General features: G+C 37.2%; 3 protein-coding genes across 3 annotated transcripts in view; 2 read left to right on the top strand and 1 right to left on the bottom strand.

Moving 5' to 3' along the window:
* LOC134749854 (uncharacterized) overlaps positions 1–1,646 on the bottom strand; it is a 6,656-nt gene extending 5,010 nt beyond the window's left edge. Inside the window, exon 1 of the mRNA XM_063685242.1 lies at positions 1–1,646. This exon is cut by the window's left edge and continues 1,674 nt beyond it. Coding sequence (XP_063541312.1) covers positions 1–1,646 — 1,646 coding nt within the window.
* A 32,400-nt stretch (positions 1,647–34,046) lies between these two features.
* On the top strand, positions 34,047–100,223 carry LOC134741927 (headcase protein). The gene is made up of 5 exons (XM_063674799.1): positions 34,047–34,706; positions 55,969–56,065; positions 95,261–95,449; positions 99,574–99,762; positions 100,053–100,223. The coding sequence occupies exons 1-5, from the start codon at positions 34,117–34,119 to the stop codon at positions 100,221–100,223; spliced, it is 1,236 nt and encodes a 411-aa protein (XP_063530869.1). The 5' UTR covers positions 34,047–34,116.
* A 114-nt stretch (positions 100,224–100,337) lies between these two features.
* LOC134741995 (uncharacterized) lies at positions 100,338–101,129 on the top strand. Its single transcript, XM_063674915.1, has one exon. The coding sequence runs from the start codon at positions 100,338–100,340 to the stop codon at positions 100,647–100,649; it is 312 nt and encodes a 103-aa protein (XP_063530985.1). The 3' UTR covers positions 100,650–101,129.
* The last annotated feature ends 43,050 nt before the right edge of the window (positions 101,130–144,179 follow it).

Genomic DNA, 144,179 nt, shown 5'->3' with positions numbered 1-144,179 from the left:
TTCTGACCAGTGAGAAGATTATCGTTAAGAGAACGACCTGATGTAGTCTTGCATGAAGCGTCATACACAATACGATACTTCGTACTCTTCGCAGTAATCGTAGTGGATGTGGAACTCTTCACCACGACGTGGTGAGGTAGATAGTAGGGGGGAGTGCCAGGACTCGCTGAGTCAGTGACTGGCTCCATATGTCCCAAGTCTAAGTATTCTTGGATACATTTATTATAGTTCTCACGCAAGGCAGGGTCGCGAGACAGGCGAGCCTCTAGTTTAGTTAAGCGTGAGAGAGCTATAGCACGAGACTCGCCCAAGGGCGGAGCATTCTCCTTGAAGGGTAGGGAAACTGTATAGTTCCCATTTGCATCTCGTGTGTGAGTATCGACGAAGATCGACTCACAGCGTAATTCATCTTTTGTAAGATGTGGATGTTCTGGTATGGATTCCAACTCCCAGAACCTTTGAAGTTTCATGTCAAGTTGGCAAGTACTCAAGTTGACACTTAATCGTTTCATACTTTCATATGAAATTGGACCACCTATCAGATAACCAAAAATGCTGTTAATGGCCACGGGTGTGCCCGGTGGACCCTTGATATTATCCAGTAGCAGTATGCTATCAAGATAATCAGATCCCAGTATCAGTTCAACAGGCCGCGTTGAGCGCAGTTCTGGGTCCGCTAGATCAAGATTTTGAAGGTGTTGAAACTTATGAATATTCCCAATTGATTTAGGAATATAAGCAGTGTAGCTTGTCAAGTCAGCTAAGATATAAGCTTCGATGTGAAGCTTCGGCTCGGGTTTGTTGTGAGGTGTGACCTCGCACAACACGTAACCCCGTGGTTGGACTTCGCCACCAATACCGGTGAGAGTGGTGCCCGTGGGCGCGGAGTACCGCGGCAGGCCGAGACGTTGGACGCACGACTCAGAAATGAGCGTGGTCTGCGCACCTTGATCCACAAGGGTGCGAACGGACCGCGGCGTGTAAGGCCCCTGGTTCAAGGGTCGTAAATTTACAAGCGCAGTCGTGAGTAAGACCGTACAGTTCTTACTAGAAGGATGCCCCGTAGCTCCATGTAATGGAGTGGGCGAGGAGGTTTCCGCTACTGAGCGCAACTCAGGGGAAGAAGAAGACTCCGTAGTCAGTAAGACGGTTGGAGTAGGCGCATCTTCATGCAATGAAGAATGGTGCCTTTGAGTGCAGACGCGGCAAGTATGGCGCGACTTGCAATCTTTTAGTTCGTGGCCAATGAATAAACAATTGGTACAAAGTTTATTTTGTTCCACGAAATGTTTTCGTTCTTTTAGAGCGAGTGCATTAAACTTCTCACATTTATATAAAGGATGATAATTGTCCTTACAATACGCGCATTTAAATTTATTTAAATAATCCACCGCAGTTGTAGCATGGACGCTCATAGTACGCGAGTTACGCGCAAACGAAGAGTTATTATTGCGCGGTGCATTATATTGCACATCGGAGTGCGCGCGAGTAAGCGACATCGCACGTTTTCCCGCCATAGCATGGCGCGATGACGTCACCGCAGCTGGGCGGGCCGAGCCGGCCGCTCCGCCAGCCGCAGCGAACGCGGGCGCCGCGCGCTGCGCAGGCCCCGCGGAAGTACCTAAAGTACGCGCGGACGCGGTCATCACTTCAGATGCCGCTAATTCCTTATCGAGGAAATCGAGTAATTCGGTCACGTCAGGAATTTCACATGAAGTTTTTAATGATAATTCGAAACGCCTGCGAATATTAGGTGTAATTTTGCGTAGCAAAATATTTAAAAGTACGAAACTCCAGTCGTCAACTGGTAAACCTAATGATTTCAAAGCAGTAATATTCTCGTGATAACAATTCATCAAGTTGCGTAAACTTGATTCAACATTTTTCTCATTAACTGATTCACAGTCATAAATGTTGTCAAAATGTTTTGTTGAAATAATTCGTTTGTTTTCATAACGCGACATTAATACCTGTAAGGCATTTTTGTAATTAGCATCCGTAACAGGAATAGATTTGATAAGATTATACGGTTCATCTTTTAAAAACAATAACAAATACCGGAAGCGTTCGACATTTGTTAAGGTGACGTTGTCATGTACAAGTGATTTAAATAAATCGTAGAAAGCATTCCATTCAGTTAGAACACCTGTGAATGTTTGAAGCGATAAGCGCGGTAAGCGAATATGCGATTGATTTGATTGCTGAGCGCAGCAACTCGCATGTGATACCCCATTAAGTCCGCCGCAGACGGACGTAATGCTTTGTTTACGCTCCTCCTTAAGCGTGTCCAAGGCAACTTGGACCTTAAAGTATAACGAATCAAATTGATTTCTCACAGCTAAATTATCATCGCGGTTGAATGACTCATTCTTTGCCGATAATTTCTCAATTTTCGCTTGAACTTGGAAAAATGATTTTTTGATTGAAGCTAATTCCTTAACTCGAACTCGAAATTCCGCTATATTATTCGAACAGTCTACAATTTTTTGAATATTGTTAATCGCTAAATCACGTTCGAATGTCAATTGTTCAATCTCCATAGCGGTCATTTTATAAGAAATATAGTTAATTTACTGTGGAAAATAATAATATTATCACGAGGTAAGAGACTAAACTTGTGTAAATATATTTGAACAATGTATGTATGTATAGTGTATACGTTATGTTAAGTTTTTAAGATCTCTAAAATGGCTAGGTACTAGCAAAAATGTTAGTTAGTTAATAAAATAGTTATATAATCTGTCGCAAATTAAAAGTAAGTTGCAATTAAACATGCAATGTTAATTACAAAGATAATAGTTCCCGTCGGTAGAACCCGAGCTAAAGAAATCTGAACTCTGTGCCGTACGCAATACGGGCGACAGTTTACTCGATACTGTAATTATGACAGCAAACGATAACTTGGTTTTGGTATGTTATACCTGAACCTTAAAAATACACTTAAGTACGTAAATACTAAATGTAATGTAATGTACGTTGTACAAAATAAAGAAATGAGTTGCGACAAACTATATTTAGACCTAGAAGTATGTACTAGGCAAGTGACTCGCGCGCCGCTGTAGGTATATCTACCGCCCGGTTCCGAGAATTATAAACGAATATAATTTCGCTAAAAGTGCTCAAAACCATATGAAACTATATATAATTAGAATGATCTCGTTGAGATCTAACTGTACGTATCGGTATTTTTGAGAAATATTGCACGACGTTGTCGGAAACTCGATATTTGTAATTGTAAGCGGAGGTAGGTTCTCGCTAACTTACGAACAAAGAAAAGGGAATTTAGTTGAAATAACTATTGTACAGCACAAATAATACGCATAAATCGATACCAGATAGTGGAATCCGGTTCGAAACACAAGTATGTTGGGGAAATGTAGTTGATAGTCTAGCATAGACCGTAATTTGGGACTAACCTGATGACGTGTTAGACTTTCTCCAGGGGCCCCTGTTCCTTCGATGATGAATGTAGCAACCTCATAGGCTGGAGTCGACAGACGATCTTCTATTTGTGCTGGACACTTGGTATGGTTTGATTTTGAGTTTTGAGCTCAAGCTTCGGAGCGAGCGATGCGACGGCGGTTTACATGTACCGAGATCGTTGTGTAGAGAGAGTATAGCAACACTCGAGTTTCGGTGTTGCGCGCTTTGAATAGCGTTCCGTTTTAGGCTTGTCCCGTTTTGGACTATGCTAGTTATTCGATTAAGTATTAACCGATTTAGAAATAAGAAAAGAAAAATACGTAGTATTTGTGCGTACATATAAAAGTACCGAACATCCTCTGTTTTGTCATAAGTGTCCTCAATAATATAACTTTTGGTTTTGATAAGTTCTAGATCATATGTACGTATCAACTCTTTGTGTCCTTGTCTAAATTCTGACCAAAGCTGCTCTAGGGTGTCTAGCCGACTCTCTATATAATGCTCTGTTTTGCGTGCCTTAGGCGATTTTTTGAAATTAACTCGCGCCTTGAATATACGACTAGACAAGTCATTTTGAAAGTTTAGTAATGAATCCATGATGTTTGTTGTTTACAATACAAATGACTAACTTAGGCAAAACGGAGTTTGAACTGAATCGCACTGTAAAAATACCAAGAAATAAAGTTTCAACAAAAATTAATAAAATTTTACAAGTGTTTGAAACTCTAATGCACTGAGCAAAATCGGTCATGGATTCCCCGTTCCAACAGGATTTTGCGAATTATTCTAAGTGCCTACTCTACTAAATTATTCTAAGTTAATATTACATATAAACTACAGCCAAATATTTTCTATGTCCATGTAAACAATCGAATTCTTCAAAGTAAATATCTTCTTGTAAATAAAGTTCAAAATTCCATAGCAAAATAACTGATATCACGAAATAAACTATTGTTCATAGGGTTGAAAATCTCTTGAGAAATAAATTTTAAAGTACTCACGATTCACACTTGACACACTCACTGAACTGACGTGACGTCACACTTCGCTGAACTCCTTTTTCAGTTGCTGGAACTAGATGGCGCCACTTGACCTCTTAAACTGCTGCCACTCGTATCCGCTTCCGTTTTTAGCTTCGGCTACTCGTCGCTAGATGGCGCTAGCAACCCAGCTAGCTGGAAACTACCCGGCCTTTAAAGCAGCGATCCACTGCTAAGCACGGGACGAAGTGCAGTCCGCACTGAACTTTCAAAAAGCCACAGGCTTATCCGGTTCGAAGGACCATGTACAATTTGGACTGGTTTCGAAAGGAAAGCTTCAATTAAACACCTCGTTTAATTGTATAAACAATAGTATGTTTATTGGGCTCACACAAATCACCTCCGTATACAAAAATAACTTTAATATCTTATGTATCCTACGATAGACAACCGTTCGCTAGTTCTAGATATAAAAAGCGACATCTACCGGGAAATTGAGTAAACACGGTAAATCAGGCGTTTTATACATATTGTCTTCGGTTACCGCGATAGTTACTCATGAAATAAAACTATGAAAACGGATTATATCGCGTATATTGAATTTATAATACATCCCGACGTTTCGAACCCTTTACAGCGTTCGTGGTCAACGGGTGACTGAGGAAAAATTACAAAGTGCAAAAATACCCACATACTAAAATAATGAACAATCATAGACTACAAACTTTAAGGCTGGTTGTACATGCAAAATCGGTTCATAAGGCTAGTTATACACTACAATTATTTTCAAGTAAAGATATATATATACGCGATAAAAACTACGCCGGCTCCAACCCTACACCACGGACCCGAGAAGATTTAATTCCCTCCTAAATTGTAGGAGGGTATCCCCATATGGGACCGGCAACAAACTCGGCGGGACACATCTTTTCAAAACATCAGCATCCAGCATCATCCAACACTAAGGTCTCACAGTCTATGTCTCGCTTGCTCCTTTATCAGATGGACTACAGGATCCCAAGCTGGTGGTAGAGAAAAGCCATCTTCCCTATTAAAGTTTGGATATTTCTGGGTATGTAACGCTTCTCCTTGGCAAGAACCAGAGGCTTATCAAACTTGATTGAGTGATTGGCTTTATCCATGACATGCTCACAGACTGCAGACCTAGGTCGACGGTGCTTGACATCAGCTATGTGTTCCTTCACCCGAGTGGAAATGCTCCGTTTCGTCTGCCCGACATATGATAGGCCGCACTCACAGTCCAGCCTGTACACTCCTGCAATCTGTAGAGGGGTATTGCATTTTACAGGCCTCAGGAATTGTGACATCTTCTTCATTGGCTTGAAATATGTTTTTATAGAAGCACGCTTCAAGATGTGGCTGATCCTGTCCGTGACCCCCCTGACAAAAGGCAGAATGGCAGGCCTGCGCTCAACTGTGGGGATCTTAATGTGGGACCTCTGGTTGACCCGCGGTATCCTGAGCTCGTTTGCCTGGAGCGCGCGCCTGGCATGCTGGAGCTCCGCGGCCAGATGCTGGTCATCACATATCCTCTGGGCTCTCTGAAACAAAGATTTGCCTACTGTAACAAGTTGGCTGGGATGGTGATGCGATTTGCCATTTAAGTACCTATCAGTATGAGTAGGTTTCCTATACACAGTGCGACCTAGGGTGTTATCAGGATTTCTTTTTACCAATACATCTAAGAAGGGGAGAGAACAGTCTTTTTCCAACTCCATAGTAAATTTTATTTTGCTATGGATGGAATTTAGGTGATCCAAGAAAAGGGCTGTAAAGGGTTCGAAACGTCGGGATGTATTATGAATTCAATATACGCGATATAATCCGTTTTCATAGTTAAAAATTATACTTAAAAAATATATACCAGTTACTATTTGTATAATGTCTGACATCCTCTCTACGCCCATCATTTACATTATAAGAGCGCCAGTGTAACATAAAACTCTAATGATAATGTACAAAAAGTAAACAAATCCTGTTTTATTGCCAACACGAGTTGACTCAAAAATTGCTCTAATTTATAGGCATGTCGTAAGATCTCATTAGAAAAAAAAACGCAATGAAAAACATGTGGCCCATACAGCGTGAGAACATAAAAACGTATCTATAATAATAAAGAGACAAAGATTCTTTTGATTCTCATCTTATAATATTATAGTATTTACGTAGATCAATTTTATAACCGTGAAAAATACCTAAAGTATTTATTAAAAATGTATTGATACCTAAAGAAATGGATACCGATATTTGAATGGGATGTTTAATGTGTTCATAAATGAGTTTTTACCTATATATTAAATGTGAATAAAATTTATTTTACATATGGTGCTCTCGTATTTACCGCCCCCTAGTGCGGTAAAAAGTTGTAAGTTAAAGCGATATTGCGTTTGTTTCAAATTCAGCCAAATCTAAAAAATACGCAATAAATTATATTTCATTGTGCAATAAGGGAGGTACTTACTAATACTTATAGACAATAATATGTTACCGAGAGTCAATAGTGTATGTATGTTTTTATGACTCGAGTTTAAAATTTTCATACCTCCCGTGTTACAATAGTATAGTACATTACGATACAAGTGCGAAAAGTAGAAAATTCGCAACGAGTGGCGATAAATTAAAACACGACCGGGGGGAGGGTGGAGGAGGAGGATGGGGGGAGGGTGGAGGAGGAGGATGGAGGGAGGGTGTTGGGTTTACAGTGCATATGTACAGTATATCTACATAACTGTATAATTTATAATCGCATACCATTTTTGACATTTTCTTTGTTTATTATTGTTATTATTTGACGATCCTTCTCAGGGGAAACTTTTCATATAATGTATAATTAATGAAATTAATTTATTTGGATTATTTTGCTATTATTTAAATTTATTTCTGACGATCACAATGTAGATTCTTATAAATTGACATTAATGTAATTGGTACTGTAATCATATGTTGTGAAATAAATATATCTAATCTAATCTATGGCCTTAAGTTTCGACATTGGCACGTAAAGTGCTAATTACCGTATTAGTGCGGTTAAGTTAGCACCGTATGTACTGTAAACAATGTTTTTCATCACACTTGCGAAGCAAACAATTCAGTTTTAAATACGGTATGAATACAGATATTGTCTGTCATTTTGTTTGTTGTCTAATGTTTGATCTCTTACAATACAATACAATAGGTAAAAATATTCATTATTGCTCACCAATATGAAAAGGAACATGACATACAAATTAAGCACAAACTATGGTAGACAACAGGCGGCCTTATCGCTAAAGAGCGATCTCTTCCAGACAACCTTAGGGTAATAGAGACAAGGCAAAAAAATAACTAATGTGACTTACTGATGATGACTTAGTGATATCATTACGTTTGTTTTCCTCCCTGGGGATTATTTTTGCAATTTTTCCTGCTAAATGTGTATGAAATACCAACCTTTATGGGCAAGTGTGGTGAAACAGTAGGTGAGGTATTTTAGAACTTGTATTAGTTTATAGGGGTGATGCCGTAGCAATATCCCAAAGAGACGTCCAAGATATACTATTTCCTTTTACGTAGGTATGGCATGTTTACAAATACAAAATATAAATAAAGCTTATTGTCTTGACAGTTTCCACGAAACTGATTAAGGTCAGGTCAACAGTCTGCTACATTGTGTTCGTCGTTGCGTAAGCTGAGGGCGTTGAAACTTTAGAAGCCCACCGTTCCGAGAAACGTGCCCGGTAGAAAAACATTCGTGTATTTATCGATTCAAACACGATATGGAAACATAGTCGGGATTCAAAGCATAACTCGCTTCGGTTGAATAAGGCTGACTTAATTGGCGATTCGGAATGGATCTAAAATTCTTCGCCTAAAAAGGTTAGTGGCCCTGCGCTTTTTGCTAGGAGTTTACAAAACCAAGGATTTAGCTTTTTGTAAATTTAATGCTAATAATGAATGACGAGTAAAGGTGACTGTCCAATTGTAACTGCCGCTGCACTGCAGTTGCGACGTTACGCGGTGCCGCACTACTGTAGCAGCACGACTGCGGCTGTTGCGGCGTGCAGTCGCGACAGCGTTCGTTGATGGCTTGTCAATGTCAAGTCATATAATGTCATACGTACAAATAAAATACTAATTTACTTTTGTATTTTTTACGTGAAGAAGCGAGTGACGATAATGCTACATGAAAAAGAAGACCAGTTTGCCTTTCTACAATAGTCAGAGTCCGACGAAGGCAGCTACGCAATATTAATAAAAAATCTGATATTTAATGGTGATCCTTTATTCAGATAATATTGCCGATTAAATGAAAAGCAATTCAACATTGAATGAGACTTAATAATTGACGAAATACAATCAAATTACTCAAATAAAATTAATGCAGAGGAAAAATTATTCTTAACATTAAGGTAAGTTCACAATGTGAAATTTTCTTCCCCATCCTCTTGCCTAAATGCGTGACCACCGCACACAGCAATCCGACGGAAACGGGACTCATGGAGTTCGTGATATATACGGGGGGAGTGCGCACTTGATCCACCTGCATCACGTATAGGTACTCGGCCGTCAGAAACGTGCGGCTGGATTTAGAAGTCTGTAATAAACGTCCCCTCAAAACCATGCCAGGTAGGCTCTTTTAGCAGGCCTTTTATTGATTTCTGCAAAGTGATTCGTGGGTTCTGGAGATGACGATGCGACACGTAAGAATAAAATTATCCAATGGTGGGCAGGCAGTCGTTCAGTGTTAGCAAAATATTACAGATTTATCTTTCTAAGTTTCAATATTAAGCCAATTTTACTTTCCTTAGGTACCAAACAGTGAAGTATGATGAATAAAATAATTTGTAATTTACACTTCATATTGTCCAGTTGCAGGTGTGAATGGGCGACGGCACTCTATGATATGACCGCACCATCCATATAAAACTTGACGGGCGAGACAAGAAATCCTTTATGAAGAAAGATATTTCCCTCGCCTTGGCCGATAGAAAGAACTTTTAATAAATTAATTTGAATAATAAATGGTTTCCTCGTGTTGGTGTGAAGAATTACGTGTTGCACTGTAACACAGTTTGTTTAACCCTCATGCCTTGAGACCTCCGCAACTGTCAATATTCTAAATTTTAAACCATTCGCTTCTCTCGTGGTTCAATTTTGTATCGTTTCGTATGTTTGGATATCAATATGTTACCATGAGGTATTAAATAACATCTTTGCCCCTTGTAATAAAAATAAATGATTGCTTCTTTTATTTAGCTCAGGAATGGCTTTGCAATGACAAAATGAGAAATTGTCACCATAAACGACATTATATAATATGATATATTACAATACAATTACAGTTGCCAGGAATATTCGGCAACTATTCGGTATTTGGCCACTTTGCCGGATATTCGGTATTCTATTTGCCTCTCTATCGCTCGTGCCCTGTCGAGCTTATAGCTATCCTCGCAAAACTACGAAAAAATAAAAGAACAGTTTATTTAATGAATCTATAAATAATATCGTCGTATTATTTGAATCCCTAAATCAATAATCTCAAAATACGCTAAATTTGTGAAAGCTGATTCCACAAATCTGCCTTAAGTTATATACCTTAGTTTTATTGGATGTATATAATGTACAAATTTCTAGAGAAGGCGGAGAATGTAAAGTTATAGCAAGAATAGTGCCTGGGCGTGGGCATAGATTTAATAATAAACTATACAATTATTTTCTGGATCAACAAGAGTAGAACCTAAATCAACTTCAACTGAATGCTACTAAACAAAGCCCTCAATGTCAACCTTACGTGCAGAACATGTTGAACATATAATGTATACACTTTTTTGGGAAACAGGTTTTTCGTAAATTAATAAAAAAGTAAAAAATAAGACATGTTTTATTTTTCACAACTCTTTATTAACTTTAGTTTTGTCCGCCATGATCGTGATATCAGCAGCTTGAGCCTTGAACTGCAACTTGTAAGTACCTGGAAATTAGAAATTATCTTTTCAGTTTCATGTTGTATTTTGAATATAACTATGTATTTTTGTATGTATATGATTTATTGCTTGCAAGTTACATATATGTATGTCTGTTTGTTGAATTTAACTTCAAATCAGTAAAACGGAGCTAGTAGCGGACAAGCTGTGTTAAACGGTTTGTCTTTAGATATTCTGGCCACATCATCACAGAAAATAAATAGGTAATAGTGACCCGACCACCAAAATGGACTTTTAAATATTCGTAGTAAAATAATATTAATTTTATACTTACATCGACGTGATCCTCACAGCAATATTGTGTGTAACACTTGAAGTATTCCATTCCACATTTACTTTACGACAACACCGTCTTTCACGTAGGTCTTCGCGGACTATAATTTTTGTAAATCATTCCCACAAGTGGAAACAAGGTTTTTGATATATTAAGCAATCAAAATCTACTGTTTAGGTATTAAAAATTATAAATCAAATCGTAAGAAACTAGCGGTTTAACTGAATTTTTTTATTATGACAATTGATGACAATGACATCTTTGACAATTACGTGAGTGACGGATTTATTTACTATGGTTCGATAACTTTTACTATACGATGACATTATTATATTCAGCCTCGCGAGAAGGTCAAAGGTTTGTTGAAATATCTTGAATCCTCGATTATTATATCGCAGCAAATGTCGGAAACTGTTTAAAAACCTAATATCTCGAAATGGTTTTCGAAATAGAACATTTAAAAAAAATTAACAATCCTAATTAGAGATTGGATTTTGCAAGTAGTGAGTGAGAAGTGCGACTGTGTGCACGTTTTCCCCCGCAAAAAATGGCAGAATGATTTGTACGGTAAGATATCGCTTGGGCTCCTCCCTTCCGACGTGTCGGAAGCCGGTGTTGCTCGAAGGGTTTGCCAGACTATAGTTAACTTCCGAATTTGACACTCTCTTTTTCGGACCTATCATTCTAGTTTCCTAACTGGCTCTGTGATACTCGTATGGCTCAATATAGATTAGCAAAAAAGTTTACAGTAGTACTACAGTCGCCATCAGATATGTCGGAGCGACCGAGGTGCTAAATATATCTGAACATGCACTCTAGCGCCTTGACAATAAAGGCGTGTTCAGATATCTGTGAGCTCCTTGGCCGCCCCGATATATCTGCGATATATGGCGACGGTACCATCGGGGTTGTTTATCCGTGGGTGTAATAACTCCTTAGAACGTAGTGGTTATATCCTCTTTGCTTAAAACTACTAATATCTGTGATCAAAGACAATTCAGTGCAGGTGACAGATTTGACGTGCGGTCTGCAGCCGCAGTTGCAATAATACACCAAATACGCAAAAATGGCCATGCTACGTGCAGTCGGTCTCGTCATTCATTTTACTATGGAAATTGACAATAACACCGACGTGTCGGAGCAGTAGTGCAGCTGCGGTCGAGAAAACGTTAAAATCACCATATTACGTGCAGTCGATATCGTCATTCATTTTACTATGGAAATTGACAATAACACCGACGCGTTTGGGCCGCCGCAGTAGTGTCGGAGCAGCAGTGCAGCTGCGGTTGGAAACGGACAGTCACCTTAAACGAATACGATCTTACTATTTTCAAATTTTTTAATTGTGCGAGGGATGATACAATGTGCGAGAACGGTAGAATTTCAAACATGAAATTTTACAATCGGGGACATTCCCGGTGAACCACTTCAGAATTGTTTTACCTCGATCCTTACAAGCGAGCTAAACTCCGCCTCCCCATAACCAATTAGGATGCATTTTGGATTCCTTGTCTTAGTTTACAAATGCCGGCCATCACAAAGACAATGTACGGTAATAAACTTTACATGAGCTACCCTTTTTTTTTCAACACCCACATTTTTAAGTGCCATGCCCTTTCATCACCTCTATGATATCGCCTGACCGTCTGCAAGACGTTTAAACGATTTTTGCCCTGTCCCCGATTGTACATACCTTACGCAAGTCCTCTTGCTACTTGCTAGAGCTGCCGTGTTCAATGCTACGGTTTGATCCTCTGTTCTGTGCTTTGTGGCCACAGTTTTGAAGAGACCTGCCTAAACAAATGGCCTAAACTAAGGTACGCCCCGCCCTGCACGACCAGTCGAACAGTTTCTACAGAGTATTAACCTCTCAAGATATGCATATGAGAAAAACAAGTCGAAAATACTAATTTTCTTTGCACTATGTGGGAGCTATTCTTCCTTCAATCAGTTCCTTATTAATATAGAAGATACTATTAATTCGGTTTAAAAACATCACGTAAATCACGTTGCATTAAATATTTTTTTTTTTTTATTTGTCGTTTTTTTTTTTCAAAATCTGTAAATCTCTCTCCATTCGTTCCAATTAATAACTGTAATACCCATAACAAAACATTAAATCACATAATTTCATTTTATGTCACGTATGTTAGCTCTAAACAATGACATCGTCCAATTTATGTCGAAGGCAAGAATAGAGCAAGCCTGGCTTCTTATATTATAGACATATAGTATAGTATACCTACACTAACTAGGTAGGTATGTATATGTCGCAGGCATTTTGTAAAAATCCGCAGTTTACAAACGGCGCCGTCATTTCATAAACGCGACACGGTTTGCAAATTGCCAAAGGCAATTTATTAGTGCGCTTAATTAATAATAGCGTCAACGTCAAAGTCGTCGAACGTTGTGGGTTTCGTTAGGGTGGCCATGGCTTAAAAAACTTAAACTTCATGCCCCGCCAAGCTCCTATATCTGGGCGGTTTGCCCTTCGTCTTCATCTGAAGCTACCTAACGAACCTAACCTACCTAACTATTGATTTAGTGTGACGTCCGTAAAACATTACACTGAGGAAAAAAGCGTAGGTAGGTGTAGGTTAGATGTTTCGACGGACACACTAAATCAATAGGTAGGTAGGTTAGGTTCGTTAGGTATATAGCTTCAAATGTCCGAAGAGCAAACCGCCCACAAGTCTAGTTAAGTTGTGAAGGAAATGTTTTTTGAATTGAAACAGTCCGACGAACTCCAGATTGATGGACACCCCAGCGTTTTTCATAGATTTAATGTGGAGCGCCACGCGTGGTAAATTAAAGAACTAATTCGACCAAAATGCCGCGGCAAAATGCAAACTGCGCCGTTAATGCCATGCCATAAGGTATTTTGCATAATGCCGATTTTTTGCAAACAGCTTCTCGTTTATAAGGTGACGGCGCCGTTTGTAAACGGCGGATTCTTACGAAATGCCTGCGACATATACGTATATCTGCGTTTCATTAAATGGAATGAATGGAAATTTTGAATAAAAAATCCAATCCAATTGATGGCTGTATTAATTTCATTTTAATTTCAATAATTTCATTATTGTTTTACTAGCTTTTGCCCGCGACTTCGTCTGTGTGGACTTAGTAACCCCAGCTAGAGTAAGAATAGCGCCTGGAGAAAGTCTTATAGCAATCATTTAATTTGAACATTATATGCACACAAATTATTAGGCAAATCATTAATTATCTCAATTCCACCATGATTCCACCCCGCTTTTCACCCTCTTAAGGGATGATTTTCGGGATAAAAACTATCCTATGTCCTTCCCCAGGACTCAAACTATCTATAGGTACGCCAAATTTCAACTAAATCGGTTCAGCGGTTTAAGCGTGAAGAGGTAACACACAGACAGACAGACAGACTATCGCATTTATAATATTAGTATGGATGTCATGTATGTTATCCAAGTAAAAATCATCAACAATTTTTTTTTGTCGAAGGCAAGATTAGAGCAAGCCTTCTTATATTGTAGCCACCTACACTAACTACAGATACCTATGTATCTGCGGTTAAATAGTCTGAACATAACGAAAATCTGAATAAATGCGATGAGTGAAACTTAATGGAACCGGTACACGAATATACATTGCATACTACATGAAAAAGCACAAACAAATCCTACCTAAGGTCTGTTCTTTTATTCCGTAGACTAAAATGACGTTTCATGTGTAAAACATGGCATTTCTTAATAGTACCACATGAAATGTCATTTTAGTCTACGGAATAAAAAAACAGAATATTGATTACAACATCAAGAACCATTTAGATGTTTATTTATTTTATCTGTTAAAGTACCAGTTTCTCTAAACAAAAACGTGATCATATTTAAATTTATAAAAATGAATTGAAAAAATTTACTGAACAGTTTTTAGGCAAATAAACTTATAATAAGAACAAGATGAGGCGTCAAATGGAACAAAACGTGTTAAACAGGTCTCGAGGTGTTTCTAAAGTAGGTATCTTTTTATTAAGGTTTCCAATTTCTTTCACTGAACAAACAACATAATAAAAGGAGGGGGAGCAGGCGAGCTAGCGTGATAATAGCGTCGAGTTCTCGTAACAAACAAAGGTACATAGGTAATAGTGTCGGTCGGCTGCAACAGAGCTTATCCTGTGTCGCTTGAGATCTACCTATAGCAAACCTACCTACAGCTTCCATGGAGATTCAATAGGTAGTAGAGTGTCGTCATATGACGCACTACGAGTGACCAAACATGAGAACAACACAACCTAGAATGGCTGGAAGTTCGAACATTTTTGCAGCTGTGCGGCGTAATGCGCGAACCGTCATTATTCCGCATCATAAATAACGTACTCAAACTATACAAAAACGGCTAACCCTTCATTGCCTCTTCCTTTTACGATTCAGAGAAGGAATAAAATATGTGAGAGCCAAAACAAAGCCCATAAAACCAAAATGACAGGGCCACACGCTTTTGACGGGACGGGGAGCAAAAAGGCGCACTATAATTTCGCATTATGTAATACTCGGAAGAGCTGTTTGGCTGGTTCGAATGCAAGCGTGGTTTAAAAATAACTCAAGGTTAGCCCGCCGGCATATCGGAGAGGGTCCCTTTGTAAGATCAAGGTCCACCGGTTCCACAGGATGCCTGTAGGCACCACGGCGTGTTTTCGTCTCGAACAATGCGCTGCGCAGCGCGCCCGCGCGGGCATCGATCAAATGATTTTGCACGGGATAACGTGCTAAAATACACCAATTTAACCAATAACCTTCCTTTGACTGTGAAGAATAAAAGAAAACAATATTTACAGAAATATCCTTAACATCTTCGTTCGTAACGCCATATACCAATTTCACTACTACTTAGTCTTTTGTAAAACTAAGTGAAGGTTTTCCTGTAAGATATTATAGGTATTACGAAGTCTTCGAAATGATCAGAATGACAGACACACTCTTATTCCCTTAACAATAAAGTAATGACAAGATCATTTAAACCGTACAAGCCGATTGCCGATAAAACTAGCATTCGGACACCTTGTAAAATCTAAGTACGTATATTTTACTCGTGAAAAACACTTTTTCATCAAAACTTCCATCGTAAAAGTTAACGGCGAAGTATACAAATAGCTTCACAATACCCCTCTTCCTTATTTCAAGCAACACAAGCTCGATGCAATACAAAAAGCTCTCCTGCGCACTGCGCAGCAAATGCGCGGTATTTGCGCAGACCTTGAACAACCCTCCGTTAGCAGGTGCGCATGGATGCACCTGCTTGTATGCACTGACCTATAAAAGCGATAATTAAGTAATTTATAACTCGACAATTATGCCTTAGATGTGGGTCAAATAAAAACTTTTAGGGTACAAAGAGCTTTTGTTGAAACCAGAAAGATATTTAGTTTATGCCGGTTTATTTCCAGTTAGGGTTATTATGGTACCTATAATGTTCTGCGGGTCCAAGGTGGTCGCGTTTGTTACGTGACTATAACGCACCTAATAGATGGAAAAGCCTGTAACGAAAAACATTTAATCACTGAATATTAAAACCCTTAAATACTATACATACAGTAGCAGCAATAATCTATCATATTGCTATTTTTTGCAGGTTCGAAAATTCATGAAATTAGACTTTATATCACGTAAACAATGATTGTATCATCATCACGACCATATTATGTATACTTAGGCAACAGGCAGCCCTGTTAGCACAATGCGGATTGGGGACTTCACACAAACCAATTTTTTGTATGTTATAAGATTTTGTAGGACATACAGTGAAATTGCGCTTATGTTGTACAGAATAAGGAACTATCTATCCACCAAATTTTATTGTAAATTTTGATGTTAAGTTTAATTTAAAAAGTGTGAGTATTGATTGCCATACGATAAATAAATAAATTTTATCAAAATAAGAGAAAAATGAAAAAATGACAACAAAATAAAAATCCGGCCAAGTGCGAGTCGGACTCGCACACGAAGGGTTCCGTATCATTACGCAAAAAACGGCAAAAAAATCACGTTTGTTGTATGGGAGCCCCCCTTAAATATTAATTTTATTCTGTTTTTAGTATTTGTTGTTATAGCGGCAACAGAAATACACCATCTGTGGAAATTTCAACTGTCTAGCTATCACGGTTCATGAGATACAGCCTGGTGACACACGGACAGATGGACAGACAGACGGACAGCGGAGTCTTAATAGGGTCCCGTTTTTACCCTTTGGGTACGGAACCCTAAAAATGAACCATTTGCCGGTACGGTACGTACTTAATTACTTACATAGGTATGTTAGCTATGTAGTGTTAATTAAAATAGTGATGCTGATAGTAAGGTTACCATAGCTTTTAGTGTATATATACCTACACTGTGCATCCAGTAATTTAAAATTGTGCTAAAAACAAAACCTAAAACTATCTGGATTTGTTATAGATATGATTTGTCACTGTCGATCGTATTTAAATATATCTAATCGTGAGACATATTTTAAAATATTTAGATCAGTACGGTTCATGCCTGAGGAAGGATTCCCAAAGAATCCGAAACATGTCGCCAAAAGCGACTAAAAATAATAGTGAGTAAAAACCGTACTGATCTAAATATTTTAAATATATCTACTTTTTTCAGATTTTTTATTATTTTAAATTGATTTAATTTAAAATGTCATTTTTTTTATTTAATTTAATATTTTTAACCAACTTCAAGATTTCAAAAGGAGGAGGTTATCAATTCGATTGTATTGTTTTTTTTTTTTTTTTAATGTTTGTTACTCCATAACTCCTTCATTTCTGGACCGATTTTAAAAATTCTTTTTTTGATTGTAAGTATATAAAAACAGATTGGTCCCGTTTTTGTCAAAACGCAGTTCTGATGATGGGATCCATGAGGAATCGAGGGAACTCCTCAAATGTTAAAGGCATACATATGGTGATTTTAGTATTTTCATCAACAAATCAAGCAATTACATTTAAAAAAGTGACATTTGACGAAGTGGAACTGCTGATGATGATCAGAACGGAACTCTTCAATGACGCATAGTTCACGTTTGGCGATTTGTCCTCTTCGTTATGTTTGTTAAGCAAGTTAGGTTTTCAAGACATATTTTTGTCAAGCTCGAGTTCTGATGATGAGACCCATGAGGAACCGAGGGAACTCCTCAAATGTGAAAGGCATACATATTGTGATTTTTGTATTTTCATCAACAAATCCAGCATTTACATTTAAAAAAGTGACATTTGATAAAGTAGAACTGCTGATGATGATCAGAATGGAACTCTTCAATGACACATAGTTCACGTTTGGCGATTTGTTCTCTTCCTTATGGACCCAGACCCAAACTTGGACCCGGACTCGGACCCGGACCCGGATCTGGACATGGACCCCAACTCGGATCCGGACCCGGACCGAACTCTAACCCGAACTTGGACCCGGACAGCCGGACACGGACCCGGAAATGCTACTAGAAAAGTGGGTTAGGTTAGGTTAGAACTGTGACCCTTACAGAAACAAAATGCTATCAGAAAAGTAGGTTAGGTTAGAACTGCGACCCTTACAAAAACGAAATGCTACTAGAAAAGTGGGTGGTTTAACCTCCTTTTCTATATTTTTATTTATTTTATTTATTGACTTTTCTACATTATTAGGCAATATTATAATAATTAAGCAATTAGGCAAAATTAGGCAAAAGATGGATTAGGATAATTAGGCAAAAGATGCTGTCTTTTTCATTTTATTGTCTGGAATCTAAGAGTGCACTATCAACAATAAGTAAACTTTCAGCGGCATCCCCCATTGAAGTCGGTTTTTTTTTCTTAAAAATTATGTATCTTCAATCAGATTTTCACAGAACATTATTGTTTTACAATCAAAATGCTACGAGTACATCTGAATTATATAATAACAAGCGCTCATAGGCTACGGTAAAAAAAATCATCAAGTGAGCCTTTCAGGTGGTATTGTTTACCACGGTCATAGTATAAAAAAATGTTCCAGTGCATCGCTTCTGCAGAACCCTATTACTTAAAGTGCGAGTCATGTTGTACTTGGCCAAAATGTTTTTTGTACGACACATTGCATCCGCTCGGTGTAAAGGAAATGGGGGCTGTATGTATGTATGTATGTGAAGTTTCACAAGCCCTCGTTACACCAACAGTACTGTGGACTCGTCGTTCGCAGCTAATTATTATGGCACCTTTGTCTGCTCTGCGTAACAATACATACCAATATATTAAAAAAAATAACTGGTTTTCCATGGGTTATTTGTATTGATATATCAACATCATAATAGCAACATATACTACATACAAATGTAACTATTATAATTCATTAATTATATATGTTCATTCAACGAGTGCTTCCTGAGAGAAATTGAATAGGTATAGGTACCTGTTGAATCCCAAGCTGGTACCTACCCATGCAGGTATTGTTCACCCAGCTGCAAAATGCATGGTCACTTTACGAATGAGCTCCATTCATAATGTGTCCATGCAAAAAAATTGCACCATCGCTTTGTTTATACAATACACGTTTTTAAAACTATCGGAAATATACAATACAAAATATTCATAATACCTACATTGTAATACCCGATCTAGGAAATGTTTATGAGTTTGACAACGAGAGGTTAATAATTATTTCATCACACTTGCTCAAAAAAGATCTGCAGGTGTACTAAAGGACAAAGGCCTATATTGTTCCTGCGGGGGTTATGGATTCTAAAAAAAAACTCACTCTTAAATTATACATCGTTTTATTTTGAATAATGTCACTAATTCATACGAACCAAGTAGGTATACATGAGTTTTATTTTGAAGATACTGACGTTTATATTATTATTTTTTGTTTATGCTTTAAAATATTTAATTTGATTAATTTAATATTAGTCGTTTAAATCACTTTTTACACAATTTTCAATTGTGACTGAATGCCGATGGGTCTGTGCTTTTGATGCCTAAACTGCCAAAAAAATTCAAAATGGCGGACGAATGTTTGAAATGACACCGTATTTAAGAATGATATCGCTTAAAATTTAGTTTTTTCTTCGCAAGTTTGATGAAAAACACTGTGTGTAACTCCGAAGGTAAGAATATTGTTACTCGAGTCTTTAATTCAGTCCAGCCTGCGGCTGTCGTGAATATATAGACGTTTTTAAAACTATCGGAAATATACAATACAAAATATTCATAATACCTACATTGTAATACCCGATCTAGGAAATGTTTATGAGTTTGACAACGAGAGGTTAATAATTATTTCATCACACTTGCTCAAAAAAGATCTGCAGGTGTACTGAAGGACAAAGGCCTATATTGTTCCTGCGGGGGTTATGGATTCTAAAAAAAAACTCACTTAAGTTATACATAGTTTTATTTGAGAGAGAGAGAGAGAGAGAGAGAGAGAGAGAGAAAATTTATTTAACATCACAAAACATGAAACATAAAATATGTAGGTTAATAGTTTACTAATGTACCTAACTAGATACATTACTTCTTAACTAAATTAATTGACATTGGCATTAAAGACAGCGTGATGTTAAAAAGGAGTCTCGACTCAGCATAATGTTGCAGTAAATTTACTGCAACGCTGGTTTTCAGTCGGATCCTATAAACAAAAAGAAACACTAAGTACCTATTACATAATAAAAGGAATAAAGACAAAAAAAGTTTTAAGTGATAAAAGAAAAAAAAAGAAACCTTAAGTATTAAGAACATTAAATGAGAAAAAGAAAGATAAAGAATAGGTATATGGAAGGTGTATGAAATGAAAGTGTGCATTGTGTTGTTGAGTGTGTAGTATTATTATAAGTACTTATAAAATTATAAAGGATTTTTTGTGTTTTTGTTGGTTAAGATATATATTTATACGTAGGTAAGACTGATACTGAAGTGTAAAGTGTGAATGTGCGTATTTGTAAATAATATTATATTAAATGTCATTATTGTATGTATTATATGGCTGGGCTATAATCAAAGATAAGAGGGTATTGCTCTACCGCCAAGAGGTAGTTCATTTTGAATCTGAAGAAGGTGTCGCTTAAGCTGTGTTTTAAAACTTTTAAGAGAATTTAATATCTTTAATGGCGGAGGTATATTATTCCAGCACTTAGTTGCTGTGTATTTAAAACTACCTCGAAATGCGGATGTGCAGTAATGAAAAGTTACTAATTTGTTGTTGACCGATCTAAGACCATATTTCATAGAAGTGTTTGAACGCCAGGTGAACTTTTGGAAGAGGTACTCGGGTTTTGAAAACTTTAATACTCCAAACAACAAGGAAGATAGATGAAGTTCTCTTCTGTAAGTCATTTTAAGAATGCCTGATGAATTTAAGTAAGGTGTCACGTGCGTTCGTGGAGGGATTCTAAAACAGTAACGTGCACATGCATTCTGGACTCTTTGTATAATGCGTTCAGTTCTAGCTAACAACCGTGGTCCATAAACCACGTCCGCGTAATCAAACTTTGAGAGTATTAGCGTATTACAAAGGTTGACTCGAAGGTCTACGCTAAGAAAATCACGGATTCTATAGAGGACCTTAAGTCTATAAAATGAGTTTCGGGCAATATCTGCTATGTGACTTTCAAAACGAAGACATTCATCCATTATAACACCTAGATTACGCGATTCAGAAACACGATCTATTTCTTCGCCTGAAATGGAAATGATAGGTTTATGGTTATCTATTTGTATTATTTGATGCTTGGAGCCAAAAATCATAACTTTTGATTTATTAGGATTAAGTACTAAAGAGTTCGATGATGACCAAGTTGTTATGTTATCTAAGTCTTCATTTATTTTGGCAACTGCTACAGCCACATTAGCAGGATCACATGGGATGTAGATTTGGATATCGTCTGCGTATATGTGGAAGTTACTATGTTTTATTACATCACGGACATCAGCTGTATATAGGATAAATAAAAGCGGGCCTAAGATCGACCCCTGTGGCACTCCTCTAGATAAAATAGATGGTTTGGATTTCAAAAACATACCGTTATTATCTGTAAGTTTGATAACTTGCGTTCGACGATTAAGATAACTCGAAAACCATTTAATTGAGTCTGGTTCAACGCCATAGTATTTCATTTTGGATAACAATAATTTTGTATTAATAGCATCAAAGGCACGTGAGAAATCAAGAAGTGTCATTATAGTTCCCCTGCCCATATCCTGTGCAGATAGTATATTGTCTACTACATCAAGAAGTGCAGTTGCCGTACTACGCGATTTACGAAACCCAGATTGTTGAATAGGAAGAATTTGATTTCTTTCAAGAAAAGCATATAACTGTGTGTATACAATGCGTTCCAATATTTTAGATATACAAGGAAGAATGCTTATTGGTCGCAAATCTTTAAAACTAGTGATATTATTTTTTTTAGGAAGAGGCGTTACCAAAGCCACTTTCCAGGCATCGGGGAAGACTAATGATGTTATGGATTTATTTATTATTACAGTTATTGTACTAAGTGAACGAGGAAGAGTTAGAAGTAGCATATCTAAGTTAATACCGTCATCACCCAGAGCAGAGGATTTAAGTGATCTGATTATTTTAAGCACAGAGATCTCATCTACTGGCTCTAACCTAAATGATGAAGTATGATAGTGGTTGGATTCAAAGTAAGCCTGATATGGTTGTGGAGCTACAGGACTGCCTGGAACTTGGAGGAAATGTGAATTAATAAGATCTGGGTCACGTAAATGAGTAGGAATTTCATGGTTCTGAGAGTTATGAGTTATTTTCACGGTACGTTTAAGATTGTTCCATAGAGACCGAGAGTTACTAGCATTATGGTTAATATTTTGGTTGAAATAAGCCCGTGTTTATTTTGAATAATGTCACTAATTCATACGAACCAAGTAGGTGTACATGAGTTTTATTTTGAAGATACTGACGTTTATATTATTATTTTTTGTTTATGCTTTAAAATATTTAATTTGATTAATTTAATATTAGTCGTTTAAATCACTTTTTACACAATTTTCAATTGTGACTGAATGCCGATGGGTCTGTGCTTTTGATGCCTAAACTGCCAAAAAATTTCAAAATGGCGGACGAATGTTTGAAATGACACCGTATTTAAGAATGATATCGCTTAAAATTTAGTTTTTTCTTCGCAAGTTTGATGAAAAACACTGTGTGTAACTCCGAAGGTAAGAATATTGTTACTCGAGTCTTTAATTCAGTCCAGCCTGCGGCTGTCGTGAATATATAGACGTTTTTAAAACTATCGGAAATATACAATACAAAATATTCATAATACCTACATTGTAATACCCGATCTAGGAAATGTTTATGAGTTTGACAACGAGAGGTTAATAATTATTTCATCACACTTGCTCAAAAAAGATCTGCAGGTGTACTGAAGGACAAAGGCCTATATTGTTCCTGCGGGGGTTATGGATTCTAAAAAAAACTCACTTAAGTTATACATAGTTTTATTTTGAATAATGTCACTAATTCATACGAACCAAGTAGGTGTACATGAGTTTTATTTTGAAGATACTGACGTTTATATTATTATTTTTTGTTTATGCTTTAAAATATTTAATTTGATTAATTTAATATTAGTCGTTTAAATCACTTTTTACACAATTTTCAATTGTGACTGAATGCCGATGGGTCTGTGCTTTTGATGCCTAAACTGCCAAAAAAATTCAAAATGGCGGACGAATGTTTGAAATGACACCGTATTTAAGAATGATATCGCTTAAAATTTAGTTTTTTCTTCGCAAGTTTGATGAAAAACATTGTGTGTAACTCCGAAGGTAAGAATATTGTTACTCGAGTCTTTAATTCAGTCCAGCCTGCGGCTGTCGTGAATATATAGACTCTTACAATATTTCACTTACCCGCCACGTTGCACAATGTACTATTTTAGTTTCTTATGATGCTTTGACCGAAGGTTGACTGGTAAAGAATCCGCTTTTGTACCAACGATTTGTTTTCTTTTGTGCCATAAAGATTAAATAAATAAGTAAAATAGATTCCAGTTGTAAAATAATACGTAGGTAGGTGATAATGCGAATGTGATGCGATACGCGATAAACTGAACGGAATCGTAGCTATCACTAAATAAGATAGCCTGCGAATACCAGGGTCTTGGCTACAATCCTGCTCGCTTCGCTACGCATCAGCGGAGGGGTCCAAGTTACCAATACACGTAAGAGGCTTTCGCTAAACTTTGGCTAAGCCTAAGCTTTACTAAGACGCTTTTTTAAAGGTACTACATAAATAGTGTAATAATTATACATTATATACTTTTTTGCATCTGAAATCTGCATCGCTAATTGTATGCAAAATACATAATCTGTGTTCCATTTAACAATAAAACTGTGTACTTTTTAAATTTCGTACAATATAATAACTTTGTTGAACGTAAAGTAATAGTATGAATGAAATAAAACTATGAAAACGGATTATATCGCGTATATTGAATTTATAATACATCCCGACGTTTCGAACTCTTTACAGCGTTCGTGGTCAACGGGTGACTGAGGAAAAATTACAAAGTGCAAAAATACCCACATACTAAAATAATGAACAATCATAGACTACAAACTTTAAGGCTGGTTGTACATGCAAAATCGGTTCATAAGGCTAGTTATACACTATAATTATTTTTCAAGTAAAGATATATATATATATATACGCGATAAAAACTATGCCGGCTCCAACCCTACACCACGGACCCGAGAAGATTTAATTCCCTCCTAAATTGTAGGAGGGTATCCCAATATGGGACCGGCAACAAACTCGGCGGGACACATCTTTTCAAAACATCAGAATGTCCAGCATCATCCAACACTAAGGTCTCACAGTCTATGTCTCGCTTGCTCCTTTATCAGATGGACTACAGGATCCCAAGCTGGTGGTAGAGAAAAGCCATCTTCCCTATTAAAGTTTGGATATTTCTTAATCTCAATGGCCTCGCGCAGCATTCTGGGTATGTAACGCTTCTCCTTGGCAAGAACCAGAGGCTTATCAAACTTGATTGAGTGATTGGCTTTATCCATGACATGCTCACAGACAGCAGACCTAGGTCGACGGTGCTTGACATCAGCTATGTGTTCCTTCACCCGAGTGGAAATGCTCCGTTTCGTCTGCCCGACATATGATAGGCCACACTCACAGTCCAGCCTGTACACTCCTGCAGTCTGTAGAGGGGTATTGCATTTTACAGGCCTCAGGAATTGTGACATCTTCTTCATTGGCTTGAAATATGTTTTTATAGAAGCACGCTTCAAAATGTGGCTGATCCTGTCCGTGACCCCCCTGACAAAAGGCAGAAGGGCAGGCCTGCGCTCGACTGTGGGGATCTTAATGTGGGACCTCTGGTTGACCCGCGGTATCCTGAGCTCGTTTGCCTGGAGCGCGCGCCTGGCATGCTGGAGCTCCGCGGCCAGATGCTGGTCATCACATATCCTCTGGGCTCTCTGAAACAAAGATTTGCCTACTGTAACAAGTTGACTGGGATGGTAGTGCGATTTGCCATTTAAGTACCTATCAGTATGAGTAGGTTTCCTATACACAGTGCGACCTAGGGTGTTATCAGGATTTCTTTTTACCAATACATCTAAGAAGGGGAGAGAACAGTCTTTTTCCAACTCCATAGTAAATTTTATTTTGCTATGGATGGAATTTAGGTGATCCAAGAAAGTTGAAACACTACTTTTTGGAAGTATAGTAAAAGTGTCATCTACGTATCTTTTAAATAGTAGTATAATAGTATGAAGTACTATTTTCAATTTTTTTTTTATAATTGCATGACTAAACCGTATCGAAAAAAATCTAAAGCGATGTTTAGACTAGCAAGAACTTGCATGCAATTTACGTTACATTGCGGTATCTGATCAAACTTTTGAATGCAGTTTACCTTAGTAGTCGGCAATGTAACGTAAATTCCATGCAAGTTATTGCTAGTCTAAACCTCGCTTTATGCTTGAGTCGGAAGTGCCATAGACTATCCAACGTTGAAAAGAGTAAGGTTGTAGTGTTGCATATGAAGTTGTAATACACAGGTTATAGTCGACGAGTAGAAAAAATACTTTGAAAGGTCACGACTCTTTGTTGGTCTGTTTAGGGTTCCGTACCTCAAAAGGAAATAACTCTTATAGATGACTTTGTTGTCCGTCCGTCCGTCCGTCAGTCTGTCAAGACCCTTTATCTCGGGAACGCGTGGAGGTATCGAGTTGAAATTAAAACCATATACTCAGGTCTTCAGCCCCTTGAAGCTGTGAAAAAATTAAACTTCTAAGTAAATGTAAAAAACCGGTCAAGTGCGAGTCGGACTCGCGCACCGAGGGTTCCGTACTTTTTAGTATTTGTTGTTATAGCGGCAACAGAAATACATCATCTGTGAAAAATTCAACTGTATAGCTATCACGGTTTATGAGGTACAGCCTGGTGACAGACTTTACCCTTCGGGTACGGAACCCTAAAAAGGATACGGCCGTTTATGCCGCAATTTAAAATACTTACCTACCGTGAAACCTCCCAACTAAATTCGACTCCCAACTAAAGTCCATCAATACTGCAACTGTGGTCCCCAAGTTCTATTAGGTAATTAAGTATCAATACTAATGTTCTTTTCGGTTATGTATGAGTGTTTATTTCCATTTGTAAAACCATTATATCATTAATTTATTTGCAAGAATGTAGGTATTGGACATTTATATATTGTTACAATAATGTCCAATACCTACATTCTGCTTAACAAAGCATGCAAAGAAGGTTCGCTTATTAGTTAGGTCATATTTTTGATAAAATCGATTTCGACTGGCAAATCATGTTACTTTTTGGCAACCGGGTTTTACAACCTAATTTGACCCCGCTGAATCCGAATTTGCCGGTTGCCCGATCGAAATCTTGACCGGAAGTGAGATATTCAAAATGGCATCCATTATTACCGACCCTAATGAGTTCCTTGTATGGAGGCCCATATTATTTTATAATAATTATTGCAGAAAATAGCAGTAATAATAACACGTATTTTCTGAAAGTTTGGAGTACCCATCTGCTATGGTTCCAAATATACAGCCCTTTAAAGATTAAACAAAAGCTTTTTCTAGGTTTTCGTAAATAACTCGAAAACCGTGGCGCATAGCAAAAAACCTTCCACTACACAAGGAATCTGCATAAAATTGCCTACAAGAAAGATTCTGTAAAAATTTTCGCTAGGATCAATATTCAGAGAGATATTAACGCGGGAAAATTAATTATAATCAATTAAAAGGTCCCTTTTTTTAGGTTTTCGTAAATAACTCGTAAACTGTCGCGCACAGCAAAAAATTTTCTCTACATAAGTAATCTGCATAAAATTGCCTACAAGAAAGATTCCGTACAATTTTTCGATAGGATCAATATTCAGAGAGATATTAACGCTAGAAAGTTAATTTTAATCAATTCTAATGTCTCTTTTTTTAGGTTTTCGTAAATAACTCGTAAAGTGTGGCTCATAGCAAAAAATATTCTTCTACATAAGTAATCTGCATAAAATTGCCTACAAGTAAGATTTCATACAATTTTTTGCTAGGATCAATATTCAGAGAGATATTAACGCTAGAAAGTTAATTATAATCAATTCTAAGGTTCCTTTTTTAGGTTTTCGTAAATAAGTCGTAAACTGCGGCCAATGGCAAAAGAATTGTCTAACTTAAATAATCTACACAAAATTTTCTACAAAAAAGATTAATTACACTTTTCGCTGGGATCAATATTTAAATAGATATTAAAGAGGAAAAGTTAATTATAATCAATTCGTTCTTTTTTTTTTAGTTTTTCGTAAATATATTGTAAAGTATGACGCATAGCAAAAAAATCTGTTACATAAATAATTACCATAAAATTTCCTACAAGAAACATGTGAAACACTTTTCGCTAGGATCAATATTTAAAAAAGATATTATATTAAAGATAAGCGGGAAAGTTAATTATAATCAATTTTAAAGTTCCTTTGTATTTTTTTGTAACAAACTCGTAAAGCTAAATAAGTTCTTATAAATAAATAATCTATACATATATTTTTTTACAAAAAACATTCGAAACATTTTTCTCTAGGATCAATATTTAAAACGATATTAAAGGAAGAAAGTTAATTACATAATTAATATCATTAACGGGTCTAACGTGATTAAATTTCATTATTTTACCTTTTTTCCGACGTTTTAGTTAGGTTCCACTAGCTGTGGTCACAAAAGACTAACGTCCCAGCAAAATGTCAATTGAGATATCGGTAAACAGCACTAAACTACCTATTATATATATATATATATAAATGTATCTACCCTGTTTCATGTAAAAAAAAGTCAAAAAAGAAAAAAGGTAATATAATGAAATTTAATCACGTTAGACCCGTTAATGACATTAATTATGTAGTTAACGGGTTACCTTTATATTACCTTTTTTCTTTTTTTTTCTTTATTGACTTTTTTTTTAATGAAACAGGGTAGATACATTTATTTGTATACCCCGGCTAATAACTAATGTCGGGTAGTTTAGTGTTGTTTACCAATATTTCAATTGACATTTTGCTGGGACGTTAATCTTTTGTGACCACAGCTAGTGCAACCTAACTGAAACGTTAAAAAAAAAGGGTTAAATAATGAAATTTAATCGCGTTAGACCCGTTAATAACAATTATTATGTATACAAAACGCGAAAGTTTAAAGTGTTCAGTTAATTACAATCAAACTATTTTTAGATACTTTGAAATACGCATTTGATTCGCGTAGGTAAAAGTAATGACTTTTTAATAACAAAACTTCCGTGAGACACAGACATATTAAACATATTAATAACGGGTCATTCACGTATTTTAAGTCGAAAACGCTCGACATGTTTCACTCCGTACGGAATACGTGAGTGACCCGTTATTAATATGTTTTATAGTAATGACTTTGTTTAAAAATACATAAAATAGGTCAAATAAAATCATACTCACTTTCAAGTCCCCAACATTTGTACCTGTACCTATAACAATTTTTGGTTTAGTAGCCCCCTAATCGTGCGTGAAACATGATAATTTAAGACTTTTTTTGACAATATTTATGGTTTTAGGTTTTGATGTGTCAGTGAGATTACAATCCCGATTAATTGCTTAATAAAACGATAAATTTATTTAATATTCGTACCTATTCTCATATTTCTCATACTAGGCGCTTTCTTCACCAAAAGAGTTACTCCGCGCACAAGGATTAAAGGTTTCAAATGCGTGCTAAAAGATTTAACCATTGAATAAATAATATTGTCTTCGGTTACCGCGATAGTTAATCATGAAATAAAACTATGAAAACGGATTATTGTGTCCCGCCGAGTTTGTTGCCGGTCCCATATTGGGATACCCTCCTACAATTTAGGAGGTAATTAAATCTTCTCGGGTCCGTGGTGTAGGGTTGGAGCCGGCGTAGTTTTTATCGCGTATATATATCTTTACTTGAAAATAATTGTAGTGTATAACTAGCATTATAAACCGATTTTGCATGTACAACCAGCCTTAAAGTTTATAGTCTATGATTGTTCATTATTTTTAGTATGTGGGTATTTTTGCACTTTGTAATTTTTCCTCAGTCACCCGTTGACCACGAACGCTGTAAAGGGTTCGAAACGTCGGGATGTATTATAAATTCAATATACGCGATATAATCCGTTTTCATAGTTTTATTTCATTGAATAAATATTTAATTAAACAAATATATTAAAAAAATAAAGGATAATTAAAGCCCTTCGAGTAAGTTTTGTAACATAACGAGGTCTTAAAATTGTTAATTCGTATTGCGGTGCGCCGCTGACGATGATATTTTCCACATTAAATTTAAGGACTGTATATTTTGAACCATACCAAATAGATACTCAAAATTTTCAGAATATACGTGTTATTTCAACTGTTATTCCTTGCAATAAAATTATCAAAAAAAAATATAGGTCTTCATACAAGGAACTCATTAGGGTCGATATGTAGGGCAATAATGGCCGCCATCTTGAATATCTCACTTCCGGTCAAGATTTCGATCGGGCAACCGGCAAATTCGGATTCAGCGGGGTCAAATTAGGTTAAAAAATCCGGTTGACAAAAAGTAACATGATTTGCCAGTCGGATCAAGAAGGAGAGTGATTTTGATTTTTTTTTGTCTAGACTAAGGAGATAATATTATTACACACATGTCAATAATCAGAATTTCAGAAAGAGAAAAAATGAAGTAAATATTGTAATATTTTGCCTTACAACGTAAAATTTAAAAAAAAAGTCACACCTGACCTGAACGAAGATATTAAAGTTAATTAAATTTGGACCATATATAGTTGGGGGACTGTTGGGAGGTTTTACTGTTTTAACTTCCCGTTGACCTAGAACTACGAAATTTGGCAAGTAATATCTTCATACAATATAAGTACAGGGAAAAAATCTGAAAGAAAATAAATTTGTAAAAAAAAAGTTTAAATTGTACGGAACCCTCGGTGGGCAAGTCCGACTCGCACTTTGCCGGTTTTTTAAACAAGTTGTATTCGAAATCAACACAATAGTAATATCAATAGTATCAACTTTAATTACGGCAAGTCGTGACACATCCCCTTTGTTTACAAGCTTATATTTTTCACACAAAATAACCTCATCTAATAAATTTTACGCATATCATTATATTCATATACTCCATACTTCTACGGCTATTCATGTAGGTCAAACAGATGTGCGGACTTCAGAAACTTACAAAAGATATTATTGCTTTGATATTCGTTTGACTGAAACGCAGTTCCTACGCAATCTTATCCGTTCACCTAATTGACGGGAGCCGTTTTTATTTTGATATTTATGGCTTTGGAGATTACGTTCCGTAAATTTGTATTGGCTGTTTCACGCCCGCTTATTATAAGTTGGTACAGTCTGTTCTGCAAGTTGAAAAAGTCTTGTTATACGGGGATGTTGGTTACACTTGTGTCCTTTTGAAGCAGGTTACGTCTCCACGAGACGTAATTCGGCTGGTTTGCACGTGCGTGTTATACAGCTCCCCTACTGCCGTCACCTGGCTGAGGTCCGCTGAAGAAACTGGGTCACACGTTCCCTCTTCCCTGAGGCCCTTGGACCGGTTTGTGGCTTTGTTCTGGTGTGGCGATTAAAGAGTACTGTCGGACAAAGAAAAATGAAATGTTGCGTGTAGTTTTTTTTGGGGCTTTGTTAAGTTTAGTTTTAATTTAATTTACGCAGCGTCTTACGTATGCGAACAACTTGCGAACGCGAAGCTATGCGATGCCGCGCGGCGCGGCGGTCCACGCGCTCACGCGGCGGCCCTTTTAAGAAACAAACCGTTACGTATGGAATGGAATTGTCGTATGGAAATTGGAAGTGTCCTCGGTGAGCGATCTTGGCGCGAACGCAAAGCGAAGCGGCGCAGCGCGGCGCAATGCGATGGCCTCGTCCAACGTGGGCGCGTCTGTAATACACGTGCGCGCGGATCCAACGCGTGATAGCAGGAAAATTAGAAAGGGTTCTATAGTTTGATGCTAGAAAGATATCGACCTTATTACTATTTAATAAAGTTGATTGAAATTTAAGAAATAAAAATAAAATAACTAGTGGCTCTGTAAGCTGTAGACTTCACGATAAGCTTACATAGGACAGTACAAGACATTATTACAGCGAACTCACAATGGTCTTAAGTGCTATAGGCTCTACTGGCTCTACTTATAGTAGGAGATACGTTAAATATGGTCGACCTTCACCGATACGTCTGACAGATGAAACTTATATTCAATGAAATAAAATATGTTCTTGAACATAAATAAATATAGGGTTGCCTAAAGAAATATGGTCAAGGCTATTTAAAAAAAAAAATTGAAAATATTTTTTTTTCTTCAAATTTCACCGGTTTGTCTGACGAACGAAACAAGTTCCAATGGAAAGTATACAACTTGTACAACATGAATACGGTTTCCTATGTTTTTCCGGTCACTATTATGAGGTTGCCGTGTTTAAACAGGTGAGTTTAAATCGATAATTGCACCCATCTGTCTGACGCTTGAATTATATATCAAAATAATGGTAATTTTTTTGCGAATACAATTGTGTAGGGTTGCCTGTAAAAATCCGGTCAGAAATAAGGGTTGCCAGGCTTTTAAAGAAAATAAGAAGGAAATATTTTTTTAGCGATAACTCAGAAACGGCTTAACTGATCACGATTGTTTTAACTGTTTTCGACTGTGTTTATTAATCACTATTTTTGTGATTTTTTTTAAATATTTTTCAAAAGTTAGAATGAAAAACTTTTTTTTTTTCTAAATAATTATTTCCGAAATGATTCATTTTATCAAAAAATGTTGTTTAAAGACCCCTATTTATTTAAGACCTATCCAACGACACCGGGTTAAACGATAAAAAAATTGTCACACACAATTTGTTTCTTTCTTGCAATTATCGATAAAAACACCTCCTGTTTAAACACGGCAACTTCATAATAGTGACCGGAAAAAGATAGGCAACCTAATTTATTCATGTTGTACAAGTTGTATTCTTTCCATTGGAACTTATTTCGTTCGTCAGACAAATCGGTAAAATTTGATGAAAAAAAAAATATTTTCAAAAATTTATTAAAACTAGCCTTGACCATATTTCTTTAGGCAACCCTGTTTATTTATATTCAGGAACATATTTTCTTTCATAAAATATAAGTTTCATCCGTCAAACGTATCGGTGAAGGTATCGACCATACATAACGTATCTCCTACTATTAGTGATGTGCCGGCGAGAATATTCTCGTTCTCGAGAATTCCTTCCCCTGGAAATTTTCATTGATTCTCGAGAAATTTCTCTTGGACGGAAATTTCTGAGAAAGTACATATAATCAGAACAATATAATATGATATTTTTTTGATTTATTACTGTAAGTACTGCAGTACTGCAATTAGACGATTCTAAAGGCCACCTTCTCTTTGTTCTCGAGAAATTTCTGGTTCTTTGGGTCACAAACTTACATACGTGTATCAAATTTCAACTTAATTGGTCCAGTAGTTTCGGAGAAAATAGGCTGTGACAGACGGACAGACAGACAGACAGACGCACGAGTGATCCTAGAAGGGTTCCGATTTTTCCTTTTGAGATACGGAACCCTAAAAATCGGTATCGGTATCGTATCGGCAAAATCATGTATCGTTACATCCCTAGTTAGAACCTTATATACGCACTACTTAAATATTAATTCGGACTGCACGCCCCTCATATAATATGCTCGGAATTCCCATGAACACACGTGCGCGAAGAATCGCCTAAACCCGATTCATGATCACAAAGCATCAAGCATGATTACTACGAGGGGTGCGCATAACGCATAATGATCACAAGAGAATGACCTCCTAATACCTATTTAAAGGAGGTATTCGTGTTCAAGGTGAGTGCGTAAGTGCATTGAATGATGTTTGAATGAATGTAAGAAGTGCGTCGTAATATTCAGTGGAACTTGTGAATAACTTGAATTAAAATAGTATGTATCTACTTAGTATGGCGCCTAAGTAATAAAAAAAATACTTAAGTAGGTACCTAACCTACTTATTATAGCTCTTGCTGGCTTAAAACCTTAGCATCTTTTCAATCGTTACTCGTTTAGTGACTGATTGTTATTTGCCAATGACAAAGTTTTGTTTGTCAACTGACGATAGCATAGCTGTACTCCTTGCATATCAAATCAACATATTTAATTGCAATAGGTAGGTATTTGAAGGTGGAATGAATGTAATAATGAGCGGTCATCCGGCGTTGTACAGACGCGAGTCGAGGCCAGGCCGGCCACCACCGGCAGCGGCAGGTGGATAGAAGATAATGTCACTAAACTAATTGTATGATAGAAGTAGTACTTCTTAACCTTCTGCCTGTTATTTCATTACCTATTTACTAAATTAATTACCTACTTACATTACATTTTATTTGTTTCAATCATCTAGGTACCTACATACTTCGTTTAAAAAATTTTTCGTATCGAGTGATATAGTGGTACGGAGGTATTTACCTGGGTGCTGTCCGCTCATTGATAAAATTAAATAATTGAAGTTATGATTAAATTAATGAAGTAACTTTTTAATGTATGTACTTACATAGCTTATGGTAAGATATATTATACATGTGGATGCATTTGGTTTACACCTTCATTTTAAGACTCGTTAAGTGAGCGTCCACCCCAGCATCTCTGCTGGTGGTTGCAACTGCCGCCTCGCCTACCCCGCCGTGTTCGCGCGAAAGTGAAATGTGCAGCACTTTCCCCACCCCGGCAGCGACGCCCCGCCCCGCTGCACCCGCCCGCGCCCCGCGCCCCGCGCGCCGCAAGGTCAGCCCTGAGCAGAGAACGCGGCGGCGCGACGACGCGCTACGCTCTTGAAATTTCGCTTTCGTTCACTCGCGACTATTAGTCGGCCGCGCGCGCTCCGGCGAGCATGTGTTTTTGACGCGCTGCACACGTTCGATTTCGTTCGGTATGGCTCCGCGGCGGCAGGGCGCCGCCGGCGCGCTCGAAGATAGCGACACTCGAGGGTGCTGCGTCCCCAGCGAATGCTTACGTCCCAGAGAACCCGTGCGTTTTGAGGACGCGGTACGCGTGCTATGCAACAATGACACGTGCGCCGCCGGCCGGTATATGCACAGAGCCTGCTTCGAACAGTGGGAAGTCGGGGTACTGGCTTACTTGAAGTCTTGCGGGCGGGCCCGATCATGGTCTGAGAGACAGCGGCACCAGAACTTATGGACGAAGAAGGGTTACGATTTGGCATTTAAAGCTTGCGGGTGCCGCTGCGGACGAGGGCACTTGAAGAAGGACTTGGACTGGGCGCCTCCAGGATCGGCGGCACGGGCTGACGAGGAGAAGAAGCGTCGCCGACGCACGCGGCCGGGGCGCACGCCGGCAGCAGGAGACGGCCGCGCGCGGGCCTTCAGCCTGTCCAGCTCGGGCTCCTGCTCGCCACCCTCGGCGCCTTCCGAGCCCTCCACCAGCCCCACCCATCAGCCCCACCACGCGCTGACTCCGGCCAAGAGGAACTCCAAGGTGGAAATCGTTTCTGATAGAATCAGGTGAGCAATCAATTCATAAACTTACACCTAGTATTTTGAGAGAATATAAAAAATAACTATATTAAATGGGCGCTTCTTTTTTCGGTGTTTAATCTACTTTCTAAAACACTCGGCGTTTAAGAAATTTAGATTTAGGTACCGGTTTTTTTCGCCCTACATGCATGCATGTTGCCGGCAAACAAAACAAACTTCAACCGCCCGGCCCGGTAAGGTTAGTCTTGTTTTTGTTGTAGGACTTGTACATACGTATTGACACATTCCAATAAGATTCAATTAAGGCACTTACAACATTTTTTAATGCATATTAAATAAGTAGGCAAGCTAAAAATCAATGAACAGTTATTCTATGCCCGATTATTACATGCAGTACTTAGTTACCTATTAAGAGCTCTCTTTCCTTCTCCGAGTCCGCTACTTTTTTTTAAATAATTTAACGTTACGTTACTTATGTACGTACTAATTTCGTTACGATGGCAATATTATGAGCTCATAACATGCAAGAAATTATAGATTTTAAACATAATACACACATATGGACCTACCTACCTACTACTCTGTGGAAGGTGGGTATTTAATAATATCTATTATGGTCGAATTTAGGAATAAATAGGTAGATACTGTAGGTAGGGTTAGTGTGCCAGATATCGTCCAGTGCCAGTTTCCGTCCACTTGACGGAGTTGCTACAAAAAATTGCGTATAATGATAGGATTAAACGAACTTACCTGAAGTGAAGTTACACTGTTAAAATTATCCAGGACTAAATACGAATATAATTTGAATATAAACCTACCTTATCGCACAATTTTGGACTTATTGCAATCCTTAATACTCTAAACACTCTAAACAGTAGATCTATCCACATAAAAATGATATTTCGCGAGTAGTGAATTAAAAATAAAACATTAGTTGCATAGGTAGTAACTTCGCATCCGTGCCTTTCAGGGGTCAATGTTCATGGACTTCATGGTAAGTTTATTAACTGTTCTAGCTATTTTTAAGTAAAATTTTTAGCACGTATGTATACTTAGAAGTACATATGATAAAACCCTTATTTATTATTATTATAATAAAACCCAAAAATTATCAGTTTTCAGAAAAAAATAAAGAAATCTTAGAGAAATTTAGTGGATGAGAACTAACATAGGTACGAATTGTATGAAGTAGGTATTTCGTTTTCGTCCACGGACGGACAGAAACTCAAATAACTACTACTTATAGCTAGGCGAATATTTAGTATGATGATTTTATTTAAATATATGTACTAAATACATTTGTTTTTCTTCTCAATATGATCTGTATCGTCTATTAAAGCAGGCATTTAGTTTACGTCCACTCCTTTGTTAACGGTGTGAATAAAATTGTATTTTGTACAATTGATTCTGGACCTATTTCTTTTAAGGATTGTTGAATTTGATATGAAAATAGCTTGGGTCCCAAGGAAGGACATAGGTTTGTCACGAAAATAATCATTATACGCGTTCGAAGGCGCGGGCAGAAGTGTGGCAGAAGCTATAAAACCAACTGAAAACGATTTACGAAAATAAACCATAAATATTATTTAATGTTAAGTAATACTAACTTAAAATTGACAATATGAGCAATACAAACAAATATAACACATTTATGTAAGAGTACTTTAAGATTCGCATTTCAAAGTTGGCATCTACCTATAAGTGGACAAAATCTGACAATCCTACCCTATCTTAGATGATCTATTATTTATTAATATGGCGACTAGGGATGGTAATCTCGATCTAGCAATTTCGAGATTTTGCAAGAACTCGCACGAATTTTCGAGATTCAATCTCGTTGACAGGAAATCTCGATTTTTGCAGTCTCGGTAGAGATACTCGAGATCTCGATTAATATTTTCGGGATCTTGAACGAGATTGAAAGATTGATCCGTGTGAATTACTTTGTTTTGAGTAATTTTTTTGACATTAGATTCATGTTGTTCAGGCTTCGGGCAGTGCTATTTGTGTGCGGTCTGGCTTTAGCTGACGATAAAAGCACTGTGGCGCGCTCTGTGCGGAAGAATCGGACGAACTTAGCGTACCTACCCACAATGATTTATATTATTTTTGCTCGCTTACCCTAAATTTCTTTGTAAGTCGCTCAGTGTTTGTCAAGAATAGGTATCAACTGAGCATGTTAGTGCCTCTGCTTCGAAATTATTTTCAAAATACCTACATAGTGAACTAAAATGCTGATTTTCCACGTCAAATACGTAATAATAAAAATAATTAAAAATAATGAAAACCACTTTTTCTTACTTACATGCAAATTCGAGCTAAGTCAGCTAAGTAATTTCTTGTTTTTTAGGGTTCCGTACCCAAAGGGTAAAAACGGGACCCTATTACTAAGACTCCACTGTCTGTCTATCCATCTGTCTGTCTGCCGTCTGTAAACTACACTTGCAAATATCTGTTTTTTCGTTTGTTGTATGGGAGCCCCACTTAAATATTTATTTTATTCTGTTTTTATTATTTATTGTTATAGTGGCAACAGAAATACATCTGTGAAAATTTCAACTGTCTAGCTATCGCGGTTCATGAGATACAGCCTGGTGACAGACGGATAGACAGACAGACAGACGGACGGACAGCGGAGTCTTAGTAATAGGGCCCCGTTTTTACCCTTTGGGTACGTTACCCTAAAAACAGATGTACCTACCTATGCAAAATTCTTAGTTACTTAACAGGTACAATCATATTTTATTTAACCAATGTTTTTGCGCGCTTTGCAAGGTACTTATTAATCTTATTATTGCAGGTCGATTAAAATATTTATTTAAACCTTTTCGATTAATTTTTATAAAACAACATATAAATTTATTTACGTTTTTCACCTGTCAATGTATCACCGCACGTATCACGTACCTGTACCTACCCGAAGTAATAGGTACCGTACCTATGTATTGACCTAAAATAATGGTGAATCCAATGACCACACCGCCTAGTCTAGCAACAGTGGTAACATGGAAACAGACACCGAAATTCGCGGAGCCGTAAAAATGCAATTTGGTACATTTAACCACGCCCGAGTGCACAGCTGGTTTCCGTTTCCCGTCAGTTCCCGAAATTGCAGCTGCCCCACACTGGCCAAATTGCTGCGGTTTCTTTATATAGTTTTAGGTACCTAGGTATCATGTGAAAAGCTGGCATAAAAGCTTATGTTTGCTACATAACTATAGAATGCCCCCTATAGTTTCAGTATTATAAATTATACGGGAGTTATAGCAAATCTTACTGTTATAGAAATTATTTCAAGTGAATACTTATCGAGCATAAATCTTGTTAAACATAAGTTTTAACAAAGCTCGCTTAAAACGGTGTTTAGGCATGTATGGCATGAGCTTGCTTACGTTTATTCTTCGATACTTATTTCCTATCAAGTGAAAAAAAGATAAAGCTGTCGTTTGTATGAAAGTTCATAAACGGGCATTCTGTTTACAAAACAAGCATAATCGTTATTCGTTACGTAACTCACCATTATCTTATATTTACACGTGTATGAACAAGATAATTTTATTAATAAACCACTAATTATGCTTCGAGAAGTTGCTAAAAAACAAGCAATGATAAGACAGGGATTTAGAGATAAATATTATCACTATCATGTGCAATTATTGCAATTTAGGTTAAAAAATCATATCATTTAACGGACCAACGCATGGGAGCTGTACCCGTACCATGAGTCACTGACAGTGTCAAAACTGACATATACGCTAACGTGTACGTAATTTACTTCCTATACATCTCGCTCACACTAATATGCGAGTACGAGCGAGATGCATAGAAAGTAAGTTACGTTCTCGATAGCGTTTATGTCAGTGCCAAACTGGTGGTAGCCACACTGGTACCTATTTGCCTTGTATTTTTTATCACAGTAAACAAATGTATACCTAGTATTGCACTTGCACTCAATGTATCCTGTGATAATGATCCCACAAATGGCCAGGCCTACAAAGACATCATAATCGTGTTCTGGAAACATTAGTGTTATTTTATTCTTTATTATATTTTTGTGTTAAGGTGATGTGTGATTATTTTTTTGTTACTTGATAAGTACTTGTAGATATTTTATAGTGCTCTGGGACTTGTGTACATATATACACTACATTTAAATAAACTATAATGTAAAATGTTGCAAAGTTAACTCCTAACAACTTAACATTTTTGGATTAAGGCAGGTTTGCAGTATTCATTATTATGTAATTTTAAGCAAATTAAAATATCATATTTATTTTCGTATCATCTTATTTTATATTTTTTAATTCTCTGGGCTCGGTATTTTTTTAAACATACAAAATACCTGTCAGTCTCAAATATGTTAAATTAAACATGCAAGAAACGCTCGGGTTAACTGCGGATTCCTTATCACTCCATCACTTATAAAAATCCCACCAAGTGAACAAGTGCTACATTAAAAAGTTATATACGTTGCTGACTTTATAACCTATTCTAAACAATATGCGTTACCGTAACTTTATACAACGCCGTAGCGTAGGTGTCTTAGATTAGGTATTTTATAGTAGGAACAAGTCTTGATTGAACCGTGGCGTGGGCGACGTGACGTCCGAATTTATTTACTCGTAACTTGACCTATAAAGATGCCTCGAAAAATAACCTCAAGGATTTCACTTGACATAGTCCGTAATCATTGTATATAGCAAGCTTTATTAATCCTTACTCCTACATTGAATTAATATAATTATCGTGAACAAAACGTATCGCAATATTTATCCAAAGGGTTGTGTTTGCGTAATTAAAAAATACTCGACATTTTAAGCGCCTCATTGTAAAACGAGCAACAAAAGCAAAACAATAATTCGTTGTCCGAATACGAAAGTGGTAAAACGTGTATTGTTAAGATATATTCAAAAACAAGTTTTTTAAATCGAATGTAAACCTGTTCCACGTAATATTATTAAACGATAAAAGGTTATACGAGCTGACATTACTAAATTGCATCAAGTTCTGACTAGCTAGTCGCATGTACCTATATATGTATAATCTTTTTCTAAATTTCGAATTAACGCAGAACTTGTAACTATAAAAGTCACAGTAAAATAGCTCTCCATGTGAAAAGAAACTTATAATTTCGTTTTTAATAAAAGTTCTCCGCTATATTATTTTGTAAAAACGTAGCGAAGGAAATTACAATTTGAAAATAAGGCTATTTGCATTCCTCGCTCGCTGCCGCGCCTTACGCCGTGTGTACTCAGACACATTAGGCGATCCTGTATGAATTTACAAAAGAACCTGCAAAACAGATTTATTCGCCTGCTAATGACCGCCACAGGATGTCTCCAATGTCAATAGGCAACTTTAAAAATGCACGCAGACACAAATCACATAGTATTGGTAACCCGATGCATGCTCGATGGCTGTCTGCAAAAATTTAAATCACTTGCCGTTTCGTTAATACAGTCATCAAAGTATTATGTTTCTGCCTACGCTAAACGATCTTGATTGTTTTAACAACTGAATCCAAATTGATTGAAAGTACGTTTGAGTCATCAAATATTTGTCTACTGATGCCACTAGGTACTAGGTAGTTAAACACTATCCACTAACGAATAAACTTATTACGTTTTACTGTCTACAACAAAATTAGGAAAACGTGCAAAACCATCAATTAGGTACCTAAGTAAAAAAACGTCTAGGCGTAATAACTAGGAGGTTAGGAGGGCGTGTCTCGTAGATACGAGTATCAGTCGAAGCATCTTTATGAGTTTCTTTACAATGAACAAAAAGAAAACTAAACTTTATGTTATATACGTATAATAATGGTTATTGCAGGAAGCTGTTAGGTGGTTCGCGAGTTTTTTCAAAGACAAAAAGCTGTCAGATCACGTTCGAATCGGCCTTGAGACGAGCCGACGGCACAAGGAGGTATTATGTTCTCTTAAGGCGAATGTGTGAAATTGATAACAATCCGTATATACCGAGATACACATAAGTAACTAGGAGATGTGAAGTCACTTATGTCATCGTGTTTTAGTGTGTGTGTGATGTGTGTATAGGTTAAATGCGACGAATAAAATTAACAATGTAGTATCATCTCGTACTTCAATTCACATCAATAACACCGCCCACATCCATAGGAATAATCCTTTTGCTGCATTTGACGCACATCGATATCCATTCTACATGTAGGTACTGCTATTACTATACTGCTATCTGCTATTGATTCAGAATGATGCCTCAGATACTGGTGCTACGGGCTCTCTTTATGGCACTTCAGTTAATTTAAGTTTCTCCCAATTATAATACATAGCTATATTACACTTGTATTCGACTCTTAAGTCTTAATTAAACTCATTCAAAGCTTTCCTTTTGCTAAATGAAAGAATCTTTTTACATAAAGTTTTACTTAATTTCATCCCTTTCATTACGGTTTAAGAAACTGCTACAGACGTCTGATCTCAAAGTTTATTAAGTATTAACGACGTATGTTAAGGTCTTGTATTTTAAAACTGCTATTTATATCAAGTTCCATGCTTATCAACTTCCTGCTGACCGCTTTTGATATCTTGGAATTGAAACAATATTAGCAATCAGCGAAAAGTTTCTATTTATGTGGTGTAAGTATCTAAAGGATACATTTTCGGTTTGAAGAGGAACTAAAAAATGACGATGTTATGATTTATGATATAGAATGTATAGCCTCTCCTTAAGACCGAGGCGCGATTCCGATTCCGACTGAGTCAGCCGGCGGCCGGCGGTGAAGCGCGACCAGCTTGGCCGACATGTACTCGTAACTAGGGGAGGCCTCTAAAGGGTATCATAACTGGAAGTCCGTTCAATTAACTCCTTCGGTAACGTCTGGGAACTTGGAAAAATTACGTCAGTATTCATGTTTTTTCTATCACCTGTAAAGGTTTTCTATCCATCCACCATCATCATTTGCCTCTCAAATGCGTTCTAATTCTAACTAAAAACTAACCCGTGCAACTGACATTTTTTTACGAATAATCAGACTTGACTTTATCAGTTCCTATTATATTACGGGGTCAATTGTGATACATAACCTCTTATGTCTGTTCACTGCTTACCTACTCGTGCCCTTACTCAAACCTGTGTCGACAAAAAATTACATTGTCGACTACGACTAGCCTTGTCTTAGTTTTATTTGTTCTATATCCCATCTTATTCGACGTTTATCTTTTCAACAAAGCTCCAAGACGACGTGCAAAATTGCTTGGAGCGCGAATATTTCAGTACCGATTTCGCAATGCAAGTACGATTTAAATCTATAATATAATGTTTTGGACTTGTGGTGTCTTCGCGGCAAACGAATTCTGCACCTGATTATTAAGGATATCTCATCATTTGCAACGGTTATGATGATGGCTGGTATTGTAGTTGTATTTCAAATGGTTGGTTGATGTTCTTGATTGTCTGGAGTGTGGTCGAGTCTGAGACGGCGGCTTCCTTTCCCATGGCGGTGGTCGTCGGCATGCAACTTGCCATGGCTCGTTAGCTACGTTTTTAGGGCGTGATCGGTGCAACGGCGCATGTCTGCATTAATTGCACCCGAATATTCGAATAATTGCATCGAACAGACATATCTGTACTCTCCACACATCACATTCACTAAAACCCTACTAATAAACTGTCTTGTCACGTAGTCATTGTAAAGCGACCTTGTATAAATTTTTTGGACCACAATAAGGGACCCGTCGTCGCGGCGTCGACCACCTTCGCTTGCCGAGACAATGCAATGTTTTTACATTTGCAAAGCTTAAAAAGTGTTGTGTCGCGTCATTTTACTTGCAAATCTGTGATTATGCATAGTGGAGTTGGCCGAAGATGTATTTACGTGTGCATTGTGCACGGTTACGCGTGTGGGCTCGCAGGCCCCTCGCCGCATACAGCCGCACGACGCTCCCCTCGCCTCGGTGCATTTTCACGCGATGTCTGCTTTTGCGCGTTCGTCAAATGACTCAAATGATCAATCGCAAACAATGCGCCTACCAAAACATGTCGTTTAAAGACTGAGCACGTTCGACGCTCAAATGTATTCTCATGCCTTTTTAAATGCAATCCTAACTAAAGTACACGATTATTATCGAGTTTTTATTCGTTTCAATTTGTGTTAATACATATAGGCATCGGTCGGTTTCCACTGGTCCCCAGTAAAGATATTATTGGATTGTATTTTATCGTCTGGCCACGTACGTACTTGGCTGGCGATTCAGTTAAGTTCATTAAGCAGTCGAGCGGCGGACCGGCGACAATTCCGACCGGACTATGCATAATTTAGCCATTAATTCTCAAAATGACTCTTGGAAGTTCTGCGTTCAGCGTTCGCCAGACGGGGCAGGCCATCGTTATAATAATGTATGTGTCAGCTTTGAATGCAGTTTGAAGTCTACTATACCAGTAAACAGATATTTATCAATTTTACTAGCAATTTAATAACTCTTTATTGCGACCGTTTCAATTAAATTCCGCCTATGCGAATCGCAAGAGTGAGAAAGTAGCCTGGCCTTTAAAACGGCTCTCTCGATCTCGCCGCGACCGACCGGCGAGAGCATTACTCACGCTGAAATGCACTCCATCCGATACAGCCGACTCTTAGCTTAACAACCCGTTAAAAACAAACTTACAAATATTTTCTCGTCGTCCACGCGCAGAGATGGCGGGAGAAAGTTCGGGTAGGTTCAGGGGCGCGTTGCGAGTCTATTTGCGTCCGCGGCGGGCGATCGCCGATGCAATTAAATCTGTAAACGAAGCTTTATGTTCGTCCGAGCTAAATATAAAATGCGCGACGTTACCGTGCCGCCATATTGCAGGCTAGAAATGCCATCTGATTGCTTTCGTCGCAAAAAAAAAACTAAAAATTAGGGATCTAAACGCTTCGATAACTGATCATATGTGAGGTGAGTCATATGCAAAAATTTGCACTAAATGCATATGATAATTAATAGCTTACGATGAATGCCGTTACGGCTGTAATGCCAACAGTGTGGTAACGGTAAGCAAAGTTTAGTAGTTCAACGAGCTCCAGCACCTATCGCGTTCATTGTCCCTATAATAAAGGTCAGACCGATTGTTACACTAACTGCAAAGAAACAGGACTAAAGTGTCTGTGAAATAAATTTCAATTATCTCAGTTTTCCTTAATAAAGCGCAGTTTAAATCGCGCAGTCTATACGAGGCTCACACAACGCTCGGGGGGCTTGTATGGCGGGCAATATTTCATCAACAGGAGCTTGCTTTACGAGCTCCGTCTGACTTTTGACTTCAGGGAAATGTTTCATCGTAATAAAACCTTTAAATTAAACTCCGCGTCATACGACAGCTACAAATTCATGACGAAAATCGCAGGCAGAATACCTAACTTCAGAAATATTTATTTACTCTTAATGTAGGGTAAAAAATGTGATAAATAAACAAATTTTCCTATCTTTTTTATACGTGCAGGAGTTAGGTACGTACGTAACGTAGTTGTTTGTATCTATTTGTATGAGCCAACTTCAATTACAATTAAGGATATTTGTTGTTAGTCGTGCGACGCTATCTGCCGGTGACTTATCGCATTAGCTGTCCGTGACGTTGCCACAAATTTATTGTCGTGTTGACTGCAACCACTGTGACTGCAACTGATACTAGCACCACTCGCGGTATTACACGTGTGTGCATACATTCAAACTAACATTAAAATGAAAAGGAAATCAAAGCTAATCAAAAATACTACATATTTTCAGTCAGATATTGTTAGAATAAAAAGTACGAATAAATTGCTAGTAAGTATTCTTATACGATACTTTGTATAATTAAGTTGAGAACGGTTATGCTCCTAACGCAGTCACCTAATATTTAAACAGTAAGTACATAATCTAACAATGTAGCTAAAACGCAATAAACAGTGCATGACACTAACCATACTCAATAAATACAAACTTGTGAACAATGCATGCGTTACGTGACCAACGGATGCACTCTCGCGCAGGCAACGACGCAATACCACATAAAGCGTTTCATGACTGCATCCTGAAAACTATGAAAGAACCAATCTAGGTTCCATTTATTAAGAGCCCGGCAAAAAGCAAGCCCGGTAGCGATTTTAGAGCAAAAATGTAAAATTGATAGATTTAGTCGTTGAAATTGTACACCTTTTGTTACGTAATATCTAAATAACAAGTATTAGTTTTTATTAGCACGTCTTCTCATCTTTCCTTTTAATGAGTTCGCGAGCGTGCGTTACCGGTAATATATGAAGAGAAAATTCATCAAAAACTTATGGTGGTAAATTATACAAAATGATGTATAAGAACAGTTTCAGCAAATGTTGTAGATTGTTTAAGTATCAAAATTACGTTGAAATTAAGTCGATTTTCAGAGAAATTGTCACTTGTTTAGAAGTAATTTTTGGAGAAAATTGATTTCGTCTAACTTTCATTTACACTACTTCAAAGTCATAATAACAAAAATGTAGTCTATTAAAGGTGGTGTACAGGATATGAGTAATACAAAATTACCATTTTTAGCAGTCCAAACTTTACGAAATTCACAAAATAATACCGACAAAACAAAATCAGTGTTTTACGCGCGTTTACCTAAACGTCCATCAGAAAAAAAAAACATTACTAATTTAGTAAGATAGATAAACGGCAAGATGAGAAGACGTGCTAATTACTAATAGAAACCAGTACTTGTTATTTCTATTACGTAACAAAAGTTGTACAATTTCACCGACTATATCTATAAATTTTACGTTTTTGCGACTAAAATCGATACCGGGCTAGCTAGCTACTGTAAGTATGCTGCTGGTAGGATAGCTGTATTTGTATGCTTGGCTTGATAAGGAATAAACTTGTATTCCACACACAATAGCGCATTTCAAACAGTTTGGTGGCTGTATACCTTATGCATTACAATGACAAGTATCAGACTACATATATTATTATCAGCGTGATGAAATTACCTACTTGCATCATTTTTAGGGTTCCGTACCTCAAAAGGAAAAAACGGAACCCTTATAGGATCACTCGTGCGTCTGTCTGTCTGTCTGTCTGTCCGTCTGTCACAGCCTATTTTTTCCGAAACTACTGGACCAATTAAGTTGAAATTTGGTATACATATGTAAGTTTGTGACCCAAAGACGGACATGTAACGCAAACAAATGAATTTTAAGCACGGGGGCCACTTTTGCGGGGTAAATGAGAAAATTAAAAAATAAAGTTTTTCAAACTATATCGTGTTATATATCAAATGAAAGAGCTCATTGTGAGAATCTCAATTTTTTTTTTATAATTTTAGGATAAACAATTTAGAAGTTATTCAAGAAAATAGGCAAAAAATGACCATCCCCCCCCCTTTATCTCCGAAAGTACTGGGTCTAAAATTTTGTAAAAAATAAACAAAATAGATCTTTACCTATAAATTACAGGAAAACCTATTAGAAATTGCAGTCAAGCGTGAGTCGGACTTAACTACTTAGTTTTTGATCTGACCCCTACGGGAGTTTAAAGACATTTTTCACATTTTTCGATTATTTTCGTGTTGTTGAACGTGCTTTTGCACAAACATTATATAATTTTTTTTAATGCATGTAACCCCATTGTCATTTGGATTAATTTTTTAATGCATACAAAATGGGTCACCCTCATCTGGCAGAATATTATTTGTCAGAAATACACTTAGCATAACACGTATCGCAGAAAACTTTCAGTCGAATGATAGTCATTTCGCATAATATTCATTTGGCAGAATTTTCTAGGCTAGGGTTTTCTGCCAAATAATATTATGCGAAAAGAAATTCTACCAAGTAATATTATCCCAAGTAACATAATGCAATACAAAAATATGTCAAAAAACTTTCTGCAACACAATAGGGAACCATACAAAATTGTGTGTAGTAAAAACAAGATTGTCGCCTCTATTAATAATTGCATTACTCAACCAGTTGTTTATCAAGCAACATTCAATCATAGGATACCGATTACATGTATAGTAGACGAGTCCGAAAGTAAAGCTTATGTTTGTCTATTAAGTTACATAACACGATACACACATGCACGTACGAGTACAAGTGCTCATACATCGTACTCGTTACATGTCTAACATTACTCATTCTGATAAGCGAACAGTAGGTATTATTGTTAGTTGTTTGGCTTATTTTCGGCCATTTTACTGCCGGATATTCTTAGAACTTTAGATTATTGCTATGAAGGCATATTTATTAATCTAATATTAAAAATAATAACATTAAAAATTAATAAATAGTTCACTATCAATGAATTATGTTCAGCTCGAGTCGTTATCAATTTCTAAGTGGTCGAACTAATGACATTTATCGTGTTGATACATTAATTATAAAAAAGCTTTAGTTTATTCAGGAGATAACATCTATCCAGGCGTATATCTAAGCTATTTTGTGGCTTTCTCACCCGACAACATAATTTAGTTCGATAAAAACGGAACTAAGAATTTCTTCAGATTTTTAAACAGAAATGTACCTGCTTATAGATTATCTTGTACCAGTTTTACATCACGTAGTATATAAAATTGACACATGTCTGTAACCTAATCGAACGTTCACGAGCGTAAATCTGCAACTGCTCAAATTAACTTTTAATGATATTAAATTCAGTATATCCTTATGAAGTCTTAACTCTGGTATAACGACAGAAGCTGAGACTGTAATTGATTCCAATAATGTTGCGATCACGAGCTGACCCGGCTCAGTGCGCATTTCTCTCAGTGACATTTTAGTCGGATAAGATGTAGTAGAAACTGTATTACGATCTTTATAGCTTTGGAGTTTGTAATATATTAATGTAATAATACATAGAGTTTATAATACTTCTATAGGTCGCGATATTCCATCGGTAGTTTCAGTGTGACATTTTTTAGAAGTGTTGTTTTTATAGTAACATTTCCATTTAATCGAGTTGCTGGTATATAATGAGAGTGATTGCGCCGTTTGCCTAAGTGAGGTTATAACGCCACTACCTATAGTTATAAGATGCGATTGGCTATAAACGTGGGTAGCACTCGGTGGCAAATGATAGTGATCAGCGATGCATGTCTTGCGTATCACTACTTATTTGTATGTTCAAAGATGTTTTTAAAAATATATTTATTTTATTACTATAAACACGGAATGTTATGTATCGCATTGTATATTTATGTTTTGTGTTCTATCAAATCCAAAAACATGAGCACAGTGTGTTTCAAGGATTTAAAATAAGATGTTTCATCATAAGAATGAATAAAAATACTTAATTTTCATAAGATAAAAAAAAAATTGTAAGTACTGCAATTTACAAAGTACTTTATGATATGCACATAAAAAGCTTATATTGTGTTGACGAATTAGTTCATTATTAATTATTGTCGGATCAAAACAAGATTTTTATGCCGAACCCGAAACCGAAACTTCGTTCGAACACTAATTATTATTAGAGTAGGTAATGTAGGTGATATAATAATTATAAAGTTATTATCATCTTTTGCGATCATCCCGGTTGTCTGTAACAAAATGTGCCTATACCTAAATTTATCCGGTTTTCTCATCGGCGCGAGGATATCGCGATAGAATTTTAAATTGTATGCTGCATTACATAAATGGACACACACGAGTAGCCAATACACAGACCGCCTACCAAGATAATTCTAACTCGTTCTATAAAGTTAACGTTGGCTGGAACTTCGTTACTAATTAGTAAGATAATTTTGTGAGTACGAGTACCTACCTATAAGATATTCCCCACATGCAAATGTTATTTTTCTGATCAACAGTATGAACATTACTGTTTAACTATGCTGTAGCTCATGCAGTTTTTTCTTCAATTGCATAAGTACAGCTAAATAATTGTATTAGGTTTCATGTACTTAGTTTAATAATTTAAATGTTATTTTTTAGGCTCACGACAAATTTATACAGATTCATGTTGGCAACTTTTAAATTGATTTCGGTTCTTGAATACCTATGTTTTTATCTTCAAGTAGTAAATAGGAGAAATACAGTAGTGCTGTTGCATCAAACCAAAGTTACGGATCTCGAGGTTACTTATGTACAGATTCCCCTGAGGCGAATAGTCTGAAAGCTATGGCAATAACAGCCCAGGAATAAATAGTAAGTAGTCACGGTTGATCGAGTCTGGCTTTACATACAATGAATTCCGATTGCCGCGCCCCCGCTCAATTCAACTAATTGCCTAATTATTTTTATTACCCATCGCTTCGGACGTCATCCTTTTTTTTTGTATCTTTCTACGTGTAGTACTGTGTACCTAAACTGTGCTCTATGAGTATTTTTCTGATCTAAACCGCCAGTTTGTACCTATTATTTATTCATTTCTATAGAACGTAAGTCAATCCCATTCCCGTTATTGATGTGCCACTTAGCATGCCACACGGCTACACTTACACCACACTAAAAAGAATTCAATTTCTTTTTCTTCCCCATTAGTGACAAATATACATTATTTAAGGGGATCCCATGCCCCAATGACCTTGAATCCCTTAGTTTTATAATGTTTTTTGTAGCTTATTATATTAACAGCAACGGCTTTAAGCAATATAGTATCCCATATTTACTTTAAAGTTCATTATTTTCGAGATATTTGGCATCAAAGTTGGACAATTTAAAAAAAACTGGTTTAATTAGTTTACAATTAAAACCTTAGATAATTTTTATACAAAATTAAAAATTAAAACCTTAGACAAATTGTTAGAAACGCCAAAGACGAACCCAAATATGAAGATATTTCACAGCAATGGAGATTGGAGATACGACAAAAGTGTTTTTTTAGATAATGTTTAAAAAAAAACATAAGTAAATAAGTATACATCTCCTTCAAAATCCGGTAGACAAAAAATGGAGATAAAAGATAGAAGAACCGATATCCGTTTGTCTTATAATTCTATCTGTAGTGCAAAAGTAGGAGATACGATTCAAAACTTGTCAAAAATCGATGAAAACCGCGGGTAGTCCCTTAAGTGGTACATTTGACTCAATTCTATATGAATATTATATTTATTTGGGAACCAAATTTCTGATAAATACAAAGCGGACCGAGATCAATCGTGACCGACTCGATTAATTAAGCCGAAGGAATTTATTTAGCGGCAGCTGGGGAATGTATTCCAAACCAATCATAGTTTATTGTTGAAGGGTTATCTACTTACATAACATCCGATTAGATTATACCAGTTTATAATTATAAAAGTTCTTAATGAGGATTTTCAATAAAATTCCTTAAAGTGAATAGGTTAATGCGACAAAAATAAGAACACTTCAGAAGCGACTAGATATACAAAAAAGGTAATTATCTACCTTACGTATATATAATATAACTAAGTACTTACATATACGGATTTTGAAGGAAATTAAAATTATTCTTCTAGGTACTTCTAAAAGTGCGTACGAGTAGTAATAAATATGATATGCTGATCTGGTTTTTGTTTACCTAAAAATGATACATTATTCCGAAGGATAAACGCGTGCGGTGCGCTTTTTTGGGCAGAATCGTGAGCGAAATAACCGAGCGACGTTGTGTAATCGAATTTAGTGAGGCCCATTGTGCGAGTGCGCGGCCAAGGCCAGCCTTGTTTACAAGCTCGTTTTGCTTATTATTATTATCACTATTAAATGGATTCATGCAGCTATGTACGTACTATTTACGAATTATTTTGTTGACTGCATTAACCGCGATAAAAGCTTATAAATAAACCTTGATAAAAAATCACTTGTTTGTTTCAAATGCTACAGTAAAATATTTGAACAGTAATAAAGGATCAATGCGAATTAAGTAACATCATTCGAGCGCCAAAAATGTTTCATTTACACCGTTTCCTTTGACCCTGGTAATGCTATCGTATCAATTGTATAAAACGTCCATAAAACTCATTACGCTGAACGTTCAACAGCTGTGAAACGCGATTACGATCTCTTTTTATTTTACATTTTATTACAATGTTATTGCGACTTGGTGATAATGATAATTAAAGGCACTATGTATGTGTGTTAACATATCATTATGTTATTTAACATGCGATGTTTGTAAATGATTTGACAATATGGACAAAAGCGAGTAACGCCCACGTTCCAAAATATCGCTCGCAGCGCAGCATAAGAAGTAATGGGTTTTATTTTATTTAAAACAGGTTGAATTATTTAAATACACAAAACATGTAAGAACGTCACAACACTGCACCGCACTGAGTCGTATATTTATCGTATAGTTCTACTATATGTGAATATACATTACTATGCATGATTGGAGTCTGCCCGCTTGTTAGGTATTTCAGTTTAATTACCTAGAAGTAGTTAAACTGAAATACCTAACTTAGAAAAAAAAAGCAAGTTAAAAATATTACTTAAGCATCTCCTACCACAAAGTGCACTGAATCGCTCACTTGACCGTGCTGTAGGACGTCATACTCAGACACTTCCACTAAAGATTTCCATCAAACGATTACAACCCGTCTTTCGCTATCGCGTGCGGTAGGGGCAAATCAAAGTGCAGCCTGTCCTTATGTTAAAGGGTGAAATTAGTTTCAATAGATCGGGTTCGCCATGCGGCCCGGTTGCGTGGCGTGGGTCGGCTCATGATCATGAATGAGAAAGTCTGGAACCGGTTGCTAACTCCCACTGAGGTGTCTACTTTCAAATCACAATAGACGTGTGCATTATTTTTAGTACTTGGCGATTTTATAGCGTCGCTGCAGCTTGCTTTCTGTGAAACTCATCGTAAACAGATAGAATGATTCGTAGAAGTTTATTACACTGTTTATGACAGCAGTTTTATGTAGTTTCATATGTCGAATTAATTAAATTGCGAACGACGTTGGGGCCAAACGCAATTATATAAGTTAATGTTATTTAACTTCCTCGGCTTGACGTTATGTTCTTTTTTTTGTTATTTGAATGTTTTATTTTCGTAATACCTAGGTACGGAGTCGGACTGAACCGGTTGTCCTCGTGTATCGTTAAACATGTTTGCTGAATGTAAATGTTATGGATCTCCAAACAATCTTGGAATACTCGTGTAAACTGATGTATGCAGCTTTTAGCGCTGGAAAAACGGCCGTAATAAAATTGAGTAATATGGTCGCGCGCGCCTTATATGAGTACCTATGTATCAACGTAGTTATGGTTACAGTCCTAAGTAAACACAGGCGAGGCGCGCCTGCGCATGTCGTTTATCGCCACTTTGGCGGCGCACTCGGCAATCGAAACACCCGAACTACCTATATTGCAACTAAGTCCGAGGTCCCATCTATATCTACAATAAAAAAAAAACTAATAGGATAATTCAATATATTTAGATTATTTACTGTTCGTACTTTAAATGCAATCTAGTTGACTGTTTCAAAACTGATTAATTTTATATATGTAGTACCTATTTAAAATTTAATTAGAATTATTTGTTACGTAAATAAAAAACTCTTAAACTGAGTAAAGTACGTATAGTAAATTTTATTTACTCCATAATACCTAATATGAAAACACCTTATGTTTATACAACATTATGTCTAACCTTGGTACATAAAAACTTCTTTATTTACTGCATAATACCTAATATGAAAACACCTTATGTTTAATAAACATTACTTATGTCTAACCTTGAAATCTGAAATCATCGCACTTATTCGTGATAAACTATACATGCAAAAGTATAAAGCAACAAAGAAATATAAAAACTTCTTTATCCACCACCTATTAGATCAGTACGATCGTACTGATCTCGTTCTACTGTGCTCTGAACGTGGCGCGCAAGGCACTTCATAATATAAAACCGTGTCGACAAAAACATCGTTATTTTTAGTCGAGGCCGCGATAGCTATGTTGCATTCGCTTTGCAAACAAATGTAACGCTTCCCGTGTCTAAAACGTAGCTATCAGTTTGTCCAATTTAGATGTAAACAAGGTACTTAGGTATTATGTTGACTTATTATTGTCTACTAGAATTAATGAGATACATACTTGAGTAGGTACATCGTCTCACATATACGGATGATTTTAATACCTAACATTACAATAAAATTCCTCATTGATTATAAGAATTTAAAGAAAAAATGTATTTATTCTTTTTATTTAGGTAGGTATCACAAAAATATTGACAGCTGTCGAAAATAGTTTATTTATTGTTGCGTTGGCGAATGTTTATAACACAAGTAACACAACCGACGATGTGACTACACTTCAATCTTGTGCGAAGTGTACGGTTGATCATTTTGTTTTCCCTAAAAACTAAACGTAGCGAAACCACAACCAGACCGTACCAACACATAACTAACAAAAAAACGATTAAATAACAACAATTAAGTCCGCGTTACGAGTAGGTAACTAGGGCGACTACGTTAGTCATCGTTTTTTACGAAAACAAAACCCCAAGGTCACCTGTCTGGTAGAACAACGCATTTCCGCCGCCATAAGCAAGTGGAGGCACTGGGGTTACGCGATAGCGCGACACGCAATAACTCGATTCCAAAATTGGCACATGTCGCTAATGGAGAGTTTGCAAACTTACTTAGAAGAAAAGTGTCTAGGTAATTGGGGACATACCTACACGGCTACACGCCGAATCTCACAAAAACAAGTTGACGATGTACGTTACAATGGCGCCTACAACTAGAATGAATGGACAAGCAGTCCGTAGCCTCTGAAATTTGAACATTGAATGTGAATTCCTTTGTACTGATATGAGATCGGTTACTGTTTTACTGTGGTACAGTGACTTACTCAAGAATACAGTACTTACCTACGATGAAATAAGTAAAATGCAGTACAACATACTAGTCAAAGTACCAATTAGGTACTGGAGGCAACAGTAGGTATGTATGGCACGGCACGGATCACTCGACCGCTCGTGCAACTCGCACTTGGCGCGTCTGTGCCTGCATGTAAACACAATGCGATGTTGACGCGTCCCGCCAGATACCGGCTATCTGTGGCCTTGGCAATGAAAAACAACTCCTTTTTTCAAGACCTTGAGCCTTAGCGTTTTATTTGTTTGGCACGGCGGAAAAAAACTGGTGATTCAGATTTCTGTTTACTCTGATTAGGTTTTATTTTCGCAAATGTTATTGTAAGTAATGCGAAGTTGTTACGTAATGAGGTACTCTTCCAGAATACCTACTTTTTTACACCTATAGGTATTAAATTCTATTGTCATTTGAACTTTAAAACGATTTTGGTTTGAATTTCAAACTATCGAAATTGATACCTACATTACATAGTACAAAAATAAAGTTTCCCTTTCACGATCTACATGATGATGTGTGACATCTACTCGTATCTATATACAGGGTATTATTTTATTACATACAACGGCAGTCGGCAGCAATGCTGCGGTGTAATGGTGAAGGAAATGCAAATTTCAATTTCGGCACAGAATAAATAATACATAGTACTACCGTTATACCGTACAGAACCCAAAACCGAAGTTTGACGGCGATTCAGGGACGAATCATGCTGTTCCTTTCTAATGTATGGCACTATCCGTCTCGGCTATTTAGGATTGACAAAATTCAAGTAAATATCTTTTCCCCTCACTAGCTCGGAAAGTTGTCTTTTATCCTTCAATACAAGCGGGGAAAAACGCGTTTTATCCACTAGTGGGGAAAGTAATTTGACCTTGGATGGAGCGTGTTTAAGTAGCTTGACAGATAACAAAACGTAAAACGCTCATGATAATGGTTCGTTCGATATTAATTATCATTAAATAAATGGTTTGAAAATCTAATAAAAACTTCCAAATTTAGCTTTATTTAATAATTTTAAGTCATAAACCTTAAAATTCCATAAGAAACGTTAGATTTTTTGTAATGATGTTAAATATAATTCGGAACGCACAAGTTGAGTCGATGCAATTCCAAAACGCATCGTTGACATTTCATACGTCAGAACAGAAATGTCAACATTGTCAACATAATTTTTACTGTTCTTCTCACCGACTCACGTAAAAATCAGAATTTCTAGTGTTTTCTGTTATAATATCGTAAAAAAAAATTGTGATTCCAGTGATGAAGATGATCTAACGCCTGTGGATGTTGCACTTTCCTCGCTATAGTGAGGGGAAAAGTTTTGTGTTACACACGGGTGCAAATGTATTTTACTTCTCGTGTGTTGAAACACTCGCTAAGCTCAGGATTCTATTTTAGAACCACTCGCTTCGCTCGTGGTTCAACTATAGAATCCTTTCGCTTGCTCATGTTTCAATTCCACACTCGCGGGTAAAATACAACTTTGCACCCTTGTATAACAAATAACTATTGCAGCAATGCAGTTTGCAGAAACTCTGCGGTGCAGTGCTGTCGCAATTAAAATGTGGCCTCTATACTGAAACTCCCGTGAGACTCAAACATATTAAATTATTTTAAAACGGGTCACTCACGTATTATTGTCGACCCATTCGACTTAATAATATGTGAGTGACCCGTTTAAAAATAATTTTACATGTTTTTTTATTTCATTTCTGCTTAAAATTAGATCATGCTAAGTGACCAACACTTCAACGAGAGTTGTTAGTCCTATGTATACCTGATCATGTAGATAGGTAAGCCGGCGCTTTCGTTACTCGCCTGGGTTATTCATTATTGTATATAAAATAAAATTGGTAAATTGTTTTCTTACAATAATATTGTGCAACTTTCAATAACATTATGTTAACTGTTGAAAAACGATTCAACGGCAAGCCCTATTCTCACGTCAGTAGTGCAAGATAGATGCGCCATCTTGGATTTACTTAGTCAGATCGATAGCGTCGCTGAGATTTGATAATGCATTTTTGTAAAGAATTCCATCGGAGCTTAATATCTTTTGTAAGTTATTAATTAATTTAATTTATTCTCAATATGACATACAATTTGAATGTGAAAATGTAACCTTAAGGTTAATCGTTGTAACCCAGTAGTTCAGTAGCATTTAACCGGTTAATCGTGTTGCATTATCGCACAGCAGAGGCACTAAATTACTTCGTTTGTACACTTTCAGCACACTTAATAGGTTGGTTCTTAAGTTTTTTGTCACTCTAATTCTACATTTAGTGGTTCTTAAACAAAAACAATGCATTTCATGACAGTTTATGCTACCTCACGTCAATTAAAAGAGCACTTTTGACGGCTAAAATTAATTGTTCTCGCGAACGCTGACATCCTCAAAACGGTATACATATCCTCGAACAGAAGCTTTGACCTGCCTAGCTGATGTGAGCCAAGCCAACCCCACCCCGAAATAGTCTAGTCTGGTAACGACTGAAATATTTAACTAATAATGGATCGATTGTCATTTCAGAGCCGGCGCTGGTGCGAACGGGATTTTCTCCAGGAGGCTCGACTTCTCTACCTTCAACCTTCTGCCGAAGCACAAAGTCAACTCATATCAGATAAAGGTAATTATCAAATAATATAAACTGTTTTTAACGTAAGTAAATGCACTGGTCACGAATTGACAGTGGCGTCATTGCATCCCCCAAAAATACCGATGTTATTTAACAATGTATATTTATTTTGCTATACCTATTTCGCAATAGAATTTACCATTGTACAGATAGTAACTAAACTGACTATAAAAATATGGCTTACCTTGAAAAATTAGACATTAAATGGAGATTTAGTGAATGTAGATTGGTAAAATGTCCTTTTCCCTGTCGTTCTGGTCAGAGGTGTACGAGAGTAAAATATTTTCATCGCTGAAAAGGTTTGCAGAGGTGAAAGTTTGCTTTTGTTGTCGCCGCCATAAAAACAGAGGCTGACACTTTTCGCGATAAAGCGTTGTCAGGGAGCCGCGAGGGGAGGCAGGCGGTTCCCGCCGAATAAATGCAATTTCTCTGTAATATTGTCTCAGACACGTAGTTTAGACATGACAGGGTTAATTTTAACCGTAAATTGCATTTTGCCCTCAATCGTCATGTGGTTGTATTTGTTATGCAGTGCTGGTATCTAATCTCCACAGGCCTTGAGCCAGTTGTGTGTCAAGCGACGGTCATTCCCCCGCCCGGCGAGCCGCTTCTATAAATACCGAGCGTTTATTTGTTATTTATTGCAGCCCAACGCTTGTTGAAGTACTTATTTTTACCGTGGCGACGATTGAATAATTGTTCCCAGCTTACAATTTGTTCGGTAGATGTACAACGCTTCACTTGCCCTCTAGGAGGTACAAATTGTAATAGATGAGCTCGCTCGGAGCCTCAAGTGGAGCGATATCTTGCACGAGATCAGTGATAACTATAGTAATTTGGTATTACATTAGATTATCTATGTATACCTACGGAACGTAATAAATTCAAATCGAATTGGACAGTGAAAATGCAAGTAATTTTAACTGTCGCAGTTATAAACTGCCATAATTACATTAAATATATACGATTATATCAGGCCTATTACCATTTGATTACATGCTCCTCCTATGCTCCTCATGCTATGCTCCTCTATATTGCGATTATGATCGGCAGTAAACTAGTAGTTTAGTAGTAGTGGTACCTTAATTTATTGTACGTTCTTTAATTGTGCTTTAATTTAGGTTGCATTTTTACGGCTTCCAGCGGCAGTGATTCGTGTCGCGTACGCCGCCATTGTACCGGTGGATCCGATCGTGCACGCGAGATAATTTCAAACATTTTCTTCACTTATCTACCGCGTAAATAACACCAGCAGTATTGTCTTGTAGCCGTCTCGTTTCGCTCCGCGTCGCGTGACTACACCCCGTTTCCACTCCACTAGGGGAAACTTCATAATTCCTAGATCCACATACATTACTTACTCCAATATGTTTCATTTAAACTTTTAAATGGACTATCTCGGTGCGGTCGAACAAGTCTGCGAGATGTTACGATTTCTAGAAACTAATACATATGTGGCCATAATGGTCGCTCTAAGGAGCAATAAAATCTCGATAGTTACAGTTACGCTCCGAAGTAAATATCTCTCGACGTCTTCGTGCATTGGTACTGATATACTAGGTTCTAATAACTAGTGAAATGAAACGATAGCGAACCGTTTGCTTGATTGATAACAGCGCAGCGTCCGCGGAGCAGCATCGTTAAACTGGGACCACTCCTTCTATTTATGGTGGCCCGCTGTCTACCAGCATATTGATTGCGAGGACCGGTCGGTGCCGGAGCCCGTAAAACCTTAAGCCGAGTGTATGAATTTATCAGGTTCGCAATTTTCACATCGCACACAAGCAGCATGCAGGTATCTCGGATCAGAAACAGGCCTGACCGCCTCGTAAAATGTTTGAAGACTTTGAAGGTTACTTCGCGACTCGTCGCAACCCGAAACTACTGTTTTTATAACGAAGGACTGTCTTAGTATCTACCTGATTGTCGCGTATAATATTCGAAAACCTTAAAAAATTAGTTTTGTCTTTCGATTATTTCGGTCATCGTTAAACTGGGACCACTCCTTCTATTTATGGTGGCCCGCTGTCTACCAGCATATTGATTGCGAGGACCGGTCGGTGCCGGAGCCCGTAAAACCTTAAGCCAGGTGTATGAATTTATCAGGTTCGCAATTTTCACATCACACACAAGCAGCATGCAGGTATCTCGGATCAGAAACAGGCCTGACCGCCTCGTAAAATGTTTGAAGACTTTGAAGGTTACTTCGCGACTCGTCGCAACCCGAAACTACTGTTTTTATAACGAAGGACTGTCTTAGTATCTACCTGATTGTCGCGTATAATATTCGAAAACCTTAAAAAATTAGTTTTGTCTTTCGATTATTTCGGTTCTAATCACCAACAAATGGATGTTATGTATAGTAGATTTACATACTCTTGTATTGTACAGTAAATAGATTTGGATAAATCTTTTATTATCATCCCATAATTACATTAATTACTTATACTCACAATCGATGAAGTGGAAGAAGAGTTAAAAAGTGAAGCTTATAAGAACAATGTAGATACTATATAGGACTAAAGAACGTAAATAAAATCACAAATTAATGAAAAACATATTTTTTTTCAATAGGTACGTAATAAACAGCATTAGTACATTAATTTACATAGGAAAAAAATAGCAAATATCATTTCTATCCATGAGTACTATGTGGCGCCGCTGGAGAGCACTTTCAATGCCCATTGTTTCGTTTCCTATCACAGGTACAGCCATAAACATTATAGGTACATGATGTACCTTTTAGGTACATCATTTTACCATATAACCCACTGATATTCATTATGGTGGCGCCGCTGCAGAGTAGCACACATAAATTGTCAAAAGCACTGCCAATGATTAATACAGCATGTTTCTTTTTGTTGTCGATTATTGGAATAGTACATTTCGATGCTAGTGCGGAAAGTATGTCATTACTTCACGAGTACCGAGATATCTGGCAAGATTCGGGGCGAGTGAAGAATGACATTTCCGCACGTGTATCGAACGACGTTTTTTAATACAGTTGCGAAAAAATAAGAAGAACAACAAGTAAGAAATTGGAAACTTTTATATTATTAATTCTGTGACATCATTGACATTGACATTATGTAGGGGTGTTTTTTAGCTGGGTGTTATTATTATTGAACCCACTTCAATGAAAGTTTTTTTTTAAATGCATGTTCTATAAGACAGAAACAATTGTAAATATAAAACATTGTGCTATTATTACCCAAATATCGTCAATTACGATTATTTGTGTATCGTACATTTATAAAAACAATCTACGTAAAGTAGCACTTTTTGAGCAACTGTATTAAAAAAAACTTTTGTTTGAAATTTTTTTTTCTTTTGTTTTAATTTAAAAAATATTAACGTTAAAGCATACCTGAGAAGTAACCCTAAGTGGGATTTTAGGGTTTGTCCAATGGCTAGGGTCACCCTATATCAAGTGCCCAGAGGCAAAGGAAGCTATGCCAACTAAGCACCCGTTTTTCTCATAATCCCCACAGTAAACTTTTGACAGGCAGACAAGTGGTAGACAAACTCCTGTCTAGCCTCCATTGTCTGCCATTAATTTCGTCTGCATAAAAAGGTAGAGACTAGAGTGAACTGCGTCACTCGGAGAAGCCGGAGAGCATACAACTCGCAGGTCGAGATGGCGCGGGCGACGCAACGTACATATATAAATAGTGGGTAACTGAATCCCACAGGGTGCCGTGCCACCCGACACCGTGCTCAAGGTTAGGTTTCCCCTTGTGGATTAGCTCTGTCATTCTTTTTAAATCGTCTGAGAGTAAGGGGCACCCTCTTGATTCGCTGGCTACTCTATTCATTGTCAAAACTTAACCTTCGAATTGTTCAATTAACTAAAAAGTTTTACCGCTCATCTTTGTACGTATGATACGTACAAAGATGCGCGGTAAACGTAAAGATGCATAACATCTTTAGTTATCTTTGGTACGTATGTGTATTTAATTTGTATTCTGCCTATCCCTGGCACTTGACAATACCACTGTTATTTTTGTTCGCTATCGCTAACAACCGTAAAAAATTATAGATCTAAAAACAATGTTGTTCCGTCAGATCAAAATGCATCTATACTACAACATCTGAGTTTTCTCAACTGACCATAAACGGCATGGAACGAGAAAGTAGCCGTTTAATAGATACAATAGGGCTGGATGGCTGATAGGTCTTACATTGCAACTTTCCTTCCCCGCAAAAAGTTGCTGCACTGCTACGCATAACTTCTTACCGCGAGACCAGACGCGTGGCGTACGTTTCGTAACCAGCCAATGAAGGTAATTACTTCATTGCGAAGATGTATGATAAATAATTGCTTCTCGAAATGGAGCCCTTAAATCACATGGAATTTACGAACGTAGTAGTATGACGACACGACAGCTCGGACTTGCGTATTTTCTTCGGCTTATGTCTAGCTTTCGACACTGGCCAGGTAGCCACATCGTCCATATAAAGGCAAACCGCCGTGCGAACTTTATCCAGCAAACTTGCAAAACCATTTTGTGTGCCTCCGATCAACTTTTTATAATGTTATCGCAAGTATCCACTTGCAAGACAGTATAGCCTTATAAGGAAGTGATTCGGGAGCTGGTTTTTGCGCAGCCGTATCGTAAGCGCGTTCAATTCAATCTTGATAAACGCTTGTTTGCATATCACATGGTCTCAGTTTCGTCGTTTATTTCGGATTACAGAGCTCTCTCAGTACGCCGAGAAACTTTTATGGGTAAACTATCGTAAAACTCCTTGCTCGATAGTTACGACCGAAATTTGCAACTATTACGACTTGGGAAAGTCGAGAGTTTGCCGGAACTTTAGTAGCTATGAACAAAATGTATGAACTTGCTTATGTTATTACGGAAAGTTAATTATGATGTAGGTTTATTATTGTATGGATGCACCGCATAATGCGAGGTGTTCGGCCCACGCGCGTCGTTCCGCGCCCACGCCCTGTTGTGAGCCAGCGCTAGCGCAACCAGATTGAATTAAGTATGAAATACTAGCACTGCTCGCAGCGACGCTTTGATTCAATCTCTACCTCTTCACGAGAAAACTATATTTGCAGGAAAGACAGGTACAGTGCCAGCAAATAAAATATCAGATTTTATTGTTGGGAACTTATTATTAAAACCATGTAACTCATTATTAAGACTATGTTAGTGATAAACCCTATGATTGATATTCATTGATGATTGCCTGTGCAGCTATGATTAATGTAGCTGTATATATGTGACGAAGCCTGCGTTGCGGATTATAAACTGTTTTTATTTTTTCATGTTTATTTTTATACCTTTTCTAAGTAATGTAAAATTCAATCAAATGAATCCTGAAATATTTTGATACATGCATCTTAGCAAAGTTAATTAGCATTTCATTTTAGTATTTGAAAACCAAATACATACCGATATTTTTGTCAATTGAATTAAGATTATTACACTTCCAATAACAATACGATTTCAGATAAATATTCAGTGGGCAGGTAGGTATATTTAGTAGTTACTTCGTAGTTAATGCATAGAATAACTAGAATTACTATTATCGAGATAGATGCAATTTTGAGAACATTGATATTAGGCTAAAGTAGTTGGTGTGATGGCTAGATACATTTATAAGAGCTATTATAATAAATGTAAATATATAATAGGCGATCACAACATGCCCGGCGTAGAGTTATTAGCAATATAAAAAAACTTAAATCCTGATATGTTTTTACTTGTTGTGTGACCTTCAACATATATGCATATAAATACACGCAGTTGCCTACCTACTTCTGAAATCTACATACCAATGAAAACTTTCAAAATTAAAAAATAACCGGCCAAGAGCATGTCGTGTAATGCTCAGTATAGGGTAGTATATCTGACCGGGTCGTATAGACGCGAGACGCGGCCCGCGGCTATAATAATTGGCTGTTTGCATTTTTCTTAGTGAATACTTGGATGTTTAAAAAAAAGTAAAAAACAATACAGTAATGAACACTTCCCGTCCGCTAAAACAGGACAATAATGGTTTGAATTTTTTTAATTTGAGTGACCATAACAAAGAACTTCCTGTACTATTTTTGATACAATAAGGTGAACATTTCCGAGCAGATTGGAGAAAATTGTATAAAACTTTGAAATCCTTTTCCTTCTTCTGAGTATGCACTCTTTCTAGCAGTTGTCTTATAAGCGAATGCAACACTGAAGCCCTCTCACTCAATAGAAGACATCCACTCAATAAAGATTTCTGACACAGATATTAGAATTCCTGAAATGTAGTAACCCTAGGCCGGCGTTAACCCTGAAGTCGGGCGAGGGGTCGGCGCCCGCGCCTAACCCACTTACAATGTGCGTCGCTGCAGCGAACGCTTGCAAATCTCCGGCGCACAGAATCGTAACTACGACTAATGCCACCGTATTGAAATTTGTTACTTCGATTGTACTTGCTGGCTGCTAAGCGCGAATCGGAATGCCATACTCGTAGCAGCGGTAGCCCCAGAATATAAACCACTAACTATTTAATAAGATCGCATGTATTTAATTATACAAACGGGTCTACCGCGATTTAATTACATTGTTTTTACCTTAAATTCCGATGTTTCAGCTGAGTTTGCACCAGCTGTGGTCACGGAAAGACTCATGCATGCAGGTCGCATGTGTTTATCTCGTGGGTTCGATTGGCGTTGCTTTAATTATAGTAAGTACGAGTCGATTCACATAATCGAGGCCTAACAGCGAGGTGTGGCTGTGGGACTTTATTGCGCTAGCAGATTATAATAGTCCACCTGATAGCAGGCTGGTCACACTAGTTGCTGGTCACGCACACACCAACACTTGCTAAACTATCTAGTTAGTTAGTTAGTTATGCTGGGCATTTTCCGCAAATCGACATCCAAATGTGCCTATTTTGCGTGAAACGAGGTAGCGCTACTCTAACCACCCCAGCTCCTCCACGAAGCCTAGCAAAGTCTTCAGGTTGCTAGTTGCCTCTTTTAGTGTGCATGGATTACCTAGGTATTTGCTCCTATACACTTCTACCTGTTTACAGTCTAGGAGAATATGTTTTGTTGTTTCTTCTTCTTCCATGCACGCTCTGCACATGGGGCTATCAGTTTTACCCATATTATGTAGGTGTTTGTTTAGTGTGTTATGTCCTGTTATTAATCCTACTATTTTACGTAGTTGGCTTCTTGGTGTTTTCAGTAATATTTTGGTAAGCTTGTGGTTCAGTTCCGGTAGAATTTCTAAACTAGCTAAACTATCTAACTACAAATTAAGAATTTTACTGCCCGTACAGTATTTTTCATAATACCCATTTTTTTGATTTTGCATATTATTCATAACTAAGTTTATCAATTATGGCTCGGTTTTCTTTTGTGTCTCACGAGAGGGTGGTTTCTACGGGTTCAATGTCATACGAAGTAAAGTTATTTATTGCCAACGCAAAAGTCTAACATGACTTTACTAATCATGCACCTAACGATTATAAATTATTTAGTATGACATTAAACATTGCACTTGGAACGCGCGTGACGACTATCACATTTATTACCATTTGAAGTATATAAAAATAAAGGGCCTCTTGCTGCTCATAACGGCGCAAGTTATGGCTAGTCTAATGTCAACAACGAACATTGCCTACGTGACCTATCCTCACGTTGCGCGACTTGTGATAACACTTACAGTAGGTATACCTACATTACCTATTCAATGCAAAGGTGCTACAGGTAGGTATAGGCACTGATTATTAGTTACACTCGTGATGCAAAGAATTAATGACGACAGTAAACAATTAATGACGTTATTGCATTGCAAAGCATTGTTATCGAGGCATTACTCACCCAACTGCATCTTAATTGTCTTTTCAACACACTTGCTCAAAACGACGTTTTTATTCCGCTCCGCCGATTTTTGGCTCATAATCCTAGATATTAAACACGCGTGCTCTTTCAGTGTATTAGTCCACTCGTGCTTTTTCATTATATTATCCGACTGAGTTAAGAAGGTATCTGATTGCTAATAGTATGCATGGAAAGGGAGCCTTCTTTAATTGGTCGGACTGGCGGGCACCGGCGCGACCGCCTGCGCGGCGCACGGCCCGGCCGACCCGCCCGCCGCGCCGCCCGCGGCCGGGGCGAGCGAGGGCCGGCCGGCAGTACGAGTATGACAGATGAAACACACAATACTAACTGTTTCAACTATTAAAATTTTATTAATATGAGTTTCTTTTTTTTTCTCGCAATTGTGTTGAAAAACGTCGTATGAAACGCGTGTGCATTGGTCATTACACACATCGGCTTTCTTAATGCCACAATATCGCCTCGTGTGTAATGACCAACTTAGCACACTTGTATCATAATGTACTATTAGGTACTGGATTCTGTAAAATTGTTGACATTATGCTAATTGTCCTAGAACCTGATATTCTGACATTTTCTATGATTTGTGATGAATTATCGTCATGAACCTTTTAATTGAGACTGTTAAATTGACTTGATTGTGCAATTTTTAATTAAGATCAACATCAACAAGCATTTTTTATGCAACAACGATAAGACAACTTTACAACCATACAAAATAATTCAATGTTTTTAAGTAATAATAATAACTCTATCAATAAATTGCTCTGATATTTAGATTAAGGTAATATTTGTAAAACTTGACAATTTAAAAGTGCTTGTTACTAGGCCTATTTGAATAAAGAATATTTTGACTGACTTTGACTATGTATTATGAAAAGAATTTAATTTTAAATTAATATTTTTTTTATATGAAAAAAAAAATGCATACCTACTTTGAAATGAACCAGCAAACATAATAACATTATAATAGACCAATCACTGCACCAGGTTTATTTTAAGTTTGGAGCGAATATTTTCGAGGAGAAGCGGGAATTGTGAACCGGAGAGACGGTCGCAAGCGGACCATTAGCCGTATTGTTATTGCCATCATTCCCCGTAATGAAGCGCTCGTTTTCGTCCTCTAATATAACCGCTCGCCTCCCTTTACTCACTCTAATTGCGAACGGGCTTCATCCTACACTTATCTCATCAATTTGTAGCATCACTACATTAATTAATTCTCTGATTTTGTAAAAAACGGTTTACCTTTTGCTTCTTTAAAAATACAACACCTTATAGTACTTGTAAATAACCAAGAAACCGCAAGTATTTCTCAAACGTAGTTTTACATAAAATAAAACATTAACGACGTGTGCTTAGAGTCCTAAGCAGCTTACCTTTCTGCAGCGAACACAAACATTGAGAAAAGTAGAGACTGAGCGGTTGGCTGATTTCTTGCAAAAAAGTTGGGGATTGAATATTGAATGTTTCTAGTTGAAGTGCAAGCGCGATATCCATGCTGATGAGGTATAAAGCGCGGGGATATTGGCTTTCCAAGTGCTTTTACAGTCTAGGTAAAGGAATTCACCGCAGTTGTTTTCCCAATCTCTTACTTTTAGAAACAGTTTCTTTGCTCCAACGTACCCAGTGGAGAGCGATTTACATGAAAACTTAGTGAAATATGCACATCAGCTGCCGATTGTCACGTTTTATTGTGATATTCAAACATTCTCAGGCGGGGTTTGTGCATCTCATTTAAATAAAGAGACACTCATTGTGAGCAAAATCACAACTCGTGGAGCTGGTGATTATTCATTTAGAACGCCACAATGCACAATCTCTTATTAGGTGTCATGCGATTTATTTATCTGTATATTGCATTAGTTACGCCTCTTATAAATGAACCAATGTTTATTATTTATTTATTTAAACTTTATTACACAAAAGAAAGCTTATTGTACAAAAGGCGGCATTAATGCCAAAAGGCATTCTCTACCACTCAACTAGTGATGGGCAGCGGTAACATTCCCGCTACCAGTAAGTTTCCATTTGGGAATGTTACTAGTAAGTTACCAATGTTACCAGTAACATTCCCAAAAGCCGGTAACATACGAAACTGATGATAGTGATGACTTATATGAGATAAAATAAGGTTCAAAACTTATTTTTTTAGTACATCTTACTCAAAAATATGTCCCATTCGCTGACATAAGAGCTATGGTATCAATTTTATAAATTTGGTATACAGTTAGTGAGTACCGGGGAAGGACATAGGATACTTTTTATAAGGATATTATATGGGAGTTGACATTTGTATGGGGAATCAATAACCGCTGAACCGATTTAGATGAAGTTTGGTATGGAGATAATTTGAGTCCTGGGGAAAGACATAGGATAGATATTCGCGCGCTTAGTTTCCGCAATTCGACGTCTTACTATTGCGCCTATTTTGCGTGAGGGACATAGGATAGGTTTTACCCTAGAAATCAACCCTAAAGGGGGTGAAAGAGGGAGTGGAAACTTATATGGAACCCAATAAAACCGATTTAGATGAAATTTGATATGGAGATAGTCTTAATTGTTGGGGAGGGTGTAGAGTAGTTTTTATTCCCGAAGTCATCCTGTTCTCTTCCCCACTCTTCTAACACTCACTCAAATTGCCGCTGGTAATGTATGATGGAGGCAGCTCAAGACCTGGAACACCTGGAGTGCTCCTGGGTGCAATGGGTCAGGGGTAACAATCGCTCAACGTGCTGCTGGTAGTATACGATGGATAAAGCTCAAGACAATGTGGAGTGCTACTGGGAGCAAAGGGTCAGGGGTAACACTCGCTCAACGTGACGCTGGTTGTATATGATGAGGAAATCTCAAGAATTGGAACACCTGGAGTGCTGCTGGGTGCAACGGATCAGGGGCAACACTCGCTCAACGTACCGCTGGTAGTGTATTATGGGAAAAGCTCAAGATTTGGAACACCTGGAGTGCTGCTGGGTACAAAAGGTCAGGGTTAACACTCGCTCAACGTGTCGTTGGTAGTGTATGATGGAGATAGCTCAAGACCTGGAACACCTGAAGTGCTGCTGGATGTACCTGATGAGGGTAAAACTCCTTTAATTTGAAGTTGGTAGAGTATGCTGTAGGCAGGTTAAGTTCTCCAAGACCTGGAACACCTGGAGGTCTGCCAGATGAAGCAGGCGTCTGACCAGAGCTACCACACGCTTAACGTGCAGTAGATACTGTTTGCTGTAATCAGGTTGAATTTTTAAAGACGTAGAACACCTGGAGGTGACTTCCCATGGGTCACTCGGTGCCTGCAAGACTTTGGTGACCAAGTTTCTGCTGGAGACGCTGCTGATCTGCCACCAGGTATATGGTTCGTAGGTAGAATACATATATATGTACTTACGATGTTTTGCATTTTACTTAGAATGGAAACCTAAACTTATAAGAAGCAAACAGACAACCACCTTCTTGTAGCACCTTGAATGTACTCATTACGGATGCAGGAAGTTTCCCGATGACTTGCGCCGCCCGCACTCGCCTAGGTACCGATTGACGACGATCGAGATGGCACCAAATACAAATTTAAAAATCTATTAGGATAACGCGGGTCTCCATACCTCAAAAGCAAAATTAGAACCCTTATAGGATCACGTGTGGCTGTCTGTCGGTCCGTCTATGACAACCGATTTGCTCCGAAACTACTGGACCGTTTCAATTGCAATTTGGCACAAATACGAGTACTTTCAAGAATTTTCATGAGCACATTATTCAATTTCAAAATCGATGCGATTTTAGTAATTAGCGTCCCAAATAACCATAAAAACGACACCCATATTGATATTTAGACATTTCAACCCCATTGCACCCCAACAGGGGGGATGGTTTTTCACGTCCGTCACGTTGGATTTTAAAATCGTTCTTGTTTTCCTAATTAGCGACCCGATAAACCATAGAAACAATACCCATGTTGATTTTCAGACTTTGTCACCACATTTCCCCTTATTAGGGGGGAATTTGCAAAAAAACCTGTAACACGTGTTTATTCATTTATCGTTAGGAATACTTCTGTGAAGTTTCGAATATAATAGTCTAACTAATCTTGTTTCCCCATACAAACTTTGAACCCCCATTTAACCCCCTTGGGGGGTGAAATTTTGAAAAAAAAAATTCTTAGTGCACCCCTAGACCTTATAAGAAACCTACGTGCCAAATTTGGAATCTCTAGAACCAGCGGTTTGGGTTGTGTGTTGATATATCAGTCAGGCAGTCAGTCAGTCAGTCAGTCAGTTTCTTCTTTTATATATTTAGATGTTGATTGGTTTATTCTAATAATTAAACTGATTTATACACATTTTCTTTCACTTTATACAGTTAAGCATTATTTCCAGATAGTAATGTTCCCAGTAACTTTGGAAAAATACCTGGTAATATTGGGAATGTTACCGGTAACATTGGGAATTTACTCTCTCAGAGATTCCTTGACTGTTTTATGACTGTAAATAATAGCATTATTATTTTCTTAAGTATTTAACACGAAAAAAGCATATACAATTCTAATATTTTTTTCAAAGTTACTCAATGTTTCCGATCTGGGTAATGTTACTGGTAGCATTACCGGGAATATTCCCACTTTTGAGTAAGTTACTGGTAACGACCCATCACTACACTCAACCTTGTTGAAATTGTATAGACTACAGACCAATTCATATGAGCTCAGAATTAAACATAAACAATAAACATAAATATAAAGACAGTGAGAAATACCATCCAATTACACATTTATTTTATTGAATAGTAGGCAGGTATCGCTACCTGGCCGAGTATTAGCCACACATAGTCGGATCTCGAATCACAATAATAATGGTTGGTTTCTTTATTTTATATAATATTAATAAATCAATAAATTAAAGATACCATACAAAGTGGAAAATCAGTATTACCGCCGACAAAATCCGGCGCCCGAAAAACAATGATTGAATCCAAACTAACGACCTCTCCCGACTTACTCCGATCCGGGCCGCGAGGTGAAGTTCAAGACTATTTATAAATTCAGCCAGCACCTTCAGCGGCGTCTATTGATCGGTAAGACACGCACATTACGGTAGGTTAGTGTGCCCCGCTCGTAGCTCCCGGAACTCCCCGAAAACTGCCGAAATTTTACATCCCTGGGTCTGTATTGATCGTTCTTGACATTGAAATCGTTATAGAGGAAAACAGCTGGGGTGCGTGCCGCGCCGCACGCAATCCCTCGTTTTCCCCCGGCTCGTATCGCCCGCAAATGACTCGTAACATAAGAAATGCTAATGCCAATATGGTCGGTGATTCAAGAAAAATCCCACCTGTAGTGCAGTTTCCATAAAAAGTTGATCTGCTGCATACAAATGTAGCTATAAACGGTCTAGTCCTGCGAGGCATTTAAGCGAATATCAAAATACATAGCCGTTAAATTAAATTTAATTTTCCAAGTTGCGAATAAACATTTGAATGCAATGGTATGTTCACTTGTTTTAGATTGTCCATTAAAGTAATTAATTGGCGCTTAATATCGTTGCGCGTATGTAAGTCTAGTAATTATGCAGAAGGGATCTAAGACGGTCTAAACTCTCATTTATATGCAGTGCGGTCGGAGTTTCAATGTTATCTAAAATCCGTGTTTAGGTGTCGGGATTGCTCTAATCTGAAAACTAAGCACATTGTCGCCTCGGCCGAGGCTTTGTTCGCTCGTAGGACAATACCTACTCATCCAAGTTCTAGACATAATAGACTCTGTAAATATGTAATTTGTTCATTTATTGAAATAACTTACATGGAAAGTTGTGACTGAGCGTTGGCGATGGTGATGCAAGTCCATCACAGGAATTTTTATTTCATCGTAGCCGGGTTCGTTATAAAACTTTCCAACAACGTCCATTGAATTGTTATAGTGCTTATTTATGTCTAAAATACCAGAAATGTACTCAATGTGTAAACAGTATATTATTGAACACGTCCTATTAAATCCCTTATCTTAAGGCCACAGCTCGGTTTATCGCGAAAGGTGTTGTTTTTCGCCTTCCGTTGCAATAATCTGAACTCATTAAAGCGAACCAATTCCGATAAATAACCATTGTTGCACTTATGTGTTTCTTGAGAATTATCTTCGGTTCTATTTTTACGAGTTTCCTCCACCGGCGACAAGTTATAGCACTTACCTGCATTTCCTGCGCCGCCTTGTATATCTGGTACCAACTTTCAAACCTGACAACGGTGCCGATAAACGATGTACGATAACACATGACATATTTTTACACGCATTAAATACACAATACGTGCATAGCGTTTCCAATACTGTTGAAACAATCAAACTTAATACTTCCATAATATCATATTATGATATCCATGAAAATGAGAAATTTAGTCCAATCGTTTGGAAAATGTCTTTTTGTCCTATAAACTCACTGCCTCAGACGTCATTGTTCTCAAATGAAGTCAATGGTCCGTCTCTAATTCTGAAATCTATTTAACTCACGGCTAATCTCAAGAAGAAAAGAAAACAACTTAAATAATGCTTAAAAAGTAAAACCACGCTTGCATTTTTATATCATGGCAATGCAAATAATGTTTTAATCATAAATTCAATCAAGCTCTAATCTGTGCAACGGATAGCCTCGCCGATCAGACGTGCAAATCTGAGGACTAGGGAATTTTTACTGAATACTGATCAGCTCCATTGAAATTATTCCATTACCTCGGCTATTGCGATAGGAAATTTTATAAATAAAAAATGCGCGCGACGTCTGCTGCGATGCCTGCGATGCATTTCTATGGAATCACGGCACCTCCAAGTTAAATAAGTGATCACCGGCTGGGGCGACGTGATCAGCATTCGCAGGCGCTGCCACCTGCGCCCGCTATGTCGGCCAGCACTGTCGGTCTTTTGAAGGACAGTACCTATAAGTATCAAGACTGTGTAATTGATGTTTCGACTATTAATAATTAGGCAGTTAAAATTTATAAATAGCAAAGGTCGATAGATTGTCTGTGTCAGCTAGCGGCGGCGGCGGGCCGTTAGCGGGTAGGTACCCGCTAATCGATCGATGTCTGTGTGCAGTGCTTGCTGCACCCGCCATTCGTCTCGCTCGCGGGCCCGCTGCCACCGATACACCGTCCTTCTCGCTTCGTTATTCATCGTCCCTAACCACCCGGTAGTCGGCTGCCTCCCGGTGTCCTCCCGTATTTAGACACTGCACGATCTAATTTATGTTTTAAATTTTGCGCTTTTGAACTCCTCTTCGGGCAACGGTGACGGCTATATCTAGGGTTACTGTTATGACAGCCGGCGAGGTAATGGGCTATATCATTATAAATTTGTCTGGCTTTAGAATGGTGTTTTGCGTTTAGACAGCGCGGCCCTTGTTGTAGATGTGCTGCAATTTTCGCCCTTTGCGACTGACCTTTGATTCGCTGGTAATTCGGTTAATAATGCCCAATAAATGGGTGTTGGTTTTGAGTTTCACAACGATATTACCCTGCTGGACGATATTGCTTTCAGTATCCCCTAAACTTATTTAAAAATATTGCAGTCCAAATCAAAACTAGAGTGAGTTGGCTGACAATATATGCAATGCATCTAAATAATTTTATTTTTTGTAAAGAAAACGTGTTTTTATTATAACATGACTTTAATTAGCATCTCTCTACTTTGAGTAAAATTTGACTGTACCTTCTAAACTTCCACTTTATCTTATCACTTTGAATATGTAGGTTCTCGAGTCAGTATGCAGTAGTTTTGTGGAATAATTACCAACGCGAAACTATATCAGTGTTTTTTGCATCGTAAGACATCTCTGTACAACAAATACGATTAATACTAATATGTAGATGTAGCCATTACAGAGAATCAGATAGCTCAGTCATTATCAATTGACATGGACCGTTTTGGTAGCAAAGTGGTTCGAATCGTGAATAGTAACGAGTCAATGTTGGCAGCATATCAATTGCTGCGGCATTATTTGATCGATTTACTACTGAAGCCTAGAATATAGCACAACATGCTGTTTGGAATTTGAACTTTATTTTGTGATAATCTCAGTTGCATTTGCAATTAAACAAAATAAATAGATACGAGGTTGTGAGAGCGGCAATTGTTTAGTGCGCTCGCGCTGGTTACATAACGCACCTGCCATATCGAGCTGCCCACCATACCGCACTCGCCCATTCTATGAATTACTTATAGGTCATAGACCTTAGCCATTATTGAGATCAATGTACTACTAACAAATTACAACAAAGACGCGTCAATGTGCCAGTTTTTGCGGCAGTAGAAATAAATGATCCGGATAATTCGTCTAAAACCGACCGACACCTCATACTTGGCTGGAAAGCTTGTAAGAGTTGTAAGGCAAATAAATACAGTGGGAAACGACGCTATCTTCGGGGGATCTCCGGATATCTCCGCTCTTTCGGCCGAGGTTAAGCGCAAAACGTAGTCAGGTTTTACTTCGTTTTTTCTGTTCCAACAAATGCGCCAAATCCTATAACATCCCTCAGGAGCCGTCGGCCGCGGGTAAAACGAGAACTGCCTCCTTAAATACGGCGAGGTCTCAACGACTGTGCCAACACTGGCGGATGAAATTTTAAACTTGCTTTAATCTTGTTATAGTCGGATCTCGTTTAGGTCTGAATTACATTGAAGAGCTCTTTTTTATTAGTGGAGTAGTCAAATAAATGTTGGTTGTAAGGTAAGGACAACAATGCACAATGTAGCGATGGCGGGCTGGAGCGATAAATCTCAGGTCGTACCACCGGTTAATACACCGGATTAAGAGCGAGCGAAGGAAACGCAGATATGCATCATCCTGGCACACGCTTAGATCCCACGACATCCACTATAAATTAATTGTTAGCCTAATCCGCTAAGCGCACCTTAAAACTAGATCCTAACTCCTTTACGGCTAAATTTGTTGCATTAATTTACATATTCCAGTACCTAATAATAGATTCATTACTATGGGAATGGAATGGACCAACTGCTCCGTAATTCGAAGGCCGGCTACTCTAAACTAAACCTATTTTGGCCGAGTAAGGCTCGCCGGTTTAACACGTTTATTGCGCTTGTTCTGTCTAAACTAAACTTGAACATATTTGCTATTTTAGTTTGTCGTGCAAGTACACTCCTGCCGGTGGTTAACCTGCCTTATTTAGGTTTATGCTTTCATTGTATAACAGAATTTAGGCACGCAAAAAGTAAGGTATTACCTCGATGTTAAGATCGTATTGCCATGTAATAAATATACTATTTATTTATTATCGATTCTGAAATTAACACAAATGTCGCGTAACTGTAGAGTTAGAAAACAAAGCGTATCTTGTGGAAAGTTTTTCATTAATGTTTAGTACCTTGTGGTGGCAAAATTGCTTAAGTAGGTAGGTATTTAATTAATACAACATCACTACACTTCCAAACACGTGGATATAATTTATTTCTATTAAACTATAGCTACTACACGTTTATAGGTAAACCGATATGACGGAAGAGAGTGAGTCGGTGAATGAATCTGTTAACGCAGGCGCGAATATTTAAATCAAGAATATTGAATATACAACAGTTATGGAGCGTTTTACGACGGAACAACGTGTTTTAATTAATAACGTTTTTTTTACTCAACGCAATCATGTATTGCCGAAACTCTTAGAAAAATGCGGCCAATTTATGGCCATCGGCCAATCACTTACCTTCGCGGCTAACAATAACTCGTTTAGTGAATAAATTTGAGCAGTATGTAACAGAAAGCAGTTCCTCATCGTGTCAGCAATTAAAACAAAATATTCGAGCCACAGTCACTGAGAGATAACGCAGGAAATGTGTGAAACTGTGATGAAAAACGCGATGTAAAGGGTTTACATCTGCCATGCTGCTAGAGAAGGACATTTGTCTGACATTATTTTCCATGTTTAACTGCCGGCCCTAAATACTATATTTAACAAGGAATACTTAATATTTTTTGTACTTCATAGAATAAAATTACAAAACTAAGTGTATGCCTGTTATTTGGCCATCCTGCATTAAGAGATCCGTTGTCTCCGCGAGTGCGTTACAAGGGGGCAAAGTTGTTGCCTAGAAACCCTCGCTACGCTCGTGGTTAATTTTGGAATCTTTCGCTTGCTCGGGTATCAATATTAGCACGAGAGGTTACACAAACTTTACCACCGAGTGAAACATAAAATTTTTCATCACACCAGCACAAGGAGAATACTAACTGTAAAATATCAAACAAAATCAAAGCAAATCGATTCAAAATGAATGTTATTAAACATTACATAAACAAACATAAGAAAAGAACTTGACTTTCTTGTCAGTTTTTGAACAATTGAGAGAGCCTTTATCAGCTGGTGTGGTGACAATAAATTTATTTTTTGACTATATACCGTGTAATAAAACTATGAAAACGGATTATATCGCGTATATTGAATTTATAATATATCCCGACGTTTCGAACTCTTTACAGCGTTCGTGGTCAACGGGTGACTGAGGAAAAATTACAAAGTGCAAAAATACCCACATACTAAAATAATGAACAATCATAGACTACAAACTTTAAGGCTGGTTGTACATGCAAAATCGGTTCATAAGGCTTGTTATACACTATAATTATTTTTCAAGTAAAGATATATATATATATACGCGATAAAAAAAAAAAAACTATGCCGGCTCCAACCCTACACCACGGACCCGAGAAGATTTAATTCCCTCCTAAATTGTAGGAGGGTATCCCAATATGGGACCGGCAACAAACTCGGCGGGACACATCTTTTCAAAACATCAGAATGTCCAGCATCATCCAACACTAAGGTCTCACAGTCTATGTCTCGCTTGCTCCTTTATCAGATGGACTACAGGATCCCAAGCTGGTGGTAGAGAAAAGCCATCTTCCCTATTAAAGTTTGGATATTTCTTACTCTCAATGGCCTCGCGCAGCATTCTGGGTATGTAACGCTTCTCCTTGGCAAGAACCAGAGGCTTATCAAACTTGATTGAGTGATTGGCTTTATCCATGACATGCTCACAGACAGCAGACCTAGGTCGACGGTGCTTGACATCAGCTATGTGTTCCTTCACCCGAGTGGAAATGCTCCGTTTCGTCTGCCCGACATATAATAGGCCACACTCACAGTCCAGCCTGTACACTCCTGCAGTCTGTAGAGGGGTATTGCATTTTACAGGCCTCAGGAATTGTTACATCTTCTTCATTGGCTTGAAATATGTTTTTATAGAAGCACGCTTCAAGATGTGGCTGATCCTGTCCGTGACCCCCCTGACAAAAAGCAGAATGGCAGGCCTGCGCTCGACTGTGGGGATCTTAATGTGGGACCTCTGGTTGACCCGCGGTATCCTGAGCTCATAGTTTTATTTCATGAGTAACTATCGCGGTAACCGAAGACAATATTATATATACCGTGTGTTATTAACTATATACTAGGGCTTTCAATGCACTGAGAACCCTGAGCGACTAAAATTCTCATAATAAAAATATGATCAAAATAAACCACTGTGGTATTCTTTACCCAGGAGCGACTAGTTTACAGTTAAGATAAGGCTAGTTATATTATTAGATAGGAGCAGGATAGTGACAATGCATTGTAGGGGCAATGGCTGATAGGATTGTTGAAAGCCATCAATATCTATGAGTAAATAGTTGCTTTAAATTGTTATCAGCCATGCAGGAGTTATTGTACTGCATCTTTAAATGCTTTGGCATTAAATATGCGTAACCCAAATTTTTTTGAACATTACCTACCATGCCAAACATGGCCTGGTTTGCAAAAACAATGATTCTCTATCAAATAATTGTGTGACATATTACTCTTAACGGTCACGCTTTTCCCGTTATTAGAAATTAGATATAAATAGCGGTCTGGTATACTTGGCATCAACAAAATTGCTGCAACGCTACCCTAATCAGCGCCGTCTGTCCTTAATAAGTACTTGTCAGACAAAAATGTTGTCGAAGATCTCAAAATATTTTCATTTATATTTCATCTTTTGCATAGTCACGCCTACTGCGAAAAACCTGCTTTTGATACCTAAAATTGTTGGAGTTCTAGAAGAAATAGTCTTGCTCAATAGAAAATGTCAATATGTACTCAATTAATCTTGTTAATTTATTTTCGAAACGAGAAATGTAGTACCCATTTGTCAAGTGCTTCCTTGTGTATCTTAGGCTGCAAATGTTGTATCTTTGACTCTTTGTATAAGTATATGATTTCAACGGGCACTTTAACACCAGAACTTGTTTAATTATATCCACTTCAGTTATACAAACATTACACCTTAAATAATCGTAATACGTTGACTAAAATTAATAGAATTAATTAAATCCTAATAAACACTTAATTTATGTACACATAAGGTCTTGATACTCACTACGAACTTGACGATAAAGGCCAACATCGTCAGAACGTGCACTCAAGTATTAATGCATAGAAGTCTGAAGTACTTATTCGGTAATCCGTTGGTAATACAGTCTCATTTTTGAAGAACATCTAAAAAAAGTAGGTTATAGTAATATGGATGGATATGTCATATCCTGTTGTTACAGTGATCAAATATGACCTAAGATAACAGTGTGAGATGCTTAGATGTTGCGCCGTGCACTGATGCCTACCCTACCCCAACATTCCTGTTTGTGATATGAATACCGCCGACCGCTGCCAAGAACTGGCCCCACTAATGTCGTCAGTAAAATAAATGAGAATAAAATCATGCAGGAAGGGACTGAGGAATTTTTTGTAACAAAATTTTCGTGAGGAAATATTTTAATGTGTAACTCTGAGGCATGTCCTGGTATAATACAAATAAGTAGTATATATCATAGTGAATAACATGTTTTTGCTATACCCTTCCAGGGTCCATTATGTAAACATACTGGTATGCAAATAAAGATCTCTGGGAACACAATTTTTGACTTCGTAACTTTGTTTGGACTAGTTAGGTGAATACATCAAAAGTCCCCGGCCGTAGCCCTTGAGCCGGGGGGAGAGGTCCCATTTTTCGGTTTTTTCGATTATATCTCGCCTATATTCTTAGCGACATTCATACAAAATGAAAGGTGATTAAATTTAAACTTTCACGATTTTTACTCATTATTATTTACAACGACGGGACGCGATTAAGTCCCGTCGTTGTAAATAATAGTGATTAAATTTGTTACAAGTTTTACTTTGTCAAGTTTTTCGATATTTTGTATAGTTTTTGAGATATCCGCTCTTGTAAGTTTATTTAGGGCTCTCAGTTTTATCTTGATATCTACAGTAGCGGCAAATAATCTATCATATTTTTTCAGATACATTTGCATATATAATTTATTTTAATTTCTCAAAAACGGCTCTAGCGATTTCGATAAATTTTACAATATATGAGCGTATGAAAACGACAATTCGATTAAGCTCTGGTTCATTGTGAAAATAATTAGTTTGCCCGAGTTTTCGCGGTAGCCTGGTGGGTACTAAATTGTAAAGTATTTATTATGGGATTACATTTTTTAACCAGAGGCTCACGAGGTAGAAAAATCGATCCATCTAGGTTTTATTGTTGGTAAGATTTGATTTTGAGTGTTTTTAAAATAAGAAATCTATATTTATAAGTTTTATAACATACAAAATGACGAGTGGAGGAGACGAGTAAAATCACTTTTTCATACAAACGTAGTCCTCTTTTTCCTGTCTGGATATTAACATTATTGAATTTTTTTTGACACAATTTGTTGTAGGTATATCAATCACAGCTATGCCCCTACGTTTGATTTTTTCGAATTTTTAATTATTATAAAAGTTATAAGGCTTGGCCAAACACACGGCATGACGCAGCGCTGCGTCCGCGCCGCGGGATGCCGACGCGACGCTTGTTTAAATTCAAACAAGGCGCGTGCGGATCGCGCCGGCCTCGCGCTCTCAACACGCCCTCATCACGCGGCGCGATGCGGGCGTGACTCGCGCGCGATACAGCATGCGCGCGCGGAGGGTTTCTCATTCCTTCCGAAGCCATCGATCAGAGTGTTTGTTTGTTGCTACGCTCGCACTACGCACCGCACGCTGCCTTACGTCCGACTTATGTGACCCAGCAGGGCGCCGCGTGCCGCCGCGTGGACGCAAGGGGCCGCGGGGCGCGACAGAAGCGGGGAGCGATGCCGGCGGGACGCAGTCTGTACTATGTTTGACGTCGCTAACCTGTCAGCATGGGCGGCGGTCACGCCACGCGTCCGCGGCGCTGCGTCGTGCCATGTGTTTGGCCAAGCCTTTAGGAGCATTTAAATATTTGTACGAAATCTGTTTTTGCTTCTAATTTTTCCAATAATCAAAAAATTTAAAAAAATCAAACGTAGGAGCATAGCTATGGTTAATGTACATCTAATTATGTAAAAACTTTTCCGTAATGTCATTATCCGGAGAGGAAGGAGCATTTAAATATTTGTATGAAATCTGTTTTTCGTTCCTAATTTTTCCAATATTCAAAAAATTTAAAAAAGTCCAACGTAGGAGCATAGCTATGGTTAATATACATCTAATTATGTAAAAACTTTTCCGTAATGTCATTATCCGGAGAGGAAGGAGCATTTAAATATTTGTATGAAATCTGTTTTTTGCTCCTAATTTTTCCAATAATCAAAAAATCTAAAAATGAAACGTAGGAGCATAGCTATGGTTAATATACATCAAATTATGTAAAAAACATTTCCATAATGTCATTATCCGGAGAGGAAAATGTAGACTAGGTAATAGGTACTTAATTTTATAAGTTAACTATTAATAGCATTATTTATATTTATTTATTACGGATAAAAATGACTATAAAATAAACACGCTGTACGCCTCAATTTAGTACTTACCAAGCTCTAGCTGTAAATCTAATCTGTCGATTTGACTTAGGTATTTATTTGTAAGAAACAGATAAAACACAAATTAACTAATTGAGGCTTGTAAAGTATAATGCATAAGGGAATATTTTTTTTAAATTATAATTTACGACCTCCACTAAACGCATGATCTACTCATACTCAAACGACAAAAAATGTGCAAAAGATAGTTACACAAATACGAGTATAGCGCCAACCGCGCGCCTCTGGGCTGTAGCTTATTCTTTGAACCTCGTTGATCCTCGTGAGCGGGGTGCGGGTACAGAGAAGATGAGACGCTCAAGGACAAATGAGCGACTATCGTCTTAAATACTAAGTTTAAAGTGTGTAACAGTATTTTATAATGTCATGCAGAAGGGATTCTTTGCTAATGCAATCAATAAAATAACTCAGTAAATGTCTAAGAAAATTAAGAATCCTCCCCTTAAGAAGAGAGCTTATCACCTCCTAACTAGTCCAAACAAAGTTACGGAGTCAAAAATTGTGTTGCAAGCATTTCCCTCTATACCTTCTTGTTGCTTGGCCTATTAGGCGCGTTATGTAACTGTCGTGAGTAGAATGACATGTTTTATATGTTGCAGCGATAAGTTCGCCTTGGCTCGGCCGTTAGCCTCTGCGACCCCGATAAAGTACCTACATACACAATTACGCGTTACATACGTATACGTACGTACTAACACTAACATATATACCCTCGCTTATCGCGGGCTGCCGTATCTTAACTTTTGTTTACCTGCATGCGCTCAGCTTTATCTAAACTGTTTTATTTACAAAAATAATTAGAATATCAATGTAGCAAAATACATGCTCACAATGGGCAATGTTTCATTTATTGCTTACTCGTATTAAGGAAAAGCGTTTTAATTTTTAACCGACTTCAAGATTTCAAAAGGAGGAGGTTATCAATTCGGTTGTATGTTTTTTTTTTAATGTTTGTTACTCCATAACTCCGTCATTTCTGGACCGATTTTGAAAATTCTTTTTTTGATTACATACAGATTAGTCCCGTTTTTGTCAAAAAGCAGTTCTGATGTTGGGATCCATGAGAAATCGAGGGAAGTCCTCAAATTTTAAAGGCATACATATAGTGATTTTAGTATTTTCATCAACAAACGAAGCATTTACATTTAAAAAAGTGACATTTGATGAAGTGGAACTGCTGATGATGATCAGAACGGAACTCTTCAATGACGCATAGTGGTCGCAGTCTTAAAACCAGGGAAACCCGATAATAATCCGGAGAGCTACCCGGAACCCTTCGTGCGCGAAACCGACGCGCACTTGGCCGGTTTTTTTGCATACTTCACTATTCTACCCATTTAGTAACCTAACAAGTGATTCAGTTTGAGGCCAAAGCAATTCGAATAGTGTACCCATTGTGATGTTTATCATAAAGCTGATTGCTCGCAGCGACCGTACCGTACATTAGATAAGTATTGTAGCTCCGCCAATTTGCTGGGAGATCCGCGTACAGCTCCCACTCTTCTGTCTGATGACCATACATAACTCTTCATTTGTATGGTTATTTTGCTAAAAATAGACTCTAGGCTTGCTCTTCCTACATAACATACCTCAATAAATTCCGATTAGTCAAGATTTCGTTTGTTACATTACAAACAGACCCGAAGTAGCGACCCGCAATTTGTGAAGTAAATTCTAGCGAGTTATGATCATATTTCATTCTGAATCACTTTATACAAAATCGTTAGGTTGTTGACATGTTAATGACATACGTGTTAAAACTAAACGACCATTTATATATTATGTCACATATTATATAAATGGTCGTTTAGTTTTAACACTTTTACTGTCCGTGCATTACATGACATGCACTGTCAAACTACTCTGTCACGTCTACGTGACGTCAGAAATCGATGGCTCTATACATTTGTGCATTACCTGTAATGCACGGACGTATCGATCCGTGTCAGTAGTAAAAGCGAGGGGCAGTTAAAGTGTTAATAAAGAAGGCGACAAGTATATTATTCACATCGCTAATTGATTTCAGCGAGCAGGTGCCTCAGGCTAACTCGGCAGTTGTTAGAGATCTCGTTGTCACTGTAGGTACAGCGAGCTGCAAAATTGCATGGACACATTATAAATAAAATCCGTTCATATAGTTGCCATGCAATTATGCGGCTCGATGTACACCTAGCTGCAAAAGTGAATGGCCACTTTATAAATAAATTCCATTCAAATGGCTCCATTTATACCGTTCAAGAACTTGCTTGCTATATTCGATACATTGCTAACTACAGAGTAGACTTAATTCGTAACGAAAATCGCATGCAAGTTCTTGAATCGTCTAAATGGGGCTTAATTCGCTTGAGGTTTCCGATGCGCTACAGTAGTTACAGTGTTGAGAATATCAGCCCAACGGGTTCCGTCTATTTGGCATAACTTCCGTGACCCGAAACGCATCTGGCATAACCTATTTGGCAGAACTGTTTTTCGACGAGTGTTAAATTTGCAGAAAGCTTCAGTTTGTATAATATACTATTGCCCGAATATTTGCGAGTCCGAATTAAGATTCGGACTACTTAAGCAGACTACTGTTATTATGGCCGATTTTTGATAACAATAATTATATTTTGCGTTTGTTCAATTGTCCGAAACCTGATTGGCATAATCTGTTTAGCATAATAGGTTTTAGGCAAATGTTTACATTGCAGAAAACTTATTTCGATTCCCTTAAATAAGTTAAGAATTAAAACAACAGTCTTTTTTATGCAACAAAAATTGATTGTCTTCAAATCTGAGAGAATCGGAGCTGTCTGAACCCATTGAGGTTCTTAGTGGTGTCCCACAAGGATCTGTCCTCGGTCCAATCCTTTTTGGGATTTTTGTCACCGATCTTAAGTCCATTGTCAAATCTAAACTGTCACTGTTTGCCGATGACACAAAAATAATGGGGAACCCTCTGATCTCGCATAATATCATTCAGGAAGACTTAGATCGAATTAGCGGGTGGACACAGGACTGGCTCATGTCACTTAATTCGAATAAATGTACCATTCTTCATATTGGGCCCACAAATCCTCAGCTTGCATATACCATGGGTACGCAGGTCCTAGAAGAAGTGAACTCACAAAGAGACCTTGGAGTCACTATAACAAGCAACCTGAAGTGGGATAAGCACATTCTGGAAATAACAAAAAGAGCCAACTCACTAGTATACCTTATACGGAAGACCTTCAAGACAATTGATAAAGCACTGTTTCTAAAACTATATAAGACGTACATAAGGCCTCTTCTGGAATATGCTTACCAAATTTGGAGTCCATACTTTCAGAAGAATATAACTTTACTTGAAAAGGTGCAACGCAGGTCAACTAAGATGGTATATGGATTACGTAATAAGCCATATGACCAAAGGCTTGCCAATCTTGGCTTGACAACCCTGGAGCGAAGAAGACAGCGTGGTGACCTCATTGAAACATTCAAGATCATACACGATCATTATGACTTACCTGAACTAAAGGACCTGTTTGTTATGAGCGAGAATAATCGTCTAAGAGGCCACAGCTTAAAGATTATTCGAGTTCCCAGCACAAGCAATCCTAGGAAGCACTTTCTATCAAACCGCGTCGTACGCGAGTGGAATAAATTACCAAAAGCAGTGATATGTGCTCCTTCAGTGAACACCTTTAAAAACAGACTTGACAAACACTTAAAACAACTAACAAAATGAACACTAATAGACCTAATAGTAAAAAAAAAAACAAGTGCAGTGATATACACGCATCAGCTTTCAGCTGCTAGTGTATTAAACAATATAATATAATAATAATAAAATGAGCCTCCTTTCGCTTTGATACACAAACGCAAACGTTTGTTAAGATTTTCAACATAATGCCGAACGAAATGAAATCTCCAAGGCAACTAGAAGAGTAAATTCTGTCATAATTAAGAAAAAAAATATGCCAAAGATCGATCAGGTTTAGCGGTAGTTCTTCGACATGTTTCGTCAAAATGGGTTCATCCGTTTCATTACGCTGGGGTTTTATAATTTACAATTTAGGTATAATTAGTCATTTATGATATTGACATTGACTGGCTGACTCTCTTTATGACTACCCTTGATTTGCTGCCTTATTGACTGAGAAAGTTAAGTTGTATCAGTTCTATTAGCGTTAAAATTGGATAATGGTGCTTTCGTTGGTACCGTTAATTATGAAGTAACCAATTAATGGAAATTCTTTATGAGACGAAACGCAGGACAATCATTAAATAATACTACAAACTACATTGCATTACATTTATATTCTTACTAAATAACCTACTACCTACCTGATAGAGAATATAAGTAACTACTAAAAATATATGAAAGTACTAAAAGACAGCAACCTTTAAGTGTAGAATGGGAAGCGAAATTGCATACGTAGACGTGATGCTCGCGTCTTTAATGCATTCGCTTCACCGCGACTTGAAATAAATCACACATTCAAACGAACAACGACACACAAAACCACCAACTTCATGTCACATATGACATTACTCACCTCGACGCTCGAAATCCACTTCTTGCACTCTCGACATTCCCAGGTTCAATGGTTGTTTTTCACGTTTTCACCTTCCTATCGTTCGCATTGCAACAATAACCTAACCTAACACACTCATTTAAATAGATGTCCGCAGTAAAAATAGCAATGAGGCATTGTTTATTTACTGAACAATTATCTTCTATTGTTTAACGACTGCATATAGTAATTAACTAGTTATTTATCGTGTTGCCGTTTTATCTTACCACATTACTGTCGCCGTTTGATAGCAACTTTGCAAAACACCGATAACTGACACGGTAGGCAAGGTTATCGGCGGATGGCAAATGGTTTACTCTCTGTCGCTGATAATGCAATCGCCGAGGAGAAATTTGCTACTTGTCTCCATTAACCTACGACCGTAGGTAGGTTTTAACGTCTACGTCAGTTTCCGGGACGGCTAACCTGTTGCTTTCTCGGTGATCCTATTAATGGAAAATATTAATATCATTTCCTATAAGAGCAGTGTAGAAACGCCGCCATAGATTAGGTATCTTATATGAAGCAGGATCATGGTTTCAATTTAATATCAATATGTATGTACTTAGTTACGTAAAAATTTCGACATGCAAAGACAATACGAGTAAATAAACCTTTTTCATATTGAGGTTTTATATAAACCTTTCCTCTGATTTAAAATTTCGTTAAAATGAAGAAAATGGGAACAAACAAGCAGTCTTTAGACGTTCTGAATATCTTATCTCCCATCAGTAGTGTGGACTTAGCTGCGACGGCGCGGCGCATGTGGCTGGCCACGACGAGGAATCAACTCTGGACTGCGCTCCACTGTCAACAATCATGCTTATGTAATGACGAAACGACGAAATCGACTCAAAAATGTCCAGGATCTAACTCGTTCAGTCGTTGTTCAAATTGCACGATAAGAGCTCTGGTGGCCTATTCTAATTATAAATATCTCATCTTAATCTGTTATTAAGCAACAACAGAACAGATTAATATGATAGTTTTCTATAATACCCATACCATACAGATTAACATATTATTTACACAAAACAAAATTTATTTGTTGGTTGTTTTCACGAAGCTTGTTGCAGGAATTATGATTTGCAGATTTGCTTACGACGACGATGCTTGTGCGGATTACGTTTGTGTTTTGACGAAGCATGTGGCGGATTACCTTTTTGTATGATTTGATTATGTTTGAATGAAATAGAATAAATAAATTGTTCGTTATCAAATCAAAATATAGTTAAAAGTTAAATATATAAGTTAAATAGTATACATACAATTGGACATGGAGGAGACAGTAAAGTACCTGGATGTTTTTCGACAGCAATTTTGAGGCTACATCTTCCATAACAAGACTCGTTAGGAATTGCTTGTTCCAAAAGAATAATAAGTTAAATACCAATTCTACGTGTACAAAAAAGAAGCTATAGTAAGTCAATAAACACTGAAGTCTATGAATAACTCGTTAAATAAAGAAGTGATAGTAGATTTATATTATTAATTGCGGTAGATTGCGGTTGAGCGCAACACAAACGTTTTCAATGTTGGGTGTAACTTGCAAACATTTGCTGCAAAATCGCATTTTGCTCACTGTTTTAAGCAGCAAAGTACCAAGGGTTCGAGCTGCTGTAGGGCATGCAATATCGGATGGTTCCAATTCCGGAACTGATTTTTGATATTGGGTTCCAAATCCGGAACTGGTTCCGGAATTAGGGTTCATCTTATTTTTTAGTAAAAGACAACCAAAAATTTAAAATTACTTTGTATCCAGAAATTTCAACAAATTATGTTGTGCCGTCTTTATATCTCTTATTTTAGCACCTTATTATTATGGTCACTTTTATTCACTTATATGATACGGCGTGTTTATTTGGGGAAACTGTGGTTGCTAGCAAACCATTCGATGTCTAATTTTATAACTAACCTAGTAGGTAGTGGTCCTGTTTACGAAGTTGAAGATCTATCTCAGTCCGTTAACTCTGAGAATGACCTTTGGATTATAGAAAGATACATCGGGTATCGGCGGTAACGCGCGAAAGTGATACTATGCTGCTCTGCTGTCTTATTAACTCACAAAAAGTTTTAAACTTACCGCAAAAAGTTAAGGATACCTATTGTCTCAATGTACCTATAAGCCCTAATTTAATGTCATTATGCTTAATATTCGGTTGATGACAACTTGATGACTATATTGCGATTCGACTATTTGTCATAATCTAAATAAAATAGAATTTGAAATTCGTCCGGAGGAAACAAAACGTCACACCGTCATTTACTACTTGTGGCGGAAATTATATAGAGTTGTTAATACCAGTCACATATTTCAATTCATACATACATATAATCACGCCTATTTCCCGGAGGGGTAGGCAGAGACCACGGATTTCCACTTGCTACGATCCTGACATACCTCTTTCGCTTCCTATATATATTCCTATATATATGCTATATTTCAATTCATATGGTAAAATTATAAAATTTTTCAAATTCGGGAAATCTGAATCTATTATGAAAATCATATACCATCCTCCAGATTACATCGTAATCAAAACTAAACCAGATTTAACATAGTCCTTTTTCGGTCTCTTTTTATTTGGCGTTTCAATGGGCATGGCTTTTGGTCGGCTTCGCTTAATATTTTTCTTAATGTATTTTTTGAAATTTCTGTTACTTCTATCACCCGGTCTTGAATTTTATTACAATATTTACAATTATCACTTTTCTTAAAAGTTTCCGCTTCTTTTCAAAAATATTTATATACTTTTATATATGATTTCTCGTTGACCGATTGACCATTTACAGAAATACCCTTTTTGAGATGAGCCTATTAAATTAATTGCCGAAAAATATGAAATTAAATATTTACCTACTATAGTTATGGTGGTATTAACTACTCTATATAGTTTAAGTCTGAAAAGACGACTGCACTCTTTGGGTGTTGGATTGCAACTAAATTAGTAAGACTGTCATTTTCTATTACGCGATTACGTACGATTTTACCCGAAAAACTGCGAAAACGAACTAAGGGCATTTATTGCTATGTTTATCACGAATATTTATTCTTGGCTTATGGTTGGTTTCAAGATTTCTGTGTATTTAAGTACTAGCTTTTGCCCGTGACTTCGTCTGCGTGAACTTAGTAACCGCAGCTAGAGTAAGAATAGCGCCTGGATAAAGTGTAACAGCAATCATGCATGAAATAAAACTATGCTGAAAACGGATTATATCGCGTATATTGAATTTATAATACATCCCGACGTTTCGAACCTTTTACAGCGTTCGTGGTCAACGGGTGACGTCTCTTTATTCATTGAAAACAGTGTGTCAATCACTCTAGAGTTCAAATTTCGAGTTGTTTCCCTTCTAGAATTGAATTTCAAGTGATGGTTTTTAACGGTCAATTTTTAAAAGCATTGATTATTATACTACTACTAAATCTTGTAATGTTTTACAGCCATATATAGTATATAACTCTCGTTGGTGCGGTGAAAACGTCTCGTTTGTGTTTCACCAGGACAGAAAAGTTTGTTCACCTCTCGTGTGTGGAAACCCTCGCAACGCTCAAGATTTCACTTTTTAATCCACTCGCTACACTTGTGGTCATGTGCGGCGTTACTAAGCAGATTCATCAGTTCCACAATGGAACTGAATGAGAGAGTTGAAGAATTGTAACGGCAGGAGATATTGTAACTCCTACCTACATTACCTTACCTACTAAATAGCATTTTGTATTTTGAAAATAGAAAATAGGTCCCAAAAACTATTTCAAATAAAATACAAAATAGGTATTTTGTTTTCTGTATTTGCATTTTAAATACAAGTATTTCAAATAAGTCACATCTCTGAATAATATATACGTTTAAGTTCATTTACGCTAAGTATAGTTACCTATACTGGTTATATGCTATTGTATAATTAGCAGAATTAAAGTGCTAAGTTAACTCACAACCATTCCATTACGTACATGAGTGATGACTCTTTTGTAAAAGAGCCGGTCGTAGAACACGCCGGCGCATTATCTAGGTAGCGTTAATGACGCCAGTTGAATGGGCACTAACTGACATAACAATCCAGCTAACGATAAAACGAAGTTAGGATAAGTAGTTTCCCATGTACCGTATTAGGTACCAACAGTACCGTCTCGTCTCGTCTGCACAGCTCCACTACATTACTTTCAACGGAATTGCCGACGTTCTTTTCCGTCAAACTTTGCACAACTGAATTTCGTAGATATCGAGTTGCCGGCAATCAATTTCTTTTGACGAATTTATGACATTTCATTTATCGCGAAAACATCGTGGTATTGTCAGGGAACATTTTTAATAAAAATCGTCCCCGTCAGGCGGTTAGTATCGGGCGGTACCTCATCAAAATCGCATCAAAGCGTCCGCACACCCACTTGGTTTGCACTCGAGCATTTTTAACACCCATTTGAATTTAAATTTTACTTTATTCCCGTCGTGACGAGACACGATCTCCTTTCCATTTCATATTCTACGAGACAGAAAGCGATAAAGTAATGAGCGTTAGTGCTTCGAATCTTGACCCCTAACGACCGTTGTACAAATTATGCAATAGATACAATCATTAGCACTAAGTACAAAAACTAACTAAGTACTTAAGTTAAAGCATATTATGTTATAACGAACTTACATTTATAACTTATACTAGTACCTAAACAGTTTATATACCCAAATAAGTAGATAAGTAATAACTTAAAACAGTATTGTAAAGAAATGGAGCCTATTGCTGCCAACAAACTGTTTGGCGGAGGTTGTATTTATGCGAAAGTTGTATGCTGTTTTCATGAATAAATATTTTTATTATAAAGGTTAAATTAAACGATGTGTTGCTCTCATTACTATGAAGCAACAAAAACTAAATCTGAATACTGACGAACCCTTACAGCGTTTTGTTCAATCTGCAGGCGTATGGAATTTCTAGAACGTACGTAATTCACGCGCGAAAATATATAAGTATCTATCTATGGAGAGTTGGAGAGTTTGGAGACGCAACATTTTTGGAACACCTCGCACCTGTAATTTCCAAATGACACACATTTTCTGCACATACATAGCGTTCGACGCGACGCGAGGTATTTGATTGCTTGTGTTTTCATTTTATGAAGCGTTTGTGACGATTAACAAATTGTTGGCATTTATGAATTCGCCGAGCTCCCTCGAGTATCGGCTACAAAGTTGCGAGAGCAATAAATGAACGAGATTTACATAAAACCGACAAGACCCTTTGACAGACAGACGCTGATGAGACGCAGACAGGTTTACAGCAGAATAAGGATGATAATTATAAGCCGTCATTATTGTCTATGGAAGATAGACCGGGGCTGCCATTGCTTTGTGAAGACTTGGTTTGAATTGACAGTTAGGCGCCATTCATTTATTAAGTAAGGCAATTTAGGGGTGGAGGGGGGTACCGTGTCTTTTTTTTTAGGGAGTCTTGATAGTTCTTACGTAAGATCGCAAAAATGCGCAAGTAAAGATTATAACTTTGAAAAAGCGCGTGCATCCGTGCGAGTGCCGACAAAGAAAAACTAAAAAATGAAGCCAGAGTTGATTATTTCCAAAATAGTATTTTATACAATCGTGATATAATAGAGAGCTTTTCAGTCGAGTACCGTGTTTAAGCAACGAAGCTTGCTGAGTTGCTTAGGTTAAGGTACGAGATTGAAAAGCTTGATTATATCACTATTGTATACAATACTTTTTCTACGAGACAAAAAAATAATACTTTCAACTAGTAGAATCATATACTTAGGTAAACAAACCAAAAGTATACAGCTAAGATACGCGAGCTGCCGCAGCCCGCGATACCTTCATACTCGTACGCGCCCCGGCCGCCGGGCCCGGCGCCCCCGGCGGGTTGGTCAACGACACCTCCTCGTAACTCATGAGGCCCTGGTACCTGCTCCGCGCTAAATTCAATTTTAAGACAGTTTTTTTCTCGATTTTGGCCACCGTAGCCTATGGAGACTAACAAGCAACGCTAAGCGGTTTTCGTAGGATATGGATGTTGCTATACGAAGGGTGTCACATGCGCGTTTATGACTTATGAAGCAATTGTTGGCCAACCAATCACAAAGCAGATGCGACGCAGCAGCGTGTTTAAGTAGGCTAATTTGCATTGAATCGAGTCTCCTTAAACAAGAAATATTTTACTGAAATGTATGAAGTTCTATTTTCAAAATTTTTATACTTGACTAAACCGTATCGATAAAATTCTTATGCTTAAGTCGGAAGTGCCATAGACTATCCAACGTTGAAAAGAGTAAGGTTGTAGTGTTGCATATGAAGTCGTAATACACAGATTATACTCGACGAGTAGAAAAATATCTTTTTTTGTACTCTTGCAGGGTACCTACAAAACAAAAGTTCCTAAAATTGTTTCTTTGGAAATCGAAATTAAAAAAAACCGGCCAAGTGCGAGTCGGACTCGCGCACCGAGGGTTCCTTACTTTTTACTATTTGTTGTTATAGCGGCAACAGAAATACATCATCTGTGAAAATTTCAACTGTCTAGCTATCACGGTTCATGAGATACAGCCTGGTGACAAACAGACGGACAGACAGACAGCGGAGTCTTAGTAATAGGGTCCCGTTTTTACCCTTCGGGTACGGAACCCTAACAAACCCGATGTGGAATAATTTTTCCTTCAGATTCTTACGTAATAAATACTAAACAGGGGGTGGGGGTCGGCCTATTCAATTTTTTTCTTACATAGGGTGGAGGGGTCATCAAATCTGGCAAAAATCGTCTTACGTAATAAATGAATGGCGCCTTACATTTTATGTCTGGGTGTAAAATTGTAAATGATGTGTTATCCAGACTTAAATAAGAGCTCGTGAACAAGTTAGATCGCTTACTAAATAATTGCATTCGGTTTATTTTCTGTCTCCGTAAATACGACCATGTTTCTTCTTTCCGCTCTAAACTTGGATGGTTTCCTATACGAGTTCGTAGCAACATTCGCATGCTTTGCAACCTTTTTTCTGTCATTAATGATCCTCGATCTCCCGAATATTGAAAGCTTTCTTCAACTACTATGGTGTTTCTCGTGTACGTCAACTTCGCTCTACTGGCCACTTTTCTCTGTATATACCATCTCACCGAACAGGTTACACGTCCAATTCATTCTCCATTCAGCTCGTCTTTGGAACAGTCTCCCTGTTAAAATTAGACAGTCTTCAAATAGATTTGGTTTTAAAAAAGCTTAAGTGAGTACTTTGCTGGCAGAATGGCAAATTCTTAGCGTCTCTATTTTGTTAGTTTCATCTGATTTCTTATGTATGTGTATGTTTATGTATCTTTATATGTTTTTTACTCATATATATATATATATATATATATATATATATATATATTATACCTATGTATTATTTATATTACTTGTATTTATTTAGTTGTATGAGTTGTGTAAAAATACCTACTTACTTTGTTTTGTAATTACAACAATTACAACATGATGTTGCACCGCCTACAAGTTATCTGCTTTACCCGAAGGTTGACTGTTAGAGAATGCCTTGTAGCGTTAAGTCCGCCTTTTGTACGTTTGTATTTTCTTTTGTGCAAAAAAGATTAAATAAATAAATGGGGCTATTATTTTTGTATTTGCAATTGTATCTATAAAATGCGATCGCGTTAAAACTTCACAATAAAAAACGTGGTTTCTTGTTATGTTATGTAGGTTTTGAGTATAAGTACCTATTAACAAAACTTTAGACAATGGCAAATAATAGGCGGAGCGGAACGCAATGTTGCTGCCACCGCCAGAATAAAATGTATCGAGCTCCGCAAATACGCCTGCAGACTTATTGTTTGAGACGGTGTCATTGAAAAACTTGCTTGTTTTCTGTGTGTATCTGTCAGCTTAACGTTATTGGTAATATCGGCGGGGTGACAATACCGACTCGTAATTCTGGTACCTGATTGAGCACGAGTGAAATTCATGAATTGGTAAGATTTAAGACATTGTCTCACAAGCAATCCGAGTAAAGTTAAGCCCAAGTGCACAAATTGATAATACATTATCTAAAAAAGCATATTATGTTTTCGCAGTAAAGAAAGTCTTGAGCGCTAAAACATCCGTTACTTTCTTTAATGCTTTGATCTGCACGATAACTACAAAGTTTGTAGATAAATTCAGTGACATTAAATCCGTATTTTATACGATATTTTATAAAGATAAAGAAGTAACAAGCCCTGGAAAAGTTTTCAAACACCGAACAACAAGTTATAACCTACATGTTGAAATTTGTATATAAAGTCGATGATTGGTTGCCAAACTTGCAAATGAACACACCAAATGGGACAGAATAAGCATAATGCAGAATGTATAGGGGGGTTTTCAGAAAAGGTACCATTTCCTTTTTTTCGAAAAATCATCAACTTTTGGGTTATTTAGAATCACGAGTACTATTGAATGAGACAAAACAAAAGTGTCCCCAGTTTTTTATTCAAATTTTGGGTGTCAGTTTTGTAACGTTCTATACAGGTGATCCGTCTCAAAATGCATATGTGAAAATGCGTTACAAAACTGGCATTTTACAGTTTACACACATTTTACAGTTTTACAGGGTACACTTTTAAGTGAAAATGCCCATAGAAATGTATAACATATCCCATCAAAAACATTACATGTAAAAAGATGCCCGTCTCGCAACGCAATACTTCTACTACAAAAAAGTTTAGAGATGTAATATGATACCAAGTCGGTTATTTTAGTCAGTGCCAGGGGGTGTTAAAACCGCATCAATATTAGATATCTTTAATTTTTAATACGTAAAATGACTTGTTTTTGTTTTCTAGACACATTGTATTAGTATAAGGTATCTTAGAGCGACTAATTGGATTGCGGTGAGGTTTCTCATTTTTCTCGGCCTTCCAGCTCTCTCCCCTGCGCCGTTTCGCTTTTTGTATTTAATTTTTATCTGTAGGTACGAGCTACTTACTACCGAGTGCCGGCGACGGCAGAATATAATAGGAAAAGTTTCATTTGGCTAATTAAAAATAAGCCACCCCTGAGAACGATCCAGATTTATTGTCGTTACTCAACCTTTAGGTCGCCGGTGTCTGCTGGTTTTATTAAAAGCTCGTTTGCAAACATTTTACTTAGTAAAACGAGAACAATGAGAAACGACGACGGCTATATGTAAATAACTTAAAGTCAACTGTTTGTTATAACTTAACATAAGAGAAAACACGAACAAAAGACCCAGGAATTATGTGCTGTTTGAGTCATCACGCTGAACACTGGCCAGTATTAACTCAGAAGTGTCTGGGAACTCTCAGACGATTACACATGTTCTTGATACATATTTTTTTTATTACATATTACAAAATAGGTAAATTTACCTAAAACAATACAATAGATTTGTAAATACAATTACATACACATTCGTATCGCAGGCAACGTCAAGTATACCCTTGCGAGAGCGGCGTACAGCTCTTTAATTAAGAAATCCCATCACCTTCAATTCGGAAACTTTTAATGTGTGTACATCATTTTGCTGCGGGACGTGGAGTGTTTGAAGTGCACTTATTGCTCTCGGCTCCTCGTGTAACTGACTCTTATCTTTTGTTACCGATTTATCTGAACACCGAAACAAACATCAGAACCACGATTTAATTTGGGAGTCGATTTCAACTTTTCGCTATATACCTGCTTTTGCCAGCGACTTCGTCTGCTTGGAGTTAGTAATGTGCCACCCCCCTATTCACCCCCCTAAAGGGTGATTTCTGGAATAAAAACTACCCTATGGCCTTCCCCGGGATTCAAACTATCTCTAATCTCTATGCCAAATTTCAACTAAATCGGTTCAGCGGTTTAAGCGTGAAGAGGTAACAGACAGACAGACACATTTTCGCATTTATAATATTAGTATATAAGTATATATATTACTAGAATTCAAACGCTTTAATTAAACATTTAACTCAAGTGAAAACCAAAATACTGTACACGGATCTACGTTGAGGACTTCTATCTAAGCGGGAAGGTTTCGGCACCATTGTAAGTTTACAGACTGGCAAGTTTCTCCACACTACGTAAAGTCAGCGTAATTAGAGGAAGCTACGATCGTCTACTCCGCTTAAATAGCCCAGTCCGACTCCTTAACTAGCTGGCACACCAATTCGCTTTCTGTACTTTTCCTATATTTGCCACTTCGTTACTTTGATGCACAACGCTAATACAATGTACATTGTACATGCTTTAAGTCGTTACAAGTTTTATGTATCGGTTTACTGCTTCGCCGACTCATGGCCAGTTGTAAAGGCGACAATTGCGAGACAAAGCGTGATCGGATTGAGTAAATAAATAGTCTGCGTTGGAGTGCTCATCAATCTTACTGTACAAAAAGTAAATTGTGTAAGTTTGCAGCGCTCCGGGTTCGTCGGCCGCGCCCTGCAACCTCACTAAACTTTCGTGAGCGCGACACTTAACAATTTAATTGTCACTCATTAGTCCTTAGGCGACGTCTCTAGCGCCGTTTTGCGCCGGTTTAATTAACTGTAATTCATAGACATTTCATTAGCTCTGCGCCCGCACTAACTCCTCTCTTTTTAGGTGCATTTAGCTAAATCGCTTTATTGCTGTTTGGTGTTATCAATCACGAAATATCTAAAGCATATGTCAAGTCACCAGCTGCTCGCTGGAATGAATCGATCATAAACGAGCAGACCTATAACCCTGTTATTTATCACACGAAATTGACGGCAGGTGTCTGAATTACTGTATTACACAAATGGAAGGACGCATTAACACCACACAACAAATTTTCGGAATGATTTAAAATGTTTGTCGTAAACGGAACGTTCGTGTCGGAGTTGGGAAGTAAGATATCGCGGCGGTGTCCGGATGGCCCGCCCCGCCTCGTCTTTTGGCAAACTGCACTGTACTGCACTGCAAATCATACTGAGTTTGTTTGCGTAGGTCAACGCTCCCGCCGGGTACGTTTATGTGTTCCTGGTGTCACGTCGCTCTCTAATAATAGAATAATAGGAATGTTTAACATCAATACATACTGACTAGAATGCGCAAGTTCTACGGATGATGCGTTCTGCAATCATCGCCGCCGATCGGCTTTAGCCGCGATGCAACTTTGAAATGTTTGCCTTGTTCCCGTCGAGTTCCAAACTGTTAACAAAAGGGTTTACAGAAGCTGCGCTGAAAATGAAAACGCGTTTGATCGAGCGTTGCGTTTCACGCACGCTTTGGCAGTTCATAATGTGTTTAATCAAGTCATACGTTGGCGTAGTCTGAAGCAGTAACTCGTTAAACTTTCATTATTATCCGCTCTTACAAATTGGTTGTACGTGAACGAATCCGCGCACAATCGATCTCGCTCGCGAGCCTTTGTTTGACTTCGACTCCGAATTCAGCGTAATTGCCTTTCAGCCTTTCATTATTCAACTTTATGCAGTCATTTACTTGCGTTATTACGAAGGGAGAGTTGCTGCGGTAAGTGTCGTGGGTGGATGCATTAATCGTAATATGTAAATGCGGGGATATGAAATATTGAAATTGCGAAAGGGGTTTTACAATAACGTCTGTGCTAGACGCGATGGGGTCGGCCCTTGTTTTCTTGTTCGTACACCTGAAACACGTATACTCTCGTTCTCTTGTGTTATTTTACAGTCTTATCTTGTTTTTGAGACATCTCAGACGCTCAATCGGATTTGCTATGCAATGCCTGCATATGTTTACATTCGTATTCATCGCATTTATGAATCAGAATTTCAACATTGATATCCCGTCTAAGTTTCTTAAATATCTTGTAGCTAAAGAGTATTGAACATTAAAATTATCGTCAGTATCTTCGGCCTGATCTCTGATCTGATGAATCTGAACGATTTAAATGGAGAGGGCATGGCCGATGGAATCTTAGGATTCTTTGCTCATTGTGCAGGGTTAATTGTAACAGTAATGTTTGTGTTGTTGTAGATCGAAGACGAGGGCAACCACGGCAACGACGACACGCGGCTGTTCATCCTGTCAACGCTGGCCGGGCAGCACAAGCCGAACGTAACGTGCGCGCTCTGCGAGGACACGTTACACGTGTTCGACCGCTACCCGCTCATCGACGGCACCTTCTTCCTTAGCCCCAAGCAGCACACCAGCGGCGCTGTCGAGGTATTGAAATCGTTTTATGTTCTCGTGACACTATAATTGCGTAACGTACAACTGAAGTGGCTATAAAAACAAAAATGGCCAAAGTGGAGTACAATTTGTGCTTTTGACTTAGCAGACCGTATAAGAATTACTTGACGTGATGATAAGATTTATGGACCTGCTCTTAGGTAAGTACTAAATTTATCTCAACACTTAATATAAACGCATCAGTAATCATCACTTGGAATGTAAATAATATTACTATGCAGAACGTGACTTACTTCAACGAAACTCGCAAAACGGAGATTTATTGCCAACGTTTAACCAATACCAATACCTACAATATTAAAACGACTTAGCTGTTGTTCTGTCGTTGTAGCCATAGTGACATTGCATACCTTTAAAATTACTTGTTTTCTCGGCGAAGTGCAACGAATTTTTTGACTCGGATTTCAGCAAGCATAAAACAAATAGCAGGTTTGTTTCACTGTTTACCGTGGGGATCTCTTAAGCAGTCACTTGTCGTGATATTCTTATTCGTCACACGGCACGGAAGATACCAACTTTTCCTAACTCGATTGTTTGTTGGGTGGAGTTCAGAAACTTAAATAAGATCCCGCAGAGTTATTTAAGTATAGGAATAACATAACGTCTGTAGCAGCTCATACGTCGGAGTACGCCCGAGTAACTTCTCGACTGTGCTGTTTGCTTATGGAATTAGAGACGAACACGGGCTCATGTATACTCGTATGTTTGTTTGACAGCAGAATTAGCATACGTGCACTTGCGGTTTACGTTTACGACCACTTTATACATTTATTACTATTTTAGTATGTATCTATATCTAACTACTATTTAAATCGTAGTCTGGTACTTAAATACAACACAAGCCTTATTGAGCTTACTTAGGTCGATTTGTGTAAGACTGCCTCATAATATTTATAATATTTAATTATTACCTACGCCTATCTTAAGATTTATCAATCAATCAATTCATCTTTATTGCAGATAACGAGATCCATATTACATTATAAATCACGAGCACAATTAAAATAACAATAACATAGGTACATTTAAAAAAAATATTAAAATTAAATTAAATTAAAAGTTCAGTCATAAATAGTTATTTACGATACAAGTGCGGAAAAGAGGAAATTCAAAACGAGTGGCGATAAATTAAAACACGACCGCGGGGAGTGTTTTAAATCGACACGAGTTGCGAATTACCTATTCGCACGTGTATCGTACAACGTTTTACAGTACATATGGCCCTTTAAACTTTCGACATATGCACGAAAAGTGCTCTTTTACGCACTAGTGCGAGAAAGTAGCACCATATGTACTGTAAACAAATAAAGGCACGTTAAAAAAATAAACAATTACAAAATAAATATTAAGGCGCTTCGCGCAGTTTTTGGCCAAAAACTGTTACTTTTTAGAGCTTATAACTTTTAAATGAGTCAACAAAAAATTATGAAAAAAAAATATGCATCTTCACTCTATGCACAACAATTGTAACATTTGACTTTTTTCCTGAAATTTGTAGTTTCACCGAAAAAAAATAACACGACAGGCCGTTTTGCGGCTAACTTTGCTTATAACTACTAAACGGCTTAATCGATTAAAATTATTTTTAAAGTAACAAAAATGTTTTAACAGGTTCTACAAATGCAACATAGCTTTTGTTAATCAAAAAATATTTTCTTAAGAAATCGAACGTTTTTCCACATTTCATGCGTATGCAGCCTGAAAATGGCGTGGCCGGCATCCGTGAGCCAGCTTTGAGACGAGGAGGCTGTGTCGCTCGTCGCTCCGTTCCTTCCTTGCACTATGTTCGCTTATGCACAAGCAAAGTGCTATAATATCGGAGTTATTGTGGCCAAAGAATAAAAAACTGCAGAGCGCTGATTTGGTTTCGACGCGCATTAGCGAGCGCAACACGGTATTTTGCGGTCTATTACAATGAATGTAATGATAATATCCGTATATATTATACTATAATATACGTATGTTTGAGAAAACTTCATTTGAAATAAATAAATAAATGTTTTCTAACCGACATATTATAATGTCATTCAAGTTTTACGTTTTGAATAATGTTCCATTCCATCTCGAAAGAATAAATAATTGATTTAACATAAGCTACCTATTATACCTATTACGTTGTATGTATGTATAGTACCTGTTAAAAAAAATGTTTTTATAGTTTAAAAATAATTTTAATCGATTAAGAACTAGCAAAACGGCTATCGTATTTTTATTTAGGTAAAAACTTACTATTAAGCTCGTCACAGACGGAGCGATAATCTGTCGCGCGTGTAAAGCGCCAAGTCGAGCTAAAACAAAGAGGCACGGCCGTACCATCCTTTTCTCAAAGCCACTCAGGCCATTTTCAACGTCCTGTAATATTGTGTTGGCTAAAGCTAGAACCCCGAATTTAGTGACACATATGGCATAATATGGCTTAGATATATCCCCAAGAACATTCCATTTAAACTTGTAGTATAAGAATTATTGCACGTCAAAGTTGCTTACTTTGGTCACTGACACACTCACTCACTCACCAATCATCATAATTCTAAGGTACTTCTAGCAGACCCACAAGCTGTAAATTTTAATCATAGTAAGTAGTTTTTAACTTTTTAGCTTCTCAAGCCATAAAAAACCTAAAAATATTGCAAAATTAGTCACGTTTTAAAGATTTGAGAAATGCATACGTTACTTTGTAATCCCATATAAATATATGCTACTACAAAGTTACTTTTGCAGTTCCTACAAATAGAAGGTGAAGGTCTACGATATACGATGTGAGTATGAAGATGTGTATAGTATGAGTATCGTATGCCTATGAGTATGGTAAGGATATGAATATGGTATAGGTATGAGTGCGGGTATGGTGTGGGATGGGTAAGGGTATGAGTATTGTACGAGTTATAGTTTGGTATGGCCATGAGTATTGTATAGGTATGAGTGCGAGTATATACTGTGGGATGGGTATGAGCTTTGAGAAAAGTGGTAGCTGGCGTACAAGAAGTAGTACCCGAAAACAAGGACTGCCTACAAAAAGAGATGAGATCCCATCAAAAACATTACATGTAAAAGATGCAAGTCTCGCAACGCAATTCTTCAACTACAAAAAAGTTTTGAGATGTAATGTGAAACCAAGTCGGTATTTTAGTCAGTGCCAGGGGGTGTTAAAACATTGTATTTACAGAACTGTTAAAACATTTTTTAGTTTAAAGATAATAAAGAGATATAAAAACTATAAACGCACTATTTATTAATATAATTTTCGATTATGCATTTAGTAGATTATGCATTTAGTGGAGACTAAATGCATAATCTACTCATACTCAAAGGACAAAATAGCTGCAAAGCAGTCTTTGCAGTCAAAAGATACACAAATACGAGTATAGCGCCATCGGCGCGCCTCTGGGCTGTCTTATTATATTCTTTGAACCTCGTTGCCGTGCCGCGAGTCAAAATTCACGTACGATCGCAGTGAGGCTAGTCCTGCCAGCCCAGCTCCTCGAGGAATCCTATCAAACCTTTGATGTTGAGTAGGACCTCGGGGAGGTCTTTCGGGGATCCGAGATGTTTTGCCCTGTATAGGGCCACTCCGCTGCATTCCAGCGCCACGTAGGAGGCTGTTTCTTCTGTCTCCATGCATCCTCTGCATAGGGGACTGTCTGTGACACCTGTTATAAAAAGATGTTTGTTAAATAGTCCATGACCTATTATGACACTGAGCATGGTAATCAGTGTCATAACAGGTCATGGACTATTTAAGAAACATCTTTTTGTAACCAGTCGGGTCTTCCCTAGTTGAAGGAGCACCCTTGTGAGCTTTCCGTTGATGCCAGGCATGGCTTGTTTGGCCTGTCTGCATCCAGTCTGGTTTAGACAATGTTCTGTGTGTAGTTTCCCTGTACGTGCCAGCAGCATGAGCGTACCTTGCTAAACAGTATCGGGAGGATCGGTTCTGAGCCAATCGCTCCCGCATTCGATCCTTGCCTGGCAAGCTCGTCCGCAGCATCGTTACCCCGGGTTCCGCTGTGTCCTTTGATCCATTGTAGGGTGATCTTATTGTTATGACATACCTCCTTATTATATTAAGTTATTAAATTTTTTTTTCTTGTGGCCAGGTGAAAGTGGAAGGGCGCACGCAATACCTGACCTGCGTGTGCATGGGCTGCCTGGAGCGATGCGACCCGGAGCGCACCATCCGCTGCCGGTTCTGCAGCCAGAAGTGGGACGGCGCGTCGCTGGTGCTCGGCACCATGTACTCCTACGACATCTTCATGGCGACGCCGTGCTGCGCTGACCGATTGAAGGTAAATTCATAACCAATATAGTTATTACTCTTAAGAACAAATTAAATTACTTTCTTATGAAAATATCTGTCGCGTAAACGGAGGACGCTGGTTCGGTTCCAGCCCCGGGCACTGGAGGCCTTGGTTATTTTTTCCTTTGTATATGATATTTATTTCGTCAATATAATTATTGTTATAAGTATATGAGAGAATCTAAATACTCTAAATGAAGTCTTGCCACAATTACAGTACGTTTATAAATAAAGTCTAATAGTATATCGCTAACCAACACATGTCTATTTATCCGACAGTGCAACAGTTGCTACAAGCCGCTCCTGCACCCACAGCAACGGCTGAACTACTCCGACTACTCTCACCCGGTGACGTGCCCGCACTGCCGCGTCCTTGACACGCATTTCGTCAAGCCGTTAGCCTACTGCTTCACAAAACGGGCGTACCCGGTGTTTCAGCAGTGGCCATAACAGACGGCGGTGCCGGGCCACTCGCCCGGCACCCCCACTGAAGGCTGGAGCCTGGCGCCGTCGCCGCCGCGGCGCGCCTCGCCGCCCGCGCTGCGTCCCGTCGTCAACACGAGCATGGCCACACGCCCGCCCGAGACCGGCACGCCCGAGGAGCCCGTTGTCACCAAGTACACCGCGCCAACGCTGGCCAGCATCACCGAGTCGCTGTCCCTGCTCGGGCTCAGCCCCGAGACGCTCGCGATGAGCTTCGGCGAGACGCTAGCCGACCGCTACCTGGCCGCGTTGCGCCCCAAGCCGACGCCGGCGCCCGTGGAGCGGCCGTCGCTCGGCGGCTGCGGTGCCCCCCGCCACACGCCACTCGCCGACCCCTCGCAACTCCAACTCTTCTCCAGCGACTTCATCGACTACTTAAACCAGATCGCGTAACTCCTCCGTGTCTGTTGAACTCTTTCGTGTTACGATGTGATCCTCATAGACTCTTCATAACGCGTCTAGTGTCAGACGCTAGGAATAATTTCTGTTAAATTAAGTTGGTATTATTGGAAATAATTTATATTATACGTCGGTTTAGATCGTACTATTGATTTTATCTTAATTTTATTGTGTACTTTGTTGATTAAATGTCGATTTTTAACAAAAGCAATTAGCAGCGGCACCAGAAATTGCATTTTTTGGTTTACTTTTGATTTAAATTAAAAACTTATCGGTTTTCTTTCCTTTTAAAGGAGCTAAAAGTGAGTGTTTAAATTATTGATTACCTTCTGCGACAGTGATACCCACCCTATCTGATAGGGCGATCGAGTGGTGTGTTATTTAGTTCAATTTAGTTTATTAGTTATGTTTTATTTTAGCAAAATTTTAAACCTAACTTAAGTGTTATACAATAATTATTTTTGTAGGTTTATCGCGATCTTTTTATTTCTTCCCACCAGAATGGCTCTTTGTAGAACTTCATCAAGATGCCATGTTAGGTTATGGTCTTGAATCATTTTTAATTTCTAACACTTTTCACATTACTTTAATCAATATGATAGAGGATTTTAACTATAAGTCATTGCTGTGTCACCAATAATATGATTAGCTTGTCTATATCTATTATAATTATTGTATATACCTATAAGGTTATGTATCGTAACACAGTTGTTTTAGTTGTTTTTTTTTTCGGTGATTAGTGGAGTGCCAACATCAATATGAACACGAATACCTCTGTGCTGTACCAAGTGAAACGTCTGTGTCGTGCCATATCACAATATTAATTGCATTTTATACAATCCAAATTATCGACGTGTCGGCAATCCGCTAATCATTAAGCTTTCTATTTCCACAGATTTAATTAATAAGAAGACACGATTTTTATTTGTTTTATGTTGAATATGAAAACTTTCATTTTATTTCCATGGTTAGGTTAAGGGTTTTCTTATAATTATAATGAATGTCTATTTAATTTATAAGTGAATAGCGCTTAAAAATTTACTAAGCGTATAAGTGATGTGCACATTTACTCAGTAACTGTTTAAAGTTAATATTTTAGGTAAGGTTTTTATACTTTGATACTTATTACTCGCAAAGTGATTGATTAAAAGTGATAAAACGTAGTACTAGAGCGTGTTTAGGATAACAAGTGGTGCGGATCAGTAGGCGTAGGGGCTCGCACCGTGTGCTCCACTCCGCGCTCCGGCGCGATGCCGGCGGGACCACGGAGTGGAACACACTCACTGGGTCAACGTGATATCTGCGAACTCGTTCGCTAACTATGTTAGGCAATAATTCTAAAAAAGACTTGACACTTTTTATAGGTAAAAATTTTGCATTAACATCTTTAATCGTAACTGCCATTTACATTTTAACTAAACTAATCGCTGTTCATTAAAGTAATTAGTTCAGGTTCTTGTTGCGTAGTAAAGTAGCATCAGTCATCATTGTCACGCCATCATCCGCATCACTGCACCTCATGAGCGTCATCTTCATCCAGCACGGTTTGAGTGGAGGCGAGCTGCGCAACTATGCCCGCTTTGTCCGCGCCGGCCGTCAGCCGCTGTCGGCCGACGCTAGCCTGGCGCTTCACGACAATATCCATCTTTATTGGCAATACCTACAAATGACCTACTTCTTAAATTACCTAATACTGAATCACACCTATCCATGAGCCATAGTTGCCAGGTCGCCTTGTGTGGTTGTAGTAATACCTCCTAATATTTTAAGATTAGTGTCCTCCGCTTAATCGTTATCTGCTCTAAGAATATATATTATATCTAACTGAAACAGTACTTTATCATAGCACGGTGTATTAATAATGTAAATAACACCGTTTTGTGTACTATTCGCAGGCTTATCGAAAGTTTAATGAAATACATTATACTATTGCATAATTCTAGAATAGCCGTAATTCGATAGTTCATAATTTCAACAATATCAAAGATCCCTAATTATTTTAGCAATCACGGCGGCGCTGTAATGACGTTTCATATGTTATACAATTTTAATTTTATCGAAGTTTGCTCGTTCGTATATAGAATTATATTTAAAAGTTTAATGTGCATTTACTTAATGTGTGTTAATATAATATCGTATCCATAAAATATTTGAAAAATTAAGGTAAATAAAAAACGAGCTGTTGTTGGTATATTTAGGAAAATATTAAAAATGATACCAGATCATCTGATGGTGGCCATGTACAAATGAGAAAAGTGAACCGTCATTACAGTGCGCTCTAGTGAAGGCGACACAAAGTATAATATCATATTCTCTAATAGTCAATACAGAGCGATCTACGTAGAAGAATAATCAGAGCTCGCCGCACGGGTGCCCGGCCTGCGTCGGACCCCGTCGGCTTGGATCCCTTTCCGGTACAAATTCAGAATATGCTATTTTGGAGTCATAGATCCGTTAATATATCATAGTCCTCCGTAAGCAAGGATGTTTATTTAATAGATATTTAAAATCTATGTCATTACCTCTCTAGATACTATAATAGTAAAATTATAGTTGTATCAGCGTAACACAAATTAAGATACCTTTTTAACAAAGTATTGAAAATCCCATATTTTAAAATAAATATAGATATGTCTGTACTTTCAGTTATAGAGTACAACACCAAAAAACCGTAATCGAATGTTCAAATCCATATTATATCATATAAGATATGATCATTTTTCTTAAATGAATGTTTACAAATGTTACATGCGTCTTGACAAGCCAAATAACTACAACTATAGGTACCTCTTGATAAATCTATCTTTTAAAACTTAAGATACGTACACATACCAAACAAGTCTGTTTTTTGCCCAACCATTTTTTTTATTTCCCGTAGAGTAGGTAGAGTTATAATTTGAGTAAGTAGTCTCAATTATAATTTACCAGTCATTAAATTGCGGCCAATCCAAGGTTAGAATTTGTTACTATTTTAAAACAATCCGACCATTCTTGACAAGTCTCGTAATATTCTGGTTTGTCAAGACACGTTTGTTTTCCGTTAAATTGAAAAAAAAAAAATGTTCGTCATTATTTGAGTATAAATTGTCGATTCCTTTCTTTTAATTATTTCACAAGTACTTCCCGTACGATTTAAATAACTATTGAAGGTTGTGTAGTGTACCCGGACGCAGTAGAAACCCCTCTTTACAATCGGAGGTACATAATCGAAAGTGTTTGATTATTCACATTTTAGTCACTTAGTTACTTGTTCAGTTTGAATATATTTAATTACACAACGTTGCATATTTGTCTAGTTTATTTGCACATATTTGTTAAATTTTGTATCTAATGACAATTTTATTTAGACACGACATTTAAATTTCTTCATGTTGAATTAAATGTGGTGTAATTTAGTGAATTGCTTAAAAGTACAAAGAAACAATTTGTTACTTTTGCAAATTTTATAAAGTAAATACATATTAAAGATAATCCTGGACTAGATAATCTTTACGAAATAGTTGCTGTGGATCCTACTGTAACCCGCAATTGTTTCCATCGCAAGAGCGTCTAAAAGTTACATTCATTTTAATATAATATTTTGTGTTTCGTTGGTTGAAATTTAGGAGCGAAAAATTGTTACTTATTATAAAAGCTATATCATGTATTATTATTTTTTTACTTAATCACTAATATTATCATACAAGTACATAATTATGTATAAGTAGTAGATGCGCACTGTAAGTAGGAATCGTCATCGGCATAATATTCCTTGAACTTACTATCTCTCGCTTCCTAGGTTTAATCTAACCTCGTTTCCTCGTAGTCCTTGTTTAGCTCTTAGGGTTTTCTTTACGAAGAACGTGCGAATGGAATGAGTGTATGTGGTCACAATTAACATTAATTTTAGTCATCGTCATAATTCTTATATAGTACTTTTTTATTGCTAATGCATCCTCGTGCCAAGCGAGTTGTTAGTAAATCGTGTACGTTCTGGTCATAGGTGCTGCGTTCGTGCAGCATTTACGTTTAGATGTGAACTAACTTAATATCTTTCCGTGATATAAGTAATGTAGTTTTAGGAATCAATGGTATAGGCCAGCCATTTTATCAAGTGAATGTTGGTAGAGAATCCATGCCTAACTCGTGACATTTCGTTATGTTATAAACGTATGATCAAATATGTATCAGCTGGGATATCAATTGCCAAATGCTTATAAACAATTCTCAACTGAAGCACTTAATGAAACCTAATATTTTCAATAACATCATTCAGCGAAATAATACTATAAATTCAAATGTTGTAGATGTTAGAATCCATCCGCTTTACTTAGATCATGGTAATATTTATAAACTAACTAACCCATGGAAGGCGCCGTAAGATTGGGTCACAGCATGACCCACATCAGGTTGTCGTCAATGTGACATTCAGACCCGGCGACCAATCGACGCTCAAATTCCACTTACCCATTGGCTGACTTTTGTATACGGCTGTTATTGGTTAGTGAAAGATGCAAATCAAACGTGTTAATTATATTTTGATACTCGATGTTTTCTACACTAATGTAGTCGTTCATATTTAACTTTCGTATTTACGTAGTGTAGATAGGTTTCGGTCACACTCGATCGCATTTAGAAGTTTCGATGGACCAGTGTAAAATGTGATTATACCGTTTAGCCTAGTGAACAGACTGTTTTTCGCCGACCTTTACAATTAGATTTATAATTGACTGAAGCAATCAACATCAACAGTTTTAATCGAACTTACAAATGCGATATGAGTGAGGAAGTGATATTACCGTCGGTAGATTCCTACATGATATTTCGAAATGTTTGGCTCTTAAAGCCGTTTTATAAAATGGAGACAGTCGAAACACTCCTAAATGTTAGAGGTAAAGGTAAATACACACAAGCTTCAGGTTGATCTTCAAACCATGGGAATTTTGTAATGACCATTACATTGGTGATAATCTTACGAATTGGCTAAAGATAATAATTAAGTTATTGCGTGGCAATTAGATTAACATTTTTACTACGTAATGCGCGGGGTGCATCAGGGTATGAGTGTCATAATTTGTAAAAACTGAAATTTTTTGTACTTTGGTAACATTAACGAATAATTTAGTGGTAACATTTTTCTATTAATATGTATAATGCTTAAAATAAGCGTCAAATAATATACGTTTTTTTACTGGAACTGTAGATGTAGTATTTTTGTAAGACTATGCGAGACATGGGCTCGCAGTACGTGTATCACGGCGATAATAGGTATGGTAATGTGTAAACCGACCGCGTGTCCCAGTTGGAGAAGCAGCCTGGAGCGACGGGCGGCCAGCCCGCGGCCGGTCGCTCAGCTCCGAGCCCACAGCTCCAAGGCTTCTTCTTAATCTATGGAACGACCGCGATGTCGTTATAATAGTTAGGAAGTAAGTTTTTTACTGTCTGTGCGTTTTATAACTGATCAGATGCTTTGTAAAAGTAATGTCCACCGTTCTGCGAGTCATCGCATTTAATTAGTCTCCCAAATGGAGGCCAATCGCTAAATACTAAGTATTCCTGTGACTAGTGAGACTTTTTAAAGGTCCTGCATTCTGGCACCCGTTTCGACGGGCCTGTTGCCACTCGACGGCTGCAGGTGTGCTAAGACGGTGTCGTATTAATAGAACCAAAGCATCTCATTATTCTAAAAGTTTCTTGTCGTTTATAGTATTGTATGTTTGCGCGAATAAATAACCTCACTCCTTTATTTCTGTGTAGATAGATAAACTAACTATCTACACACATTAATCATTACTAATATTGTGTGGTAATGTCAGATGTGTTGTTTTACGCAGATCTCCTTGTTTACTTACAATTTGATGGAATATGGATAAGGTGCGATTATCAGGGAAAGAAAGAAGCTCAGAAGGAAAACGCCAATTTATAAATTTTAAGTAACTTTAAGTGCTTGAATTACTTGTAAGACTCGCTTTAAAATATTCATTAAAATATACCATTGAAATAAATATTTATATAAACTTTGATACGTCTCAACGTATTATTTTTGTACATTTGCAGTCGATGCTTAAGGAATTGGCACAAAAAAGGTAGAATTAAGACATTTCAGAAAGTAAGAAGAAAAGTTCCATTTTGTAATTCAAAAATATTGAAAGCTATTAATTTGTAAAGATAGTGAGCGTTGTATTGTCTATTTTGTAATGTTGGTGAAGCATGAGTAGATTGTAAGTTTGTTTCAGAAAATTGTAATAAAACTGACGGAGGTGAAAAAAAAACATGTTATATTTTATACGGATCCTGATATTGCGCCCACGGGCTTTGTGTTACTTTACGAATCTAGTTTGTAAGTTTACTCTTTAAAAGAGTCTTCGCAGGTAGTAATTTTAGTAGGCTTAGTGTTTTTATACTGGCTTGATGTTGTGACATTTATTATTAATATGATATCGATAACCGACAACCGAACAGGCGGCCAACACTGATTCATAGCAGAATGTGTATTGTGTAGTGGGCACTGTCTGCGCGCTGGGAAAAGATGCGCACGATTCTTTTTAGTTCGCGAAAGGCAACAGGGATTGACCGAATTTAAACAAAACAGCAATATTGCTCTAACTTTTTACTTGTAAACAAAATGGAGTGATGTAACAATCAGTCACAGAGTTCGGAGAGCAGGCCCTGGGCCTGCAGTGATCCTATAAAAAGTGTTGCTGTTCGCAAGCATATCATTTTAAGAAGACGCTAGATACATTTTCGGTACAAACTTTAGCGAACTTTTATTCTATTCAATTTTTACTATTATTAATAATATTGTTAGAGAATTATGTGTTGTCAGTTTTGTAGTGGACAGTTTGCCTATTAACGATCTCCAGATAATTACGTGAATGCCGTATCTATTCGACTTCTTTGGTTTTCAAAATCGTCTATTGAACAGGACGTCAAGATCGATTTAATCCATTACAACTCTGGTAATAATCCTGAATTATTTCAGTTATTTAGCAAAATTATATTATTGTCTAGTATTTCTGATTATGTTACGTTTTATATTGCTTATATTATATATTATGGATACAATGTTTATTAAGTATTTAATATTCATTTGATGAGGACCTAGTCGATTCTCTGTATATCACATTTCCCAAAGTACAAATTCCTTGTTGTTTAGTCCAATTTTGTTTGACTGTTATTCAATGGAAATTATTTTAGAGAACACCCCGCTTGCGGGGCTCAGTCAGTGGACGCTGCGCTCGGGGCGGCCGAGGCCCTCGCTGCGGGCGCCGGCGCCGAGCGCTCCGTCGCCAGACCTTCATACCTGGCTAAGGGCGCAAAATGTTATAGTTTACGTAAATCTTAATAGTTCAAATAAATGTTTAATATTTGCCGCGATAGGTGAAATAATACAAGTAATGTTTAGCAGCTTTTAACTTGTGTAAACTTAGACTAATTTGTAATAATCATTTACCTATTTTTGTTAAAGCACAATTTATAACGCGGTAGTACTTTTTGTCTTGTAAACTGATTAATTGCACTTCATCATGCTAAGCAGCCATTTTATTTTACCTTCTTATCATATTTAAGTTATGCTTTACGTATTATTCGCCTACTACACATTATTCGAATTGGAATGCTATTAGCAATAAAATTAATGATTCAAATGACACTATACCTACCATAAACCATAAAACCTTTTCAAAAATACAATAAAAAAACTCAAAAAATATAGACCTGTTTTAATTTATACCTTACTTTTTACACCTATTGAGATTGCCAACGTCGCTTTGAAGCTGGGATTGGGTTGACGGTACCATTCATGGGACAGCGCAAACGCATTGCTAGAATCTTGGCCTCGACCTTTCAACCTAGTGTAAGTGCGCCATAATTTGGGACCGTGCACGACGACAACGCCACACAGCGGTTGCAACTATAGGCTCTTAAGTCACAAAAAAATCACGCTGGCTAAGAGCTTTAATCGAAAACGCTGCCCAATCCGTTTAAGATATAACAACACAATGAATAGTGGAAAGATCTCTCTTTCATTGGTCCACAAAAAAGTCTGCGATTGTGTATATCTATCTTTTAAGGATAACTAACTATACCCATTCTTATCTCCTACAAAAAGATTTCATAGTATGTGGTATTTGCAAAGCTATTTACACGGATACAGTACTAATAATTATCAAATTAAATACGTTAGTTATGTTAAGCATTTTATACAGATTACAATGGTCCTTTACACCATACAATTTAAATGAAAATCTCAGGAGTAATCGTAAATTAAAGTTTCATTTCGAGCCATATAACTTGTATGAAATGTTAGACGCTAACATCCGTTAGTTGCCAATTTTTACCACCTTATGCGCTGTGATCGCTTTACTTACCCCCACCATGCACTTCGCACAGTGCCAATAGACTTCTCATACCTAGAGATGTGCCAGCGAGAATTATTTTTTTTTATTTTTATTTATTGTTATATAAAGAGAACATTCATTAATTTCGTTACAAAAATTTCGCCAAACTGTGTAACAGTTTGTTGGCGGTGCGCTCTTATTATTATTTTATCTTACCTAATACGTACTTATTGATTACTGTGATTAAAATTACAACATTAAAAGTTAGTTTTATGCATAACAGATGCAATGCGCATGCATCCCTAGAGTGCATACTAGTATGTACCTAAATCTAAAACAAGCTCCCACAGAAGTGGCCAGAAATTCAAACAGTAACTAGTAAAGTTAACACTTTACCTAGCTTTAACTACACTAAACACAAGTAACAATATTGTATATATATATATATACTAACAATGGCTTTCAGAATAATTATTTAACAATAATTCCTTAAGCTTTGCCTTAAGACTACCTATTTTTAATTTATTTTCCTCAAGTAAGAGAGGGTATTTATTACATATCTTAGGTGTTACATATTCTTTAGTTCGTTGACCGTAATAATTTTTAGTCGTGATTTGAAGTAATTTTCTCTTTTTAGATAACCTAGTATCATAGTGGTTAACAGATCTGTTAACTTTAAAATCTTTAACATTCTATGGCATTAAGATATTCTACTTTACATGATATCGGAAGGATTTTACAAGCTAAGAACAATTTTTCATAATTAATTCTACATTCATCTCTTATATTTTTGAAATAAAACTATGAAAAACGGATTATATCGCGTATATTGAATTTATAATACATCCCGACGTATCGAACTCTTTACAGCGTTCGTGGTCAACGGGTGACTCACGGACGCTGTAAAGAGTTCGAAACGTCGGGATGTATTATAAATTCAATATACGCGATATAATCCGTTTTTCATAGTCTTATATTTTTGTTAACTAAGTATTTCATCAGCCTTATCTGCAATTGTTTAATTTGGTCTAAGTAGGTTTTAAAAGTGAGTCCATAACAATTTAATCCGTAGCTCAGCAATGAGTCAGCAAGGGCATAGTAAACCATGTACAGGGTGCGTTTATTTAATATTCTATTTAAATGATAGAATTGGCCTAAGACTGATCGAAGCCTATTACTTACTTGATTTATGTGCAATTTCCAGTTTAAATGTGTATCAATCAATAATCCTAAATATTTAAAGTTATCCACTACTTCCAGTTTATTACAAATACAGTTACGTTTATTGTCATGTAGGCACTCATATGTGTGACCAATAATTTTAATTTCAGTCGAAGTCACATTTTTTGCCTTCCTATTGTGCGGCGAATAAATATGCATACATTTTGTTTTACTTATATTTAAAATTATCCCATTGTCATGGGCCCATTTATTAATGTTCTGAAATCCTCCTGCACATTGCATACCATATCCGCCATATCTCTCCCTGAGAACAGTAGACACATCATCGGCGTACATATACACCTTGCAGTTACGGACTACATTCGACACACTGTTCACATGCATAATATATCCAATTGGCCCATATACCGAGCCAGTCGGTACCCCGAGATTGACTTGCGCCTCGGCTCCAGTCGTTCCGTTGATGACCGTTCTTAATGTTCGGTTCGTTAGGTACTCACGGAACCACTTATTAGTAGGCCCTCTGATACCACATTCGTCCATCGCCAACAACAGCTGATCATGGTCCAGGGTGTCGAATGCTTTCCGGAAGTCAATAAATAGTGCCAGAACCTGTTGTCCGGCTCCGAGACTATTGTTGACATAATTAGTAAAGTGGGTCAAGGCCGTAGCGGTACTACGGCCCTTCCGGAAGCCGTGTTGCGCGTCTGATAATATACCGTTATGCTCCAAAAACGATCCCACTTGTTCCATTATTATTTTTTCTACAATCTTATTTATAACTGATAGAATGGCAATGGGTCTGTAATTTGAGTAGTCCAGATGAGATCCCTGTTTAAATATAGGCCTAATTAGAGATTTTTTCAATAGATCAGGATACATTCCGCTAGACATGCACATGTTAATAAAGTTAGCCAATAATTTACTTAAATCTTTTTTTACGTATTTAATGTCCTGCACCCTAATCTTGTCTTTGCCGGGCGATTTTTCACAACTAAATTTTTCAATAATTTTCTGGACTGTAACGGCATTTACTTTCCTAAACCTAAAAGAAACAATGCTTTTTTTTTACATATGAATTTCGATCCAAAAATTTTTGATTACAAACATGTTTTATACTTGCAATTTCTTGTGTGAATGTTCTTGAGAAATTACTACATATATTAGTTACGTCATCAGTCTTGCCCAAATACCTCATTACTGTTTCATCTACGTTATTCTTGTTTCGCCCTAGCCAGTTATCTATCTGTGAATGTTCTCGCTCTCGGGAATTCCTTCTCTTGGAAATTTCCGCACTTTCTCGAGAACATTCTCTTGGATGAGAATTACCGAGAAAGTTATAAAAATATACAAAAAAGTTAAAATGTTAATGTTCGTTTATCATTATTTAAGTAATTGATAGACATCCGCAAACATTCAGATGTAATAGTATATTATAACGGCGACTTTCTCTTCACTCTCCGGAAATTCCCGAGCATATTCTCGGGAACGTTCTCGATGAGAACATGCTCCCGCACATTTCCTTATAAGACGTCCATAGTATTTTGAAAACAAACTATTTACTATGTACATTTTCTTTGGCTTTGTGATTTTCGTGCCGTACATGTGTTTTTCAGATACTTGAGTTTTTACAAGCTTTTATTTAACTTGCCCCGTTAGTTAGTGTGAGTCAAATCTTGGAAGCTAGACCCAATTACCGATTTCCGATTGAGCTGAAATTTTGCATACATATGTAATTCGGATGATAATGCAATATTATGATGACATGGTACTGATCTGATGATGGAGACAGGAAGTGACCATGGGATCTCTGTGATAAAACAACACTAACTAATTGTGTATGGAGTTGTTAGAATTGTCTCGATGAGTATTAGTTGCTTATGGAAAGAAAAGTACGGTAAGCGATAATAGCAATGGTAAGTTGGTACCAAAAATGTGTTTTTTTTTTCCAAAAACTTATTAAGTTGTCCTTTTAACCATATAAATAAAAACATTATTAAATTATATTTTCGAGTAGATTATCGGAAACATTTTTGAGTAGATTTTGCGCAATTGAAGGTATGAATTTGTCGTGACATCAAAAAACAATTCCGTTTGTGCGATCACTAACATTTTGCAGTTGATAAACTAACCTACTAACTAATTATAAAAAAATAATGCGTTATTTATTAAAACCAGGAAAGCCTTTTTGTGGTTGTCCCGCGCGGCACTGTTTTTGTATGACTCAAGGATACCTCCCTAAATCTGGTTTGTCTATTGATCTACCATTACATGTTAATTAACGATACAATAGTAGGTACATTACTTGGGCTTCTATTTTCAACGATAGTGGACACAGAAACGGTATTTTTGATCGAATAACAGTTAATCTTTTCGAACGACGTATTTTGGTATGGCCACTACGACATTTGTATGGGTCCTTATTTATTGATATACAATTGAAATAAAAATGTGTTTCACTATAATACAAGTTAGCAATATGGTGTAAGAATGTTGTGTTTAATAAATACGTGAATCGGGTACATAATATGGGCCTTGTTGCCTGATTAAAATTTTTAAATATATAAATAATGTACGAAAATGGTCCAAAAATATTATTGCCGACAATTGTATGTCAACATTTGTATGGCTACTTTGACCGTACAAATGTCGAATGTGACATAAAAATGTCGACACAGTGCCATACAAATATCGGAAAGGTGCCATACAAATGTCGTCAGGGTCTTACAAATGCCACAAAAATAAACAATAGTGCCAAACAAATTTTGATACTGCTATAAAATTAATTTACAATCGGTTCTATCGTTATCTATTTATTTCGTTACCTTTATTTACTGACGTTTCGAAACAGGTTTCACACGTCTTGGTCGCGGCTAACTGACGTCCCAGCAAAATGTCAAAACAGCTAGAGATTTGTGTGACTACCCGACGAAAAGTGACCCGATTGTAAATGTGATTTAATATGTGTTCAAAAAGCGAAAGTTTTAAATGTTATACTGACATAAAATCTCGAAAAAACACTATACTTATACATGTCAAACGCGCCTTACAAATAGCTGAATAGTGCCATACAAATGTCGATATTTAAACGTCCATATCTAGCCAACTATAAAAAGTAGAGTGGTGCCTCCTACAGTATATTTTTGTTGTTATAAAACCCTTCGTAAAACGATGATTTTAAATTAGATTTACCAAAATTAAAAAAAATGCCATATAAATGTCGAAAAAACACCCTCTTCAAAATTTTACCCTTTTAAGTTATTTCGAAGTTGTTGTTATTATCTCAAAAAAAAGTGTCTCGTGTTATTAGATTTCCATTTTTATATAAAATTATAATAGCACATAATTTTGCTGAGTACTTTCCCGAGAATATTCTTGAGAGCAATGAGAATTTTACTCTATTAAGTTTAAAATATTGTTTCGAAACCAGGTCGCTCTACTAATATCAATAAAACACATATACGACATTTATTTGAGCAAAATAGAAACATTATCCCAATAATTCAGTATGTTTCCTACAATAAACGGACAAATAAAGTGCCGAGAAAGTTCTCGAGAAAGTTCTCGCGAGAACATTCCCGAGAACATGCTCGGAAATTTCTTGAGAGTGAAGGGAAAGTTGCCCTTAGAATAATTTGTTCGTTTTCAGACTGTTTTAAACATTTATTAAACACTTATAGAATGATACACAAACAAAAAAAAAACTGAATTCGTACACATATTTTGTACTTTCTCGGAAATTTCCGCCCGAGAGAATGTTCTCGAGAACATGCCCGCAACATTCTCACGTTCCCACACTTTCTCGAGAACGGCACATCACTACGCATACCTAATTCGAGCGTTATGTGCACAGAACCTCGCGTGGCGAAACGACGACCCGGTGGCTCCATTGCTCGCCGCGAACTTCAGTCTGCTCCCGATCGATGTCTGCTTGCGACGTCAGGTTTTAAAAACAAAATGGTTTCTTGCGCAATAATTAACTGTTCAAACACTACCAATAAAGTTGGAGCTGTTAATGGAGGTATTTCCTTTCATCGGTAAGCACAATTTGTCCTTAAATATCTGTTATTAATTAAAAAACTATTTTTCATTTCTCATGCTCTGAAAGAGGGTCATTGTTGTTCTAAAAGGTGTGCAGAAAATGATACGTGTCTGCACTAGGGCATTTTACGTTCGAAGTACAATTTTTTTAATATTTTGTAAGATAAACAATTGAAATTAGAGTTTAAATGGATTTGTTATACAATTTCCATTCCGATATTTGACTTCATTCCATAAATAACGATACTTTTGCCTGAATTGTTAATTGAAAGTACCCTCAAGAAATACTATAAAAATATATACTTAGTCATGTTTAAAAAAAACACATGCATTTTACTTTCCTCGTATTCGAAATGAAAAGTAGAGTGTTTAACTCGGGTGAAAGGCATCATTTCAGCCTCGGACTATTGGCGCTCTCACTGCGTTCGAGCACCAAAATACCTCGGCTGAAATGAGTGCCTTTCATCCCTTGGTTAACAATCTACTATATTTTATTATTTCAAAAACAGTAGCGGGCGATTGTGTGCCAACGCTAGCTTTTCATTGCGGCTTAAATCTGACGAGCCAGACTTGGCGTGCGTTCAAAACCAGCGATGTAAAAATAAGCTATTCAAACTGTCGAGTCACGTTCAAGGTCGATTTCTCATTTTTTCTGTCAAAAGTAAGAATAGTGCTGTACACTGCGATTTTCTTACTCGATTTTGAAAACAGACGAAATGATAATTACGTTCTTATATTATTATGCAGCTATATAATGTAGGTAGTGCAAAGCAAATATTATTAAGGTGGCGGTGCATAGAATCGGTGCCGTGTTCTAATCGCTTTGTGAATCGATGCTTTTGAATCGTTTTCGCGCGGCTTATGTTTCTCATCACTAAATTATGCTCGTGACGTCGAAGTACCTACGCAAAATGTTACACGCTCGGTCTCCCTACAAATTGCTGAACTCTTTCCTTCTATCTTGATATAGTTCTGTGATTTTTATTTAAAAATTTATTGAGGCAACAAGGCCTATATAAAATCTATTACATATACCTTATAGACTAACATACATATAAATTTCATAAACTTAAAAAACTAAACACTATTTTGGCAATAGAACGTCGTGGCTCCGTTGAATCGTCAACGTGAATTATCATTTCCTCTGTCGAAAATAATTATCCTTTCTTCTGTCGGTTCTTATCGATATTTTAGAATCGATGCCGTGTTCTAATGGATCTGTGAATCGATGCTTTTGAATCGTTTCGCGCGGCTTATGTTTCTCATCACTAAATTACGCTCGTGACGTCAAAGTACCTACGCAAAATGTTACAAGCTCGGTCTCCCTACAAATTGCCCAGCTCTTTACTTCTATCTTGAAATAGTTCTGTGGTTATGTGGGAAAAAAATTAATATACTTACCTACTAAAGGCGACGTTCGGATTCTGACTGCACCAGCATTACTGCTGCGGTATTGCAACGCGACACTACTGCCGACTGCATTACTGCTGTTAATGTCAAAATCGATGTTGCTGCCCGGAATTTTGACATTTACGGCAGTAATGTCGCGCTACAATACTGCAGCAGTGCAGTCTGAATCCGAACGTCATCTTTAGGCTTTGCTCGTTATGGAGCATGCGGCTTAAGAAAATTAGCCAAGAATGTTTAATCAAATTATACCAAATTATATTTATTGGATCATCGTCGATAGTTTACAAGACGATGCACATCGCTGCGCAAATTTCACAGCGTCGGGTCGGGTATCCCTCACGTTCGAACTACATTCTAATTAAGTAGGTATACTAATCGAGTGAATTGCAAAAAAGTTTCCACAATCAGAAATGTCTTCAACATTAAAATGGTATATATATAAAAAAATATTGCACATGCAATCATTTTAAACACTTGCATATAGAGTAACTCAAATGCTAACAGGAATTTAACATTTTTACAGTTAAACATTGCTTTAAGTATTTAAAAAAAAATACGAAAATGTTGTATTTTTACTCCCATACAAAATGCATATATCCTCGCAACACCACTGTAAATAAAAATTCATAACTTTGGTCAAAGACAGATATAACTCCGTAATAGATGGATACAGTCTAAGGAAAAACGTGCCTCGAAAATCAAGAAAATTTGATTCTCGTTCAGAGGGCGCTAATAGCTTTGGCCTACTGTCGTATAGATGGCGTTGACGGTTTCGTTTGTTATTTAACAATTTTAACGCATATCAGTGAAAGAACATGGGTCAAAATCATAAAAATAATTAATGCAAATAAAAAAAAATCATTTATCCATATTTAAATGTGCAATTAAGTGAGCAGGAAGGTCTTTGCAGCTGTGGGTTCCCTACGACGAGTTCGTAACTTTTTGCCTTTTGCCACTAAAATTGCGCTTGCCCAGTCTCTCCTATTGCCCATTTTGGACTATGCCGATATCAGTTATTTAGATCTGACAAAAGAGCAACTGAATAAACTCGAGCGGCTTCAAAATGTTTGCATTAGGTTTATTTTCGGATTACGTAAATTTGAACACGTCTCGAGCTATCGTACGCAGCTCAAGTGGTTGCCTATCCGTTTCCGCCGCGACTCTCATATTCTTCATCTTCTTTTTTCCGTGCTGTTTCTCCCAAACACTCCCTGCTATCTCAAAGTCCGTTTTAAATATCTTAACTCTGTCAGGTGCTCTCAAAATCTTCTACTTTTCCCACCTCCTTCTTCTTCAAAGGTCTACAACAATTCTTTCAGTTTTCGCGCAGTTCGGTCGTGGAATGCTCTGCCCATCGATATTAGACGTGCTAAATCCCTCTCTATATTTAAAAATTGTTTAAAGGAACATTATTTATCTAAGTCCTTCCGTGCTCTCTATGAAACTCACTGTTATGGCTACCTCGACATACCCGTATATATATATATATATATATATATATATATAGGTATAAGTTATATATAAAATGTATGTATTAATTTATGTAGTGTATGATTTATTGGATAGTTGTAGTTTATGTATTTTATTATATTTGTCTAAATTGTTTTCACAAATTTTGCTAATTTAATTTTTTTTTTTTGCGCCACCCGTACACTTAACTATGTTCGCCGTTTCGCTATCTGAAGGTTGTCTGGAAGAGATCGCTGTTTAGCGATAAGACCGCCTGTTGTAACCTACGCCGTTAAATTCCAATGTATTCTCTGTAACCTTTATTTTGTAGTGTGCAATAAAGTATTTTATTATTATTCTCTTTATTTATTATTTTTCTCATGTTAGGTTTTTTATAATATGCATATAAAAGTAAAATATAAAAACACTTACAAAACAATACAAAATACATATAAACAAATTATAAAAAACCTAACCTAGGGTGCCGCCAGCAGCGGGGCAGGGCCCAAGCTGCCGGTGGTCAGGGCCGCAGAGAGAGGAACCGGCGAACTATCCGCGCCGTGTCCAAGATCACCGCCTTCTGCATCTGACCCTTGATCCAACCACCTAGCGAGAGTCTCTCGAGGTGTTGGTCGAGACTCTTCGCTATGAGACCGTTCGCTGAAACGATTATCGGGACAATGATCGTCGAATCAACATCCCACATGGCGGTTATCTCATGAGCCAAGTCTAGGTACTTACTGGACTTGTCCTTCTCGGCTTTCACGAGATTCTCATCATGGGGGATGGTGATGTCGACGAGCACGGCCCGACGCTGCGATCGATCTATTATCACAATGTCAGGCTTATTGGCTACAATAGTCCTGTCAGTGATGATAGATCGATCCCAATAGAGCGTGGCACGACCATTCTCGAGAACTGGCACAGGTAAATACTTGTAGTACGGTACTTCGCGGTCCACAAGGCCGTATAGAAGAGCAAGCTGCTGGTGAATAATCCTGGCTACGAGATTATGTCTGTGCAAGTACTCGCCGTTAGCAAGATGAGAACAACCGGAAATGATATGCCTGAGTGACTCTCCGGGACGGCGGCATGCCCGACAAATGTCGACCGTACCGTCCTTCAGGATATATTTCCGATAGTTGTTCGTCATCATAACTTCGTCCGCAATTGCACAGGCAAAACCCTCGGTTTCTCCGAAGAGGTCCCCGAATCGTAACCAGTTCACCGACGCGAGCAGGTGCCCATGAGGGCCTTGTAGAACCGCCCGTGTAGCACCTTACTCTCCCATATCGCCCTGCGGCCCGCAGCACTTTGTACCACAGGTTTGTGCCAGTTCTCGTTTGCCAAGGAGAGCGGCGTGAAGTTCCTGTCCACTGCTACCACATCACGATGCACACCACACTCGTTGTTAAGGAAATAATTCCTGAGATTGCACACCTCGCGGTTGTGGAGATCTTTGGCGTTAAGGAAGCCTCGACCTCCACACTTCCGTGAGATGTACAATCTCATAACTGACGAGCGTGGGTGTAGCATACGGTGTGTGGTGAGCATTAGACGGACCCTCCGATCCAGGGCGTCCAGCTCGGTCTGAGTCCACCTTAGTATGCCAAAGGAGTATATGAGTATGGGCATTACCCAGGCGTTGAAGGCGCGCACTTTGTTGCCTCCTGACAAAAGACTGTTAAGGACTTTTGTGAGCCGACTGAAAAAGCGCTCCTTCACCGACCGTCTAATACTCTCGCCCTCAATACCCAACGACTGTGACATACCAAGGTATTTATAGGTTTCTGATTCAGAGATAGATCTGAAAGACATTGTCTCAGAAAGTTGTAAATTTGTTGAATTTACAACCTCCCCCAGCTGTACATGCATAACCGCACACTTATCGACACCAAACTCCATTCTGATGGCGGTACTGAAAACTTCTGTTGTTTTCAATAGCACCATCAAGTCTTGGTTATTTGGCGCAAATAGCTTGAGGTCATCCAAGTTATTATTATTATTATTATTTGTATCTCCTCGGATTTCTCGGGCCTATAAATCCCGGTCTTTTGATAGGCTTGCGTGGGGATATAGATCCAACACGTAGAGGCCCCTTGGAGAGCTTTAATGTCATGTAGAACGCCTGCTGGAACCCGTTCACAGGTGCAACAATAGACACCCATGAACCGGTTGCAACAGGCATTGGGACTATTGTAGAAAAAGTGAACAGTATACCGGTCTATGGATTGAAGTTTGGGTGGACAATGAGACTGGGCTATTGAAAAGAAGTCCGGACACCTGCTATAACAATGCTAACACACGTTATCGAGGCAGGTGGTGACTTGCCGCTGACTAGATGGGCCCCTGAAACTGCCGTCGTGAAGACGACCAGGAGCAACACCGGTGTGAGCGGCTCAGGGGTGTCGAGAGGTGTGCGCCGCTTTCTACCCAGTGGCTGTTACCAGCCACTGTGCCAACTCGCGTCTTATGCATCTTTCACTTCCACCCCTGGAGCATATAGCTCTAGCGACTCCTCTCTGGACAGCCAATGAAGGCAAGCCAGAGCTGAGAGTCCTGCGGGTCCCCTTGGGGTCCACTCCGACCGACGAAGACACGCCGGAGACGGAGACCCTGACCGACTCTCGGGAGCACTCGGGTCCGTGGGGTCGTTACTCCCCAACAGCTCGCCACAAGCTGCCCTGCGGGCTTATTATTATTATTATTAAATACATTTTATCGTATTTTTATAAATCTTCATTTTTAGTTATAAAGTGTGTCGACAGATGGCAGTGAATTTACTGGGGTTACAAAATTTACTATGACAGTACCGGTTAGTATAGGTTACTCTATGCTTTGGTGTATGTGGGGTGGGTGATTTATTTAAATGACGTCTTTTATACAAACAAAAACTTATTATCAAAATGTTTGTTAGACGGTATTAACGTATATTTTATATAACATAATCTTGTGTCGAAAATCGGGGACAGATTTCTTTCCTTTGTGTTACCTACCCACCTGGCTGTGTTACGCTATTTCACGCGTTTGAAGGAAGTATTTATTTTTAATGAATCAGGCAACAAGGCCCATATTACAAATACCTTACAGACTAACATACATATATGTATTATATAAACTTAAAACTAAACACTATTTATGCGACAAAATAGCGTGGCTCCGTTGAATCGGCTGCTCTACTATGACAGTACCGCTTAGTATAAGTTACTCTATGCTTTGGTGTTTGTGGGGTGGGTGATTTATTTAAATGACGTCTTTTATACAAACAAAAACTTATTATCAAAATGTTTGTTAGACGGTATTAACGTATATTTTATATAACATAATCTTGTGTCGAAAATCGGGGACAGATTTCTTTCCTTTGTGTTACCTACCCACCTGGCTGTGTTACGCTATTTCACGCGTTTGAAGGAAGTATTTATTTTAAATGAATCAGGCAACAAGGCCCATATTACAAATACCTTACAGACTAACATACATATATGTATTATATAAACTTAAAACTAAACACTATTTATGCGACAAAATAGCGTGGCTCCGTTGAATCGGCTGCTCTTGTGTCGAATTCGGCAGTTTGCCCCGGAACCTGCGAAACACGACACCCTTCTGCCAGTCGGCGCACTCGATGGTCCCCTGGAACGCATGATCCAGTAATATAACTATATCACTAAACTAAAGACGTATTATAGTTATATTCCTAGTAAGATAGTAATGAATCGCTTTCGTATAACGACACACAACACACAACATACACATACAACACACACACACGCACACGACACACAACACACACACACACACACACACACACATAATTTCGACACGACATATAATAACATACAATTATAACCCTACATAACACACATAACAACGATACAATTATATCCCTAGTGTTATAACTATATAACGGCTTTGTCTATCTTACTGCGACATATACATTTATTGTCCGTTTCTTATTTGTACTTGTAAATATTGCATGCCTTCTCTGGTAGAACATAAGACACGTTTCTTTTAAATGTTTATCACCTTATGTAATTCATCTATGTTCTTGCAGTAAATTATTGATTGATTGATTGGACAAAACCCTAACCTAATCCACTTAGAAAATTCTGCCAAATTAATATTTGCCAGATGAGGGTAACCCGTATTTATCAGAATCAGAAGTGTTTATTTTTGGTCTAAGCAGTTAGTGTAAGGTATTACAGGTATTAAGTAACTTGGTATGCTTTGAAGATTATTTTTGTTATAATTTAAAAAACCGGCCAAGTGCGAGTCGGACTCGCGTTCCAAGGGTTCCGTACATAACACAATTTAAACAATGTATTTTGTATGTGAAACGTGAGTGAAATGTCTTTAAAAAACCCGTAGGGGTCGGATCAAAAACTAAGTAATTAAGCCCGACTCACGCTTGACTGCACATTTCTAATAGGTTTTCCTGTAATCTATAGGTAAAGATCTATTATGTGTATTTTTTTCAAAATTTTAGACCCAGTAGTTTCGGAGATAAAGGGGGGGAATTGTCATTTTTTGCCTATTTTCTTGAATAACTTCTAAATTGTTTATCCTAAAATTATAAAAAAAATGTTTGAGATTCTCACAATGAGCTCTTTCATTTGGTATGTCTTTGAAAAACTTTATTTTTTTTAAATTCACATTCACCGCCCAAAAGTGGCCCCCATGTTTAAAATTCATTTGTTTACGTTACATGGTCGTCTTTGGGTCACAAATTTACCTATACATATGTATACCAAATTTCAACTTAATTGGTCCAGTAGTTTCGGAGAAAATAGGCTGTGACAGACGGACAGACAGACAGACAGACAGACAGACGCACGAGTGATCCTATAAGGGTTCCGTTTTTTCCTTTTGAGGTACGGAACCCTAAAAAAGGCTAAAATGTAATGATGTGGTATATTTTTAGAATCGCCTGAAAACGCCCTTTCATATAAGTAATACCAAACACGATAGGTTTAAAAAAAATCCCATACAAAATAAATTACTCAGTACTCCCCTCCTAAGGGATTTTTTTTTTAAGAATTGCGGGTCAAAAATTTTGTTTTGACCTCTAGTATGGGTGTGCCAAATAGCTAAACTGTACATCGATTTGCGGTTTTTCTTTGAAATTCGGCTCGTACGAGTCGTACGGCTTCCACTAAGTGTACTAGCCTATCGTATAGGGGGCACTCCACGAGAATATGGCTTGCGAAATGTTTTTACCTCAATCAAAACTTTAGAGCTCAAGAATATGTATCCACTTGCCAATTTGTCAGCAAAGTCATGAAATATTACGCTTACCATAAGGACGAAAATTGCTTGTATCTTTATACGAAAAACCTGTCAGAGCAGCCTTATGGCAAGCGACAATGTGGTACCTTTTGCTTGAAAACAACACAAATCAAGGCTGTCATCTCCTACGTTGTCCCGACGCAGGACGAAAAGTTCAAAAACCCCTGACATTTAAGTGAAATTGCGCTTTTCCCCGCCCATGACGGTACCTATATCTGAATTCAAGCCCTTAGTAACGAAGTACGAGCAACCACTCGTTGCATGGCCGTAAAGGACTCGTCTGGCGCAAAGAGAACCTGGTATCACATGGCTGCCGGCAGGGCTTTTTTAACAGCCTTCAAGAAAAGGAGATTCTCAGGTTGACCCGTATGTTTGTAGGTATGTATAAGATGATGAAGACCTAGTGAAGGGTCACACTACATTTTAGGTAAGTACAATACATTTTTTAGCAAGCGATTACAAAATAGACTTAAATTTACATACATGGCGCAGTAACGTACTAACTCGTAGATACCGTGATGCATAGTTATGGCTCTACTGGGCGGGGTTATCGGAAGCTGTTCATCTTCTTAATGCAAGTAGATACGCATTAACTAAGCCGAGCGGCATTAATCTAAGGGTCAATAGATATTGAACCTTTGGGAGTGGCAAATATCTTAGTGTGGCTTGTTCAACACTGCGCTGATATCTGATATAGAGGGCAAATCTCAGAGCGTTCAAATGCTCTATTGTTTAATCATTGATACCGCAATGGAAGGACAAATCACAACAACATTGATCAAAGAAAGTAAGTACATACACATTTTTTTTTAAATAAACAATACAAACTTAATCTGTTTGTTAATGTCCAAAACCCTCAAACACCCTTAAAAACACTAAAATACAGCTAACAGCTTTCATTCAATTCATAATTTATTATTGCTGATTTTCCTACACTAACAAAGTATATAATAATTATGGTAAAAAGTAAGGTCTTCATGACCTTACTTTATATCCTGGCTGATATTAGAATTTCCATACAAAAAATGATGCTGTAATAATTTAATATCAGCCAGGGCGGCTGATATTTGATTTAAATCCAAAACCTATGCTCTATCTCCAGCCTGCCAAAATAGCGTTAAAAATAATACAGTATAAACTAAATCGGTTTATCAGGTTAACCTCCCATAATCAAAAGACACTTACGAGTAACATTGTGTAACAATAACATGGCAAAATAGCTTTCCCAAGATGGTCCCTCGCAGCCGGTCGGAGGTGAAATTACAGCAAAATGGCTCATAACCACCTCTGCGATCGGCGAGCGACTGACGAGTCAATTGTGCACCGATCATGGTCATTTTTGCACAGAGTAAATGAAATAAGGTTTATTTTCGTGTCAAAAATTCCGTGTATTTTTGGACGTATTCAAAGTTATTTAACGATTAATGCAGGTGGCTGGTATTAGAGGGGTGGCTGGAATTAGGACACTTGACCCTAATATTATTCCGAGTATTCCGACAAACGGAACGTTGCAACCTTTTAGAGCCGGTACAATGAGGAACATAGCAGCAAAATGGTAACGAGTACACAATAGTCGCATCGTATCTCGTCGAGATTAGCGGTCGAATTTCAACAAGTAGCTAAGGTACTTTAACTGAATCCTGCCGTCAGCCGTCACTAATCCCTCCGTTGCTAATTTAGATAACAGCACGGGTTGACATGCGTGTAACGATGAGGAAGGATTAAATTAAACCGGGACGCACTTGGAAACGTAAACTAATTATGTAAATATTAGCACTAGCAGTAAGTAGCAGTGGTGGGGCATCTAAAAACTCAATTCCCACCGGCGTGCCTATTTTGAATTTAAGAAAAATCTACCTTAAAATGAACGTCCATGCAGTGTGTGTAAGCTTTGGACTGTGTATTATCCATATTTACTCATACACACTGCATGGGCGTTCATTTTAATATTTAACATTTATGTGTGTCGGTTAGTACATTATGTTAACTCGTAGAAAAAATATGATATACATATACCTATAGAATATGTATTGACGTAGGACATACCTACAATATACTCTTTTTTACATACATACATACATACATATAATCACGCCTATTTCCCGGAGGGGTAGGCAGAGACCACGGATTTCCACTTGCTACGATCCTGACATACCTCTTTCGCTTCCTTCACTTTCATAACATTCCTCATACACGCTCGCCGGTTTAGGGTGCTCTTGACCTGGCCTTTCTTCAGGATTTCCCCGATCTGATCAGAGAAAGTCCGCCGAGGTCTGCCCCTTCCAACTCCCGTTTCTACCTCTCCCTTATACACTCTCTTTGTTAGCCTTCTTTCACTCATTCTTTCCACGTGTCCAAACCATCTCAACATAGCTTTCTCAATTTTTGTCACTACATCTTCGCTCAGTCCACACTTTTCCCTTATCACACTGTTCCTAATTCTATCTTGTAATCTCACACCACACACACTTCTCAACGCTCTCATTTCCACATTCACTTGGCTCTGATGCCTCTTCTGCCATACCCAACTTTTTTTACTCACCTCACCTCACTTTTTTTAGTCACCTCAATAAAAGAAAATGATACCTACAACAAAGAATACAGCAACTCAAGTAGAGGTAAACAACAGGTTGTCTAAAGAAAAACTAAGTAAGTACCCGGATGGTTATTAATTTTCTTATTATTAGGTATTAATTACTTTTTGGCAGAAATTTGCTTTACGACGGGATAGGGACTAGACAAGGATAGGGGTGGGTTAAAAAAAAAATATTTTGTGCTTTTCAGTGGATTGGTTTTTTGGAGGCAATTCCCTTTTTTGAAAAAAGAAATAAAATTAAGTTATTTTGGTTTCATTTGTCATTCCAGTTTTTTATTAATTTATTTTATTTTTTACTTATATCAAGGTGTTAAAAAAAATTAACAACTGCGTTAATTTTTTACAAATTTGTTATTTTATTAAATTTATACAATTAAAATTACAAGCATGTAAATTGTAAACTGTAATGTCTTATAGAGTTAAATCACAGAAATAACCAGTTTCAAAGAATATTCTTAATAAGTAGTTTAGATCACTGCGTTACCAAAGTTTCATTTACAAAGCTTAAACTTTTCTATTAGTGTCAAAAAATAACTTAAAATTTATACCAACTAATCTTAGGGTCGGTTGCACCAAACCATCTGTCACCGTTTTACCGTTCGCTAAATTTTATTGTATGAAAAGTTTCATAGTTCTCTGCTGCTTGACGTTAATCAGTCTGTTAATTGTGGTTGGTGCAACTGGCCCTTAGAACCTTACACTTTTGATGAACGATAAGTACGTATGAAGTAAAGGCATTTTAAATACGGTTTCGTTTGTTATTTAACAATTTTCAACGCATATCAGTGAAAGAATATTATCCATATATAAATACATTTTATGGTATTTTTAACCATCTTCATTTTTAGTTTTTATCGTGTGTCGATAGATGGCAGTAAATTTACTGTCGCTACAAAAATTACCATGACAGTACACCTCTATCCTATATATCCTCTTCGGTAAACATTAAGCTCTATATTAGCTATGCCAAGGTTGTATAAAAAATAAAATATTAATTCGAAAAGAGTAACTTGTGAAATACACAAGTCCTTAAATTATGGATTACCTACTTAAAGTACCTCACTAAAGGGTGTTACATTTATATTTTATAAGAAGGATTATGTGTTTGTGTGTGTGTGTGTGTGTGTGTTACAAATACTCATGCTCGACGTTGCGTAAAAATTGATACACCTCAAACACCCATCTTATTTTATGGAGACATTTCCACGTGACATACTCTTTTATAACAGGCTTAGAAATATTACATCCATCGCCATAGTTTATAGAAAATTTGACAATCGTAAAATGAGGGCGATATACTAGCCACCGGGCATCAGTGGGGTGTTTTTATCTGGACTTACAGGGTACATAAAACATTTTATTGCATTCGATGTGTGTGCGTAATACCAATAGGTTTATGCATTCCTAGCTGGTGCCATGAAAATAGGTATTTAGATACCTATTAGGTACAAAAATGCTTGTTTTGCTTCCATCACGTATTTAGCAACCATCACTATTACTTTAGAACAAATCTAAGGAACATATCAAAAGTCAGTATCCAATTTGCAGCTAGCTAAAGCTAAAGCTAGTACCTAAAGTAGATTAAACGTGAACCCTTACCAGGTCTAGGACATGGTTTTGTTTCTAGACTGTACAATTCAAATGTTATAATTCTCTTCTTTATTTATATTTAGGTTAATATTATCATTGTCAAATTAAAGTGTTTTCGATTATTTAATAAATCAAGTTTTCGGTACTTATATAAGTGATAAAAACTCCCAAGAAACATTATCGGCTAGCCGCACCACCTCTGTGTTTACGACGCGTAACAACCAATAAAACTAGGGTCCATCGTTTGGCAATCTCCTGACGCATGCTACTGATCAACCCTCATATACATTTGTCTATAATATTTCAAGGTTCCGTAAAAGTACCTATTATTAGTAACAACTTACTAACAAGATACTGCTCTTTAATATTAGTTATTTATTTTACAAAGGGGCAAAGTTGATACCCGAGCAAGCGAAATAGTTATTCCAAAATCAAATTACTTTGTCCCTTTTGCGGATAAAATGCAACTTCCTCGTCAGTTTTTTTACAATAAAGAGAGCCTTTACAAGTTGGTGTGGTGAAGTAAAAAAATTGCCACATCATATTTAACAAACTAGTTTCAGGTTCCGTTTCAAATGTTTAATTCTCGTCGAAATTTTGGGTACCTAAACACTTTTAGATGTAGGTAAGTTCAAAAAAGTTTGAGGAATTTATGACTTGCCAGTCTGCATATATCATGTAATTGAAGTATTACAACAAAGTTTTTCTTATCAACCAACACTGCTTATTATCTCGTTCTTTACTCGTAGATGGATTATAAATCAGTGTATCCGAAACCCCAAAACTTACGATCGACCGAAGATCGGAACTTACGGTCTTATAGTATAAGAAACGTCTCGCGGAACCCTCATCCATCCCCATTAGCGCCTCGACAGGCTTATGCACGGAACCCATACTTTAAATGCGTCGTATACTTTTTATGTGCGACACGTCTGTATTTGTAGCGGACGGTAACTTTGATCGTCACGTCGCCTGGTCAGCGAAAGTAATGAGTCGTAAAGTCACTGGACAGTGTAAAATAGACTCAGGTGAAAGACCTTTGCCTGTAAACTTTTACAATGTATCTTATTTTCGACGGGGTAGTTACTTAATAGATTGTAGAATCTTTATCGTAGAGGACGGTATAAATATCACAATGTGGTATATACTTATATCATATAAGTATATATCATATAAGTTATATGTAAGCGATTGAAACTAAATGAGTTGCTCAGCTTTAGACATGCTTTAGGCATATTAAATTATTTTAAACCGGGTCACTCACAATGCTTTAGGCAAAAAAAAAATTCCCCTCACTAGCTCGGAAAGTTGTCGTTTATCCTTCAATACAAGCGGGGAAAAACGCGTTTTATCCACTAGTGAGGAAAGTAATTTGACCTTGGATGGAGCGTGTTTAAGTAGCTTGACAGATAACAAAACGTAAAACGCTCATGATAATGGTTCGTTCGATATTAATTATCATTAAATAAATGATTTGAGAATCTAATAAAAAATACCAAATTTAGCTTTATTTAATGATTTTAAGTCATAAACCTTAAAATTCCATAAGAAACGTTTGTTTTTTTATAATGATGTTAAATATAATTCTGAACGCACAAGTTGAGTCGATGCAATTTCAAAACGCATCGTTGACATTTCATACGTCAGAAATGTTAACATTGTCAACAATTTTTTTACTTAAAGCTTTTCTCACCGACTCGCGTAAAAATACACAACTTCCAGAGTTTTCTGTTATAATATCGTAAAGAAATGAGTGATTCCAGTGATGAAGATGATCGAACGCCTGTGGATGTTGCACTTTCCTCGCTATAGTGAGGTGAAAAGTTTTGTGTTACACACGGGCGCAAATTTATTTTACTTCTCGTGTGTTGAAACACTCGCTACGCTCAGGAGTCTATTTTAGAACCACTCGCTTCGCTCGTGATTCACTTATAGAATCCTTTCGCTTGCTCGTGTTTCAATTCTACACTCGCGGGTAAAATACAACTTTGCACCCTTGTATAACAAATAACTATTTTTCGTGAAAAAATAAAAAATACATTTCGTGAAAAAATACAACATTAGCTTACCAACGGAATCATAACAAATTTTTATTGATGTTTTTTGCAGTGCACAATTATTTTACTTTTATGAACGTAGTAATCGTATCATTAATTAAACCACAATTAGAGGTTGTGATAGGTAATAAGTGCTGCCATTAATTTCAAAAATCTGACAAGTTATTCGGTTTTTAACCTCTCCACAACTGTGATTCGCAACCAGTCGCAAGTTAGATTTTTTTTTTCTTTTTTCGCAACCGGTTGATTTTCTCTTCCTTATTTGCAACCTTCGTTATCTGGTTGGTTGATACTATATCGCCAGCATGGCCCCTGTTGAACTCGATTAGGTTATTTTCTGCATCTGCTATTTCTGAGCAATATTGCTCCACACGAAACATAAAGATTGTATTTGGGAAGTAGGTAACATTGCTTTTGTGACCATGGAACATCCTTCAAAAACACAATTATTACGCTCGTGAGTTCGTCTGATGCTGTTTTCAATATAGTACCTAAACGTTCACAGGTGGGTTAATTTGAATATTAGCCAAAGTCATGGTATTGAAATATTTATAATTTTTATAATAGGCGCGTAAATAGTTGCGAATTAAAAAACCATTTTCTTCCATCGCAACTGTGTAAGTTCGGGAAGATTTGTGAAGTAAAAAGTTTTCTTGATTCGCAACTGGTTGCGAAAAAATAATAAAAGTTTGGTTGCAAATCGCAGTTGTGAAAAAGGCCGGAGGGTTTTAAAGTTTTAAACGTACAATGTTTTCAGATGTATCTTTCTTTTCAGTGATTTCAGCCTGTATGTAGAGGAACTTCATGTGCTCTATCTATTTATATAAATTCTTAGATACCTATTACAGGATGGTAACTTGTCTGCGTAAAAAAAGTAATTAATTGCCTACTTACTTTTATACGCAGACAAGTTACCATCAGCTCTATAATTTATACGTATTAATATCATTTTAAATATATCGTAAATATGCATATTACTAAATACTCAAGTAAGTACCTATAAACTACAAATAATTAAGAAGCAGTCTTAAGTCCTATTAAATCGTAATCAGTCAGGGCACAACTAAGAGCTTAAAGTATAAAAGGTATAAAAAACTCTTGAAATTACCTAATACTCAAAATTAAATATTTATACCAATAAAAGCTACATTAGCCTCTAACCTTTCGTAAATCTTTTAAAATCCTTTTTCTTTCCTATGACAAAGGGCGAGGGGTGTGTCTGACCCCCGTGGCGCACAGAATTAGCCCAGTCAGCTTAAATTAAAAAAGAAATCAGGCGAAAGTTAATTCCCGAAGTTTTAATTACGTTTATTTTGTCGTTAGGCAATTCCTAATTAATTTGCCAGAAAGAAATGCGCATCACAATAGGCGTCTTGGATGCGGAAGAAAGCAATTATATTCTTTTTTAATTTAACAGAGCAATGTTTTGGAGAAGGTATCAATAGGCACTATATTTGTAAGCAAAGCAAAGCGAATGAAGTTCGTTAATGAGAATCAAAAAGGTTTAGTCCAAATTCTTATCTATTTTAAATCATTAAAGTTAGCCTTACGAAGGACGCAATCTAGTTACTTATAGTATAAATCAAAGTCGCTTTCCGCTCTGTATGTATATCTGTCCCTATGTATGCTTAGATCTTTAAAATTAGGCAACGGATTTTGATGCGGTTTTTTTTTAATAGATAGTGATTCAAGAGGAAGGTATGTATAATTTGTAAAGGTTTTGTGTAAATTTGTTGAACTACCCGCGCGAAGCCGGGGCGGGTCGCTAGTATTTATATTAAAAAAATACTTAACACGTGGTTACCTACTTGTAGGTAACTATACTCTGTCAAGCCATTTCCGTCAGTAGAAAAGATCGGCAAATTTAAAAAATGTAGACGCGAAGAGTTATCGTCCCATAGAAAATTTGAATTTTGCGCCTTTTTCTACTGACAAACTTGTTTGACCGGCTATACGTATGTATCGTGAGCGTCATTTCGGTGTTCTAACTAAAAGGCTCTAAAGCTGTCCCATCACGTAGGCTCTGTGTTTTCATGAAAGAACTCTCGGCTCTTACAGGTGTAAACACTCTTCGCCACCTCAATGAAGGGCTCTTTGTCGCATCAACCAAAATTTCAGTCAGAGGTTGGCACACGAGTGATTTTTTTACTGATATCATATACAATCTATGATATAGAGAACAACATATCAATACCTAATAGTTAAAATAAGCATTATAGCAGATTGTAGAGCATTTTTATGTCTTAAATAAAAATCCTTTAAGTTTAATTTTTCTTCCACATCCCTATATTTGATCTTTTGTTATTTTAATAGCTTATTAATGTAATTTCACTACATTGTAACTTACTTTTAAGAGTAAATCTTACTCCTCGTTTTCCGGGGTGAGGGCCTGGAGATCTGTATTACAGGTTTACGCCTAGTTCAGACTCCAGTCTCTCACAAAGGATATTATAAATCTAAGTTGTCCTTTACTCTATTTAAAAGTTAATATGTTAAATGTATCCTTTGTGAGGTGAAAATAAATATATTTTATTATTATTGTTATCTCTTTATTTATCTTTCTTCTTAAGTTGTTTCATATTATTATTCTCTTTATTTATCTTTCATCTTAGGCTAGGTTTTTATAATATGGATATAAAAGTAAAATACAAAAACACTTACAAAACATTACAAAAAATATATAAACACATTATAAAAAACCTAACCTAGGGTACCGCCGGCAGCGGGGCAAGGCCCAAGCTGCCGGTGGTCAGGGCCGCAGAGAGAGGAACCGGCGGACTATCCGCGCCGTGTCCAAGATAACCGCCTTCTGCATCTGACCCTTGATCCAACCACCCAGCGAGAGTCTCTCTAGGTGTTGGTCGAGACTCTTCGCAATGAGACCGTTCGCTGACACGACTATAGGAACAATGATCGTCGAGTCAACATTCCACATGGCGGTTATCTCGTGAGCCAAGTCTAGGTACTTGCTGGACTTGTCCTTCTCGGCCTTCACGAGATTCTCATCATGGGGGATGGTGACATCGATGAGCACAGCTCGGCGCTGCGTTCGATCTATCAGCACGATGTCAGGCTTATTGGCTACAATAGTTCTGTCAGTGATGATAGACCGATCCCAATAGAGCGTGGCACGACCATTCTCGAGAACTGGCACAGGTAAATACTTGTAGTACGGTACTTCGCGGTCCACAAGGCCATATAGAAGAGCAAGCTGCTGGTGAATAATCCTGGCTACGAGATTATGTCTGTGCAAGTACTCGCCGTTAGCAAGATGAGAACAACCGGAAATGATATGCCTGAGTGACTCTCCGGGACGGCGGCATGCCCGACAAATGTCGACCGTACCGTCCCTCAGGATATATTTCCGATAGTTGTTCGTCATCATAACTTCGTCCGCAATTGCACAGGCAAAACCCTCGGTTTCTCCGAAGAGGTCCCCGAATCGTAACCAGTTCACCGACGCGAGCAGGTCTACATCGGGTCCCGTGAGGGCCTTGTAGAACCGCCCGTGTAGCTGCTTATCCTTCCATACCGCCTTGCGGTCCGCAGTACTTTGTACCACAGGTTTGTGCCAGTTCTCGTTTGCCAAGGAGAGCGGCGTGAGTTTTTTGTTTACTGCCACTATCTCTTTATTTATCTTTCTTCTTAAGTTGTTTCATATTATTATTATATAAATATCTATTATTTTAATATCTTAATCTTCCTAGTTGCATCCTCAGCCTCGAAGCCCAGGATCCGCTAATTAACATTTCTGTAGTGGATTCCTAATTTGGAGAGTTCGGTATTAGTCATTAACTTACGAGTCTTCGAGTATACGAGTGTTCATAGAGTAACTTATACTAGAGCGGTACCCGCTGTCATAGTAAATTTTGTAACCCCAGTAAATTCACTGCCATCTGTCGACACACTTTAAAACTAAAAATGAAGATTTATAAAAACACGATAAAATGTATTTATATAAATGATTTTTTTTATTCGCATTAATTATTTTTATGATTTTGACCCATGTTCTTTCACTGATATGCGTTAAAATTGTTAAATAACAAACGAAACCGTCAACGCCATCTATACGACAGTAGGCCAAAGCTAGTAGCGCCCTCTGAACGAGAATCAAATTTTCTTGATTTTCGAGGCACGTTTTTTCCTTAGACTGTATCCATCTATTACGGAGTTATATCTGTCTTTGGAGTATTGTACGAATTTATAAGACGGGGGCAACTTATGGTTCACGTTCTATAAAACTGCAGACCGTTTGTAAATTACCATATCTACAGCATGTCCCGATAAAGTCCATCCATACGTTAGGTTTGAAGTAAAGCCGATTGTTGGGATTCAGCGGACGCGGTAATAATATTTCACTTTTACGAGGCGCGTCTGCCCGTGCGTCTGCGACTCCGCCCCGGGAATCGCCAGCGTAGGGTTACCACTTGACTCACTATACTAAGAACTGTCCCAACGAACTACTTATATAGTCCAGGTGGTACTATTTATTCCTTTTTAGGGTTCCGTAGTTGTCTGTCCGTCTGGGCGCCCGCCGCTTAAGACAGTGATAATTACTAATATAATGTAGGTACTAGAAAGCTGAAATTTGGTACAGGTATACAGGTAAAATATGAAATAAAACTATTTAAACGGATTATATAACGTATAATGAATTTTAAATCTGGGGGGGGTTTAAGTCTGGGGGGGCAGCATTAAAATTAAATTTATAGAAGTCGAAAGAGCACAAAGATGTCTCATTAAAGTCATGCTTTCTAAGCCGTACTGGCATCCTACTACTGTATTATACAAAGAATGCGGTCTTCTTTCAATGCGCCAACTGTATATAGTTAGCGCTATTGTAAAAGTGCATAAGATTCTGAATTATAACCAAGCCATTGCGGGACGTAGGAGACGAAGCAGTGTGGCCCCCAGACCAACTAAATCCAAATTTGCTCAGAGACAATTCGCTGCACAATCAGCCTATTTATACAACAAAATTAATAAAATCATCAATATATATCCGCTACAACTATTTGACTGCAAATCTGCAACCATAGACTGGCTAAAAACACAAACCTATGAAAATACTGAGGCGTTACTTACCTATATTATTATAATTATGACAACCTATTTAATTAACAAATTGCATTTAAACTTTTGCTTACACACACATACCTTCACACACACACGCACACACACACGCACACGCACACACACACACACACACACACACACACACACACACACGCGCGCAATATGTATAATATGTAAGCCAAGCCTTCATAGTGGAAAAATATAATTAAAATTGTAAAGTGGGGATGCTTTTTTTGATAACTCCGCAGTAGTAATCATCAGATATGGGGTAAAATTTTAGGGGTAAAAGTAACTAATGAGTAAGAATTGTGTTACCTAAGAAAAAAAACCTTGCCTTGTAGTCTGAAAGATATCATTGCTATACCGCATGAAGTGGCAAATAAAAATCTTCACACTTATGCGTAGTTCTGCCTAATGCTATAAAAACGGAGTATAAAGTCTGAACAGTCGCTAACGTCATCTGGCTGAGCTGAAGGTCTATTGTTTATTTACACGAGGTGTGTTGCGCATGGTGTCTTGCTTGACGATTTTTGCACTACCCATGCAATCAAAGTGACCTACCACGTAATATTATTTTTGTGAAGGTTATTAATAAAATGATTTAAAATGCATGAAAACATTTTCAATTAAGTACTTATCTCACTTTGAGCCGAGACTTGGCCACCCGACCATAATGGCACATTATCTCTCGCCATCTCGCTCGTAATCGGGCACATGCACTCGACTCCTAAGTGCCGATTTAATGATATTTCTATATGATAACAATTGTATTTCTGAGACAAATTACTTAGGAAAATTATAGTTAAGCTTTTGGTTATAAATTAGTAATTGTGTAAAAAAACCACATGGGCTTTTAAAAGAAAGTGATAGGTATAGCTCTAGATAGGTACTAGGTTGAAAAAGATGTCATCAAGTGTATCATATGGTCAAATAATTTGGTGTCTAAGCTAATACACAACTTAAATAATACGTTTGTCGCTAGTTAGGTACCTACATATTTATAAGCTGTCTATACAAACGGAAAACGATACCCATATCCCTTCGGTAAGTACTTATATTTTATGTGGATGTTAACGTCTCACTTTAGGCACTACTTTATTCAAACAGCCGTTCGCCGAACAAATTAAATGTCCAAATTCCGTTTCGCGACGTTAAAAAAGGTTGTAACGTAAACTTTTTCAATTTTCACCTGCAGTTAAACTCGGGTATAAAGAGTCCGTGAAGTAAATATTTTGGAAAGGTTGACGACGCCCGCGAGCAAATGTAGCGACTTGATAAGGGTGCGCCGGTGTAAAATGCATGTAAACACCTCTTTTGCGCTCGGGGACCAAATGTTGTCGACTCCTCCCTTCTCAAATTTAGACGTTGCTACACGGCATCATCGCTGAAATGAAATTCGTGAATATCAAGTTGAAATTACTGATATTGTCTATATACAAAATTTATTTATTTAAAAAAAATGGGAAAGTGCTGATTATTTCGACAGCACTGCGTTCAGATTGGCTTTATACCTATGGGTGTATAGCGTGTCAACTGCAAATGCATTTTTATAGTCTGAGAAATATCTTAAACGCTCTTTTACGTATTTGCTTACTGAGAAACATTGACGTCCAAAATTATTGATAAGTAAAATATAGACACATATGGAGTCTATGGAAAAAATTTGCATGACAAAAAATAAATAGGTAAGCATAGCAAGCAAAACTTCAAAATGACTGTAACTTGCGACTTTACAACAAGACAATACATATTTAATGCCTTATTCCTTATTTATGTTATGTAAATATGTACATATAAAATAGATAAAAAATATTTTTAGAATGTACATAAATAATATACCTACCGTGTGCAGTATACGGGGCCGAAGTCACGTGACCTCTTTGGATATTATCATTATAGAAAATATTTTAACGCAATTCGATGTATGTTAACCACAGCTATGCCTCTGTTTAATTTTATTCAATTTTTTAATTAACAAGAATTAGCTGTTAAAAAAATGTATGAAATTCGTTTTTCGCTCTTCCCTACCTTTGTATGCAGAAGCCATGGACATTTTCCTCTTAAGTGAACGTTCTGAAGATCCTTTTGGTTGTCTTAAATTCAAAGTGAATTAGCAATTAAGTTAAGCTAAGATGACTGCTTGCATCTCTCTATTTTAAATAAAAACAATTACAGCAAAAATCTTGAGCTCATTTTCGAACATGTGTAAAGTTTTCAAAGCGAATAAAAATTCAGACACGAGCTGTAGTTGCCGGTGAGCCGAACAAAAATTCAATCCGTTAAGAGGTCTGCTAACTCGGGCCGGCATCAACCAGTCACGGCAATCATTCTAATGGCGGCCCGAGACCACAGTCTATTCAATGTATTACAAGTAACACACCGTTCCATCGGTTTGCCGCTGTCACTGTCACATTTCGCAAGAAAGAACGGGAAAGATCATGCGCGCCAAGTGTCAATTTTGTCGATTTTTATTTATTTTAAAAACGTTATCTTACAATATCGAAATTTGAAAGCTATGAAATTACTATTTAAGTTAAGATTGTTTTTTCTTCTTTTATTTGTTTATAGTATCACATAATAAATAACCGAGTAAAGTTTGATTAAAAGTCCGAGTTAGAGGTTACTTTGGGAATTAATTGTGTCGAGCAAAGTGTCATAATTCGTGTATTGGAAGCTATGTTATTAAAGATAATATAGTCAAGAACTACATATATTTTTTCCACGTCTACGAATATCAACGCCTCTTAGAAATCATGATCATATAAGGAGATTTTTCGCCTTCTGGCTCAGGAAACCGCCTTAAAACAAAGCAATTGTTTTGAGATTTGCACCAAATTCTAAATCATAGAGTTGGGCCAAGCTAACTCTGCATGGCATTTTCAATGTCATCATTAATTCAGAATTTCTATGTAAATATGACGTTTATAACCATATCTTTTGACCTCACTTTGTTCTGTTCAATTCAGTGTAAAGTTAGCTTAGTCGGATTCTACCTACATTATGTATAATTAACAGTTTTGAATGATTCACGGTTAGTTTCACTAGACTTATATTGACCGGGATATGGACCGTGATTACCTTTTGTATTGTAAACTCGAAAACAATATAAAAGGTAATCACGGTCCATATCCCGGTCAATATAAGGTGAGTTCGGCAAAGTTACGGACATCGGGTAAGATCGTATGATTCAAATTTCCGCCTATTGTGGGGTATTTTTTTAATGCTGACAAGGTGATGCGATGCGCAATTTTGTTCCGCACCCCTCTTCAGTCCGCACTTGTTGCTCTGACAGACTAGACGCGTGTTTTGTGCCGTTAAGTAGAAAAGTTCAAAAAATGTGTTTTTATTTTCCATCCGGATATACCCTCCGCCAGTTTTTTTGGAATAACTGGTAAGTTTAAGCGTTATTTGTTTCTTTTACAGATTGCATGTTATTTTTATTAAATTTGTGACAAATCTGTATATTTGGAATTCTGATACGATGCCTGTAGGCCAAGATCCGGTCTTACCCGAAGTGGTCAAAGATCGGATGCAAATCATCCGATCTTAAATTCTCAGGAATGCTCAAACTTTATACGTGTCACCACGATGCTTGATTAAATTTCTCTAACAGACGTATATAGTGGTGTTTTTTTTTACATAACCGCAAATTACAATCTAAGCGTCTAATATTGCACACTTAAGTAGGTAACTGATCTCTTTATGAATAAATAATTATAAATATTTTTATTTACCTATCTGCTGTAATTATGAAGAGGTAGGTTTATTTTTTTGTTGATTATTATTATTATTTTAATAATGTTAAAGAAATATAATGGTTTCTTGATATAATGGTTTATTGTTGTGTTGATTAATCAATTCTTACTCGGTTTAAAATGTGTGCTTATCAAAGCGAATTGGCCTGTTTGTAAGATCGAGAGATGTTTTCTCACACGAAATCATACTCGTTGTATGTGAGATGGCGTTGGAAAGTTTATTAAGTACCTATAGACTGATATTACTGCAATTGATTAAGTTTTGGTCGTATTAATTCCTCCACTTTCATATTATTTTACCCTTATGTCCTATTTTATCACCCTCTTTCAACCTACCGCGCTTAAGGTGTCAATTAACCTACGTGGTTCATTGACCCCAGATGGGTTCATTGACCCCACACCTAAAAGTTTGACAACCATAATTTCTTGAAAATTGAGCGCATGGTGTAAGATCGGACGGAAAAAATGAAAAAAAAAAAGAAATGGGTCGGATATGATAGCCCGAATTACTGCTAGGCCAATTCTTCTATATATGAATCGGTGAGTAAAACCGGTTATTTTGCAATGGTAAACTTTATGGTACCGGCAATAGGGCCGAACTTATAGGCCCGTCCGTTCTTACACCACCAGGTAAAAAAAGAATGCTGTCAATTTATTTTGTTTCCTATATTTAAACACTCATTACACGCTCACTATGACGTTTAGAAAGATAATAAAATTCAATTATATAGAGCATTTCATTATTATCAATTCTGTACTTAAATCATGTCCGTACCCTATCCAAAAGCTAGAGAAAAAAAAAAACCAACATCATCTCAACCCACCTAAAATCGTCCGAAACTTAGCCGAACTCACCTTAAGTCTAGCGAAACTAACCGTGAATCATTCAAAACTGTTAATTATACATAATGTAGGTAATTTTTGTAGGTATAATTACTTGAATCTTAGCTTCGGTATTAGTACATATATCTATATACCCCAAATGTTGAAAATTTGCAACAATTTAATAAAAAAAGAAACTTAATTAATGCACACATTTAAATTTCAAATTGTGTTACTATATCTTAGACTCAATCAAACTTTCGGAGACATACACATACTACTTAAAAAACATTATTATGAACCAGATTAAAAAAATATACTTAACCTTGTGATGTGTTACCTTACTTCTGTATGTAGACTGTGTCCAGACTGAATTAGTTCTTTACAAACAAGCTGCTTTATCCAATTGAAAGCAGTCAGACTCGCTGTTTGATGTGCAACTAATAGTTCTAGATGGTTATTGGTTAATCTGATCTCGATAGACTTATTTCTTTTTTTTCTATTTCATTCTATTTATGGTGCTGTAGCTTTTAAATGACTAGAATAACTACTAGTGTTATTGTTGATAATGGTTCTCTATACTTATAGAGAAGCATTATCAAGTACCTTCTGCATTATCATATATTTACGATACTATAACCCAAAAGAATTACTACTCGTATATGTAGGTATATTGTATATACGGATAGACTGCATGGTAATACGCTGTGCGCTACCACATAGTTTATAATATACAGTGTGGAAAAAAATAATGGGCCCGGGAGGGAAAGTACCTCAAAACCTTAAGTAAGCTCATTTTACTTAAAGGAGACATTTTTAGGGTTCCGTACCTCAAATGGAAAAAACGGAACCCTTATGTAGGATCACTCGTGCGTCTGTCTGTCTGTCCGTCTGTCACAGCCTATTTTCTCCGAAACTACTGGGCCAATTAAGTTGGAATTTGGTACACATATTTAAGTTTGTGACCCAAAGATGAACATGTAACGTAAACAAATTAATTTTAAACACGGGGGCCACTTTTGGAGGGTAAATGAGAAAATTAAAAAATAAAGTTTGTCAAACTATATCGTGTTACATATCAAATGAAAGAGCTCATTATGAGAATCTAAATATATATTTTTATAATTTTAAGATAAATAGTTTAGAAGTTATTCAATACAATAGGCAAAAAATTACCATTCCCCCCTTTATCTCCGAAATTACTGGGTCAAACATTTTGAAAAAAATACACAAAATAGATCTTTACCTATAGATCACAGGAAAACCTGTTAGAAATGTGCAGTCAAGTGTGAGTCGAACTTAATTACTTAGTTTTTGATCCGACCCCTACGGAGTTTTAAAGACATTTCACTCACGTTTTACATAAAAAACCGGCCAAGTGCGATCGGACTCGCGCACGAAGGGTTCCGTACCGTTACGAAAAAAAAACAGCAAAAAAATCACGTTTGTTGTATGGGAGCCCCATTAAAATATTCATATTATTCTGTTTTTAGTATTTGTTGTTATAACGGCAACATAAATACATGATCTGTGAAAATTTCAACTGTCTAGCTAACACGGTTCATGAGATACAGCCTGGTGACAGACAGACAGACGGACAGACGGACGGACAGACGGACAGCGGAGTCTTAGTAATAGGATCCCGTTTTTACCCTTTGGGTACGGAACCCTAAAAATACGTTGTTTAAATTGTGTAATGTACGGAACCCTTGGAACGCGAGTCCGACTCGCACTTGGCCGGTTTTTTTTCTAAAGTAACAATACTGCATTCAGAGATTTTTTTAAATTCGTTTCCCTCCTCCGGGAAATTAAAAAAATACTCAATACTTATGCGATTTTATGGATCTTTTGTACGACAGACGAGTATAAGACCTAATATTTCTTGGAGACATTTTAACATTAATATGAACTGTATCGACTAGTGGAAATAGTGGAATAAATAGAAAAAGTTTTTATTTTTATTTTTAGTCCGTTCAGTTCCCATTGTTCCCAAGCGTTACAATACAAGCGTATTTAAAAAAAAGATCTGTGAATGCAGTTTTGTTTATTGATTAAATTAAAAGAATGTTTCCTTTAAGTAAAATGAGTTAACTTAAGGTTTTAAGGCACTTACTTTCCCTCCAGGCCCTCCAGGCCCTCCAGGGCCCATTAATTTATTCCAAACTGTATGTGTGTGAGGTTATAACTTTTCTCTGCATCTTGAAAAAATACATGGCTTATCAAGCCACAATAATTAAGGCAGTTAGTAAGTAGTAGGTACAGGAGAATAACCAAAGCAACAAAGGTTCGATTAATGAAGTGTCTTGTCTTTCCTATACTTCTTTACGGGGCTGAAACCTGGTCACTAAGACTACAAGACCGCCGGAAAATTGACGCCCTTGAGATGTGGTGCTGGAGACGCATGTTGCGAACCGCTTGGACAGCTTTTCGAACCAATGTATCCATTTTAAAAGAACTTAGGATAAGCGAACGGCTCGTCGACTGTGCAATTAATAATAATATAATAATAATAAAGCCATTTATTTCCACAAAAACATTAAATTCAAGCAAACAATTACAGTTATAACAATAACAAAATAGAAATAACTTAAATAGATTCATCCTTAAGTAATTATATAAAATCAATCATAATCCAATATTCAACCAATCATAACTTACACATATCATGTAAGTAACTGACAATATACGTATTACATAATTATGATAATATATTCAATTACTGGTGTTTTATTAACAATTCAATATTTCTAAGTAGATACAAATATAAGTAGATATAAGTAAAGAATTATACAATTTCAATTTATAGATCAAACATTTTATTTTCTTGCACCTTGCAGTTTTTTTTTTTTTTTTTTTTTAGTATTCTTAATTAGTTTAGTTTGTAATCAGTTTTAGTATCTCAATTTATTTATTTATTTTCTTACTTTTATTTCTTTGTGCAGATAGACATAGTTTTGTATAACTATAAGAATATAAGTCGATGAAAACGAAAAATCTTACTTCCAACTTCAAGAAAATGTAATGGACATTATTCAGAACCAATTAAAAGTGGAAATTCAAGAACATGAAATGCAGTCGATCAGAAGGATGGGTAAAAAAAGCAGTCGCTCCAGGCCTATTTCCGTCGCGTTTACTACACTGGGAAAGAAAATAAAAATTCTCCAGAACAAGAAAAAGTTGACAAACACGAACATCTACATAAAAGAAGAGTTCCCTGCAAACATACTAAAAATAAGGGATGATCTCAAAATACAACAACAAAAGGAAATCGATAATGGCAACATAGCTTTCATAAAGTATGACAAATTAATTGTTAAGAAAAATAATGAAGAAGGAAACACAAAGAAACGACCGTTGTCTTTATCACCGCCCCAGATTACACAGAACCACCCGGAAACGTCGAATACTTGGAATCAAAAAAACAAAGATGGAATTCAAATAAATAAAAAACATAAACCACATCAGATCAGCATGACATCTTACGTAACTCGAAACAGCGACTGCACCGCGTGACGTCACGAGCCCCCCTCCACTTATAAGTATACCAATACCAACGAACATGAAAACCGAAATAGATATATTCTCCCAATACGGGTGGTCGCCGTGGGAGAATTAGACCGAAACCCTCCAGCAATACAAAACTCAACTCAACACAAAATATGACAGGAAAAAAAAATATATATATATATATGCATGGAGGAGGCCTTCACCCAGAATTGGGTCCCCAAAAACGACTGTGCAATTACGAATTCTTAAGTTCTTTGGCCATGTATTTAGAAATGCGGAATCATTGGAAAGGCTGGTAGTACAGGGCCAGATTGAAGGGAAAAGATCCAGAGGACGATCTTCTACCGTGGACCGACCTTTTAAAAATAGTGACGAAGTCATCCGTAGTCGAGTGCACTCGCAACGCTATCAACCGTCAGATCGAAATGGAGAGCAAGATAAAGTTTGAAGTCCACCAACATAATCGGAAATGAAGACCAGCTGTGTGCGTCATCCAAAACACCCACGACCACTCTGACAAGAGTGTACCACGGAGATGAAGAAGTAGTAGGAACATACAGATAATTATCGATACAACATCCCTGAAAGAAAATTTCCTAACAACACGTCATCAAACCGCGCTAGCCGCAGGAGTGACTTCCTTAATGGGCCCCTGAACATCGTTATTACAAAGAACCATAACTTGATAACTTCAATCATAATGTTCTATTCTCACGTATGAAAACCGATAAAAACTTCGTAGACGCCCGAGGGTAGTCATTATACCGAATAATTTACGTTTAGCACGACAGCTCGTTCGAACGGGTTGTAGCAAATCAATGATTATATACATACTGGCATTTAGTAACATATATAATCATTGGTATAATCGGACAAGTTTGAAACGTTCATAAAAATGTTTAAGTATTTGAAATTGAAACTAAGCGTGTATGAAATAAAGTTGATTTTGCATATTAAACATTGGTTTCGAGACGGTGTAATAGACGATCGATGTTAGTATGTAGCTATGACGTGTAAATTATTAAATTACATGGTACCTTGTTGCTAATCATAACAGGCATAATGGGAAGTTGTTAATTATGATGACGAAACTAATGAAAAATCACGAGGGTTCTGTTAGTTAACTAAAATTATTATACCTATATGTGTAATGAAATATTGTAGGTACCTAATGGTAACTACACTATTACTACAAAGGTCAGGAAATACCTGTTTGCCAGTCGCGTATGCAACTATAAAACGGACAAAAGAAAGAAAGCTTAAAAAGCGTGGCCCCCAATGTAATAAAGTCCCGTGCAGTGCGTGATCATCACGGTGAAACATTGCAAGTACAATGCTACGGTGAAACATAGGAAGTAGGATGACATTGTATGACATCTACAGGTGGTAAGCATTTCTTAATCACCAATCATCACCAACTAAATAATGAATTTACGCGCATCTGACAAAAAATATCTTAGTTTCCAGTGGAGACGGATCTCCTTAAACCTATATCCATCAGTATAAATACCTAATCGCAATATCAATATTGTTGCATAATAACAGGTTATCTGCTACATTATCATTCACAACTGACAGGTTCAAGGCTAAGCGTGATTATAGGTACTGATGATTCATGTTATCGTGAAACAATCTAAGTTGCTCCTAATCGGTTAGAGGAAAACTACATTAGTATATTATGGTATATGTATTTATAATATAGTGATAGTGTAAAAAAGTTATTGCTTTATTATTTAGTTAAGCTAGAATCTTTTGCATGCAATATATCTCGAGCTTGTTTTACTGGTTTGTGCAATCAGTTAATCACACCATGCTCAGAAACATTATATAAAACTTTGTTAACTTTGTTCATTATTGGATACCTCATAACGGTAGACCAGCGTTACCGCGTTTGTCCAAGAGCGGACGTATTTCGTGTGATACCTAAACATAATATATTTATCAAATTTCGAAGATCATTGCAAGAGCAGGTACATTAAATACACTGTAACACGGTGTTTTTTATAAAGTCTGTTAATTTCAAGGGGGCATTCCTGAGTTTAGTAGAGTTTAGTTAAAAACGGTATTCTAATTAACTCCATTTTGGAGATAACCAATGATTTATTTTTATCCAAAAAGGCCTCTACGAGCGTGTACACTTGCCTTAGGGCCTGTTTACATATTGATTAGTGTTTAGTATGAGTTTATACATTTGCTACTAAAACGCAAGTACTATCTTGGACGATCGATATTCAGTTTCCTCTAAACAAAATTAAAAAGAAAAACCGACTTCAAAAAGGATAAAATAAAATAATATTATTCATTTTCAATGCGCTAGCAAAACTGACACGTTTGAAATTGGTGCCAAGCCAAATTTTTAAAGCATCAACATCGTCAAATCGAATGCAGACATTTTAGGCATACATATACATATCATTTATTGGCTTGGCACCGAC

This window comes from Cydia strobilella, chromosome 1 (genome assembly GCF_947568885.1).
Source record: "Cydia strobilella chromosome 1, ilCydStro3.1, whole genome shotgun sequence".
In the NCBI taxonomy this organism is placed as follows: Eukaryota; Metazoa; Arthropoda; class Insecta; order Lepidoptera; family Tortricidae; genus Cydia; species Cydia strobilella.
Note: the sequence above shows the minus strand (reverse complement) of the source record. Positions and strands in the feature narration are given on the sequence as shown.

Bases quoted from the DNA above. Each gene is read 5' to 3' on its own strand.
- LOC134741927 (XM_063674799.1), top strand. From the start codon at position 34,117: ATGGCTCCGCGGCGGCAGGGCGCCGCCGGCGCGCTCGAAGATAGCGAC. The intron at 56,066-95,260 runs GTAATTATCAAA...GTGTTGTTGTAG, and splicing joins TCAACTCATATCAGATAAAG to ATCGAAGACGAGGGCAACCA. The intron at 99,763-100,052 runs GTAAATTCATAA...TTTATCCGACAG, and splicing joins GCTGCGCTGACCGATTGAAG to TGCAACAGTTGCTACAAGCC.
- LOC134741995 (XM_063674915.1), top strand. From the start codon at position 100,338: ATGGCCACACGCCCGCCCGAGACCGGCACGCCCGAGGAGCCCGTTGTC.